The 123777-nt window shown below is 43.8% G+C and overlaps 1 protein-coding gene across 1 annotated transcript; it reads right to left on the bottom strand.

The window, feature by feature from the left end:
• Window positions 1-29010: 29010 nt before the first annotated feature.
• Window positions 29011-122498, bottom strand: LOC141140830 (calpain-8-like). The gene is made up of 20 exons (XM_073628337.1): window positions 122129-122498; window positions 101428-101497; window positions 86333-86451; window positions 80507-80640; window positions 78139-78307; window positions 66673-66756; window positions 64266-64351; window positions 60085-60159; window positions 58279-58439; window positions 56405-56595; window positions 49709-49920; window positions 47468-47504; window positions 44969-45034; window positions 42913-42970; window positions 40018-40082; window positions 37868-37936; window positions 37666-37744; window positions 35719-35835; window positions 31852-31910; window positions 29011-29337 (listed from the first exon to the last, which is right to left on the bottom strand). Exons 1-20 carry the CDS (start codon window positions 122363-122365, stop codon window positions 29314-29316), a joined length of 2112 nt encoding a protein of 703 aa, XP_073484438.1. The 5' UTR covers window positions 122366-122498; the 3' UTR covers window positions 29011-29313.
• Window positions 122499-123777: the final 1279 nt, after the last annotated feature.

Here is a 123777-nt window from a genome sequence, read left to right as displayed (position 1 = left end):
TCCCTCCGGTCCCACGGACACACGACGTACTATCTTTCCCTGGGTCGAGGCATATATTAAAGTCTCCTGCAATGATGGTCCTCCCCCTTTTAAAACTTTCCAGCTTTGAAAGGATGCCCAATAGGTACCCCCCAGGGTTGGTGTTTGGGCAGTAGATGTTTGCCAGTGTGCATTCCACCCCATTAAGCTTACCCCTGAGGAATAGAAACCGTCCCTCCGGGTCAATCATTCTTTCATCTAGACCAAACCTAATATTTTTGGCAAAGCCTATCGCTATACCTTTTGAGCTCTTGACTGGGGTATCCCCGTATTCCCAGTTTGGGAAGTCCCTCGAGCGTATTTTTTGATTCCTGCCCACGAGAAAGTGCGTCTCCTGCAGGAAGGCTACCTCAGCCTTAAGGAGCCTCAACTCCCCCATTATATTTGCGCACTTCATGGGAGAGTTGATACCCCTCACATTGTATGAGATTAGGTTTATCCCAGCCATCCTATTGACACACCCCCTCTTCGGCCGAGTCCTTCTTTCGGATCTGGAGAGCGGGGAGCAGTGTCCCGCCAACCGGTCTTATCCTCACCTCCCTCCCCCTCCCACCCCCGTCCCTCCCTCATCCCCCCCCATCGTCCCCCCCTCCCAACCCCTGCCCCTCCCTTATCCCCCCTATCCTCCCCCCCTTCCCCCCTCCCTTTCTCCCCCTTTGGGGGTAACGGGCCCTCTCATTGCCCCTTCAACCGTGGCCCTACTAACTCCTCCCGGCCCCTCGGTTCTCCCCCTCGAGGTTGAGCTCGGGGGTGCCTTCCTTGGATCCACCCGCTTCCCCCTGAGTGCCCGGCTCCCTCCCTCCTCCTCACCCCCCCCCCCACCCCCGCCCCGGGCCCCCCGCCCCCAAACCTTCACCGCTTTTTCTCTATTTAATACACACATATACATACATGCACATACACATATACATATATACCTACACATACATATTTTTTTTTTTCCTTTTCCCTCTTTTCCTTTTACCCCTTCGTTTACCCCTCTCTTACTCTCCCTTCTCCCTTCCTTCTTCCTCCCTATTACTAATTAGTCCAGAAATTATCTTCCTATAATTATGATACAGTCTTATATCTCTTGTTTATGGTCGCATCATTTTGGTGACTGGTTTCCATGTAGGGGTCCCTTCCCTGCTATCTTGAGGTTCAGATTTTTCCCACCATCCCGGAATTTCCACCAGTGGCACCTCCAAGCGTTGGCAAAATGTTTGTGTCTCTTCGGGGAACCTGAGTGTCGCAGAGCGACCTTCCTTGTGTCCAGTCAGGCAAGCCGGGAAACCCCACGTGTATTTGACCTCGTTTGCTCTAAGTTGGGCGAGGAGTGGCTTGAGGATTCTTCTCCTGGCCAGGGTCTCTGCAGATAGATCTGGAAAGATCTGTAGGTTTGCTTCGCCATATTTCACTTGTTGGTTTGTTCTTATACTTGATCTGATCCTTTCTTTATCTTGAAAATTGTGGAACCTGACAATTACATCGCGTGGGGCATCCCCCCTGATCTCCACTGGTTTCCTTATCCTGTGGGCCCGCTCCAGCTTGATTTTTGGTCTGTTGTCAGTTGAGTCTAACCGCTCTCCAAAAATTTGATCAATTATTTCCGGTAGGTTCTCTTTCCCCCCTTCCATCTCGGGCAGTCCTCTTATCCGCAGGTTCTTCCTCCTATTCCGGTTCTCCTGGTCTTCCATTTTGTACTGTAGGTTTCTTTGTTCTTTCTGGATTTCTTCCATCTGCTGTTTTAGGATTTTTATCTCCATTCCCTGTGTGTCCATTGTTGTTTCCAACTCTTCCACTCTTTTTAGTGTATGGCCCAAATCTTGTCGAATTGATCCAATCTCTCTCTTAATTAGTGTTTCTAATCTTGCGAACATCTCTGCCATTTCGCTTTTTGTTGCTAGTTGTTTGTCCTCCTGGGGGGCCCTTAGGGCCTCTTCCGTTCTCTCCGTGCCCCCGGTATGGGTATCCATCTCAGCTAGTTGTCTTCGTGTGCTTATTTTGGGTAGGGGTTCAGGTGTTTTACATTTAGACCCCCCTGCCTTTCCTGGGCTCCCTTTATTTCCATCTTGGACCATGTATTTCCTTATAGCGCCCGGGCTTACGCTTGTTCTATTGCTACTGGCCGTACTGGCTGTGGCAGCCTTCCCTCCCCTCCCCTTCATTACAGGTTTGCGCTAGTGATCTGGTGGGCCAGGTGAGGGTATCCTGCCGGTATAGCTCGTAATATACTATAGTGTGTATGATCAACCCTCTCGGTTACTCTGTATAGTCAGCCGGGGGATTACTTTCCACTGGGATCCCGGCCTCTTTGGGTCGGGTGTTTCCAGGAACCCTCTGGCTTCCTATACACCTACACCCTATATCCACACTTGTTCAGTTGCTATGATTTTAAATTCTCCAGTGGAAGGGAGAATACAGCCCACAATAAAAGAGAGAAAGGGGAAAGGCAAGAGAGAGCGAGTATGAACAGAGGGGGTAACCATCCAGATTTGATACCCCTCTGGGAGGGGGCTTTTTCCGCTGAAATCAGTCCTGCTTCTGTTAACTGCTATCAGCTACTGTTTTGGTGTAAGTCCCAGTCCCAGTTATCTTCAAACATATGTCTTGTACATGAACAGATAATACTAAGATAGGACATGCAGACTAAACTCCACAAGTTTTACCTGATGTTCTTAGTCCATATAAAAGATGGGAGATCTTGTATGTTATATTCAAAGTAAGACACTTACCCCCTCAGCCGTTTGTACACGATCTTACCCAGCTTGATTTTTTATTATTTTTTTTATTTTTTCCCTGCGGCATGGATTTTCCTTTCACGAGGTTCCCTGTGCTTGCTAGCCGCTTGTCAGTGCATGTCAGCCGCTCTCCGTTCAGTGCTGCAGCCCTTCAGCGTGACACATCATCTCCTAGCAACCGTCTTCCTCCTTCACTCCCATTCGTATCAGAGCCCACTCGAGGTGCCTCACCGTTGCTGCGGAGGTCCGGCTCGCGACGGCTGCGGGGGGTTGCGGTACAGTGCGGTGTGGAGCGTCAGGTTCCCAGGCGGGGGGCGGGCAGGTTACAGGGGGGACGAGGCTGCTCTCAGCCGTACGCCGGAGCTAGAGGGAGAGACGTCCGGCATCCCAGGGATCAGCTGCTGCCCCAATTAGCCACCCTCATCCGGCTCCTCCCTCAATCTCTGATGACTTATCTATGATAATTGACACTGCAGCTACCGCCCGTACACAGGACGGTGAACCTCTGGACACTGGATCTAATGCTGCTGAAAAGTAAGCGATTGGTCTTTGTTTTACATGTGCCTGTGTCAGAACACCTGTGGCGTGTCCAGTGATCTCAGCAATGTACAGATTAAATATCTTAGTATAATCTAAAGTGATAAACGACTCATAAGCTATTTCTGTAAGCATATACGGTACAATTTTCAAACAATCGTATAATGGCTGCATCAAAGCGCTAGCATGTGGTATCCATTGTCTACAATATGACACAATACCTAAAAACATACGCAATTGTTTGAAATTCCGTGGGGGTAACATTCCTTTTATCACTTGAACCCTCTCCTCAGTGGGATGTCTTGTACCTTGTGATATACAATGTCCCAAAAAGATAACCTTTTCCTGACACACTTGCAACTTTTTCTTATTAACCTTGCAACCTTTTTCTGCCAAAAATCGCAACAAATTAAGGGTGGTGTGCAAGCTTTCAGTCTTTCACTTATCTGTGGAATTAATCCTTCCATAAACTGTCTATTGAAGGCTCGGATCGTGACTGGCAGGGCCAAGTCCAATCCCTCATCTGCCATCATACTTTCCATAGACAAGTAAAATTCTGATACAGTCTGTCCTGGCATTTGTTTCATGGGTGATATTGACCCCCCCTCTTGTTGTTTTGCCTGACAGAAAGCTTCTAATCTAGCAATAAAAGGAGCCCTTGAGTCTATGTGTCTGTCTGTCTCCAGTATTGCCATCCCCCTCAGCTCGGTCTGCAGGTCAGTCATAAACTGGTTAAACAGGGTCAGAGTCATTTTATGTCTGCATAGATCCTCCCCATCCTGCCAGGTTGCTTCATGTGTATTCATTAACTGTGTCACAAATCTACAGAAAACAGCTGGCTTTACTATAATGCATGTATCAGTGCGTACGGGAGCTACAGTTTCTGAATGAAATTCTTATACTCCACAAACCTGAAAAAAAAAAAAAAAAAAAAAAACATTCTCTACCCTTAAGTACAGGATATATCTTGTGTGGTTTACGTTCTATGTCAGTATATGGGGGTGGGATGGTTGAACTAAGATTATTTAAGCTTTCAACATTTTTTGTTCTTCTATCTTTCATGTCCCAACCATTACAATCTGGATTATATTTCCACCCCTCTTCTTTCGCTCTATTTGAAACCTTAATTAAGCATTGAACCTGACTCATCCATTGCTTCTCTAACACCTCTCCTTGTCTGTCCCTTTTTATTTCACTTCATACATCCGGGTCTAAACCCGCTGCTCCTTTCACCTTAAATTTACGAAGGACATCCTTTAAGTCCTGTGCTTCGGTTTTCCCATAAATATTTTTAATTATCTGTGGCACCGTGTAATGTGCTACAATTCCCTGACGGGGTTTTGTGTTCCTCTGGCCCATTCTGACAGTCCAGCCTAGGTGGCGTGTGGGACACTTAGTGTACAATATAAAACACTTAACCAAGTTACACTAGTTCCTCGTTGCCTTTTCCTCCTAGGATGCCAGAATACTAAAAACCTCTCCTAAATGAGATTCTTGAAACCGAATTACTTTATATGCTAGTCAACTGACAAAATATTGTGATCAGACTGACGACTACAACATATACAAGCATTCCTTGAAGTGACCAGGTATCCGACTAGATCTCCGGGCTTTTGGAGATCTTATTCCCTCCCCGTATCTGGGAATCCCTCTCATACACTCTTATCCCTGCTTTATGGAGCAGACAGGGCTTATACTCTCAACCCGTCTATGGTTTATGAGTTAGATGTGAGGTTAAGCATAAGCGTCAGACCCCCAAGCTCACAAGCCCTCAGGTTCCCAATCGTGTGAGGTAAGGCACATTCCGTTGCTTAGTTCGGCAATCCCCTTCTAACTCATACCATCCTTGACAAGGCTCATTCACTTTCTCAACAAGACAGACAAGACAAACACAGATAACAAAAACAAACAAATAATTCCAGCAATATAAACTAAAATATGCAGTAATTCTAGACTCACCACTACAGAGGCTGGTGTTTTAAAACCAGGAGAACCGTAACTGACAGAACGGATAGGCACAAATCAGGGGAGCACAGAATATAAGAAAAATAAAGCTTTTTCTTACCTGGGCAGGTTTTGATCTGTGGTTCCCAGAACGCCTATTCCTTTTTGTTCCGTCAGCCGCGTTCGTCCACCTCTTGTAGTATCATCGGTGAGTCCCTGTTCAAGCGCCAAAATGTTAGGGGCAACTTTTAAATAAGTTGCTTTAAGTTTATATTGCTTTGTCTAATTATTGCTTCATATAAGAAAGATGACACGGAGTCAGGTATGTCTGTATCACAGTTCTCAGCATAAAGGACTGCTGCTCTTTACTTCTTTCAAAAAAAGCCTTTTTATAGGCAATTATACAAACAATAGCATCAGCACAGCCCCCCCACACAGGGCAAGGGTAAACAACAACAGGAGTCACCTGGGTTACGAACACAAGCTTCAACACCATGGCAATATAGTTACAAGAAAACAAAAGCAGCTTCAATTGAGTTCAACAGCCAAAAAGTTAAAAACAGATTTACATGTAGGCATCATATTAAGTGAGAACTCTAAATTAAATCCCTGACCTTATCACCGCGTACACACGACCGGACTTTACGGCATACTTGGTCCGGCGAACCTGAGTCAGTCGGACAATTCGATCGTGTGTGGGCTCCAGCTGACTTTTTTTCTCAAAAGTTTGACGGACCTAGAATTTAAACATGTTTCAAATCTGTCCGACGGACTCGAGTCCGGTCGAAAAGTCCGCTCGTCTGTATGCTAGTCCGACGGACAAAAACCGACGCTAGGGCAGCTATTGGCTACTGGCTATGAACTTCCTTGTTTTAGTCCGGTCGTACGTCATCACGTACAAATCCGTTGGACTTTGGTTGATTGTGTGTAGGCAAGTCCGTTAATTCGGAAAGTCCGTCGAAAAGTCCGCAGGACAAAGTCTGCCGTAAAGTCCGCTCGTGTGTACACGGCATTAGACGGTGAGGCAAGGTGACAAACAACATAGCGCTGCACTATTGATTTGATGTCAGCTGACAAACATATCAAAAAATACATTTTGGGTTTACATACACTTTAAGCTGGCCACACACATGGCAATAGAGCAATCAAAATTTCAATGAATTTTCTTTGATGATGCACAAGAACGCCCGCAAACAGTTTGCTGAAGACAAGCAGACTAAGGACATGGATTACTGGAACCATGTCCTGTGGTCTGATTAGACCAAGATAAACTTATTTTGTTCAGATGGTGTCAAGCGTGTGTGACGGCAACCAGGTGAGGAGTACAAAGACAAGTGTGTCTTACCTACAGTCAAGCATAGTGGTGGGAGTGTCATGGTCTGGGGCTGCATGAGTGCTGCCAGCATTGGGGAGCTACAGTTCATTGAGGGAACCATGAATGCCGACATGTACTGTGACATCCTGAAGCAGAGCATGATCCCCTCCCTTCAGAGACTGGGCCACGGGGCAGTATTCCAACATGATAACAACCCCAAACACACCTCCAAGACGACTACTGCCTTGCTAAAGAAGATGAGGTTAAAGGTGATGGACTGGCCAAGCATGTCTCCAGACCTAAACCCTATTGAGCATCTGTGGGGCATTCTCAAACAGAAGGTGGAGGAGCTCAAGGTCTCTAACATCCACCAGCTCCGTGATGTCATCATGGAGAAGTGGAAAAGGACTCCAGTGGCAACTGTGAAGCTCTGGTGAACTCCATGCCCAAGAGGGTTAACCCTCTTTTACACTGTATATAGCTGGTTGCTAAGGAGGGGGCTGGGAAGCTTCCCCGCTGAATGTAAAAAAAAAAAGAATAAAAGGCTAAAAGTATTGATTAGGAGGGGACCCCCCCCCCTCACGCCAGAATAAAAAAAAATGGTGTGGGGGTCCCCCCCCAAAATCCATACCAAACCCTTATGCGAGCATACCGCCCAGCAAGCCAGGAAAGGGAGGGGATGAGCGAGCACCCCTCCTCCTGAACAATACTAGGCCGCATACCAACATGGGGGGATGGGTGCTTTGGGGCGGGGGGGTTCTGCGTCCCCCACTGCGGACGGGGGGCCTATCAGGCTTATCTGAGCATGCAGTCTGGCAGGGCTCCCCCTCCGAACAATACCAGGCAGCATACCCTCAACATGGGGGAATGGGTGCTTTGGGGCAGGGGGGTTCTGCATCCCCCACCCCAATGCACCTTGCCCCCCTGTTGATGGGGACAAGGGCCTCTTCTCGACAACCCTTTCCCGGTGATTGTCGGTGTCTGCGGGCGGGGGGCTTATCGGAATCTGGAAGCCCCCTTTAACAAGGGGGCCCCCAGATCCCATCCTCCCCCCTATGTGAATGAGTATTGGGTACATTGTACCCCTACCCATTCACCAAAAAAAAAGTAGTGTAGTGTTAAAAAATACAGTAGACAGTTTTTGACAAGTCCTTTATTAAATAGATAACGATGGGGGCTTGGCCATTGGATTACGTCATCCGGAGGCCCCACACCCTTGTAACGTCACTCCCCGGGGCATGATGGGTCCGTGACGTCACAAGGAGGTGGGGCCTCCAGATGACGTAATCAAATAGCCACGCCCCATCATTATCTAAGAAATGCTTGACATCGGCGCGGACAGATCAGCGGGACGCAGCATCGGAGGAGGGTGGTCAGCGGGAGCGGCGGCAGAGGAAGAAGAACACCGGACTAAGAAGACAGAAGAAAGAAGAAGAGCAGAAGAAGAAGCAGCAGCGGGAGACGTAGAAGACCGGAAGAGGAAGATGCAGGAGAAGATGGAGAAAGATCGGAGAAAGAAGCGGGGAAGAAGATTTTTTTAATAAAAGGACTTGTCAAAAACTGTCTACTGTATTTTTTAACACTACACTACTTTTTTTTGGTGAATGGGTAGGGGTAAAATGTATCCCATACTTCTTCACATAAAGGGGGCTTCCAGATTCCGATAAGCCCCCCGCCCCCCGCCCGCAGACCCCGACAACCACGCAAGGTTTGTCGGGAAGAGGCCCTTGTCCCCATCAACAGGGGGGCAAGGTGCTTTGGGGTGGGGGACACAGAACCCCCCTGCCCCAAAGCACCCATCACCTATGTTGAGGATATGCGGCCTGGTATGGTTCAGAGGGGGAGCCCTGCCAGACTGCATGCTCGGATAAGGGTCTGGTATTGATTTTGGGGGGACCCCACGCTATTTTTTGGCGTGGGGGGTCCTCTCCAAATCCATACTAGACCCAAGGGCCTGGTATGGACCTGGGGGGACCGCACGCTATTTTTTTTCACAATTTTTTTTTTTTTTTAACCGGCAATTTTTTTACATTCAGTGGGGAAGCCCGCTGACAGCTAATGACTCATTGGTTGTTAAGGACGCGGCTGCCGACTTCCCGCCCCCCTCCTTAGCAACCAGCTATATACAGTGTAAAAAAAAACGCAAATCGTGACAAAATCGCAGTAAAATTGTGGTAAAAACGCGTGTCCAAAAACGTGGCAAGCACTGCAAAAAACACTAAAGAAACACTCAAAAGCAACATGCGTAGATGTGAATCGAGTCTTAGTGTATGGTCAGTTTTCGTTTCTGGTGATTAGTTGTGATACGTGGTGGCTTGGAAATGGTTGAAATCGACTGAAAATTGTTAATTGTACACCACACCTGGTCCTTTCAAAGCAGGGACAATCTTCTTGGGTCAAAGTGCACCACACAAAGTCTGGGATCAAATGTATCAGAAAACTATAAGGGCCAGTTCACACCAGATGCAGTTCCGAGCGCTTTTTTCTGCACTAAAAATGCATGCACAGTGTTTTCCATGTATTCCAATGGCTCTAGTTCACACCAGTGCAGTCAGTTCCAGTCAGTTTCTGCACCGGTAACTGACTGGGACTGACTGCACTGGTGTGAACTAGAGCCATTGGAATACATGGAAAACACTGTGCATGCATTTTTAGGGCCAGTTCACGCCACAAAAATGCACTCCGGATATGTTCCGGATCCGTTCTTGCTTACAGATCACACCACACGCAGTTCCAGTGCGTTTTTGATGCAATTTGCTAGGTTCCAGTACAGTTCTGTGCAGAAAAAATGCAGCACGCTCTACTTTTTTTTTTTTGCACTGGAATTGACTGCCTTGGTGTGAACTAGAGCCATTGGATTACATGGAAAACACTGCATGCATTTTTAGTGCAGAACTGAACTGCATCTGGTGTGAACTAGCACTGAATCTTTTTCTTGTTTGTAGATTAATCAAACATAGAATAAACCTGATCCCTCTTTTCACACCTCAATCAAAAGGGGACCTCAAGTCCGCAGTTCAGAATAGGGTCAGGTATAACGCTAAGCAGCTATCGCTGATTTCAGGCCCTGCTCTGATTTTGCAGAGAAACATCTGACCATATGACATTCTCCCAATCCTCTTCTGGATCATCCAAATGCTCTCTAGCAAACCTCAGACGGGCCTGGACATGTACTGGCTTAAGCAGGGGGACACGTCTGGCACTGCAGGATCTGAGTCCCTGGCGGCTTAGTGTGTTACTGATGGTAGCCTTTGTACGTTGGTCCCAGCTCTCTGCAGGTCATTCACAAGCCCCCCCCTGGGTGGTTCTGGGATTTTTGCTCACCGTTCTTGTGATCATTTTGACCCCACGGGGTGAGATCTTGCATGGAGCCCCAGATCGAGGGAGATTATCAGTGGTCTTGTATGTATTCCATTTTCTAATTATTGCTCCCACAGTTGATTTCTTCACACCAAGCTGCTTGCCTATTGCAGATTCAGTCTTCCCAGCCTGGTGCAGGTCTACAATTTTGTTTCTGGTGTCCTTTGACAGCTCTTTGGTCTTCACCATAGTGGAGTTTGGTTTGTGACTGTTTGAGGTTGTGGACAGGTGTCTTTTATACTGATAACAAGTTCAAACAGGTGCCATTAATACAGGTAATGAGTGGAGGACAGAGGAGCCTCTTAAAGAAGAAGATACAGGTCTGTGAGAGCCAGAAATCTTGCTTGTTTGTAGGTGACCAAATACTTATTTTCCACCATAATTTGCAAATAAAATCGTTGACATGGATAGGGGTTGGAGGAGAACACGGAGGGCAGAGAAGGACACGGAGGGGCCGGGGGGAGGAGCACACAGTAAACAGCTGCGAATGATCGGTGCAGCGGGAGGGACAGCTGTGAACACCGATCACCCTGTATAGCTTTTTAGCCGTCAGCCGTGGGAGGGAGAGAAGGAGAAGCGTCTGTCAGCTAAAAAATCTATACAAAGGAGATCGGTGATCACAGCTGATCCCCGCCGATCCGATCACCTTCCGGGAGACTTGAGATATCTGAGAAGTCATTCACTGAAAATAACAACTTCAGAGAGAGAGTCCATGCATAAAATAGATTGTCAATGGTATTGACTCGGTCTCATCTTGACTGGGTCAGTACATTGACACTTTTCTCCAACCCATGGTGATTAACACTGAGGCATTCTTAAACGATACAAAACATATCATTCAGATTCTAGAGAACCTTAAAGCCTCCCCGGCAAGTTTCCTAATCACAGCGGATGCGAGTTCACTGTATACTATTATTAGTCATGAAGACGCTTTATCTTCGATCAGATGGGCTTTTTTGTCATCTGACCTCTCGAGGAAACATCAGAAATTTATTTTGAGTTGTCTGAGCTTTTGTCTGTCGAGAAATTACTTTTGGTACAATAGACAGTTCTTCCTACAGACTAGGGGAGTTGCGTTGGGGGCTCGGCTTGCTCCCAGTGTGGCCAATTTATTTATGGCCCACTGGGAGGAAGAATGTGTGTTCAAAAACTGACCCCCTGAGCTAATATATTACCATAGGTATATTGAGGATTTAATTATGATTTGGAAGGGTGAAAGATCTGGTTTAGAGGTCTTTATGAATAAATTAAATGGCAACAATAAAAATATTATCTCATCTTGGAATATTAGTACTGAGCGGACAGTCTTTCTTGATCTAGAAATTTTTAAAGAAAATGGTATCTGTAGCCTCCCTGGCGGTATTCCCGAGTGTGGCTCGGGGTTAAAATTCAGTACCATTAGCGGTAACCCCGAGCCACACTCGGGATCGCATTGCAGGATGCTGGGGCGGCTTTACTTACCTTGTCCCCGGGATCCTGCGATGTCCCCCGCAGTGTCCGAGGGCTAGTGTCCTCCTCCGAAGCCTCTCCGTGCCAGGCTCCGTTCCCTGCGAGCGGCGCGACACACGGGGGCGGAGCCTGGCGGCAAATTCAAAAAAATGTAAAAAGCATAACACATACAGTACTGTAATCTTACAGATCACAGTACTGTATGACATCATTTCACATCCCATTTGTCCCCAGTGCTCTGGCCCATGCCCTGCATGCAGTTTTATATTGCATATACTGTTCTTTCTGCCTGGAAACTGGAGATTGTCCATAGCAACCAAAAAGTGTCCCTTTACTTCAAAAATGGCTTTAGACCAGCTAGAAAACAGCGATAGTAAATTAGAACACTTGCAGAATTGAGCGATAGTGAATCGTGTGGAAATTTATTTTATTACTATTTATTTTTATTTTTTTTAATTATTATTTTTTTTTTAATTATATTATAATTTATGTTTTTGTGTTTCAAACTTTATCATACCCGGGATATCTACTAGACTCTTGTTTGGACAGATTTAAGTGTGTTATTGTTAAGAATTACAGGCCTACAATATAAAACGCCAAATTTCCATGCAAAATAATTGTACGGCTTTCAGCACCTAAAATCAGAAATAATCATACCGCCAGGGAGGTTAAGATAGTCAATCATTTTAAGCTGATGGAGCGGAATTCCGGAGCTCTATAACAAACACACTGCAATAGCAATATTACTGGTGATTGATTCTCAACTCCATGTGGCTTGAGTGATCAAGAGAGGTAATTAGCTTTACGACCCTAGCCTGTGTCTGTAGCTGGTCTGGCCCTGGCCATCAGGTGTCTCACATCAGACCCAATAATGACCAACTGAGAAATGCATCCCAGCTTAGTCTCTCTATAAATTTATGGCAGCTTATGGGGTGGCGCAGACAGGGGCAAGGCGCAGACATCATGGCTCTTTCCTGAGTGGCTCTGTCACGAGTGATGCGCAGTTTCACCGACGCAGTTTAACGAAAGCAGGATAACTAAAGCTGCATGAACAACAGGAACTCTGCTCCACTCTGCAAGACGACAAGCAAACCACCTTTGAAATTTATTTTATATTAGGTTAGTTTCCCACTCTCTATCCACTAACATGCTCCTTATTCTCTTCCTTCTCACATTGGTGTCTTCTATCCTCAAATTATCTTTACTCTACCCCTCCTCTCTTCCCTGCAGCATGCACATATCACCCTCACTCCTACCCTCTCCCTACTATGGCACCCATCATCTCCTGCAGTTGCTGCACCCACATGCTGACATAAACACCAGGGCCACTAGACACGTGCGCTCATGCACATCCCACTCCCACCTTGCCTTCCTCACCCTCCTCCTAGTCTCAGGTGACATTTCTCCTAATCCTGGTCCGCCATTTTCCAAATGCAAGCCACATATCCAATACCCCTCCCCCTCTGGCAACCACCGCAATCCACTCAGTTTAATTTCTATCCCCCTGCTTCCTCAAAGCAGCCCACCAATCTCATGTGCCCTTTGGAACGCCCGTTCCATCTGTGACAAGCTAACATCTGTACATGACCTCTTCATCTCTCATGGCTTGAACATACTCGCCATAACAGAAACCTGGCTTCAAAATTTTGACTCTCCTGCTGCCCTCTCCCATGGTGGTCTCCATTGGACTCACTCCTCCAGACCCAACAGACAGAAAGGAGGTGGAGTTGGCTTCCTTCTGTCCCCACAAAGCACCTTCCAAGTCCTTCCTGTCCCTCCCTCTCTATCCCTCTCTTCTTTCGAGATGCACTGTATTCGTCTGTTTTCTCCCATTTCTCTGAGGATTGCAGCAATTTATAGGCCTCCAGGACCGGTATCGTGCTTTCTTGATGACTTTGCTGCCTGGCTACCCTACTTTCTCTCCTCTTAAATACCCACCATTATTCTTGGTGACTTTAACATTCCTGTCAATGTTAACAGCCCAACTACAGCTAAACTTCTCAACTTAACCTCATCTTTTGACCTAACCCAATGGACACATACTTCCACTCACTCCAATGGTAATACCCTTGACCTTGTATTCTTCCATCTCTGCAACCCTGGCAACCTCACCAACACCCCCTTTCCTCTATCTGATCACAACCTCATTACTTTCACTGTATCCTTGCCTCCAACCACCCATCCCTCCAAGCAGCAAACAATTACTTGTAGAAACCTTCGCCACTTTAACCCTTCTCTTCTCTATTCTGCTACTGACCACCTATATGACATAATCTCTCCCCTGTCCTGTCCTGACCTGGCCACTTCTGTCTACAACAGTTCACTCTCATCATCACTAGATGCACTTGCTCCTCTAACCACACGCAGAATTAGGCCCCGACCGTTACAACCCTGGCAAACTGACAACACTAGAGATCTCAAGAGACATTGCCGTGCTCTTGAACGACTGTGGAGTAAAACCAAATGCCTGCAAGACTTCACCCTATATAAATCTGCCCTTCTAAAATACAATTCATGCCTCCATGCTGCCAAACAAGCCTACTTTGTCTCTCTTATTAATTCCTTGTCATCCAGTCCCCGTCGGCTCTTCTCAACCTTTAACTCTCTGCTTCGTCCACCACCCCCTCTACCCACTAACTCACTCACTGCCCAAGAGATTGCCAATCACTTCAAAGACAAGATCGATGCAATTCGTGAGGACATCTCCACTGTGCGTACGTCTTCCCCACCCATCATACCTTGCCCAGCAGCACATTCAACACTCTCCTCTTTTGAATTGGCTACTACGGAAGAGGTTACAAAAATTTTCTCGGATGCCCACCTAACCAATTGTCCCTTGGATCCTGTTCCCTCACAACTACTACGGTCACCCTCTTCTTCTATCCTATGCTCCCTCACCCACATCTTCAATCTCTCCCTTTTATATTGTAAAGCGCTGCGTAAACTGTTGGCCCTATATAAATCCTGAATAATAATAATAATAATAATTCTTTCATTCCATTAAGGACTTGTCATCATACCAAATGGCTGTGTAACATACCCAGAGGGCAGTTTATTCGTTTGTGACGGAACTGCACCTCAGAGGAAGATTTTATTGCCCGGTCTCAGGTTCTGTCAACTCGATTTCAGGAGAAAGGGTATGATAGATTAGACCTTGAGAAGGAGGTGAAAATGGTAAGAAAAATGGATAGAAAGATTTTGGTTTCCAACATATCACGTAAGTATGCAAATACTTCTACTAATATGAAGATGGTTTTGGACGACAACATCCAATATACAAAGTTTGAAAAAATCATCCAGAGGCATTAGCCTATATTAGTGGTTGTATAAACAAAATATGAACTTTTACCTACAGGTAAGCCTATAATAAGGCTTACCTGTAGGTAAAATGAATATCTCCTAAACCTGTACGGTTTAGGAGATATTCACTTTGCATGCAGCCGCTGACGTCAGCGGCACATGCGCTGTGGATGCCCGGTTGAAGATCCGGCAGACGCTGCCAGACCTTGCCGGGAAGAAAACTCCAGAGCGCACGTGTCATCACGGCTCCGGCCACTCAGAGCCGGAACTGTGAACCCGGAAGACACCGACGAGGGCAAAATGTCAGCTCCCTCAGCGTGGACCGGGTGAGATACCGACGCCTCATTCTAAGGTATTTCATAATGTCAGAAACCATGACAGTACAGTAAAATCACACTTGTTTATTAAAAAAATTAAAAAGGTAAATAGAGTAAGCGTAGTCAAAGCATAGCCAGAGTCCAGTAACCAGATCGGGTAATCAGCCAAGCCAGAGTTCAGTAACCAGATCGGGTAATCAGCCAGGCCAGAAGTCAGGGATCCAAGTAGAGGAACAGCAAGCAGGATAAGGAGCCAGAAGGGATGTCAGCAAAGCCAGTCTTTAAACAGGAACGCAGGAGATGGTTTCTTGTGATGTGACCAGGGTGAAGGCAGGAATGAAGTGAGCTGGAGATCTTTAAGTAGGCAGGACCGACGAGCAGATCCAGAACAGCTGGTTAACTGTGGAGAGAGATGAGAGCTGGCAATTAGCCGACAGCTGAGAGGCCAGCTCAGAGAAGGAAGGGCTGAGTCAGCCCTGACAGTACCCCCCTCCTCAACGACCCCTCCCCCTTGGAGGACCACTAGGCTTGAGGAGAAAACGTCTATGGAAATCACGGAGGAGGGCAGGAGCATGTACGTCCAAGGATGATACCCAGGAGCCTTGCTCCGGATTGTACACCTTCCAATGAACCAGGTACTGTATGCATCCACGGAACCTATGGGAGTCAACAATGGATTGTACCTCATACTCCTCATGGTTCTCAACCTGTATAGGGTGAGGACATAGCACCGAGGTGGTAAAGCACTTGCAGACCAAAGGTTTCAATAAGGAGACATGAAACACATTTGAGATGCGCATACTAGGAGGAAGGTCCAACACGTAAGCCACTGGGTTAATCCTGCGAAGGATACGGAAAGGCCCAATAAACCGAGGTGCGAACTTCAGTGAGGGAACACGAAGTCGGAGGTTGCGAGATGACAGCCAGACCCTGTCCCCAACCTAGTAGGAAGGTGCAGGCAGGCGTCTGCGGTCAGCATGGAGTCTGTACCTATCATTAGCATGACACAAAGCCTCCTGGACTTGTGCCCAAGTGCAACGAAGACCACGGACATGCTCCTCTAGCGCAGGAATACTCTACGGAACAAATGAGTCAGGCAACATGGAAGGTTGGAAACCATAATTCGCCATAAACTGAGACAATCGGGAAGCAGAATTCAAGGCACTGTTGTGAGCAAACTCTGCCCATGGTAATAGGTCAGACCAGTTGTTGTGATGGTCAGAAATATAGCAACGTAGGAATTGCTCCAAGGACTGATTGGCTCGTTCTGCGGCCCCATTAGACTGCGGGTAATATGCAGAGGAGAAAGCAACCTGAATTCTCAGCTGTGCACAAAAGGCTCGCCAGAACCGGGACACAAACTGACTACCCCTGTCCGAGACAATCACCTTGGGTAGCCCATGTAAGCGAAAGATCTCCCGAGCAAAAATGGAAGCCAGTTCCTTAGAAGTGGGCAACTTCTTAAGTGGAATACAATGACATATCTTTGAGAACTGGTCAACCACCATAAGGATAACTGTGTTGCCTTGGGAGTTGGGCAACTCCACAATGAAATCCATAGACAGGTGGGTCCAGGGCCTCTCTCCATTGGGTATGGGTTGTAGGAGGCCCACTGGAAGGTGTCGTGGAGTCTTACTCTGAGCACACACGGAACAGGCAGCTGCGAAGGCATTTACATCAGCACGTAGACTAGGCCACCAGAATTGTTGGGAAATGGCCCAAACGAGTTGATTCTTACCAGGGTGGCCAGCTGCCTTGGGAGAATGGTAAGTCTGGAGCACAGCAGTACGGAGACACTCTGGGACAAAACAGTGGTCACAAGGTTTCTCAGGAGGAACATCGACCTGAGCAGCAAGAATTTTGTCACAGCAAGCAGGATAAGGAGCCAGAAGGGATGTCAGCAAAGCCAGTCTTTAAACAGGAACGCAGGAGATGGTTTCTTGTGATGTGACCAGGGTGAAGGCAAGAATGAAGTGAGCTGGAGATCTTTAAGTAGGCGGGACTGACGAGCAGATCCACAACAGCTGGTTAACTGTGGAGAGAGATGAGAGCTGGCAATTAGCCGACAGCTGAGCGGCCAGCTCAGAGAAGGAAGGGCTGAGACAGCCCTAACACATAATGAGCTAGTATGCGCCGCAAGAAGAAGACCGGAAAAAGAACCGGGAGAAGAAGAAGATCGGAGCAAGAAGCGGGAGAAGCCCGGAGGAGGAAGAATCGGGGAAGAAGACATTTTTAATAAAGGACTTGTCAAAAATTGTCTAATGTCTTTTGTCACACTACACTACTTTTTTTGGTGAAAGGGTAAGGGTACAATGTACCCGATACCCATTCACATAGGGGGGGGGTGGGCAGGGTCTGGGGGCCCCCATGTTAAAGGGGGCTTCCAGATTCCGATAAGCTCCCCGCCCGCAGACCCCGACAACCCCTGCCCCAAAGCACCCACCCCCCCATGTTGAGGGCATGCGGTCTGGCTCACTCTTGCCCCCCCTTTCCTGACCTGCCGGGCTACATGCTCGGTCGGATAAGGGTCTGGTATGGATTTTGGGGGGGCCCCACACCATTTTTTTTTTTTTGGCTTGGGGGGTCCCCTCCGAATCCATACTAGACCCAAGGGCCTGGTATGAACCTGGGGGGGACCCCACGCTTTTTTTTTGTTTTTCACAATTTTTTTTATAGCCGGCAATTTTTTTTTTACATTCAGCTGTCAGCGGGGAAGCCCGCTAGCAGCTGATGACTCATCGGTTGTTAAGGACACCGTGGCCGGCTTCCTGGCCCCCTCCTTAGCAACTACTATATACAGTGTAAAAAAATAGCGGTACTTACGTTTTGGATGCGGGTCCATTGAAATCTATTACATGCAAAACACTGCATTTTGCAGGAAAAAAGTCCCCGACATTTTCCAAAAACGCAGAGGCACAAAAATGCATTGATATGAACATGTTCCATAGAAACCCATGTTAAAAAATTTCCCTGCATTTCTGCAAAATACAAAATGCATCGAAAAACGCATTAGTGTGAATGGAGCCTAAGTATCTATACTAACCTCCAGTGGCGGCTGCCGGCTGGTGTGTTTTTTTTGGTGGGGGGGACAAACAAGCACTCCTTCCCCCGGGCGGCCGTCCGGCGGCACCTTCTACCCGCCTGCCCCCTGTCTGCCAGTCGATCTGGCACTTACCCTATCTAGGTGGTGGGCGGCAGGCATCGGGCAGCTGGCAGCGGCTGCTGCGTCCTCTTCTCAATCACGGCGGCTTCCGCCGTGCGTCCCTTCCTCTGTGTCCAATAGGATCACCTGTCCTTTCAGCCAATTGGGTGATGGGCTCCAAGACCCACTTCCTGATTGGCCAGGAGGAAGTTCAGTGTTACAAATAGCAAATATTCATTCGCTATTGTAACGCACCTGGGTGGGCTCGGTTTGCTTTCTCTGCGCCCCGAGCCCACCCTATTTTGAAGCCTATTAGAAACGGCGAGGTAACATTTCAGCCCCCTCAGCGCTGACCGGGTCAGGCTGTGGGAGCTTAGTTCTAAGGTAAGTATTTCATAATGTGCTAGTATGCGATGCATACCAACACATTATGCCATTGTCTTGCATGTTTTTTTTTTTTTTCTTCAGCGATTCACTACCGCTTTAAAGAACTCAGAAAATTCTTGTGATATACTATTGAGTGTCTGAACAAAATTCATATTGTTATTTGCCATAATCGGCTGGAGGCACTGTCTATCAACTCTATTTATAATTCAGGCACCGCCCTTTTATTAATAATTTATAATTCTGTAAGCCCCTCCTTTTTATTTAATGACATATCCCCCATATGTATCATAATTCGATTTTATACCACACAATAACGACACAACAGGCGTATTAGGTGCACTAGCAGATTTAGATACACTAACAAACCGAAACCAAACTCCAGTTCACACTGTAGTTACACAAGCAGTTACTGCAACAGTTTTTACCTTTTGGGACAAAGGTTTTACATGACTAAATAAAAGCTGATCATTGTAAGCAACCCTTTCGGTGCTAAATGGTTTGTCTGAACACTCTAAATGATACATTTGTAGCAGAGCTTGCTCTTTTGAAAAATGGCTTCAGTTGTTGATCTACTGATTCACTTCTGTACAACCAGCCTGTTGGAAAACTTCCACCCAATCAGTGCTACTAGCTATAGCCAATCAGTGTATTCTGATGGTGAGGGAAGTCTCCCCGCTGTCAGAATACTTAGGCCCCTTTCACACTGAGGCGGTGGGGGCGTCGGCGGTACAACAGCGCTATTTTTAGCGCTGCTGTACCGTCGTTCTTGTAGCGGTATTCGGCCGCTAGCGGTTCGGTTTTAACCCCCACTGGCGGCCGAAAAAGGGTTAAATCCGCTCGTACAGCGCGGCTATAGTCGCGGTATTACTGCGGTATAGCCGCGCTGTCCCATTGATTTCAATGGGCAGGAGCGGTTTAGGAGCGGTGAATACACCGCTCCTTCCCCGCTCCAAAGAAGCAGCTCGCAGGACTTTTTTTACCGTCCTGCGAGCGCACCGCTTCAGTGTGAAAGCCCTAGGCTTTCACACTGAACAAACAGCGGAGGCTGTTTAGGGGCGGTTTTCAGGCGGTATTTTTAGCGCAATACCGCCTGAAAACCGCTCCAGTGTGAAAGGGGCCTAAGGCTCAGTGGGGAGGGTTCCCCCATCCGTATTGAATGGTTGAACAAAAAAATAAAAAAGAATCATCTATGGGCTGCCATTGGCTGGGCATAGGCAAGTCAATTACGATTCCCCCATCCACTCACTAGAGACTGACCACACATTATGTGTAAGGAAATAGCTCTTGGGAGATGCAGGTCAATAGTAACTGTCCTCCCAGCTGCCCATGAAATAATTTTACAAGCCAGGTGACTAACTAAAGCTCTTTCTTACTACAGGAACAGTGTTGAAAAAAAAATGCTAGAACATATTCTAGAGTGGAAGAGATTGGTTCCATTGTGTTATCTTTCATGCTCCTCACTAGCACATCTCAGTTGTGTACTACCCACTCCTAGCCACTTCGGATCCGGAAGGTTTACCCCCCCTTCATGACCAGGCCTTTTTTTGCAATACGGCACTGCAGTACTTTAACCACTTCAGCCCCGGAAGGATTTACCCCCTTTCTGACCAGAGCACTTTTTACAATTTGGCACTGCGTCGCTTTAACTGACAATTGCGCGGTCATGCAATGCTGTACCCAAATGAAATTTGCATCCTTTTGTTCCCACAAATAGAGCTTTCTTTTGATGATATTTGATCACCTCTGCCGTTTTTATTTTTTGCGCTATAAATGGAAAAAGGCCGAAAATTTTGAAAAAAAAAACGATATTTTCTACTTTTTGTTATAAAAAAAATCCAATAAACTCAATTTTAGTCATACATTTAGTCCAAAATGTATTCAGCCACATGTCTTTGGTAAAAAAAGTCAATAAGCGTATATTTATTGGTTTGCGCAAAAGTTATAGCCTCTACAAACTAGGGTACATTTTCTGGAATTTACACAGCTTTTAGTTTATGACTTTCTTGAGGTGCTAAACTGGCAGGGCAGTACAAAACCCCCCCAAATGACCCCATTTTGGAAATTGCTGAGAGGCATGTTGAGCCCATTGAATATTAATTTTTTTTTGTCCCAAGTGATTGAATAATGACAAAAAAAAAATTTACAAAAAGTTGTCACTAAATGATATATTGCTCACACAGACCATGGGCATATGTGGAATTACACCCCAAAATACATTTAGCTGCTTCTCCTGAGTATGGGGATACCACATGTGTGGGACTTTTTGGGAGCCTAGCCGCGTACGGGGCCCCGAAAACCAAGCACTGCCTTCAGGATTTCTAAAGGCTGTAAATTTTTGATTTCACTCCTCACTACCTATCACAGTTTTGAAGGCCATAAAATGCCAGGACAGTTCAAACCCCCTCCAAATTACCCCATTTTGGAAAGTAGACACCCCAAGCTATTTGCTGAGAGGCATGTTGAGTCCATGGAATATTTTATATTTTGCCACAAGTTGCGGGAAAATGACAAACTTTTTCTTTTTTTTGCACAAAGTTGTCACTAAATGATATATTGCTCAAACATGCCATGGGCATAAGTGGAATTACACCCCAAAATACATTCTGCTGCTTCTCCTGAGTATGGGAATACCACATGTGTGGGACTTTTTGGGAGCTTAGCTGCGTACGGGACCCCGAAAACCAAGCACCGCCTTCAGGTTTTTTAAGGGCGTAAATTTTTGATTTCACTCTTCACTACCTATCACAGTTTCCAAGGCCATAGAATGCCAAGATGGCACAAAACCCCCCCAAATGACCCCATTTTGGAAAGTAGACACCCCAAGCTATTTGCTGAGAGGCATGGTGAGTATTTTGCAGCTCTCATTTGTTTTTGAAAATGAAGAAAGAAAAGAAAAATGTATTTTTTTTTCTTTTTTCAATTTTCAAAATTTTGTGACAAAAAGCAAGGTCTGCAAAATACTCACCATACCTCTCAGCAAATAGGTTGGGGTGTCTACTTTACAAAATGGAGTCATTTGGGGGGGGGGGGGGTTGTGCCATCTGGGCATTCCATGGCCTCCGAAACTGTGATAGGCAGTGAGGAGTGAAATCACAAATTTACACCCTTAGAAACCCTCAAGGCGGTGCTTGGTTTGGGGTCCCATATGCGGCTAGGCTCCCAAAAAGTCTCACACATGTGGTATCCCCGTACTCAGGAGAAGCAACAGAATGTATTTTAGGGTGTAATTTCACATATTCCCATGGCATGTTTGAGCAATATATCATTTAGTGACAACTTTGTGCAAAAAAAAAAAAAAAAAGTGTCTTTTTCCCGCAACTTGTGTCACAATATAAAATATTCCATGGACTCGACATGCCTCTCAGCAAATAGCTTGGGGTGTCTACTTTCCAAAATGGGGTCATTTGGGGGATTTTGAACTGTCCTGGCATTTTATGCACAACATTTAGAAGCTTATGTCACACATCACCCACTCTTCTAACCACTTGAAGACAAAGCCCTTTCTGACACTATTTGTTTACATGAAAAAATAATTTTTTTTTGCAAGAAAATTACTTTGAACCCCCAAACATTATATATTTTTTTAAAGCAAATGCCCTATAGATTAAAATGGTGGGTGTCATTTTTTTTTTCACACAGTATTTGCGCAGCAATTTTTCAAACGCATTTTTTTAAGAAAAAAACACACTTTTTTAAATTTTATTGCACTAAAACACACCATATTGCCCAAATGTTTGAAATAAAAAAGATGATCTTAGGCCGAGTACATGGATACCAAACATGACATACTTTAAAATTACAACTAACTACATACATTTTTAAAAACCTTTAAAAGGCTTTACAGGTTACCACTTTAGATTTACAGAGGAGGTCTACTGCTAAAATTACTGCCCTCGATCTGACCTTTGCGGTGATACCTCACATGCATGGTGCAATTGCTGTTTACATTTGACGCCAGACCATTGCCTTTGCGCGAGAGCAGGGGGGGCAGGGGCGCTTTTTTTTTTTTCTGCTTTTTTATCTTATTTTTAAACTGTTTCTTTTTTTTTTTTTTTTTTAATCATTTTTATTGCTATGTCAGAGAATGTAAATATCCCCTATGATAGCAATAGGTAGTGACAGGTACTCTTTTTTTTGAAAAAATTGGGGTCTATTAGACCCTAGATCTCTCCTCTGCCCTCAAAGCATCTGACCACACCAAGATCGGTGTGATAAAATGCTTTCCCAATTTCCCAATGGCGCTGTTTACATCCGGCGAAATCTAAGTCATGAAATTGCTCGTAGCTTCTGGTTTCTTAGGCCATAGAGATGATTGGAGCCATTCTGGTCTCTGATCAGCTCTATGGGCAGCTGGCGGAATCACCAGCTGCATTCTCAGGTTCCAGGTTGGGACAGGAGAGCTAGAGAAAAACATGGAAGATGGTGGGACGGGGGAACATTCCCTCCCACTGCTTGTAAAAGCAGTCTAGAGGCTAATTAGCCACTAGGATTGCTTTTACATGAAAGCCGACCGCTGACTGAAAAGAATGATACCAAGATGATACCTAAACCTGCAGGCATCATTCTGGTATAACCACTCAAAGTCCAGCAACATACTAGTACTTTGCTGGTCCTTGTTGGGCATATATTGTAATCTTTATTTTTCATGCAGTCTGTGGGCTGAACGAAAAAAAAGAGATTGATTAGTGGGTATGCCCACCATTAGAATACCTCCCTTCATCCACCCACTTCTAATGATGGGCATACATGCACCATTTATATATGCCGAAGCGTGGGGGCATCCTCCCACAAAAGGTAGGAGAAAATCGCTCCTCCGCCCCTGCTGCCCCCATGCTTCGGCATATATCACCTCCGCTGGAGTCACAGCTTTATATATCGTGGGAGCAAACGCTGTTGCTGCCAAGATAAATAAATCCGCTCTGCAGCTGAATGGTGTACCTGAAAACAAAAAATGGTTAACAATAAAACACAATAAACAATAAAGTATAAAAAATTGCATACCTGAAAAGCAAACATGATAAAACATAATAACAATAAAACATTGCAGAATAGAATACAGTAAAAAAGAGCAGAACAATAGAGAGAGAATAGAGAGAGAGAAAAATAAAGCTATTTTTGTTTTTTTTTATTTTATATATTTTTTTTGTGTTTTTTTTTTTTTTACACTTTTTTTTGTAACTGTAACTTTTATAACTGTAACCGGTTCCGGGTTCGGGTCTCTCAAAATGCGATGGCATCTTGGGAGACCCTGTGAAAGTGTGCCTAGTCTGTGCAATGCTGTACCCTACGCTAATACTCAACTAGTGTATGGTAGCGTTCAAAACATTCACCAATGCAAAGACCAGGATTGTCAGGACAGGAGGGACAATAATAGCGGGTGTCACACCTATATCCGCGCTTGCTGCAGACACAACATCTTTTTTGGGGTGTTCGTTGGGTAGGGGTACTCGGGAGGACATAAAGAAAATGCCTCTCATGCAGCTGACTGCATTTGGTTGGGGATGTGAATGGGGGAAGTATGGGTGCTGCAGAAGTGGTGGGTTACCAATTAGGATTGGCGAATGCAGCAGGAAGGGCATTATGGGCACGACGGGCCTGTGTTTGTCTTCTTCTTGGTGGCAGCGGGACACTACTTGTGCTTGCCAGCTCACCAGCTTGTACTGCACTTATGGGACTCGCCACGTCACCAAGTGTTACTGCAGTGCTGGTTTGACTACGACCGGGGTGTACTAGGCCACTGGTGCTTGCCAGTTCACCAAAACGCTACCAAAAAAACTGTTAGCGATCGCAGGGATCAGGCCTGACTCTGCAAATGCTGCAGTTATGCGTTTAGTGTTTTGTAAGTGACAGTGATCGATCGATACTGCACTTGGGTGGGCTGGGCTGGGCCGGGTGGAGGGGCAAAACGCAGGTGCTAGCAGGTATCTGGGCTGATCCCGCTAACACTGCATTTTTGGGAACCCTAAACTGCTGGGGACGCTAGTATAGATCTGATCGGATCAGATATTGATCTGTTCAGATACTATACCACTAAAGGAGGTGTATGGTGCGTGCGTGGGTGTTAGCACTACTGGTGCTAACCTGACGCTGCCTGGCGCGACGCAGACCCTATCTGACCCTAAAACCTAAGTTATATCATCGCCGGGCGATCAGGGGGCTAAACCTTTATTCGGTAATAAACGGTATAGTGCCCTGACACTATAAAAAATAAACTAACTAACCAGCGTCACCCGTAACGTTTATACGGTGATCAGTGGTGAAAGGGTTAACTAGGGGGCAATCAAGGGGTTAATACCTTTATTAGGTAGTATATGGGGGTCCCTGACACTATGAAAAGCTGACAGCGAACCTATATATTTATCTCCCTATTTACCTCCCTAACTAGCGTCACCTGTGACACTAATACAGCGATCAGAAAAACGATCGCTTAGTGACACTGGCGACGGGGGGGTGATCACGGGTTAAAACTTTATTAGGGGGGGTTAGGGGGGTACCCTAGACCTAAAGGGGGCTACCACTAACTGCCCTACCACTTCTAACGGTCACAAACTGACACCAATGCAGTAATCAGAAAAAAAAAACTGCTTGGTGTCACTGTGACTGGTGATTAGAGGGTTATCGGGGGGTGTAAAGTATGCCTGATGTGTTTTACTGTGATGTGTAGTGTTGTGCACTTACTCGGATGTCTTCTCTCCTCGGCGCCGGAACAGAAAATACCGAGCCAAGGAGCGATGACATCACTTCCTCTGCTGCTGTTTACTATACAGCAGCAGAGGAAGAATCTCTTTCATTGGGAGCGATCGCGAGGGGGTGGCCACGAATGAGTGGTCTCCCCCTCAGCCTGGATCGCTCCCCTAACGAAGCCAACCGCCTCGGGCACGGGGGGGGCGCGATGCGCCCGCGGGAGGCAGATCACGTACCAGGTACGTGATTTTGCCTGCCCGTGCCATTCTGACGCAGTATATCTGCGTTAGGCAGTCGGCAAGTGGTTAACTGACAATTGCGAGGTTGTGCGGCGCTGTACCCAAAGAAAATGTGTGCTCTTTTTTCCCCACAAGTAGAGCTTTCTTTTGGTGGTATTTGTTTACCACCGTTCTGCTTCTCTCAGGAACGATCAGCGGACCCGCGCGTGCCCCGGACCCAGAAGTTTTAGATCATGTACTAAGAACACGATCTGGCACAGAGCTCTAAAAAAAAAAAGCTGCCTATGCAGATAAGGGGTTTCTGTATATAAAAATACAAACTGTGTAGCTTTGACCAAAGTGAAATAATGCCCTTGCTATAGGTGTAGTCCATTGACTGTACATACCTGTGATGGTGGGGGAAGGCAGTAACGGCTGGGAATGTCTTAGCAACATCCTAGCAACAAGGCAGGACAGGATGATACCATCTCTGAGGGTTTTTCCACCACACTTCGGGATTTACGTAATAGCCCTACACCTATAGCAAGGGTATTATCCGACTTAGAGCTGCACAGTTTGTTTTTACCTGCAGAGGCACTTTTTTGCTAAAGGTGAACTAAACCCTTTAAAGACAAAAAATTAAGACATATTTTATAAGAGCATTTACACATTTCTTTTAATTGTAATTTATTGCAATATTTAGCACATTCATCAAACGCATAATTTAAACATACATAAATGCACAATTCACATCCAAAACAGTTTCTATACCTAGAAATCAATAGATTTATACCCTGAGATAAAACGGCTTCAATTGCTCTTTACTTCATAGTTGTGAAGCCCACAAACTATCCCACAGTGTAGATACAAATTATTAATAAAATTGATAAACTCTCAATAAAGTGAAAAAAGTATTCGCTATCATGGCTTTAAGGCGTTATAGATTGTAAGCTGTCAGGACCGAGGCCCTCCCAACTCTCTGTGTTGAGTTGTACTGTAACAGTCCCTCTTTATTTTGTAAAGCATTGTGTAAAATGTTGGCACTATATAATTCCTGTATAAAAACAATAATAAGAATTGTGTCTTTTTTGATAGATGCCTGGACACATGTGAAGCAGTAACAGTTAGGACCCATTCACATAATTATTTTAAATAGCGCCCTAATGCATTAGGAAAAGGCACCTGGCTGCAGTGCATGGCAATGCATGGTAACACTCCGCCTTGTACTGTGGTGGGCTGCAATACAAAAAAATGTCAGCAGGTACAATTTTAGTTTAGTTGTGTTGTATTAGGCAGCCCATTTAAATGAATTGGCCTCCTTAATGCAACGCACATTAGCATTAGTGGTGCACCGTAATGAAAATTCCAGAGCTAAAACCGGAAATTCAGGATACACTTGGCCGAAAACCGAAATGGACAGTTTTTTAAAATGCCTTTTTTTAAATTTAATTAATGTGGCTGGAGTATTTGCATTGAAGTCAATGGGACATGATTTTGCATTGAAGTCAATGGGACGTGATTTTTGAATTCCAGTAAATAGGGGGTGTTTTTGCATTTAAGTCATTGGGACGCGTTTTCGCACTGCAGGCAATAGGGGATGTTTTTTGCATTGAAGTCAATGGGATGTGAGTTTGCATTGAAGTCAATGGGACGCGATTTTGGATTGCAGTCAATAGGGGGCAATTTTGCATTGAAGTCAATAGGACATGATTTTGCATTGAAGTCAATAGGATGCGATTTTGCATTGCAGTCCATAGGGGGCGTTTTTGCATTGTAGTCAATTGGATGCGATTTTGGACTGAAGTCAATGGGATGCAATTTTGCATTGAAGTCAATGGGATGCAATTTTGCATTGCAGTACATAGGGATGTTTTTGCATTGAAGTCAATGGGACACAATCTTGCATTGATGTCAATAGGACATGATTTTGGATTGAAGTCAATGGGACAAGATTTTGCATTGATGTCAATGGGACGTGATTTTTGAATTCCAGTAAATAGGGGGTGTTTTTGCATTGAAGTCATTGGGACACGTTTTCGCACTGCAGGCAATAGGGGATGTTTTTTGCATTGAAGTTAATGGGATGTGAGTTTGTATTGAAGTCAATGGGACGCGATTTTGGATTGCAGTCAATAGGGGCCAATTTTGCATTGAAGTCATAAGGACATGATTTTGCATTGAAGTCAATAGGATGCGATTTTGCATTGCAGTCCATAGGGGGCGTTTTTGCATTGTAATCAAATGGATGCGATTTTGCACTGAAGTCAATGGGATGCAATTTTGCATTGAAGTCAATGGGATGCAATTTTGCATTGAAGTTAATGGGGTGCGATTTTGCATTGCAGTACATAGGGATGTTTTTGCATTGAAGTCAATGGGACACAATCTTGCATTGATGTCAATAGGACATAATTTTGGATTGAAGTCAATGGGACACGATTTTGCATTGATACAGATGCCTACACCATGTCAGAAAGTGGTAATCAGTTGCCACATCCCTAACACACAGCGAATTTATTGTGAGCATACAAATTGTATGTTTTCCTTTCTTTCTTCATTAGACAAATAGTTGATTATACATTCTCCTATCCAATACCCCTGACGAAGGGCTTGAACCAGAAATGCGTTGGGTACCGAAGAGTTTTTTTCAGAATTTGGAGATTTACAATAATACAATTTGTATGCTCGCAACAAATTCACTATGTGTTTTTCTTGTCCATTGTTTTGTCTTGGTTTTAACTGATCATCACATGTGTGATTGATCTAATTTTATATATATATATATATATATATATATATATATATATATATATATATATATATATATATCTCAATAAATGCTTTTTTACCATATTATAGTGGTGTTGTTGCCGTTAAAATCCCACACAGGGGGGGATTCCTTTTTTCTGATTTTGCATTGAAGTCAATGGGAGGCGATTTTGCACTGAAGTCAATGGGATGCAGTTTTGCATTGAAGTCAATAGGATGCTATTTTGCATCGCACTAAATAGGAGGCGTTTTTGCATTGAAGTCAATAGGATGCGATTTTGCATTGAAGTCAATAGGATGCGATTTTGCATTGAAGTCAATGGAATGTGCTTTTGCATTGAAGTCAATGGGATGCAATTTTGCATTGAAGTCACGCTGCATGCCATTATCAGCACCTTTTTTTTCTATTGGCAAAACCCTATTTTCGGCCGAAAATTTTTGGCGGCCGGTATATCGCCACATCTCTATTTAGCACGTTTTCTTTAAATGCAACAGACATGTCCAGTGTGAATGAGCCCCAAGGGGCAGCAAGGGAAACAGAAAATTAACAACTAAGCACTGTTTTGCAGCATTCCTTTGTCAAGTGATTACTGTCCAATAGCAGTGATCAACAGCTGGGAAATGAGTGTCCACCTACAAAGCAATGCATTGTGACTATGGCTGTTAATGATGTGGTCTCAGAAGGTGAATGCATGCACATCATGTGAGTACACAGTCCACGGCATAAGCCCTCCTAGGGGCAGACACAGATCTGTGCTTGCAGAAGTATAAAAGAATTCAAAATGGATTTGTTGCCAACGTTATTGATATTAAAAAAAGAGACGTAGGACAGGGCCCATGACAGGTTTATTAGCATTTCTTCATCATACAAGTACTGGCATAAACTCACACCAAGCCAAGTGGTCATCAAAGGACAGCATATTGCAATCATACAAGCTATCTCAACCTCTGTTACAGTAAATAATTTTTAGTTGAACCAACAGGCAGAAATGTAAACTTCTAGTTTAGGGTGGAACTCTGACAGCTTTGATCATTTACACAAATGGCATGTCTTTTGACATATGATCATTAAAAAAGTTGCAAAGATATTTAAATCATCAAAAAGGCACATCTGTTCCGTCCACGATGTCTTCTAAACCACGGTAGAACAGATCCACTGTAGAAATAAGAGAAGTCACAATTAGCAAAATTAGGGTCAGAAGTGTGACATAGAGACTGTCACCTTTTCAGTTCTTATTCTCTTCCAATAATATGCTGCAAAAGATGTAGTGTATTCTGGAAGGATGTAAAAGCGGGACTTCACTCTCTTATTAACATTGACTATTTTTAATCCTTGTGCTGCTACCATTAGTAAATAGACAGGAAGGTATCTTATATTTACTTGCTTTCAACTATTTTTTTTTTTTTTTACAATTTGTAACGAAATGTCCCACACTCCGATTGAGTGCTTTCGTCATATACCGCTTCCTCCCAGTCTGAATATAGATATCAGATATTCCAACCGCTGCTAACAACAAACAAGGCAATACTCGTTTGGTTGCTGAACATGAACTGTTTATTAGAACAAGAATACAGTCTTATATACAGTTGAAGAGGAGGTTCCCCCCTCCTGCTCATATTTCTCTAACAATGCATCTGTAACCAGAAACATAAATTAACATGAGCTAATTATCTAATCATTTACCCAGACTTGGCCCTTTCAGGGTAGACTTGCCGTCTCCTCACTCACAACTTACAATACACATAAGTATAAACACATCCCCCAATAGTTTGTTAGGAGACAAATGCGTGTTAATGAGCACAAGCTATTACTATCACTATTGGGTGAAAGACCCGGGATTTCCAGATCTCATTAATTAGCATTCCTTTCACATACATCTGTTCACTGAGTCCCAAGCCGCAGAGACCATCATGGCCTCCTTAATAATGCCCTTTTGCATTACATAACAGAATATCTTCCTAAATGCTTGTAGCTCCCTCAAATGCCAGGGCCCATAATTAGTAGGCAAGAGGATAGCATTCAGTCCCCTCCAAAAGCCTCTGTCCCGAGTGAGTCTGTCACACAATTCTTCAGTTATTTCCTGCTTTCCAGGTCTAGGCAAATTAAGTCATACATCCCAGAAACTAAACTAAGCGCAGACAGATTCCTGGCTATATTTTTCGTGTACAGTAAAAGAACAAAAGTGTAATATACTGTTTTGCAGCTTACAAGTCCTTAGATGTGGCGACTGAATCCGTTTTTTTTTTCAGTCTTTTTTCTCTTTGTGTTCTGGTGATCCTGCCAGTAATACACTTCCTGTCCTAAGGCAACAAAGCTTATTAACTGTACTGTAATTCTAGAGGAGCATAGTTAGTTGCCAACAATTTTTTCGGGACATTTCCGGTATTTAGACCCTTGTCCGGATCGTACCGTGTCTTGAGAAATTTTACAAGAGGCGGAGCCCTGGTGGCTGCTCCATTTCTATTGGCAACCACTTTCATTGCCACTCAGGCTCTGCCTCTTTTTTCTAGGTCTTCTGTAAATGGCGTGGAGACCAAATCACTGATACAGAGCAGCATGGACTAGCTGTATCTGTGGTGACAAAAGTGCGCTGTATCTTGGTGACAAGCTGTATCTGTGGTGAGAAGCGCGCTGCATCTGCGGTGACAAGCTACATCTGTGGTGACAAGCTGCATCTGTGGTGACAAGCTGCATCTGTGGTGACGAATGCTCTGTATCTATGGTGACAAGTGACATGCTGTATCTGTGGTGACAAGTGAGCCAAGCTGCATCTGGTGGCAGGCGACGTGGCAAGGGGCACACTCAGGGCTCAAACTGATTCTGCATTATGGTGAGTTGAACTATTTAGTTTTATATTACAATGTATTAATAGAAATAATGAGCTTCAGTCATCCTGACACCATACCAACCATGGTGTCGTGGTGATTGAATCGCCAACATCAGGTGTTTGGAGTATCTTTATCTGCTTTATCTACCTTCTTTCTTCCCTTCCTTCTCTCTTCTTCTTCCCTCCCTAGCTCTTTCTCTCTTTCTTTCTCCCTCCATCCCTCTCTTCCTTCTCCCCCTCAGCCCTCTTTCATCTCAGACTCTAACCACACACCCTTTAAGCCACGGCCAATATTCAGTTTAGACCACGCCCATTTTTTGCCACAGGGTGCTGCGCGCGCCGTATTTTTCCACCCCCCCCCGCTACACCATGCCTAATAAGACTCCGCCTACAGACAAAAAAGTGTCCCTATACATTTTTGGAGAATGTTGGCCACTATGGAGCAGCATCCTTGTCACCTTAGACTGTTCACTCCTGATTTGGAGTACAGAACAGTTCCCTGTTTCCTCATCTCCAGATTACATAGGGGGAAATGTTCTTTAGTCGAGAAGGAGTGATAACACTGTTTGAGATTTCAATGCAGCAAAAGGTACAATTGTCAGCTCGCTACAGGAAGTTAGGAGCTCACTGGATTTTTAGCAGATTAACAGGTATTTTGTGTACCTGTGTATTTTTTTGAGGAAATGTGCATGTGCTAGAGAGATGTACTTAATTTATATATTAATTTATTAATATTTTTTTTTTATTTTGCCCACACATCCAGATAGATGCCTACTAGACCCGTAACCAGTTTATGAAGAAAACAGAAAAAAATAGTATGCTTTCAATAAGATTTATCATACCTCAGGTAAGGTCAGATCAATGGTTCCGCTTTTATTCGTGTCCAAAAGATTAAACATTTCTGGAAGAGAACAAATAAATGCATTTTATTTAGTATAAGATCATTGCATAGAGCCACTGGCCTTTGATGTGTGCTGTCAGTGTCCTGGATCACATTAAATTGGTTGTAAACCCTCGTGTTTTTTCACCTTAATGCATCCTATGCATTAAGGTGAAAAAACACCTGGCAGTCACACCCGGTCACACCTGGCCCCCCAACCCCCCCCCTGTTTTACTTACCTGAGCCCCTTCATCTCTTCGGCGGGGACGTGCTGTCCCTCTCACCACGGGGTCCCGACTCTTGATTGGATAGATTGATAGCAGCGCAGCCATTGGCTCCCGCTGCTGTCAATCTAATCCAATGACGCGGGCGCCTGGGCCGAGTCCGGCATTCATGTCCGTGGACGCAAATGCTAGACTCTGGAGCGCGCCTGGTCCACAAGGTAACCCCCTTGGGAGAGCACTTCTCCTAGGGGGTTATCTGATGCGGGGAGGAGCCGCGAGAGCCGCTGGGGGGCCCCAGAAGAGGATGTTGGGGGCCACTCTGTGCAAAACGAGCTGCACAGTGGAGGTAAGTATGATATGTTTGTTATTTAAAAAAAACAAAAAAACGATCCTTTACAATCACGTTGAAGTAGACCCTGAAGCCTAGTACACATGGGCCAAATGTCGGACGACATCGGCCGGTTCAATAAAAACCAGCCAACATACGGCCCCGTGTGTATGACAGCCAGTCCGATCAATAAAAACGGTTCAATAAAAAAAGCCGTTCAATAAAAACCAGCCAACATACGGCCCCGTGTGTATGGCAGCTGGTCCGATCTATAAAAACGGTTCAATAAAAACCAGCCAACATACGGCCTCGTGTGTATGGCAGCTGGTCCGATCTATAAAAACGGTTCAATAAAAAAAGACGTTCAATAAAAACCAGCCAACATATGGCTCGTGTGTATGGCAGCTTCTATTGTTCGAGTATGCTGGAAAATCAGCAGCTGACCGGCTCCAGATCAGCGCTGACCATAGTGTTCTGGGGGGGGGGTTCCTCTGTCAGAAAGCAATAACACAGCAGGGGAGATCCCTGTACCAACATCGGATTGTTATTACAGCGGCTCTGACCAGAGCTGTCAGGTTTTTTTTCGTTCAACTTACTGGGTTGAACAAATAAAAATTAGTAGTGTGTATTAGGCTTGAGACTCAGATTCATCAACCAGTTCTGTAAGTGCTGATAACCTCTTTTAAACCACCAACACCCCTCTATTCCTAGAACGGTCTTACTGCAAATCAAATCAATCTCCGGACACATTGTACAAGCATCACTATTATCAGCAGATAGCTCCCTAGAATGGGGATCAGCTGTGCAAGCATGGTCAGAGGAAAGAATATTTGGGAAGATTGTAGTAGGCCGTGTTCATAAGAGCAAGGTAAGTAACTTTTGTTCAGGGTGCTGTACAGGCACGATAAACACCTGACAGGTGTTCTAATCATCTCCACTCTGTCCAAAACAAAAGTTTTGCCTTTACTTATACTTTAAGCTGGCCATAGATGGATTCAAATTTTGCAGGTTTTGGAGGTACTGGACGAATTTGGTTCCCTGTAGTTGTTCCCGCTCAACGGATGTCAATCTAACAACGTTTGTCGAATAGGAATGTTGGAAATTGTTTGTTGATCAGCAGCTGCAGTCAATCACCTGCAGCCGCTGATCAATATAATCTTACAGCAGAGGAGTCCCGCTATCAGAATACAGTGGCACAGTAGGGAGGATTCCTCCAACCACCTTGCTTATGTGGATGGGGGAATCAGTTTTTTTTTTTTCGATCAGCCCTCTGGCTAATCAAAAAAAATAACAAATCACCTATGTGCAGCCTAACCTGCAGTATTAAACCTAAAATCAAACATTTATTATATTGCAGCTTACCAATTGTTGGATGTGATGGCGGCATTAGTTTTCTTTTTTTAGGCTTTGTTTCTTTTATTTTCACCTGGTAAGTCTGTTGTTTTTCAACAGAACAAGCTGTTGTGCAGATGTAGCAGTTAGGGGGTTGAAACAAAACATCTACCACTGAGAGGGGTGCTTACAATGATCAGCTTATTTATGTAAAAACCTTATCCCAAAAGGAGCAAAACAGTTTGCTGTAACTACTTAAAAAGTTTTATTTGGAGTTTGGCTTCAATTTGTTAGTGCATCTAAATCTGCTAGTGCATCTAACATTTCCCTCCCCCAGATTGAGAATGATGTGTCCAAGGGTGTCTATTTTGTTCCTTCATCCAGAGTGGGGGCACTCTTATACAGCAGGTGTGTTAATGGCCAGATCAAAATAAAAAAGGGGAAAAGCCATAAAAAAAGAAAACCAATGCAACCACCACATCCAAGCATTGGTAAACTGCTATATATTATTTTTTTGGTTTGGGGTTTATTACGGCTTTAACCCCCTAACCTTTGACCCCACATTAACAATATCCTAAGCGCATCTGCTGCCTAAAGCCTTAGTCCTGCTCCAAAATGTAAAAGTCCTTAGGCTGCTTTCATACTGAAAGCGCCGGCCATTAGCGGTAGAGCGCCGTTTGTTTTAGCGCGTGAAAGGAGTCTCAAAGCGATTGTAAAGAATTGTTTTTTTTCCTATAAAAATAGTACCGTATATACTCGAGTATAAGCAGAGTTTTTCAGCACATTTTTTTGTGCTGAAAATGCCCCCCTCAGCTTATACTCGAGTCAAGTACTTTTCTGCAGCAGAGAATGACATTTTCGGTACCGACTTTGGGGCCCCGTATCTCGAGTAACGGGGCCCCAAAGTCGGTTCGGAAAATGTCATTCTCTGCTGCAGAAAAGTGCTTGACCTTTTCTGAATCGACTTTGGGGCCCCGTATCTCTGGGCCACTTGGTGCTAGGAACCCTAGCTTTGGATATGTTGTAGTGCTCGTTCCACTTGGTTTGCACACCAAATTTGGGGTTCCTAGCACCAAGTGGCCCCGAAATACGGGACCCCAAAGTTGGTCAACTGTGTCTATCTGCAGCAATGTCATTTTGGGACCCTTTGGGTCCAGAGACCCCAAATTTTGGCTGCAGCTAGGGGGCATCTAGGAAGCCTTAACTACCGAGTTTGAAGTTCGGGGGACCTATGGCTGCAAATGGGCACAGTGAGGCTGCAGATGGGCATTGTTGACCGTCTTTTTCCACTTACAGTTGCTGCACATTTCTCACCCTAGGCTTATACTCGAGTCAATAAGTTTTCCCAGTTTTTTGTGGTAAAATTAGGTGCCTCGGCTTTTATTTGGGTCGGCTTATACTCGGGTATATACGGTAAACATGTTATACTTACCTGCTCTGTTGCAGTGGATTTGCACAGAGCAGCCAGGATCCTCTTCTTTTTGGGTGCCTCTTCTGTGATCCTGGCCTCTCCCTTCTGTTCAGTGCCCCCACAGCAAGCAGGTTGCTGTGGGGGCACCCAAGCCAGGTCACAGCTCCCTGTGTCCATTCAGACACAAAGCCCTGACCCAGCTCCAACCCCTCTCTTCCCTGATTGGCTAGCCGACTTTGATTGACAGCAATGGGAGCCAATGACACTGCTGCTGTGTCTCAGCCAATCAGGAAGGTGAATCTCGAACGGCTGAGACACTTGTGGACATCGTTGGACAGAGATGGGGCTCAGGTAAGTATTGGGAGGCTGCTGCACACAGAAGGCTTTTTATCTTCATGCATAGAATACATTAAGTTGAAAAACCTTCTGCCTTTACAACCCCTTTAAATATCAGCACTATAAAATGAGTGCGCTGTGTAATGTGTAATGTCTGCGGGTTCATCAGAGTTTTTGGTTTGCTGATCGCTCACTTACTGAACAAAGTCTCCAGACGTATCATGCAGGCAACAAATGCATCAAAGTGTACAGTCAGGTCGTTGGAAGCGTAGCGCTGAGCGATGCTTTGCTGGATCTGGTTGTTAAGATTAAACCCTGGAAGAAAACAATGTCAATGATTATTTTTAGCCATCATTGCTGTATCTTCTGTTATTGAGATAATATAAAGTGGACTTAGTGTGCATGCTAATGAGTCTTTTAGGTATTTATGGGCTCTCATAGAGATCCAGAGAGAATAGACATCCAGAGTCCCTATTTGCTTCCTGGGCTAAGATACCAGCTCAGAGATGGCACAACCATGTGAATCCTGGTGCATGTCCAACTCTTGGCTGACAAATTTCTGACACAGATCAGCCCCTGCTGCACCCTCTGACCTTGGGACTTGCTGTCAAGTTATAATGTTGCAGTCTGATCACTGTGGAAGAAAAAACATGCACAAATGGACAGAGCACTAGACCAAAAGATAAGAGAGACCAAATTAATTTATCAGTTTGCACTAAAAAAAACCATCTAATGCATTGCAGGGGTCAACCCCCCCCCCCTTCATCAGGGCTTGAGGCCTGGTTCACACCTATGCGTTTTTTAGTGCTTTTTGCAGAAACGCACTACAATTCATTTAACATGGGTTCCTATGGGATACGTTCACATCCATGCTTTTTTCAGCCGCTGCATTTTTGGAAAGGGCCAGGGACTTTTTTAAATGCAAAACGGTGCATTTTTGGTTCAATAGACTTTAATGGAGAAGCTGCGGAAAAGCATGTCATGGATTTTGCCACAATTTGCATTTTTTAATCTGTCCAACAACTAATTGGCCAAAAAAAACCCCAAAAGCATAAAAAATGCAAAAGTAAAAACACGTCAAAAATGTGTGTGCAGAAACGCAAAGCGCACCGCATAAAGGATTGCAGACAGCATAGGTGTGAACTAGGCCTTAGTTAAAATAAGAACCTTGAATGGACTGAAAATAGAGCTTTTTTCCTGTGTGAATCTGTGCAGGGAAGCTAAGTGCTAGATCTTTTGGTCTGGCGCGCCTTCCATTTGTACATGTTTCTGGTAACCTGCTGGTGTACCCACTGGAGGGTAGCCTTGTCTGTTGTGAGCATCCTAACCTGAGCCAGTGAGCTCTTCAAATATTACGCCCTCCCGCTACTTTGTATAAACTCACATCTCCTGAGGTAGTTACCTTGCGGGCGCGCTCCCGAGTCCAGAATTTGTGACCATAGACACGAATGCCAGACTCGGTCCCGCCCCCCAGCGCCCGCATCATTGGATATGATTGACAGCAGTGGGAGCCAATGGCTGCGCTGCTATCAATCTATCTAATCAAGAGCTGGGACCCCGTGGAGAGCGGGACAGCGCATCCCCGCCGAGGAGATGAAGGGGCTCAGGTAAGTAAAATGGGGAGCTGGGGGGCCGGTGACTGCCAGGTGTTTTTTCACCTTAATGGATCGGATCCATTAAGGTGAAAAAAGAGGAGGGTTTACAACCCCTTTAATCCTGCCTGTCTGCAGCAGACGGATGACATTATCTTAGTCTAGGCAAAGTCACTGGAGTGTATCTCAAGGTCAGAATTTCAATCATAAAAGGTAGAGCTTTTCTGAATAATTATAAAGGTTCTCTTTAGTGATTCATTTTGCCATCTAGTATCTTTTCACCAGGAGCTTTCGACTTCATATACCACATCACACCTCTCTAAGACCCTTCAGACCGCATGGTATTAATCCTCTTCTTCACAAAAGATGGTTCTCTTGCTTTTTAGCTTTTGACTATATTCTTGCAGGAACAGACACCCTTATATCTGATTGGAACAAAAACAACATACAAATAGGGCAAATGATCTCTTTCACCATGCTTAAGAGGGAGAAGAAAGGCCCAACTTTGTAAGGACCTCTTACATCAATTATCAATAAAACAGATATAAGTTACCTGCATTGTGTAATGCCATCCTCATTTCATGGGCATCCATGGTGCCTGATCTGTCACTGTCTGCTTTAATAAAGATATCCTGTATGCAGATTACATTTAAAGGGAATGTATAAGTGTTTTTGCATATGTTTACTTTGTTATGTCCAAGACTAAAATCACAGCAATATTATATATTAAATGTATAGCAGGAACAGTAAGTTACCACATATTTCTGTATCTTCATCCAGAGGGTTCTAAATTCTACCAGACTCAGCGTTCCAGTGCCATCCATCTTAACAGATTTAAGTCAAGGAATTGTTTTATTAATCATGTTTCATAATAGAACTTCCTGAACTGATTATTTCCCAAGAAAACCACCTGAACTGGAATTTGCACCAAAACCAGCTGATCGTCAGAAAGTAGATGTTCGGTGTGGAAAGCCAATCCACCCAGGAAAACCAAAGTACTCCTCTGGGTACAGATGAAGGGGCGTTCCGAGACCCTTTACTAGTTTACTTCCTGTCTATCATTTATAGGTGTTGAGGGTAGACTTTAGGGTAGTTTTTTTTTTTAAAGGGCAGCTTAGGGTAGTTAATTTTAATGTTCTCAGTGTTTGATTTTTTCCCATTTTGTGTGTGTTTTAATTGCCATTTGTAGAGTGTCACTTTGCATTTTTTATTTTAGGCTTTGTGTTTTTTCCTTTCTACAAAAAAAGTTAAATAGGAAGGTTAATGAGAGACCATTTTGACTTCAATGCATTTCACCAAAATGTGAAATTTTGCCAAAATCTCCTACTTTTCAGTGAATATTTGGGAAATGAAAACTCCTGAATTGACTTATCCTTACAGACCAGATTTTAACAAGTGAGTATGACCCAGGGAATATCCTCCTTTTACTGATTGACAAGGGACACAAGGAAAACAGGGTTAGATTCCCCACCCCTGATGATGTACAGTGACCGGTTCTGTTGAAAGAAACCCCCCATCTTTTGGTCATCATCTTCACCATGTTACTTTGTTGCTTTATCAGATCCTTCAGGAAACACCCAATACTTCCAGGAACGAGGAAGCATATCTCCTTCTCTGTGGTAGCAGTACTCAGGCCTGAGTGGCCAATCACCAGGCCCAAACACTGTCACATGAGGGATGATCTCTGTTTAAGCTTCAATACCATCCAGCATTGAGCTTATACATGGTATGGACTTCTAGCTGAAATGAAGAACAGAGTGGCAGGGGAGCAAAGGTGAGTATTACTGGGGGTGCTCTTTCATGAGAACCTTCAACTTTGCCGTCCCCGCAACCGTCCCCGCTGGGAGAAGACAGTGATAACTGCAAAAGAATCTGGCAGGATGGTTGTACCCAAGTTAATTGATCAACTTGGTACATTCAGCCTGCCCATTAGCAGGTCGAATCTAGGCCGGTTCCTGCTGAACTGGACGAGAGTCAAACGGTGTATGGTCAGCCTTATTAAATCAGACCCTGAGGGTATGTGTAATATGGAATGCTGCTCTGTGCAACTGAACTGCAGTGTGACCACGATTATTTTTTAACACAATAATGAAAACCTCTCTGTCAACAAAGGGTTCCAAAAATTGTTATCAGTTTAAGAATTGTTTCCTGGTTTTGGTCAATCGAATGCCCACGGCCACTGTACATGCACAAAATACATAACTAAAGTTGGCCATAGATGGATAGAATTTCAAACAAACATTGTTAAGAAAAGTCTTAGGAAAATTCTTACAAATATTATCAAAGCATTCATTTCTAAAGATATTGTTTGCTTTTAACAATTGATTTTACATAAGAGCAAAAAAACATTCAAATAGCTGCACTCCAAAAATAGTCATTTCCTTTACTGAAGTTACAGTCCGTACAAAAACAGATTAATTTTGCAAACTGCTAACATGTTTCACACCACTCTTACTGGTGCTTAATCATAGCCTAATTGATTTTAGAATGAATGGACTTTACCAAACAAAAAAAACACAAGTAATGTTAGATATTTGTTCTTTCTACAGAAATTTTCCCTCCTGCGCCTTCCAATTTTCTTGTATTGTGGTAAAAAAAAATGAACGTTGATTTGACCCAAAAATTATTAGAAAAATTAACAAGCTTTCTTAGAACCTTCTTCTCCTAAGATTTTGCACTCAAACTTCTACCCATCTATGGCCAGCTTTTTGGTCAAAGGCAACTAAAGAGTTTTTCGGAGATCATAGAGAATTGCAACAACATTGGAGTTACAGATCAATTGATTGTTGCCATTTTGACATTTTAAAGAATTGAAATTTGGCCAAGCTTGTGAGCCTACTGCAGCTTTTCCAAAATGACAGCCTTTGTCTGACATATCTGCAACATACGGTCACAGAAAAGATACATCCATGAGGGAGATCATCTCTCTGCACGTTGCCATTGTAAATCCACTGGACTTTAAATCTGTTCCTAAAAAGAGAAGAAAAAAAAATCACACATTGCCATCTGGCTTTTGAAAGTGCTGTAACAAGGGCTAATGCCGCGTACACACGAGCGGACTTTACGGCAGACTTTGCCCGGTGGACGGGATTTCGTCGGACAATTCGATCGTGTGTGGGCTCCAGCGGACTTTGTTTTCTCAAAAGTTGGACGGACTTAGATTTGAAACATGTTTTAAATCTATCCGTTGAACTCGAGTCCGGTCGAAAAGTCCGCTCATCTGTATGCTAGTTCGACGGACAAAAAGCCACGCTAGGGCAGCTATTGGCTACTGGCTATGAACTTCCTTGTTTTAGTCCGGTCGTACATCATCACGTATGAATTCAACGGACTTTGGTGGATTGTGTGTAGGCAAGTCCGTTCATTCGGAAAGTCCGTCATAAAGTCCATCGAAAAGTCCGCCGTAAAGTCCGCTCGTGTGTATGCGGCATAAGGTGTATCTAAACCCAATAACTAAATTGTAATATACTTCAGCTTATAAGTCCTTAGATGTTGTGGCTGCGTTCATTTTCGTTTTTCAGGCTACTAAGAACATTTTCAGCAGGCAAAAAATAAAGACAAAAAAACTAACCTAGCCACCATACCTTAGGACTGGTAAGCTGCAATATATTATTTTTTGAGTTTAGATACACTTTAAAAGTGAGCACTGTAGCATACTGGATATAAAAAAAAAACCCTACGGAGTTCAGATCTGTGTGTAAAGGTCATTAAAACTTCTCTTGGGGATGCAAAATATCAAAAATGCAGCTCTAGCTGCAATATTTACTTCCTCTCTCATGCTGTCCCCCACAGTAATTCCTTTCTGCCATTAGATGCCCTCAGTCTGGCCATCAGCAAAGTGTAACATTTTGCAAAGGAGGAATTTATGACTCAGGCTGTAACCTTGTAATAAATCTATTGCACAGTCTCACTGCTCTTGTTTTGTAGGGGTGAGCTCTAGTTTTGTTCTAAACACAATTCCAGGTTTTTTGCTTGTTTAACAGGAACATAATCTCATATATAGTAGCAGTAATGCTACAGCTTTCTTTCTGTCAATGGTTGTTGTGGAAGCTCCCGGCACTTGTTGCGTCCTTAGCAACCAGTGACATCATCCAGCCCCATTAATTTACTGGCCAGAATTTTAAAAATATACATTTCTTTGCTTTGGTACATGTTACCCAGGCCAGTGCCCAGCCCTTTCATGCCATGTGTTTGACAATCCCCTGCATATTGGCCTAGATATGGTCAGTTATGGTTTTTAACATTTGGCTTCAATGAGGTTTGCATTCGGCACCTGCACTTCAGTAAATCTTACTGAACCTGCACTATACCAAACCCAGGTACATCAGGTTCATCCCTACTGTTTAGCTTTGCTTTGCCCTGCAAACAGGAATGATACATTCTACCTAGATTGTCTTTATGTAGAGCAACAATTCTTTTTTTCAGATCCCCAGAGAGTTCTTTGCCATGAGGTGAGATGTTGAACTTCCAGTAACCAGTATGAGAGGGTGAGAGCGATAACACCAAATTTAACACACCTGCTCCCCATTCACACCTGAGACCTTATAACACTAATGAGTCACATGAAACCGGGGAGGGAAAATGGCTAATTGAGCCAATTTTGGACAGTTTCACTTAGAGGTGTACTCACTTTTGTTGCCAGCGGTATAGACATTAATGGCTGTATGTTGATTTATTTTGAGGGGACAGCAAATTTACACTGTTATACAAGCTGTACACTCACTACTTTACATTGTGAGGGGTGTATTAACTTTTGTGAGATATTATGAAAGCTATTTAAGTGATATCTAATATCAACAATTGTTAAAGTGGTTGTAAACGCTGTTACTCCACTTGTACCTACAGGTAAGCCTATAATAAGGCTTACCTGTAGGTACTGTAAATATCTCCTAAACTTGCACCATTTAGGAGATATTCACTATATACGCTGTTGCCGACGTCATATGCGCATGCGCACCAAAGAAACGGGTCGCTGCCATTTTTTCAGGGCCCGTGCCGTGACCAGTGGCTCCCACACACATGTGTGAGAATGACGTTACCGCTCCGGCCAATTGTGGCGCCAGAGCCCGCGAATCCGGAGGTAACTCCGGTGAAAGTTGTCATCCATGGAAGCGGAGTGCGGGCGGCACTGCAGGGAATCGTTCTAAGGTAAGTATTTCATAATGAGCTAGTATGAGATGCATACTAGCTCATAATGCTTTTTGTCTTGCAAGTTTATTTTTTCTGTTTTTTTTTTTCGGAGGTTTACAACCTCTTAAGGCAGATTGATTGAAAAAAACTTTGCTCCCCCTAGTGGCTAATCTACAAATCTCTATATTCAATAGAATAAAATATGATAAAATGGAATAAGGAAAAAAATATGAAAGAGCAAGTACGGAAACATATGAAGGTCATACAAAAAATGCTGTACTCTTTCGATCAAGTTTTTATTACTGACTTTGACCTCAAGACAAGAAATGAGAGGTGGGGGAGGTGGGTGGTGTCACATGGACAGGAAGACACAGGCAGCAATAAAAAAAAAAAAATGTAAGAATGTCCAACCCTTTCTCACTATAATAAAATGTGTTTCTGCCTCTTTCCCCATTGGAGAAAGTGAATTCATGTAATTGAAATCTCTCCAATGGAACACAGATGGCAATAAAAACCTGACAGATGCTCTAATCTTTCCCTACTTCACTGAAATCAAAAGAATGGACCTTTAAAAGTAGAAACCGCAGTAATAACTTGAAATAACAAGCTCACTAAAACTCTCTGTATTTTCCCTTTAAAATCATTCATTTGGTACAAAAGATAAACTTACTTCTGGCCAGAAGTTTGTTGAGAATTGCCTGAATATCCTTGGCATTGATTTCTCCTTTCTACAAAATAGATAAGAACCAGTAAGCAATGATATAAAAGACATCAACAGGCAATGTAAAGAATGAAGTACAAAAACCTAAATGTAATAGCAACATACTGTATAATCTTTTCTTCTGGACAGTACAGTAAGATCCTTGATTGGATATTATAGGTTATTACCCTCTCTAGCCAGGCAAACTGTGATAAGCAAAGTGCCAAAACCAGCAAATTATAATATGTGCATTGCTAATATAAAGCGGAACTCTGGGTATAAATAAAATATCAAAAGTTAGTTCTCTATCCCCCCAGCTGGTGCAGAATATAATGCTCCTTTTACTAGGGGTTGATGTGATACAGATGAATACTTGCCTTTCTCCGTGCCCCTGTCATTCTCCCAATTCCAAAATGTTGGCGAGCACGCCCAAAACATCCTATGCAATCTAGGACACATGGGGGGAGATTTGATGGAGAGTGCAAAATATGTTGCAGCTGTGCATAGAAACCAATCAGCTTCCAGGTTTTATTGTCAAAACTTAATTGAACAAGCTGAAGTTAGAAGCTGATTGGCTACCATGCACAGTTTTCTGAGTGCACCAGTTTTAGTAAATCTGCCCCCTGATGACTGCTGGTCCTACATTGCTGATGTCGGCAAGAGGGGCAGCGACAAGACCAACAATATGACAGGCTTCATGGGGACTGGTCGTCACAACTAGAACCAGTGGGAAGACTACAGGACCATGGATAAAGATAAGTTTTCTTCTGTGTTAGATTATCCCCTGAGTAAAACAAGCATTCTTGCGGAAACATGAAAAATACAGTGTTAATATGACCTGTAGTCTTGGAGCCATACCTAGCTTTACTTTTCAGGTCTATCCCAAATCACCTCTTTATTAAATCTACATGAAATATTTTAACATCTCTGGTCTGTGAGAGTTCACAGACCTACAACTACAAGATCCATGTATTTCTCCATAGATGCTGTACTTCTTCTTTGGAAGCAGATTTCTTGGTATACATAATATATACTTATGATAGACTGAAGCTTCCCACACAGGGGCTCAGTTGATGTAAAGCAAAATCAAATTCTTCTGCAAATCTTTAAACAAATCTTTGAAATGGACATGGGCCTATGCTCAAAGTTTGGGTCCACTTTAAACAATCAGGGAGGCATTAGGGACATTTGTTAGGGGTATAGGAGTCAATATAAACATATCTGACTGTTTTCTTCCATTCCAGATCATGTATTCTAAACTAGGCAATTGCTTTTGTGGCTTCCAGCAGTACTGCACCGGAGGATCTTTATTGACTTCAACTGTGAACCTACAGCATGTCACAGACATAACGCAGAACTGTATTACAAAATCTCTCTGTTACCATGAACAGCTGAGTTAAATCTGGTTCTAATATAGGGTTGACTCCTGTCCAGAATTCAACTGGACAGTCCAAGTTTTGAATCATGTGTCCGGGTTTCCGCCCGCCTGAAACCCGGACACATAATTCAGACAGGGCTGTGGTTCCCCAAGTAACCGAGATTGTCACACACAAATCTGTTTCCGTCCAGGAGATGTGGGCAGCTGTCTGGGGCTAGGTTGGGCATCACTGAAGGGTGGGGCAATGATGTCAGCAAGAACAATTTGGCCACACCCACTGTTCGCTGCAGCGTGGTCTGCGTGTCACTTTAGTGCTCTCCTTGTGGCACCCAAATGTTTCCCAGGTCCTATAGTGTTTACTGCAAAAAAAAGAAAAAAAAATTGCCCTGTGCTGCAAATATGTTAAGGTTTGGCTTGAACAAAAGGTGGCAACCTTATTCTAATACCAAGGCCTACCCTTCCTAATTCCTCCTTAATTTCTTAAAGTGGACCTAGTGTTTGATTTTGGTTCCAATTTAAGTAAGGCAACATATTTATATATGAATGAGTGAGGTTCTTGGTTCTGTAGCACTAGCCTCACCTACAAAACACTACATTTCCTTTACTGTCTCTCACTCTATTCTATTAAAAGTACTGAAATTCGCTTACACCCCCTGCCAGTTTGTCGAAAATATTCTTGAAGTCGGCAGGCACATCTTTGTCGGATACTTGAGGCTGAGGGGAAAGAAGAAATGGTTATTCCATGATGTTGCTTGCATTTTGGGGTGGGGGAGCAAATTTAGCTCTTAACAATAAATTTTCTTTTATTTTGTACAGACATTACCATGTAATTACCATTTTTTAATGTCTCAGTTGTCTTCTCTTTTACCCTTTTATACATTTATGTAATGCAATTTTATTTGTCTCTAATCATTTTTATGAGGTATTATTCCTTAAAATATAAAAACAAAAATAATTTTGCACTGGGGAAGATTTTAACACATAAAAGCAGACTACACCAAAATCTGTGATACCAAATTAGTACATAAATAAATAGTGTGGTGGTGTTTAATACAATGTGATAAAAAATATACCGTACTTAATGTGCCTAAAACGCTAAAATAAATGAATGATCAAAATCTCAACTCCTAAAGTGCAAAAATATGAAATAAATGCACATTTACATTTCATAAAAAATACACCAACATAATAAAATTAGTGTGTTAAAAAAAACAATATTCAAATCCTATAAACAAATAATAAGGGGACGAGGAGTGACAGGAAGACATCCTGGTTATTTCAAACCTGCTGTTGACCATTTAATACGGTCCACACTATCTGGTAAGGATCCAACCTTATCCTTTATCACGGATGATATCACTGTGGTGATTAGCATTGGATGTAACAACTATCTATTTCTTGGATCGCTTCTATTTATTGGATGAAAGCAGTATTCACTTGCACTTGGATATGGGACTATACACCTTATATTTTTTTTGAATGTTGCACATTAATTACCAATTTGTAAATTCATGAATTGGGACTTATTATTTGTTTAAAGCATTTGAATATTGTTTTTTCAACACTAATTTATTTAATTGTGCCTTTATTTATTATGAAATGTAAATTGGCTTTTAGTTCACATTTTGCACTTTATGAATTGAGATTGTTATCATTCATTTATATTAGCGTTTTATGCATGGTATATTTTCTATACGCGCCACACTATTTAATTTATTCCTTAAAATATTTCTGAACCATTATATAATGGTTCCAGGCTTCCAATTTGTCATAAAAATATTATAAAATTCAGCCATCTGGACTTCTTTTGTCTTTGTGGCTTCCTTTGTAAGGCCTCATGCACACTGTATATGCTATTGATGCTTCATTCCCCTACAGGAGTTTATCAGCAGCAAACACACAGTAAAAAGCCACATTATGCATGCGTGTTAACGCACGTTCCTGCATCTGATGTTACTACATTCTGTTGGACAGAATTCTGGCCATTAGAATGCATTAATGCAAGAACGTGCCTAGCATTAACACGTGTTAGTGCTCGGTAATTAGCATTAATTCACGTGAAGGAGCTTTTGAGTGTTTTTTATGGTTAAAAGCTCCTCTCGTCTCCAGATGGGTTTTTTTCTGCCACTTAACTCCCGGGTTTAATAACACCTAAAAACGCCTATAGCCTGCATTGACACAGGGAGGTTGATTTACTAAAGGCAAATCCACTGTGCAAGTGCACTTGGAAGTGCAGGGGAAGATGAGGGGAAGATCTGAAATAAGGGGAAGCTCTGCTGATTTTTAACATCCAATCATGTACAAGCAAAAATGCTGTTTTTTTATTTTCCTTGCATGTCCCACTCAGATCTACAGCGACTGCACTTCCAAGTGCACTTGTAGTGCAAAGTGGATTTACCTTTAGTAAATAAACCACAGTCTAACATGGAGGGGTGAAAAACAAAAAGCTCAGAGGCCTATAGAAGAAGCTTTTTTGAGCTGCAGTGTGCATGTGGCCTTAGGGCTATAATGAACAGGCAATGTTCTGTTGTTATAAACACCAACCCGTCTAGCACCTCAAACATCTCACTGCAAACCACCCTCCATGGCCACAAGCTTCTGTGAAAAACAAGGCAGCTCATGATCCTCTCCCCAGGATCAGCTGCTAATCAGAACCGTTGTGTCTATTCCTTGGGGATAGTGGTGGAGAGAGAGTAAATCAGCATGTGGAACCAGTAAGAACTGCAGCGGACCCAGGAGATCGACACTTCCAGAAGTGTCAGTTTTCCAGCTAACTTAGAATGTCTCAGAATCCAAGCGGTGTTTGGTGGCTTGGGAGGGGGGGGGGGGGGTAAGTATTTAAACTCTTCTTTTACATGGATAGATTGCCTAGGTAACTTATGTATAGCAACACACTTAACTTTTACTGTAAATGGGGTTTCAACTTTAGACTGGAAGAAGACCTCTGTATGGAACCACAAGAAAGCCGGGGTCCCCCCCACCCCCATTTAGTACTAATGCATTCCTTTAGCTAGAATGTTTTAGGCAGATGCGAATTTCTACTGCTGCAAAACCAAAGCTGAAATTCAAAATCACAGCTCAGAAAGCTATAGAATAATGACACTGTATCATTTAACAAAATATATTCTGGGCTAAATATGCCCTTACCTCATAAGGATTTCCTTTTGCCACATCTCCAACTTCCCTGGGAGGAAGAAAACACAAACAAAAAAAAAATTAACATTAAAGTGATACTAAAGTCTTGTTTTTCATTTGTTTAAAAATAACAAGCATTTTATACTTACCTGCTTTGTGAAATGGTTTTGCACAGAGCAGCATAGATCCTCTTCTTCTCGGGTCCCTCGCTTGAGTGCCCCCACAGCAAGCAGCTTAATATGGGGGGCACCTGAGCAGAGCTGCTGATGTGTGTGTCCATTCAGACACTGAGCCATGGCTCGGCTCCACCACCTCTGTCTCCTCACTGACTTTGATTGATAGCAGTGAGAGCTAATGGCGCCGGCTGTGTGTCTCAGCCATACAGGAAGGAGAGTCCCGGACAGCCGAGTCTCTTGTGCAACATCACCAAATGGAGATGGGCCCAGGTAAGTTTTAGAGGAGCTGAGGGGGGCTGCTGCACACAGAACCTTTTGCCTTAAAAAACACTTTAAAAGGCAAACTATTATGGTTTTGGGTCAAGTTTATTTGATTTTTAAGCCCATATTTTTAATGCCAAGCTTTTACAGCAGGAATGCAGGAGAATGCTATTTCGGCACCTCCAGCACTGAATGTATGTAATGGCAAGAGTTGCCAGGGTGTGCTGGAGGGTCTTATTGAAGCTGGCTGCTGGGGGATCTATTGTCACTGGGGGAATCTATTTTTGCAGTTGGGAGGGGGGGGGGTGTTATGTTGCTGGGGGGTCAATTGTGGTTGGGAGGGATCTACTGTTTAGATATTGTATTTTTTTAAATCTATAACTAGGATATATTGTAGATTTTTTTTATTCTTCAACTAGGATATATTGTTGTTTTTTATTATTAGGATATAGTGTTGTTATTTTATTATTATTTAACTAGGATATATTGTATTAAAAAAAAAAAAATCTTTATTTAAAAAATGACATGAGCAATACAATTCATAATCAAATCAATGGTGGCAACATCCCAGAAGCAGCTGAGAAAGAAGAAAGAGGCTAGTAATTACAACAAAGCCATATGTTCAGAAAAACAGAGAGCTGTGATAAAAGAACAACCAGACAGGGTTTACTGCCGCTTTAAAATGTTTGTTACCCTAAAAAAAAAAATAAATAAATAATACGGATCCTGTCCCTTTAAAGCTTAAATAACAGCACAGTACTTGTGCTGTATAATTTGGCCCTCTGTAACACCTGAAATACCTGGCTGATCCTAGTTCTGCCCTCCCCCCTGTAAACTGACCACGGTTTATCATGGCAGTTGAGCCTTGACACCGTGGTCAGTTTACGTGCCTCTGTCATCTGCAGCTCTCTGTCCTCTACCCCATCCTCTGCCCTCTCCCTGCTTGTCAGCTAGTGAGTGTCCACCCCTCCACTCCTGCTGAAATAACTTTTACTTTTTGTACAATCCTCTCTGTTTTCTAATGCTAGGTGCCCCTGTGTACATGCTTTATAGAAAAATGCAGTCTATACCTGATTTCAGAGTGCCGCTTGGTGCTCACGTGACCAGCTGCTTCTCTCCTCCTCCCCTCCCGTCTGATGTTAGTGGGGGGTTCTCAGCCCCTCCCTCTGCAGCTGTCAGATCGAGAGAGGGGAGAAGCAGCCGGTCACGTGAGTGCTGAGCGGCACTCGTAAATAAGGTATAGAAGGCATTTTTTTTTTTTATAAAGCATGTACACAGGGGTACATAGCATTAGAAAACAGAGAGGATTATATAAAGTGAGCAGAGTGGTGTAACAACCACTTTAAGGCTCCGTTCACACATAGGTGTTTTGAAATCGCGGTTCTGACCGCGATTCAAACCGCCTATGTGTGAACAGAGCCTAATAGAACACCAGCCCAAAAAAGTGCTTTCAATGCTGTATGTTTCCCCATTAAAGAGATCTTATACGCTTGACCACTATCACAGGGACTAGAAGTAGGGTGATATCTCCCTGTGATGACAAACAAAGCTATAAAAAGCCAACAGATACTCTCTTTTTCAAAAATTAAAACGTTTTGACAGGAGTCTTTGAAAGACAAATCACAATTTAGAAAACACTACTCTGCCATGTGACCACTGGCACTGATCCCTGGCTAGAAATGTTCTGTGGCCCTTACTGCCTGTACCGGCCTAATCAGATCATGTACAATCATTTATTTTATTTTAGTAATGTTGGTGGAATGAAGGGTAAGAACTCCTGCCATGGTAAGTCGTATGACCTGTCACTTATACTTACAAGGATTTGGCAGCTTTTTCAGAGAAGACACGCAGGCAGAAGTCTCCAGTTTTAAAAGGTTCAAAAGTGGAGGGTACAATGAGATAATCCCCCACGGGTAACTTCAAGCGCTTAGAGACTTCCCGCATGTTGATGTAGGTGTCAGATCGAGCAGCGGAGGGATTCCTCTGGAAAAAATCCTTGCCAAAGTGGACATCTGTTTGGTCCTGAGACTAAGAAAGACAAAACAAGATTTTAAAGTGTATCTGAAACCAAAAACCTACATTTTGGATAGGGGAACAAATCCCTGTCACTTTTTTTTCTGTGTCTCTTTGGGCAGATTTTCTTTTTCTTTCTGCCCTGGAGACACAAAAGGTATAGAAAGGAAACTTCTCAATAGTGAGGGAAATCCTCACTTAGACAGCTGTCACAGGAACAGTTGCTCTCATTGAAAATTTCCACTTTTACTCCTATCCTGTGCCAACTGTACAATTTTAGATTTGTATAACTCTTTGTACTGATGACAGTGGTCACCAGGACAAATAGAATAGCTGAATCAACCCAGCAGAGACAAAGACAGCAATAAAAAGAAGTAGTCTGCTGTAGACATGTGCACTGGCATAAAATATGTTCGTTTTCATTCCATTCGTTTTTTTGGGGGTTTTTTTCGTTTTTGGGTCATTCATTATGATCGCAATTTGTAAATTCGAAAATCTGAAAAAAGAAAGAAAATGCGAAAGAATAACTAACTAATAATAACTTACTATTAAATTATAGGTATTGGAGTTTTAAAATTTGGCTGTTAGTAAACGTAACGAAAACGAATTTATCTGAAGTAACGAATTATCCAAAATAATGAATACTGCATCTAAACGAATAGAATGTAACAAATTAATAATAATAATTAACAATAATAATAATAATAAAAACTTGTTATTATTATTATTGTTTTTATTAATTCGTTCTGTTCCATTTGTTTAGATACGGCATTCGTTATTTCGGATAATTCGTAAATTCGGATAAATTCTTATTCGTTATGTTCACTAACAGCCAAATTTGAAAGGAAATTCCAATACCTATAATTTAATAGTTAGTTATTAGTTCGAAAATTTGAAAGAATAACTAACTAATAATAACTAACTATTAAATTATAGGTATTGGAATTTTCTTTAAAATTTGGCTGTTAGTGATCGTAACGAATACGAATTTATCCGAAGTTACGAATTACCCGAAAAAACGAATGCCGCATCTAAACAAATGGAACGGAACAAATTATTAAATAATAATAATAAAACGTTTTTATTATTATTATTGTTATTTATTATTATTATTAATTTGTTATGTTCCATTCATTTAGATACGGCATTCGTTATTTTGGATAATTCGTAAATTCGGATAAATTCGTATTCGTTACGTTCACTAACAGCCAAATTTGAAAGGAAATTCCAATACCTAGAATTTAATAGTTAGTTATTATTAGTTAGTTATTCTTTCGAATTTTCTAACTAACTAATAATAACTAACTATTAAATTATAGGTATTGGAATTTCCTTTCAAATTTGGCTGTTAGTGAACGTAACGAATACGAATTTATCCGAATTTACGAATTATCCAAAATAACGAATGCCGTATCTAAATGAATGGAACATAACAAATTAATAATAATAATAAATAACAATAATAATAATAATAATAATAAAAACGTTTTATTATTATTATTATTATTTAATAATTTGTTCCGTTCCATTTGTTTAGATGCGGCATTCGTTATTTCGGGTAATTCGTAACTTTGGATAAATTCGTATTCGTTACGTTCACTAACAGCCAAATTTTAAAGGATATTCCAATACCTATAATTTAATAGTTAGTTATTATTAGTTAGTTATTCTTTCAAATTTTCTAACTAACTAATTATTAAATTATAGGTATTTAATAATAATAATAGCTACTTATTATTCCAGGTTTTTGAATTTCCGAATATTCAGGAAAAATTTGTTAAACTGGTTTTCGTTAATTTGGATATTTTCCAATTAACGAATTGGATGAAATTCGTTAAAGAAACAAATTTGGAACAAAACGAATTACACATGTCTATTCTGCTGTTCCCAAGCCCTGTAAGCTGGGTCACCTCTTTGGCTATCGTGTGCCGAAACCAGGGCAGGGGCTCGTCTTTGTTCCTAAACTATCCATGGATCCAAGGAAGTAACCAGCAGCACAATGTGGAATCCTTGTAAGTAAAACTTTATTGTTCTCAAAAAGCAACATAAATGCCCTGATGCTGAAACTCAAAATGGAACGCATTATGCGCACGTATATGTTTTCTAATTCAATGGTGTAACCGGGGGCCTAAAAATGTTATTTTTGTTTCTAACAAGTTCCCTGTCATAGGCGTGCACAGGGGGTGTGCCAGGTGTGCCTAGGCTCACCCTAACCACTATGTGCATTGTCAATTCCACCTACTTATCAGGCTTCCCTCCCCCTTGTCGCCCTGCAGTGCTGCTGGCTTCCGTCCTCTCCTCTCCCCTCGGCTGCTGCGGGGGATGTTTCAAATTAGAGAGCAGAGGAAGGGGCTATTAAATTGTTCCTTTTCTAAATGAACACAGTGAACACACTCACTCACTGTGTTCATTCATGACTGAAGCATAGTAAACTGTTTACTATGCTTCAGTTTGTGAATGAACATGAAGTCGCTCAGCACAGAGCACTCCCCCGTGTAGCTGGGGCTGCAGAGAAAGACATGTGTGTTTGAACTTTGGGGTGTACACCCTAATGCAATGGACTTCGCACACCTATGGTCCCTGAAGTCATGATGACATTGCTGATATTACCTTCTATTATACTGACATCCACTAAACATAACAATTCAACAAAAAATGTGAACTGTAATTTCAGCTTCACATGGTACAGATTTCAAAATAATGAAACAACTTATTCTGATGAGAACTGGAAGAATTCCATCATAAGCACCAGCAACACACATTTCTCCCATTGTTATTTAAATGCAAAGTGTGGGGTGGTAGTTGGAATGGCATCAAAGTCAATGTACCTCTTTTGGAACCTGCAAGAAAAAGTGTGATATCAATCAGTAATGGATAATGTTACTATAGACAACAGTCAACTTTCCAAGGTTCAATACAATTTTAAAGGAGGGATGGACACCCCCCCCCCCCCCAATTCTACAAAATTATACAATTTCCTTAACCAGCATTCCTTTTTGCTAAACTAGCAGCTGAACTTCAGACAAAACAGCTTCTATTGAAATATATTCTATATATTTTCTAAAGCCGCGTACACATGGGTGGACTTTTCGACCGGACTGGTCCGACGGACTTTTGACGGACTTCCGACTGACTTTTTAACAAACGGACTTGCCTACACACGATCACACCAAAGTCCAACGGATTCGTACGTGATGACGTACACCGGACTAAAATAAGGAAGTTGATAGCCCGTAGCCAATAGCTGCCCTAGCGTCGGTTTTTGTCCGTCGGACTAGCATACAGACGAGCGGATTTCTGGGTCCGGCGGAGTTACGACGTAAAGATTTGAAGCATGTTACAAATCTAAAGTCTGTCAGGCTTTCGACAGAAAAAGTCAGCTAAAGGTCCAATGAAGCCCACACACACGATCGGATTGTCCGCCGGACTCGGTCCGTCGGACCAGTCCGATAGAAAAGTCCGCTCGTGTGTACGCTGCATAAGGCTCCATGCACACTGGAGCTCATAAACAGCCGTTTTTGGGAGTTTGGGCGTTTTTTTTTTAACAGCCCATAAACTCCCCTCTATGTTATCCTATGTGTCCATGCACACAATGATGTTTTTGGATTCTTATCAGCAGTGGAGTTTATGGGCTGTTTTCTGAACGCCATAAAATCGTGTTCAGGAGTCATTTTTCTGACCACAAAAAAAACATCAAACGCGCTGATAAACGCAGATAAACGCTCAAAAACGTGGCTCACCAGCATTTAACGTTTTTGATCCATTAAAAAAAAAAAAATTATTAAAAAAAAACGCTAATGTGGAAAAAATCTAATAAACGATATTGCAAAAATGTTAAAAAAAACTCACTGCAAAGCTACTGGCATTTTTATAACGTTATTTTAACGTCCAGTGTGCATGGAGCCTAATAGTCACAAAGCATATAAATAAACTTTGTGTGTACCAAATGCTTTTCCAAACCTAGATACCGCATTTGCGGTGAGGCTTTTAAAACTCAAAACCTAAAATGCATCATCGGCGCGTTTTTGCCATATTTTCCATTGGTTAGAATGGGAAGGTGCATTTTTTGGTGGAGTTTTTTTTTAACTCCCTAAACATGCTCCAAAAATGCTGTAAGCAGGATTTTTTTCACCGCAATGGAAGCAAACCGCCCCAGCGTGAACACATTCAATGATTATAAAGGGAGGCATTTTTACCAGAGCTTTTCAGGCACTTTTTTTTACCGCAAAAGTGCTTGAAAAACTCCTCAGTGTGAAAGTAGCTTTACTTTGTATTAAATAAGTTTAGCAGTGACAACACCACTGTTCTGTACCTATTCAGAGAGCAGGAATGTGGGAGGAACCCTATAGCTCCTCCCAATACAGGTTGCCTGCTGAGAACTACAGGAGGAGGCGGAGACAAGACCAGTCACCCTGCACAAGGAGAGAGAGCAGCAGAGACTAGGTTTATGTCCAGGAGATTCCTGCACAGAGGTAACATGTGAAAAATACAGAAAGCACACAAAGATTTATTTAAAGCGGAGTTCCACCCATTTTTGAGAGGTGGTCTTAAACGAAAGATCACCTCTCCACCCCTCCTTTTTGGATATTAAAATGTTTTTCTTTTTTTTTCCTTCCTACCTTTTTATGAAGTACATAGTGTACTTCTGATCCACCTGGGCCGCGGCGCAGGACGTCATATCCTTTTGTGTGGCGAGCCCCCCCGCTGTCTTCTGGGACCTGTGTGTGTCCCAAAAGACAAGCTGGCCATTCACAAAACGTTGCGCGACTCGCGCATGCGCAGTAGGAAACAGGCAGTGAAGCCGCGAGGCTCCACTGCCGGTTTCCCTTAGAATGGCGGCGCCTGCACCGGAGCGACATCGCGGGCTCCCTGGACAGGTAAGTGTCCTTATTAAAAGTCAGCAGCTACAGTGTTTGTAGCTGCTGACTTTTCAAAAAAAAAAATTTTGCAGCTGAAACACCGCTTTAACTACTTCAATACCGGGCACTTTCACCCTGTTCAGCTTTCAGCGATGTTGCACTTCGAATGACAATTGCCCAGTCATGAAACACTGTACCCAAATTCATTTTTTATTATTTTCTTCACACAAATAGTGATTTGTTTTGGTGGTATTTAATCATTGCTGGGTTTTTTATTTTGTGCTAAAGGAAAAAAAAAAAAAAATACCAAAAATTTGGAAAAACAAAAGGTTTCTTAATTTCTGTCAGAAAATTTTGTAAATAAGTAATTTTTCTCCTTCTCTGATGTGCGATAAGGCAGCACTGAAGGGCACTAACGAGGTGGCACTGATAAGGAGGCACTAATATGCAGCACTGATAGGCAGCATTGATAGGTGGCACTGATGGGAACTGATGGGCGGCACTGAAGAGCACTGATGAGGTGGCACTGATAAGGAGGCACCAATATGTAGCACTGATCAGCACAGATAGGCAGCATTGATAGGTGGCACTGATGGGCACTGATAGTCGGCACTGATGGGCACTGAAAGGCAGCACTGACTGGCATAACTGATGGGCAGATTTGCCTCACTAATGGGCACAGACTGGTGTCACTGATGGGCACAGTCTGATATCCCTGACGGGCACAGTCTGCTGTCACTGATGGGCCCAGTCTGCTGTCACTGATGGGCACAGTCTGATGTCACTGATGGGCACAGAGTAACATCACTAATGGGCACTGCTGGGGCTCCAAATAAATCTTTAGATACAGTGGGGAAGAGTATTTCTGTGGGATATTATTTCCGTCAGTGAACTGATTTCTATTTCCTGTGCTTGTGAGACCTGTATGGGAAACGGGGCTGTGGGTTATGCCAGGGCAGCAAGGCAAAGACAGAAATAAAACATTGTCAGAAGTTCTAACCCTTCCTTGCTCTACTATAAATGTGTTTTTCATTTGTGTCCCCATACAGCAAGTGTTGGCTTATGTGGTACTGTATTTCTTTGCACACAAAAAGTCCCTGTCTCCCCACTGCCACAGGTTTGGTGACAGACAGAATGGATCTCCTTTGCGCTGCAGCTGTGCGTGGCAGGCTGTAGCTCAGTCTGGAGTCAGTGATGATTTTTTATATAATCCTCATCATGGACACTTGCCAAATAAGTGATGCCCTTCATTTCTGGGACACAGCTCAGGATGCAGACAGCTCGGGCAAATAGGTATAAAGCACCCCTGTCCTGGCAAATCTGGGACAGGTGGCAACTATGTTATAACAATGACTTATCTTTTATCAGATGGCTCAGTAGGAAATGTAATTCTGTCACTGGAAGATGCAAAGCAATTATTGTCTGCTGTGCTGTCTTTTTGGCTAAACCATAGTGCTTTGGGGATACTTTGTCATGCATTTAATGTTTATTTCTAAAACAAAAGATTACATATACTGATGTTATAATATAACAATAAAGCAGAGGCACAAACCATGACCTCTCCTCCATCGATATAAAAAAAAGCAACAGCATTCCCAATTGCATAGCGTGTTAGAGGAGAGGCCACCTTCCCAGAGAACAAAGTAGTCACTAACCTTGTACAACGCAAAGCCGATACTCAACAAATCCTCGCCCATTTTTCTCTGTCGCCTTCTGTTCTTCTGCATGAGGCCCACAATAAAGGTACAGCAAGGTTCTTTGGAGGATCCATCATGATCATGATCTGGCTCTTCCAGTTTTATCCGAAACTGGGGGTTCGTCCAGAATGTTGCTGTTTACAATAGAAATGGCATATATAGGTAGAAATTATTCACTGCACATTTTCAAGATTTCCCAATAGCCCTTTAAAATCAGGACAGCCTTAAAGCGGAGTTCCAGCCTGGGTGAAAAAAAAATTAAAAGACAGCCGCTACAAATACAATAAGGACACTTACCTGTTCAGGGAGCTTGCGATGTTGGCACCCGAAGCCGAGCCGTTCATCGGCTCCAGGTGGAGGTGCCGGCATCCTTACTAAGGGAAACAGGAAGTGAAGCCTTGTGGCTTCACAGCCAGTTTCCTACTGCACATGCCCGCATTGCGCAGCACATTCTGAATGGTCCAGTTGTCTTCTGGAACACACACAGGTCTCAGAAGGCAACGGGGGGAAGAAGGAGGGCACGAAAAAAAACACAAAAATGGTGTACCTTGCCGCGGTGACATGGGACGGAAGTCCCGAAGAAAAAATAAAGGTATGAAAAAGGAAAATAAAAAAATATCCAAAAACGAGGGGGGGGGGGGATGTTGTGTTCTTTTGTTGAAACCTGAGTTCTATTTTTGCCTGGAACTCCACTTTAAAGTATGACAAAACTTTTTTCCCCTCAAGATTCGTATAGATTTGGGGTTAGAAACCATAAAGTCCCGTACAGCCTACCCGAAAATATAAAAACAATATTTTTGCTGAAAATACACTACAATCATTATTATTGGACACAAACACAACATAGCTTAAAAAAAATTCCTGCTAGATCTATAAGATAAAACTGTATTGAGTTAATAAATAAAGCTCAGTGTGTGAATTAGGTTTTGGGGCTATTCACATGGGAGTTGTGGCCTGTACGGTGTGAATCAATTTTTTAGAGTAATAGACGGCTCCAGCCACACAAACAAACCATTAATTTACACTGTATGGACCAGATTACCCATGTTAATGAACCCTGATTTTTTTCCACAACCCTGTGGGGGTAAGGACTTTGGTAAACCATCAGGGGTCTAAACATATCCCTGATGTCTCACTTTTGAAACTGAGAAAATAATTGAGGTCATAGATCCCCAATCCTTTCTTTGCAACCTCAGCTGCATTGCAGATAAATGAACAGGGGGTGCTCTGCACAGAGACTTCTTGTTCATTCACAAACTGAAGCATAGGAAACACAGGTTACATTGCTTCAAGTATGAATGGACACATGGAGTCATCAGTACCATCACTCACTGTGCTCATTCAGAAAAGGAATATGATACTATGACGATCCCCATACATTTACTTCCTTAAATTCTGTGACAAATCTTCACTATGTCCTGTGAGTAGGCACTGCTGTGTCACACATTTCACAAAGCCTTCCTTCTGAACTACAAAGGTACTGAAAGGAGGAGTTTTAGGAGGTGGAGTCAGTACAGGAATCACCATTTGCTGGCAGCAAAGTACCATGGGATATGTAATCCTTAGAATTTGAACGTAAACAGCAGAGGAGAAGGTGCAAAGTATGAAGGGAGTCCAGGAAGTTGCAGAAAGAGAAGTAAGCTTATACTGGATTGTCAAAAATAAATATTGTTTGCATTACTATTACAATGCTGATGTTATAAAAAATTAAGTGTATGCTGTGACCATAGATCTCCTTTACCAAGCATGGAAATGTTGCCTCACCCATGAAGAGCCTATGGCTCCAGTGTCCCAAGTAATCCAAGTTGGTCTCTTACCTGGGTAATTCTGGCACCCTCCTGCTGTTGACCCTCGAGCCCAGGTCCCATTAAACAGAGTGGTATTCCACTTGTGCTGCTCTTTACTGGTCAGAGTGTCAGGACTCAGGTTACAGATCTCCAGACGAGAATATTCTCTGATAAAATCGGAAAATGCCATCCTGTACAGATACCAAAATATAACTATGTGGTAGGTCCAAAAAATGAAAAAAACATTTATTTTCCTTCCTGCCTTGTGATTCTCTTTACAGTTTTTGTGGGCCCTCTATTGTGATGCCTTAAGAACAATCAACATGTTAAAAAAAAAAAAAAAAATCAGATTCTCTCAGACATTTTACTTGTTCGCTCTCCCACACTTTCATTGCTTTTTTATGAGCAGATCTGTTAAAGCATATCTAAAATCAGCATTAAAAAAAAAAAAAAAAAAAAAAATATATATATATATATATATATATATATATATATATATATATATATATATATATATATACAGGCATACCCCACTTTTAAGTACACAATGGGGTTTATTTACTAAAGCTGGAAAGTGCAAAATCAGGCTCACTTCTGCATAGAAATCAATGAGCTTCTAACCCCATCTTGTTCAATTAAGCTTTGGTAATAAAACCCGGAAACTCATTGGTTTCTCTGCAGAAGTGAGCCTGATTTTGCACTTTCCAGCTTTAGTAAATAAACCCCATTGTGTACTTAAAAGTGGGGTATGCCTGTATATATATTACAGATGATCAGTCCTTAAATGCGTTAGCTGCATTCGTTTTAATTTTCATCGGACATCTGATGGATTACAATGTGGCTACACGCACTCTACTGTATTTATGGAAGCAGCCATGGTTGTCACCCAGGCTGGACTTAAAAATTGTCTGTCTTTGTTCATCTCCATTACATGGGAGTTGTTGGGAGTAGTAGTTAACACAAGAAGGATAACAACATTATTTTTGGCTTCCACGTCATCTCAAAGGAAGTGACAAGGACACTGTATTTGTGGCAAAATGAACAGGTATTTTCTGCACTTGCTAAAAATATTTTTAACCCGAAAAAAGGAAAACTAACGCAGCCACAAAATCTAAACACAGGTAAGTTGTAAATTTTTTTTCTTGTTTAGGGCAAATTCACGTTTGCACTGCTTGAAATGCAGAGCAGCCGGAGCAATTCGGCGCTCCAGCCCCTCTGTTTTACCAGTTTCTAGGAGGTCATGTGATGCACGATTCAGCAAATCACACTGCTCCTTTTTTTGAACAAGCTCTATTTGAAGTGTACAAAACATACATTTCATTCACCCCAATGTCAGGTAGCGCACTGCGCTGCCTGTCGCGTCCTGCAATTCAGTCTTTTGCACTGCGATAAAACACAGCATTTCTGAATTTTATTGCAGCATGCTGCAGCATAGAAATGGGCTGTATTGTAGTGCGATTAGGACACATGGGAAACAGTTGTTTTCTTTTGTGTCCCTGCCGGGAAAGATGTTTTATCATGCGGTACAACGCACATAGTGTGAATTGGCCCTATAAAGTGACTCCAAATTATATCTTTATTCTTGAAAAATAATCCACACACTTTCACTACTTAATGGCCCTGTAGTTTATTTTTCATGAAATTATTTATTATTGTATTTTTCTGCCTCCTTGTAATGTTCTCCACGAACTCCTGATTCGCTGTGTGAATGTAGCAATATACAGCGGATTCTTCTGAATAGCTTTATCTTTTCATTGGCCAGAAATTCAACAGACAATAAGAAAAATCTACAAATAGCACTTATGAAATTTGTTTTATTTCAATCAGTGTACTCACCAAAATTCCCCATCATCTGACTGCTTGTCCAGAGCTGCCTTCACTTTGGGATCAATAGAATTCCATTCTGGGGCTCTATAATTACAGAGATACAAAAACAGAAAACCCGAATACAATATATAATTAGATACTGTGTTGTACTGGGCCTGCAGGACTGGATTTCAATAACATCCCCCCTTCCCTGATGCCTACTGGTCTATTCTGGTTCCCTATGCTTGTTAGCGGTAATGTGATCTGAGCTGTGTATGCGCAGCTCGGACAATGATTTCTGGCACCTGATCTGTGCTGTGGTGATGTGACTTCTGAGTGCATACAAAGGAGTGATGTCATTGCGGCCTGGCCATTCAAGAAGCAGAACCCGGAAGGAAGCCCAAGTGAGAGTACAAGTACGTGGGATCTGCAAGATCGGTGACAGCGCAGCGCTGGGTGGCATATTAAAACAGGTAAGTCTGCCATAATGTGCTAGTATTCCATGCACCCTAGTACAATATGGCAGACCCCACCTGGGGGCCCATTTTTAACAAAAAAGGTGAGACTTGCATGGCCAGCATACTCACCGGACATTGAGCATGTTTGGGGTGCTCTGGATCGGCGTATACAACAGGGAGTTTTAGTTCCTGCCAATATCCAGCAACTTCGCACAGCTATTGAAGAGAAATGGACCAACATTCCACAGGCCACAATCAATGACCCGATCAACTCTATGCGAAGGAGATGTGCTGCGCTGCGTGAGGCAAATGGTGGTCACACCAGATACTGACTGGTTTTCGGACCCCCTCAATACAGTAAAACTGCACATTTTAGAGTGGCCTTTTATTGTGGCCAGCCTAAGGCACACCTGTGCAATAATCATACTGTCTAATCAGCATCTTGATATGCCACACCTGGGAGGTGGATGGATTATCTCAGCAAAGAGAAGTGCTCACTAACACAGATTTAGGATGGCCATACAGGATCGCATTTCGAAATAATTTTCTTTGAAAAATCAGAAAATGTGTGAGTTTTGTGATCCGATGATGCCACCATTGATTTTGAAATTCGACCAACCAAGCCTTCAATATCACCTCATGTTGCTACAGAAAAGAATTTTCATGGCTGGGAATCGCATTTTCTTTATGGGAATCTTCTTTTCTTTCCAGTAATTTTCTTTTCTTGCACATGCGCATTTCTTTTTCGATTACATTTCTCGCACAATTCGCCCATCATTGATTAGAAAATCATTAGTTTTTAAAACATGTCCGATTACTCAAATTCGATGGCCGCGTGAAAATCGGCTGTTGCTGCAGCCCACTAATGGTGCGAAATACGAACAAAAATTCTAATGCCCCGGAAATTCGGCCAGCAAAAGCCTGATGAGAGCTTTTGGTCGGAAAATGCGACCGTGTGTATGCTCCATTGGACTTTTGCTGGCGGAATTCCCGCCAGCAAAAGATTGAGAGCATGTTCTCAATTTTTCGGTCGGAAAAAGTTCCTATCCGAAAATGCGATCGTCTGTATAAATTCCGACGCGCAAAATTCCTACGCATGCTCGGAAACAATTGAACAAAAAAAAAGAGCACCAACGGCAGTTAAATGAGATAGAATATTCCATGGATGCCAGACCATAATGATAGAAGAGTTGTAAGTGTACTATATTTCCAGCATCTATGTCCAGCATCTTTTTCCTTCTTGGCCAGTTTTCTGGTGTAGCTCTACTACCATTTAGCATTTCTTCTGTCACATAGATGCTGGAAGTATAGTAAATGTAGTCTCATTTAACTGCCGTTGGTGCTCTTTGAACACAGAATCATTCCTCTGGGTATGTGTTGTCCAGGGGCGGATCCGGGGGGACAGGTGGGTGAGAGAGCAGACCGGCCGGGCAGCGAGGTTTGCGGGCGGTCAGCGCAGTTTGTGGGTGGGCGGGCCGATTTGCCGGGTGGCTCAGTGTGTGTGTGGGCGGGTGAGAGTGAGAAAACAGGCTCTGTGTGAGCCCGCAGCTGGCCAATCAGCTAGCCGGGGGGCAGAGGAGCAGAAAGATGAGATCATCTCTCACCGCCCCGCGCCTGCCATGCATCCCTGCAGTAACTTCCGCCCTCACTGTGCAGGCAGCATGGGCAGCAGAGAGATTACATTATCTCTCTGCTGCCTGACTCTGGGACAGCAAGAGACAAGCAAAACATCACCTTAGCAGGCAAGTGACAATCTGCAAGGTGTGGCAGGTGACGTGGCAAAGTGACAATCCGCAACGTGTAGCAAGTGACAATCTGCATCTGGTGGCAGGCAAGTGACAATCCTCAACGTGTAGCAGGTGACGTGGCAAAGTGACAATCCACAACATGTGGCAGGTGACAATCCACAACGTGTGGCAGGTGACGTGGCAAAGTGACAATCCGCAAGGTGTGGCAGGTGACAATCCACAACGTGTGGCAGGTGATGTGGCAAGTGACAATTTGCAATGTGTGGCAAGTGACACATCTCTCTCTGCTGCCTGACTCTGGGACAGCAAGAGACAAGCAAAACATCACCTTAGCAGGCAAGTGACAATCCGCAACGTGTGGCAAGTGACAATCTGCATCTGGTGGCAGGCAAGTAAAAATCCGCAACGTGTGGCAGGTGACATGGCAAAGTGACAATCCGTAAAGTGTGGCAGGTGACAATCCACAATGTGTGGCAGGTGACAATCTACAACGTGTGGCAGCTGATGTGGCAAGTGACAATTTACAATGTGTGGCGAGTGACAATCTGCAACACATGGCAGGTGATGTTGCAAGTGACAATCTGCATCTGATGGCAGGCAAGTGACAATTCACAACGTGTGGCAGGTGACGGTGGCACACTCAGGGCTCCCATTGATTCTGCATTATGGTGAGTTGAACCATTTAATTTTATACTACAATGTAATAATAGAAATAACGCGCTTCAATCATCCTGACACCATAACAACCATGGTGCCAGGGTGATTGAAGCGCTGACACCAGCCATTTCCCTGATAAATTGAACACAAAAAAACATATTTTCTGGCAGTGCCCCTCCCGAGACAAGACTCTGGATCCGCCCCTGGTGTTGTCATGAATATCTATTTATCAATCCCTAAACCAGTATTTTTTCTGTTTTTCACCCATCTATTTATTTATTTTCTTCACATTTTTATTTGTGATTTTTATCTTCTTTGCAGCTTTTATAGCTGTCACATATATTTCCTCTGCTGTTTGGGTCTGAGCATTTTCACACTATTCACGTTCCAAATGTGATGTTTTGTTCTCTGATATGTCTCTTTGTATATTTTTAGAATCTATACATATATAAATATACTCAACTCTCAACCCCTGATGAAGGTATCAGAATACTGGAAACGCGTCAGCTATCAGGGTACACCACCCCTTGGAGAGAACATATGATATGATGATCTGTACTTGTGCATTTTTTTGTTCTGTTTTTCATGTAATGTATCTATGTAGTGTGTAGACGCCTCAACATCTTTTTATTCTATATTATTAAAGATATTTTTTAATCACAGAGTTGTTGGTCTGTCAAGGTCCCATTTAGGGGGTATTTTTTCTTGTTCTATTATATCAGGGATGGGACCACCATACTCTACATTTGATATGGTGGAGGTCTCTCTTTTTTCCGCTCGGAAACAATTCGACGCATGCTCGGAAGCATTGAACTTAATTTTCTCGGCTCGTCGTAGTGTTGTACGTCACCGCGTTCTTGACAGACGAAAGTTCAGAGAACTTTTGTGTGACTGTGTGTATGCAAGGCAAGCTTGAGCGGAATTCCGTCAGAAAATCCAAGTTTTTTCTGACGGAAAATCCGCTCGTGTGTACGGGGCATTAGATAAGATTTTCGAAAGAAAATTCTTTTGAAATTTGACCAATGTATGGCCTGCCTTAGACAGATTTGTGAACAATATTTGAGAGAAATAGGCCTTTTGTGTACATAGAAAAAGTCGTAGAGCTTTGAGTTCAGCTCATGATAAATAGGGGCAAATACAAAAGTGTTGCGTTTATAATTTTGCTCAGTGTATACAGTATATAAATTTTAAAAACTTGTCAGTTTCAGTTTTGGCGAAGTGCATTCTGAATTTTTGGTTTCGGCACCAAAATTTCCATTCGGTGCACCTCTAGTTTTAACCATTCCACATTCTATAAAACAATAAAAGAGCAAAACGAAATGTGTATAATAGGAAATTCAATGCTCACTCGTCACTCCAGGGGCCGTTCCATTCCACCTCTCCCCAGGGATTCCTCACTCGAACCAGCTGGACATTCTGACCCTTGTAGACAACCTGAAAACCAAACAAGACTGTACAGTAATACTGCTCACTGATTGGTTGCTAGAGGTTACTGCACATCATCTGCTCACTGCAGGGGGGCATGATATACATATGAATGCCACCTTTATTTACATATCAATGCTGCCGGCCGCAGCTATTTACTATATGAATGCTGCCGCTATTTACATATGAATGCCGGTTATTTACATGTAAACAGAGTCTGCAGGTGAGTCATCTGTACACAACAATAGGGCAGAGCTGGGCAGCATTAGTACCAGCACTTCACACTGAGATATCGGGACACAGCACAGGACTAAAACTTCAAGGGACAAGGGAATTTAAACTGGGATAGTTGGCAAGTATGAGGCAGCTACTTTGGGCCCCACAACAATGACAGGGCCCAGAGCAGCTGCCCATTTGTCCCTGCCTTAAAGACGGCCCTGATTGAGATGCCAATTACAAGCTAGGTCTTCTCATCCAACATCACTACCTGACCTTACAGATACTCTTTTGGCTGAATAGGCAGAGATTCCCAAAGATACAATCCAAATCCTGGTGGAAAGCTGTCATAGCTACAAAGGTGGGGGGGACTTTATGTTAAAGAGGAACTGCAGTCTCCTCACATAATTTGTAATAAAAACATCTTTGCCTTTCTGAAGCTTCCCTCCAACCACTTTTGCATATGTTATATATACTATGATTCTGTACTTGCCAAATATGCTGCAGAAATCTACCTCCACTAAGTCTGGCTACATCCATTTTAACTGTGGGCAGCTGAAGCTGCTGCCTGTTCACTTCCTGGATTTACACAGAGGCACACCTCCAGCTCTCATTGGCCCTCTTATGACTCATCCCCCTCCCTTCCTGGCAAACTCTCACAAGAGTGAGAGAGAGAGCTGTGCATGATGTCATAAGCCTAGGTGTTTTACCAGACAAGAAACAGGAAGTGGGCTGTATAAGGTATTTACTGGCAGAAAAAAATGTTTTACTATCCAAAGTTAAAAACAACAAGGACAGAAGATTATTATTATTATTCACAATTTATATAGTGCCAGCAGTTTACACAGCGCTTTACAATGTAGAGGGGGGACAGCACAATTACAGTACAGTTCAATACAGAAGGGACAGGAGGGCCCTGCTTGTAGAGCTTACATTCTAAAGGGAGGGGGTGGTGGTACAAAAGGTAATAGATGTAGGGAATGATTTGATGTGGGGATTCAACAGATGGAAAGATGAAAAAATGACTGAAGTTCCACTGGTTTTGGAATGTGATGCCCAACCAGGTCATATACTGTAGGCCAAGGACATGCAATTAGCGGACCTCCAGCTGTTGCAAAACTACAAGTCCCATCATGCCTCTGCCTCTGGGTGTCATGCTTGTGGCTGTCAGATTATTGCTATGCCTCATGGGAGTTGTAGTTCTGCAACAGCTGGAGGTCCGCTGATTGTATATCCCTGCTGTAGGCACTGTCGGCCGCTCCATTAGGGGCGCTGACGTCCTAATCCATGCGCATGGCCCCGAATCTACATGCAGGTTGCCGGACGCATGGATTTCAATGGGGTTGGTTTTTTTTTTTTGAAGAACTTGATTAGAGCCTGATTATTTGCTAATGACTTCCTGCTTCTCCTCCTGGCCAAACAGGAAGTGGGTTATTGGCCTAAGGTAAGGTCACTGATCGCTGCTTCCCGTTCCTCTCCAGCGGGGGGTAGGTGGTGGCAGTGTGAGTAAGGGGGCCAGGTTTGTTTGCTGCCCCCCCCCCCAAAATATTGTGCACCAATATTGACTGTAGGTGTGATGATCAGATATACACAAACCATATAGTGTAGCTTAGGGTGGAAATATTCTTCAATCTATATAGCTTAAAGTAAATCTGCTACTTTGGCCTATCAGGACAAATGAACAGCTGGCGTTCATGCACTCCCCCACCTCCCCTTTGGCCAGTCACAGCTTTTTGAAATACCCAATACTTCTGGGTATGGGGGACCTCTTCCCGTTCTTTCCATGATACAGCATTGGATGCCTGAACGGTCAATCACCAGGTATGAACAATGTCACTTGGAGGTGGGGGAAAGTCTTTAACCCTTTGTAAGCTCCATACAGACCAATACTGAGCTTATATAGGGTTTTGCCAGGCAAGCGGGAAGGTTGAGGGTGTGCAGGGAAGGTATCAATGAACGGGCAGTTTAAGCTATCAAAATACCTGGTTAGTTCACCTTGAATTGGCAAAACAACAGGCTCACTTTACAGAAAACACACGAACGTCTACCTATACTGTTTTTTCCAAAGCTAACTACATACTATAGAATATATGTTAGCTGTGACTCTTCCATACCTCTTCTGCTCCGGTCACAGAATATGCGTGTCCCTTCACCAGCTTCCGGCTTGTGATGGCTTCTGTATCATAAGCATTTGTAATCTGGGTTGGACAAAGAAACAAAAAAAGAAAAAAAAAAAAAAGAAAAAAGTTTAACCACTTAAGGACCGAGCCTCTTTCTGAGATTTGTTGTTTACAAGTTAAAAACATTTTTTTTGCTAGAAAATTACTTGGAACCCCCAAACATTATACATTTTTTTTCTAACACCCTAGAGAATAAAATGGAGGTCTTTTCTGTCACATCGTATTTACGCAGCGGTCTTACAAGCACACTTTTTTGGAAAAAATTTACTTTTTTAAAATAAAAAATAAAACAACAGTAAAGTTAGCCCAATTTTTTTTTTTATATTGTGAAAGATAATGTTATGCAGAGTAAATTGATACCTAACATGTCACGCTTCAAAATTGCGCCCGCTCGTGGAATGGCGACAAACTTTTACCCTTAAAAATCTCCATAGGCGATGTTTAAAAAATTCTACAGGTTGCATGTTTTGAGTTACAGAGGAGGTTTAGAGCTAGAATTATTGCTCTCGCTCTACCGATCGCGGCGATACCTCACATGTGTGGTTTGAACACTGTTTTCATATGCCGGCGCTACTCATGTATGCGTTCGCTTCTGCACGTGAGCTTGTCGGGACGGGGCGCGTTAAAATTTTTAAATTTTTTTTTCTTATTTATTTTTCCTTTTTTTAAAAATTTTTACACTGTTTTTTTTTTTTTTTTTTTTTTTAAATGTCACTTTTATTCCTATTACAAGGAATGTAAACATCCCTTGTAATAGAAAAAAGCATGACAGAACCTCTTAAATATGAAATCAGGGGTCAAAAAGGCCTCAGATCTCATATTTACACTAAAACGCAATAGGAAAAAAAAAATTTTGTCATTTAAAAAAAAATGTAAAAAAAAATGACCCTTTAAGAGCTATGGGCGGAAGTGACGTTTTGACGTCGCTTCCACCCAGCAATTGTAATAAGAGGTGTGGGGGCCATCTTCCCCTCACTTGTCTCCATACTGAGCCAGCAAGAGGACGCAATCGCCTCCGCCACTGCCGACAACTCCGGTAAGCTGTGCAGGGCACCGGATCGCGGCGGGAGGGGGGGGCCCTCTTCCGCCACCGATAAAAGTGATCTCTCAGTGAATCCTCCGCAGAGACCACTTTTATCTTGTAGCGCACCGCCCGCTGAAAAGGAGGATACTGGGGTTATGGCAGTTAGCTGCTTCCATAATAACGATACCCTCCTTCAAACAGCCGACGTAAAACTGCGGCGGGCGGTCCATAAGTGGTTAAAGAGACCATGCCACCAACAAATTGTAGGTAAAACAACTGAAAAATACAGTAATTTTCATTAGTTACGTGCAGTGTTCTCCTGTCCAGAAACAACTTTCTATACATTTACAATGTGCCTTTAACCATGCGTACATCCAGCACAGTCCCCTTCCTCCTTCCACACCATAGACTGCAGACATGCAACAAGAGATGGTCAGTAGACATGTGAAATTTGTTTAGTTTTGATTCGTTTTTTTGTCAAAATTTGACAAAATAGTTAATGCGGAAATGTACGAATTAATGAAAACTCGTTTAACAAATTTCCGAAAATCGAAAATTCGGAAATGCGAAAATCCGGAAATAAGAACAAAAATCCAAAAATTAGAAAACACGAAAATTAATTAAAATATTACTAACTATTAAATTATAGGTATTGGAATTTCCTTTCAAATCTGGCTGTTAGTGAACGTAATGAATATGAATGTATGCGAAGTTACGAATTATCCAAAATAACGAAAAGCTGCATCTAAATGAAATGGAACGTAACGAATAAATAATAATACAAATGTTTCATTATTATTATTATTTCATTACGTTACATTTGTTTAGATGCGGCATACATGATTCGTAACTTTGGATGAATTCGTATTACTTACGTTCACTAACAGCCAAATTCGAAAGGAAATTCCAATACCTATAATTTAATAGTTAGTTATTACTAGTTAGTTATTATTTCGGATTTTCAAATTTTTGGATTTTTGTTCTTTCGAATTTAAAGCGGAGTTCCACCCAAATTTTGAACAATATCTGTATGTATTCTCTTCCTTGCCTAGATGCTGACATGCCGTTTAAAAAAATTTAAATCGCCGTAATTACCTTTTATTTTTCTATTCTTCTTTGCACTTCCTGGTTCTCCTCCCGTGGGAGTAGGCGTGTTTCTAGCCTCTCCCAGACTCCTGGGAGCTAGTCTCAGGCTTCCCGGGATGCCACTGAGCATGTGCGGGAACGAGCGGTGAATGCTGGGAGCACAGCATTCACCACATCCAGGAAATAAATGCTTGTGGGCTTCAAATGCCCACAATGAAGATGGAAACCGCCTGCAGTGAATAATATAAGTTATTCTTTCCAACGAAATCTGACACAGGCGGACATATTACACACAATATGTGAGTATGTAATGCTGAGAAGAAAAGTTTGTGAATGAACTCAAAAAAAAAAAAACGATAGATAGGTGGACCCCCGATTTAAGGTTTTTTTTTCGTATTTTCGTATTTTTGAGTTTATTAGAAATAACTAATTTTGATCACAACGAATGACCCGAAACACTAAAAAAAAAAAAACATGAATAAAACGAAAACTAACACATGGTATTGCACATGTCTAATGGTCAGATACTACAGACATGCAACAAGAGATGGTCAGATACTACAGACATGCAACAAGAGATGGTCAGATACTACAGACATGCAACAAGAGGTGGTCAGATACTACAGACATGCAACAAAAGATGGTCAGATACTACAAACGTGCAACAAGCGATGGTCAGATACTACAGAAGTGCAACAAGAGATGGTCCGATACTACAGACATGCAACAAGAGATGGTCAGATACTACAGACATGCAACAAGAGGTGCCGAAAAAACAAAAGAATTGTGATGAAGGATCACCCTAATGGAAGGACTTGAGCAAGGAAGAATAAGTAGTTAATAAAAATATACAAATAATTCTTCAACCGCCCAAATATAAATCATTCACCTAATTGTATATAAATGAACTAAAGTTAGGTGTGCAACAAGAGGTGGTCAGCTACTACAAACATGCAACTAGAGAAGGCCAGACACTGCAGACATGCAAAAAGAGTGGGTCAGATACTGCAGACATTTGGTAGGAATTGGGCAGATACTGCAGACCTGCAAAGTTCAACTAGAAACAAAAAGTACTGCTTCCACCTCCCCAATTAATCATTCACAGCTGATTGGCCAATGCTCAGGCAAGGATTGCGGTCCGCTGAAGAACTGAAGAAAAGAAGATCCCTGGCATCACGGTCTAGTGCAGCATGACATCAGTTTTATTAAGACATCAGTGTATACAGCACAAATAGTAAACGTGTTTCTGCCATAATGGCCTTACTCATGTTTATGAGAAAAGGCTGCTAAAAGTTTAGTTAAACCCCCAAGAGCTTTTTTTTCTTTTACCACTACTATTTTTTCTTGGCTTTTGAAATTTACAAATGCAGCAATTTAGAAATTACGTGAAAGGTTTAGCACTGGGAAACACTTTTTGAAAGACAGAAATGTGCATTTTATATACAACTATATAGATCAGACCAAAATGAGGGACAAATGAGGAGGAATGAGGGACAGAGGGACTTTGTTCCAAATCAGTGACAGTCCCTCGAAATCAGGGACAGTTGGGAGCTATGCCTCCCGCAGACATGCAACAGGATATAGGCAGAGACATGCTATAGGAGCTGATGAAACTGGGGACAATTCCATTTTTTGCTTACTAATGCCTGGCCCACTCTCTCCATGTTGATGCTGCCAGATGGTCAGTCTAAGCTACCTTTCTGGCAAGCGCTTGAGCTTCATCATTTCTTCCGTACCCTGGGTCCCCTGACTCAATTCCGCAACCAGAGGACTCTATTCGAATCATACTGTGAAGACAAGGACCCCCCCACACCCTATCAAAGATGTATGCTCTGCTCATTTCCCCCCTGGATGATTTTATCCTGCCGAGCCTTACCAAATGGGAAAGGGACCTTGATAGGACTTTCACAGCTACACAATGCCAAAACATCATCCACCTTTCCCTGGAGTCATCTATCTGCACACACACACAGGAATCCAACTATAAAATACTGACGTGCTGGTACCTTACCCTGTCGACTTTGAGTAAGTGCTTTCCAGGAGCTTTGGAGCATTGCTGGAGATGTGGGGAAGAGAGGGGAACCCTCCTTCATATTTTCTGGTTCTGTTCGAGGCTCCAACAATATTGGTCAGAGGTACAGAGGATTTCACAGCAATTTACAGACTTCCCCATTCCAAGAGATCCTGCCTTCTTCCTGCTCCATTTCTCAAAAATGCCAATTCAGACATACAAAACATCAATCCTCCGACACTTGACTAACGCCGCCAAAGCCTGTGTCACTTTGTGTTGGAAAGACCCCAACCCTCCTTCCATTGCCATGTGGCTTAATAGGGTTAGGAGTGTCATTACCCTGGAAGATCTGGTACTTACTGCCCAAAATAAAAGGGAACGATATTCGAAGACGTGGACACACTGGAACATGTTCGTACAAAGGGAAGTCCCTCCTGGAGAATTGCTCTGAGGATTAAAGTCCTCCCTTCATTTGCACTGCTGCAACTGTGCGTTCCATCACCCTGGCACTCCTACCCCCCACCCCTTTTTTTTCTTCCCCCCTTTCTCTCCTCTTCCCCCCTGTTCCACTATTACCCACATTGACACCCTTATGGGTGACTCTACGTCTTTACAATATAGCTCTCTCCTACACAGAACTGAAACGTCCACTCGCATAATGCAAACGAAATTTATATGATTACCACCTCATCTGTTGAAGGGAGAAACCTACCTGACTGCTAGGACTGTCACACTAATCTACTATCAAGCTACTCAACCTCAGACGATGTTATGATAGCTTATACCTATGTCATGTTTTGAAATGGCACCCTTTGTGATTTTGGCTGCTATGTGTTGTGATGACTATATTTTACTTCTATAAAAAACGAGAATTTGAAAAAAAAGAAACTGGGGACAAGCTTTAGGAGACAGTCATAGACTGGAGACATATTATGAGACTGCTAGAGATTATTGCTAATGCAGTCCCTTTACATATCCATGCTTCCATATTTGTGCTCCCTACACAGCCCACTTAAAAATGACTTGAGCTACAGCAAGATCCGTTATAAAAGATCAGATAAAAAAAAAACATAAAAAGAGAAGGGTTAGACAATACTTAAAAAGTAAGGGCCCTGAGTAAGTACCTAGATAAAGTAAACACAAACTACTATCTGCATGGACTCTGAGGGCCACACAATAAGTGCCACAGGGCCATATGCAGCCCCAGATCGCATGTTGGGCACCAGGGTTATACACTATAAGTTAGAAGGCTGGCCATTGGCTAGCCTGTATTTGTAGGAGGAATCGGGGGCCTTATAATCCCCCCTCTTCCCCTACGTACTCATCAGCTAGCATTTCCGGGTTCGGGAGAGCCGTCAACACGTAATTTCCTGTTCCGAGTAACGGCGTCTCTGGCTGATCAGCGTGGACGAGCTGCTCCGACGTGTCTGGGGGTTTGATTGTGTTTCCTGGCGGCCGGGTCAGCGTGCATAGCTCCAGTCTCACTCTCGGCTTTATTTTTAGGATCACAGGTGATGGCTTTCCTGTGTACCGGCCAGCGGGCTTTACTTCAGGGAGGACGCTCCTCTCGTCTCCTGCTCTCTTTTCAGCGGTACGGTGATCAAGTGTCATTACATGGGTGTGTAAAATTGCAGCGGTCTGGTTAAAGGTAGGTTCGGGGCCGGGTGTCAGGAGGAGGGGGAGGAGGCGTGCAGAGGATCACCGGCTCTGTGTCATGGGGACTGTTATTTTGTTCTGTCAGGGTGAGGTTTCGATTTTAACGATTGTAACATTTGCAACCTTCTCGCCTGTACATCACACGTCATACGTTGCACATCACATACATTCCTATTCCTGCATACCACAGTCTGTAGCTACCAAGCCCTGAGTGTTCGTTTTTAATTGCCTATCTCTGCGCAACCGGTTACTCAGGCCCGTGCCACACTCTTGTAGGGGGTCATGGTCATTAGTGTCACTCACGCACTGTTTTTATTTTCTTTCAGTTTCACTCACCATTTTAGTTTAGTTGAGGCTTACGGCATGGTTGGTGGTTGGGCTCACTATATCCAGTTGGTTTTTTCCACAGCTTGGAACACGTGTCGGAAAGTGACCAATTTGCCTTCATCCCTCCTACTCCAGCCAGGGGCTCAGAGCACGGAAGCACTCCATCCCTGAGGAATTGGACTATTCCTAAACTTATTACTGAGCTCCATTGCAGGGGCATTCCGTTCCCGGCCATGGCCAGGAAAGCAGAGTTGTTCAGACTTCTCTTTTCCAACCCATCTCAGCCACAGCCATCTACCAGTGCGGAGCATGTGTCTTTAATTATTTCATTAACACAGATCCATGCAGTGTTAAACACACTCTCCACTTCTGTCCAGCAGTTACAGGATGGATGTGATGGAGGCCCGTCCAGCCAGCATAGTAGTTGCAGCGGCTTTCGCAGATCTTGGGCCATCCGGATCCCCCGTAGGTAACACCAGTGTGCCGCTACCTCTGGCTGTTCCTTCTCCATTAACTGTATTACCATCTGTTTCTCCTGCCCATTTTATTCCTGCTAATCTAAAAAAGGACATTTTGCAGGGGAAAGATGTCAATCTGGCATCCCTACTCATAGCGTCACAGGACGCCGTGGAGAACAAGGCTTATGCTTGCGGGGAAGTCTCGTGGTCCTCAAAACCCATGATCCAAAGCTTAACCGCAAGCTGAGCATTGCCGAATTTGTCCTTTCTTTCGGTATCTATAGGGATGTTGTTTGTGCAGTCAGTCCCGGTAGAAGAGAGGAGCTGGACCTATTTTTCCACAAGGTGGTAGATCTGGCCCACAAATATGGTGGTTCCACCTTCTACGATTATCACTGATCTTTTTCAGCTAAAGTCGCTGCCACTTGGGCACAGTTTCAGTTGGTCACATGTTGGAGCAACATTAATACCGAGCTGTTTTGTAGGCATTTTGCTAGTCAAAAGTCTCCAATGTGTGCCAACTGTCAGTCATCTGCCCACACCGCCAACTGGTGTTCTAGCCTGGATCATCTGGTTGCTTCGGGATCCAATAGGCCAGGGTCCAGTGGTTCTTCCACAGGGCCTTCTGGGCAGTTTGATAAGCTGGGAAGACCCATTCATTTGTTAGGCAAGGCTCAGCTGTGTAACAATTTTAACTACAGGGTCTGCAATTACAACCAGTGCAGACTCCTCCATATTTGTGCTAATTGTTTCAGGGGACACCCCAAATCCACCTGTACCATCAAGGTGTCCAGTTCTTCATGATTGAGCCCAGTTAATATCCCCAGGTTAGATTTCTGGTTGATTCACCACCCATCCCCGGCTCTTAGGCAGTTTCTGGTTGAAGGCTTTTCTGAGGAATTTCATACAGGCCTTATCACCCTACCTTTGCAGTCGGTTGAATGTGCCAATTTGTTATCTGCTGCCACCAACGCCCAGTTAGTAGATGATTTATTGCAGGATAAGTTAGCCAAGGGGTTCGTCATTGGGCCTTTTGTATCTTCACCATTTAGCATGTGGAGGGTTAGCCCCATTGGTGTGGTAAGAGGTAAATTTCCTAATAAATTTTGTTTAATCTATGAACTGTCGGCTCCTCATTCATCACCCAAACCTAGTTTCAATTCCCTCATTCTTTCAGAGGAATTTTCATTGCAATATTCATCTGTAGACTTAGCCATCCAGCATATTTTACAGACGGGTAAGGTCACATGGTTGTCTAAAGCTGACATTTTGGATGCCTTCAAACTGCTCCCCATCAAACCGTCTCTCTGGCAATGGCATGGGTTAAAATGGCGGGAGCGTTATTACTTTGCTACCAAGTTAACTTTTGGCTTCAAGAGCAGTCCTTGGCTCTTCAATATGTTTGCCTCAGCTCTCAATTGGGTTTTGTCTTCTCAGATGGAGTGTGGCAAGGTCATTCATTACTTGGATGACTTCATGGACCTGAATGTCCCCTTAGCTGCCCATAAGATTGATGGGCCTTCCACTGCGATTACCTTTTTAGGTATCACCTTAGATACTGTCCGCATGAACGGCAGTCTGCCTCAGGACAAGCTGGATCCGGGGTATGATACACAGTTTGGTCAGGTCCCGGTGCTCTAAGAAAGACTTGCAGGCTCTATTAAGCATGCTCAACTTTGCTATGAGGATTATTCCTCAGGACAGGTCTTTTGGCTCTCCTTCCTCTCTACCAAGACGACGATTCGGCAGTGCAGCAAGCCAGGGATGACACGCTTGCCTATCTCCAGTCAGATGTTCTGTGAACTAGCAGATTTGTTGTCCCTTTCACCCTTTGGGTTGGGTCCCAGCTTGGTCCTCAAGGCAGCGGCATTCCTTAGTTACTTTGGTTTCCTCAGACCTGGGGAGGTATCCCGAGCTGGACTTAACGCACCAGTACTCCTCAAGGGTAGCCTTACCAGGTTTCCGGATCATTATGCACTTCAACTCCCCAACAACAAGAACCGTCAGACAGGTCAGGGTTTAGTGATCAATTATTACAGAACCAACGCTGTCTGGTGTCCAGTGGAGGTATTGGATCAGCTCACCTTCATGTTTTCAGCAGCCCCTCTCGACAGCCCATTGCTTCCCTTCCCTACACAGGCTCTTACTTCCAGTCAGTTCATCTCACATGTTAGGATTCTTATTGCGAACTTGGGGTTGAACCCGAAACAGTTCACGGGCCATTCTTTCAGGATTGGGGCAGCATCCACGGCATCCAAGCAGGGGGTCCCATCCCATGTCATCAAATACATGGGACGCTGGCAATCATCTTGCTACAGTCTGTATATTCCTGATCCCCATGTGGAGGTCAAACATACTTTTGTTACTTTGTTGGATTAAGTCTTTGTCGTGTTTTTAATTAAAGTTCACTTATTGTACCTAGTTGGTGTCTCTTTTGTCCTCTTTGAACCTTACACCTCAGGTCGCCAGAGTTGGGGTTACGTCTCCTCCAGTATCCTAAATCTGACTACAAGTTAGAAGGCTGGCCATTTTACTAGCCTGTATTTGTAGGAGGATTCGGGGCCTTATAATCCTCCCTCCTCCCCTACGTACTCATTGGCTAGCATTTCTGGGTTCCCTCCCACCCATTCCCCATTTTTTCCATATTTTATACTCAGGGTATGCCCTCTTTTAAGCTTACTCTCACGGGCGACCATGGCAAACCTCAGGTCGCCTTAGTTGGGGGTACATCTCCTCCAGTATCCTGACTGGCTACAAATGGAAAATAAGCTCCTTTTTTATTGTTTACTATTTGCTGCTAAAAGTTTTTTTAATTTTTTGAATTTGATGTTATTTTAATGAGAAAAACAGACAACCCTGAAAAGTCAGACCACTGAAAAATGTATATTTTTGTTACAGATGACCCATGGTTTTCTTAGTCAGATCCTCGCATACTATATTCCAGCAGGAAGATCTCCCTGCCATAATTACTGGCTGTATTCCTGTCAATATGGGAATTTTGGGTGTTCCCGCCCACCTGTGTATGTTCCGGCTCCTCTTGTTTCATTCTCCATATAAAATTAGGAAATCCCGCAGGGATGCTGTGAGCCCCAGGTGCACAGACTAAGTAGCTCAACACAGAGATCTCACTAATAGAGACCTTGAGAGACTGGAGGAACTTCCAGGTGATTTATAGTGATTGTAAAGGTTTGATTTTTTTTTTTTAAATAACAAACATGTTATATTTACCTGCTCTGTGCAAGGGTTTTGCACAGAGCAGCCCAATCCTCCTCATCTGGGGTGTCCCGTCGGCGCTTCTCCTCTACATTGGGTGCCCTCGCGGAGACCCACGTTCCATGGGGGCCCCTGTGCAGGCACACTCACGAGTCCTGCTGCTGTGTCCATTGACACAAACAGCAGGACTTGGCCCCGCCCCCTAGCTCCCGTGTCACTGGATTTGATTGACAACAGCAGGAGCCAATGGCTCCTGCTGCTACCAATCTACCCAATGAGGACGGAGACAGCGGCTGGAGCCCCTGGGCTTGTGCTCGGCGCTGGATCGATCGGGGTCAGGTAAGAAAAAGGGGGGCTCTGGGGGTCAGCTGCAGCACAGAAGGTTTTTCACCTTAATGCATAGAATGCATTAAGGTGAAAAACCTTGAGACTTTACAACTCCTTTAACTTTCCAGCATCTTCTAAAAACTGGTGTGTTGGGCCTGGTTCACACTGGTGCAACATGTGCTCTGACTTTGAGAGCACATGTCGCATCTCAAATCGCACCCCATTAAGTACAATGGAACCGTTCTAATAGGAACAACCTGAGTCGCTCGGACTTAGGAAAAGGCTACTGCACTACTTTTGGTCCAACTTCAGCACAACTTGCATTGACTTCTGTTAAAGAAGTCATATGCAAGTTGGGCCGAAGTCGCGCTGGGATGTCCGTGTGAAATTTGTGCGACCTTGAAGTCGCAGCAGTGTGAACTGGGCCTTAATGTGTTAACGTCTAAACACCAGGCATGGGGAAGCATCTGAACTGAAATTGTAAATAGGATTTAGCTGCACTTCATAATTTCAGCCATTTGAGGGAGCCAAAGAACAATGCGTCCCGCGTATATCAATATTTTAGTTAAAGGCCAAGTTCAACTTTTGCATAAATGGCTCTTCCGGACATGGGGCCCCAGTAAGTTTACAATGCACTGTGCCATTTTTCAAATTGTTTAATGTAATTGCCATACCTGTAGGATTGTTCTGGCCACCCTTTAAGTGTGTTCGAAATACTCCCATTCTGTTTTTATTCCCTTGTCCTGGCTAGTTTTCCTGGACATGACAGACATTGGGTGTTCACCCCCCACCTTACAGAAGTAAGCACCCCTCTTTGTTGAAAATCCCACCCACTGAGCTCAGATATGGCAATTACATTACATTACTTGTCTACTGTGGGAGTTTTAGAAAAGAATTTGCACAGCATTTTTTGCTAGAAATGAATGTATTTCCCCAAAATATATGTTTCTAAAAGTAGAGACCCCAGAATAAAATTGTCTCATATTTTCAGGAAAAAATACACTAAAATGAACTTTAGTGGAAAACAAACACATTTTTTTTTACAGTGCATGGGGGGGGGGGGGGCACACTGCAAGGGTATTTTTTTTTTTTGCTGAGTCCAGAGCTGGACAATTTTTGTTATTCATAGCAACCAATCATAATCACACTTTCATTCTCCAAGCAAAACAACCTCATTAAGGAGGGACTCTGATTGGTAGTAGTAACCCAAGTATATTTTTTTCCTTATACACTTTGACACAGAAACTCATTTTAATACATTTATGATAGCAAATGAACTCTTCCAATTCAGAACTCACATCGATAGAGCACCCGAGCAGTGACTCCGCTTTTAGAGCCTTCTGGATAATTTCATAGAGATCAGCCGGCGCTTTCTTCAGATCATACACTTCCGATATCCCCCCTGTGAAATCCTCAAAGCCTTCAATGGTGCTCCCACCTGTCAGCGCCTCATATGATCCATTCAGCCTGTCAGTAAAAAAGAATTGGCATTTAATTATCGAAACACAGAAGCTTCTATGGTTTGGATGCCCAAGGGCCTCACATTGCTCGCTGGTACTTGTTATGAGGCCCTTGAACTCCAGTAGTCAGAAAAGGGAGTCATTTGAAAAGGTAAATGGCAGTGATTTCTAGCAGTCTCTTGTAACATGTTCTCACGCTCTGTCCTGCACCATATATTTAAACACATGCTGCATGTCTACAGCCTCTGACAATCTCCTGCGAATGTCCACGACCAGTCTTCTGTAGTCTTACATATACTGAACTTTATGTATTACCCTTTGGTGATGACAGGAGCCACCGGTGAACCCCCCTGTACTTTGTTGACCACCACTGCTCTAAGGCAAACACTGACACCTACAGGCCACCAAATATAACTGAAAAATACATTAACCAGTTCCCATCTGTGCTTTAGCCGAATGATGGCTACATCGCGGACCTACTTTGCCGGGAGGCCATCAATAGACGTCCTCCCCTTTGCACGGTCCCCGCGCGCCCCCTGTAGGACGTGCACGGCACTCACTGTGATCACCGAGTCAATGAGACTCGGGTGATCACAGATCTGGAGTAAGGGGCCGAACCCGGCCCCTTACCACATGATCAGCTGTCAGCCAATGACAGCTGATCACGTGATGTAAACAGAAGATCGGCAATCATTTTTTTTTTTTCTCACACTGACAGCGTGAGCAGAAAAAAAAGCCGATCACTAGCTTCTGTGTAACGAACATCGGTCCTGAAGAGGAAGAGGCACAGCCGCCTCATCTGTGCCAACCAGTACCGCATGCCAGTGCCACCTGCCAGTGCCCACACAGTGCATATCAGTGCCCACTATTGTAAATCAGAGCCACCAATCAGTGCCAACTATCAATGCCTAGGAGTGTCACCTAGTGTGCCAATCAATGCCTCATCAGTGCCACCTAGCAGTGTCACCTACCAGTACCCATCACTGCCACCCATCAGTGCCCATCACTGCCACCTATCAGTGCCCTTCAGTGCCACCCCTCAGTGGCACCCCTCAGTGCCACCCACCAGTACCACCTTTTAGTGCCCACCAGTGCCACCTCTCTTTGCCCACCAGTGCCACCTATCAGTGCCCACCAGTGCCGCCTTATAAGTGCCTATCAATGCAGCCTATCGATGCCCATCAGTACAGCCTATCAGTGCCCATCAGTGCAGCCTCATCAGCGTACATCAATGAAGGAGAAAAATTACCTGTTTGCAAAATGTTAAAACGGAGTTCCACACAAAAATGGAACTTCCGCTTTTCGGAACCCTCCCCCCCTCCGGTGTCACATTTGGCACCTTTCAGGGGGGAGGGGGGTGCAGATACCTGTCAAAGACAGGTATTTGCACCCACTTCCGGCATAGACTCCCATGGGAGTCTATGCTTCTTCCTGTCCCAACCGCGCTGTCTGCTGGGAACACACAGCTCCCAGCAGAGAGCGGGGACCACTAGGGACGCGCAGCGCGACTCGCGCATGCGCAGTAGGAAACCGGGAAGTGAAGCCGCAACACTTCACTTCCTGATTCCCTCACCTAGGATGGCGGCGGCAGCTGCCGAGAACCGAGCGGGTTCTCGGCGTCCCCTGCCGACATCGCTGGACCCAGGGACAGGTAAGTGGCAATGTATTAAAAGTCAGCAGCTGCAGTATTTGTAGCTGCTGGCTTTTAATATTTTTTTTTTTTGGCGGTGTGGGTGAACCCCCGCTTTAAAACAAAATATAAAACGGTTTTGTATTTTTTTTCAAAATTTTCAGTCTTTTTTCATTTTTTTAACAAAAAAGGTGATCAAATACCACCAAAAGAAAGCTCTATTTGTGGGAAAAAATAATAAAAATGTCATTTAGGTACAGTGTAGCATGACTGCGCAATTGTCATTCAAAGTGTGACAGTGCTGACAATTGGTCTGGGCCCAGTAAGCAAGTGGTTAATAATAAAATAAGGGAACCTCTCATAGGAAACAAACACTACCATCTGAAAATGCTAGCTGCCTGGCCATCATATGACTCTTCCAATCTGCATACTTGTTCCAGGTAACATAGAAGAATTGAAGCCAGTAGACAGCCGGTCAGCTTGCATTTTCAGATGGCGGTCAGCAATGGTACATTGACTTTAAGGAGAGAAAGTATAACTTTCTACATAAGGCATGTGTTGACTGACGGGACTTACTTGGCGTAGGCCTTTTCCAGCAGTGATCCCCAGAATTCATTCCCCTCTGCTGAGTGTACAAATACCAAGTGTCCATCCTTTGTCGGGAGGCGATCATCCACCACCACTTCTACCCACTCACCGTATTGCCAGAACTGAAAAAAAATGGGAAAGATATTAGACTTGGGGTTGATTTTCTAAAAAAAGTGGAAAAAGAGCAGGGGTTCATTCCTATGGTATGCTACAAGGCACTACTGAAAAAAGGGTCAGGTGCGGTTTCCGATGTACTGAGGTGTGTTGACAACCTATTCAATATGAATGAGGTGCACGGTCCTATGCCCAGACTATGAACAAAAAATTTTGACACTGACTCTTCATTAGTTGAAGAGCCACTACTGTCCTCTGTAGATGCTTGTATTGTGAAGCAATTCATCCTCAAAGATCACAGCAAAAACAATTAAACTGGCTTTCAGTTCGCTTTTAGTGGCTTAAAAATACCTGCTGTGTGTTTATATTAGATGGCTGCCAAGATCTGCTCTCATAAAAATAGCTGTGATTTCAGTGCCTCTGTTATAAATTTTGAAGATTTCCTTACAATACCTATAGCTACAAAGGAAGATAAGGGCTTGCACTTATGCCCAATCGAACCCTCAGTTAAAGGATCACTAAAGATTTATTTATTTTTTTTAAAATAACAAACATGTTATACTTACCTCCACTGTGCAGCTTGTTTACACAGAGTGGCCCCAAACCTGTTCTCCTGGGGTCCCTCGGCGGCTGTCTCGGCTCCCCCCCCCCCGCAAGGACTCAACACCTTCATGCGAGCTCTCCCGCATGGTGTTGAGTGCTTGCGGGCGCGCTCCAGTGATACAGCCAGTGGCCATAGCCACTCACTGTATCACTCGGCCCCTCCCCCCGGCACGCCGCATCATTGGATGTGATTGACAGCAGCGCGAGCCAATGGCTGCGCTGCTTTCAATCCATCCACTGTAACCAATCAACGGCCAGGCTGAGCAGCGAAGAGGATATCGGGGGCGAGCGCGGGACTTTCGAGGGGTCAGGTAAGTAAAACAGGGGGGCTGGGGGGGCCGGTATTGTTGGATGTTTTTTCACCTTAATGCATAGAATACATTAAGGTGAAAAAACTTTTGCCTTTACAACCCCTTTAAAATCAACTAAATACATTCCAGGTACATCAAAACAAAAGTTGTTTGATCTCCTACAGTTTGTTTTGCTTTTAAAGCAGCCACAGCCTAGCCTGAGTAGAAAAGCGTGTCTCCTACTCACATGTTGCAGAGGAGGACCCTCACTCTCTGTGTGGAAGTACTGGTCTTATTGCAGACATCTGACATGCCCCCTGCTGGGTTGGAGCCATTAGTTCATACTCCCTGCTGATTAGAGAGCTCTAGCTCTGACTAAAAGGGTCATATCAGACCTTTGCAGAGAGACGACTGCTTCCACACACAGAGCAAGGGTCTTTGTCTGCAGCATACTTTCAGGGGACAGGCTTTTCTACTCAGGCTCATTAAAAAAAAAATAAAGCAAGCTGTAAGGCTCTATTCACACTAACGCGTTTTTTGATGCATTTTGCAGAAATGCAGGGAAATTTTTTTAACATGGATTCCTATGGAACATATTCACATCAATGCATTTTTGTACCTCTGTGTTTTTGGAAAGGGTCAGGGACTTTTTTCAAGCAAAATGCAGTGTTTTGCATATAATAGGCTTCAATGGACCCGCATCCAAAACGCAAGTACCACGGTTTTACCGCGATTTTGCCGTGATTTGCGTTTTGCGTTTTTTTTTTTACTCAAGGGTTGTCGGGAAGAGGCCCTTGTCCCCATCAACATGGGGGCAAGGTGCTTTGGGGTGGGAGTGGTGGGCGCAGAGCCCCCCCTGCCCCAAAGCACCCATCCCCCCATGTTGAGGGCATGAGGCCGTTATGGTTCAGGGGGGGGCGCTCACTCGTTACCTCCCTTTCCTGACCTGCCAGGCTGCATGCTCGGATAAGTGTCTGGCATGGATTTTGGGGGGACCCCACGCCATTTTTTGAAAATTTTATGGACCTGGGGGGGGGGACCCCACGCTGGTATGGACCTGGGGGGGACCCTATGCTGTTTTTTTTCATGATTTTTTTTACATTCAGTGGCAAAGCACGCTGACAGCTGATGACTCATCGGTTGTTAAGGATGCGGCAGCTGGCTTCCCGGCCCCCTCCTTAGCAACCAGCTATATAAAGTGTAAAAAAAAAGAAAAAAAAAAACGCAAATCGTGGCAAAATCGCAGTAAAAATGCATGTCCAAAAACGCGGCAAGCACTGCAAAATGCATGGCAGAAACACTCGAAAGCAACAAGCATAGATGTGAATCGAGCCTAAGGCCCCTTTCACACTTGTACAACTTGTCACACAATTTGGGACTGCAAAGTAGCATGACAAGTTGTTCTCCATGATTTCCAAAGACAACCATTCATATTAGTACAACTTCAAGTCATTCCAACTTCAAAGTAGTCCCTGCACTACTTTGGTCCGACTTTGATGGCATTCCCTGAAATCGTGACAAAATTGTGGGCTCGAATAGCGTCAAAATCACTGTAAAATCACGCGACTTTGAAGTTGCAGTATTGTGAAAGGGGCGTTAGGCCGGGTTCACATTGGTATGACACGACAGTCATACTACTTTGGATCCGACTTTGCCCTGCGACTTGAAGTCCGACATGCGTCCGACTTCAATGAACAGGGATCCGAATTTGATCCCCGACAATACCAGGCACTGTGTCTGGTATGAATATTTAGGGGGAACTCCACACAAAATGTTAAAAAAAACGGCATGGGTTCCCCCTCCAAGAGCATACCAGGCCCTTCGGTCTGGTATGGATTTTAAGGGGAACCCCCATGCCAAAAAAAAGGCGTGGGGGTCCCCCCTAATCCATACCAGACCCTTATCCGAGCATGCAGCCTGGCAGGTCAAGAAAGGGGGTGGGGACAAGCGAGCGCCCCCCCCCTCCTGAACCATACCAGGCCACATTCCCTCAACATGGGGGGGTGGGTGCTTTGGGGCAGGGGGGCCCTGAGCCTTGAGTCAACATCGGAAGAAGAACAGAGGGAGAAGACAGCAGAGAAGACCGGGCAAAAGAGCTAGTACAAGAGTGAGAAGATAGCGGAGGAGACCCGGCAGAAGACAGCGGACAGAGGGAGAAGAACCAGAGAGAGCACGGAGAAGAACCGGAGAGGCAGAAGACATCAGCGGAGGACACAGAAGAGCTGGAGATGGTAGAAGAGATCGGAAGAGACCCCGGAGCAGCCTTAATAAATTACTTTATTTTTTACACTTTTTTTTTAGGTGAATGGGTTAGGGGTACAATGTACCCCATACTCATTCACATAGGGTGGGGGGCCGGGATCTTGGGGACCTCTTGCTAAAGGGGGCTTCCAGATTCCGATAAGCCCCCTCGCCCACAGACCCTGACAACCAACGGCCAGGGTTGTCGGGAAGAGGCCCTTGTCCTCATCAACATGGGGACAAGATGCTTTGGGGTGGCCTGTGGCCCCCCTGCCCCAAAGTACCCACCCCCCCATGCTGAGGGCATGCGGCCTGGTGCAGTTCAGAAGGGGGGGGCTCGCTTGTCCCCACCCCCTTTTCTGACCTGCCAGGCTGTGTGTTCAGTTAAGGTTCTGGTATGGATTTTGGGGGGACGCCCGCACCGTTTTTTTCGGCATGGGGGTTCCCCTTAAAATCCATACCAGACCGAAGGGCCTGGAATGCTCTTGGAGGGGGAACCCATGCCGTTTTTTTTTTAAACTTTGGCGTGGAGTTCCCCTTTAAGATCCTCAGAGCACAAGTCGCATGCCAAAGTCAGATCAGTCAAGATGGCAACCCGACTTTAATCCGACTTCAATGATATTCAATGGGCTGAAGTAGGATCAAAATTGGACCAAAGTAGTGCAGGGAGCATTTTCAAAGTCGGACCAGTTAAGACGGCTCCAATAGGGAAACATTGATTTTCACACGTCATGCGACATGAGCTCCCAATGTCTGAGCGTTTGTCGTACCAGTGTGAACCCGGCCTGAGACTTTGCTTACCATAATTTTGATGCACCTGGAATGTCTTTAGCCGATTCAAACTGAAAGTTCAGTTGGGTTTTAACCCCTTCCCGCCCAGCCTATTGCAATATGACAGCCAAGCGGGAGCCCTCCGGCTGTGCTCCGATGCAATCTGTCGCCCACCATGTCCACTGGACGATGACAGATCACTGTACCAGCCTGCTGTGGCCAATCACAGCAGATCACGCAGCTGTACACAATGAAAGGCTTTGCTTTATGCCTTTCATTGTATACTGTTGTGATGAGCTCTGTGATTGATCACAGTGATCACATGGTACAGACAGGGCCATTCATAGCCCATCTGTACCATTTGATTCTTTGTGGCCAATAACAGCTAATCATAATAGTAAACACTGAATGAATATTTTTCATTCAGAAAAAAATGGTTTCTTATAACTGTAAATTTCACTGTTATACTTTTTCAAGGCAATGTATCCTGAGAGTCTGCAGGAGCAGGACATTGCACCAGTGATACAATGCTCTGCAGGCTCCTTAGAAAAAATAATACATGCACATTTTTTTTTTCTATCTACAAAAAAATGTGCATTTTTTTTTAAAGGTGAACTTATCCTTTAAAGGGGTTGTAAACCCCTGTGTTTTTTTACCTCAATGCATTCTATGTAGTAGTAGTGCACCAACCCCCCAAAGCCCCCCTTTTACTTACCTGAGCCCGATCGCTCCTACGAAGCACACCCACTCCAGCCGGTGTCTCGCATCCTGATTGGATAGATTGATAGCAGCGCATTCATTGGCTTCCGCTGCTGTCAATCAAATCCAATGATGCGGGTGCCAGGGGGCGGAGCCAATTCCAGCTGTCTGTGTCAATGGACGCAGCAGCAGGACACGGGAGTGCGCCCGCACAGGTACCCCAAGGGAGAGCGCTTCTCTGACGGGGCACTCGAGAAGAGGAGGAGCCAGAAGTGCCGCTGAGGGACCCCAGAAGAGGAGGATGGGGGCCACTCTGTGCAAAACCAACTGCACAGAGGAGGTAAGTATGACATGTTTGTTTAAAACAAAATTAAAAAATATAAAAAAAAGAACGTTTACATATCCTTTAAGTAATTTTATTTCCAAAAATAAAGATTTTTACATGTGCGCAAATATGAAACAATTTCCTCTAGAGCCAAACTGGTTAAACTGAAATATAGGCAAGGATTAAGAGATAAAGAAGCTGCATTCTCAAGAAGCGATTAAATCAGTTGGTGAAAGTGTTTAGAAAAACTGGAGTTTAATATCAAGTCAGAGTTCATAATTTGCATACTTAGGTCCATGACTCAGAAATCATTGAAGTCAGAAAGTCATCATGACAACAACTAAGGAGTTGCCATTATCAGAAAGACATCAAGCAACTGCAGCTTGTATATATATCTTTTATGGCTGGCTTCCTTAGCTTTGGAATTTGTATAATGTTACTAGTGAAGCAGTTGTACCATACCCGGAGTATGAGGCTGGGTTCACATATGAGAACGCAATGGCTCACAGCAGGAGTCCGATGCGTCCTCGTTCACCTTTTCAGATCCGATTTCAGCTTGAATTTTTGGGCTGAATTCAGACCTGAAATGGACAAAAAGACGCACAGGGTTCCTGTGCAAATCACACCGGAGCCTCTGCGGAGATAAGTGAACCGGCTCCATAGAGAGGTGGTCACAATGTCCTGCTGTGCAAATTGGATGCGGAAAAAACCTCATCCAATTTGCAGTAGTGTGAACCCAGTGTGTTTAGTGTTTCAATATTATTGGCTCACCTGGTAGCGGAAGATTCCAGCATAGTTCTTCTGAAAGCTCTGATTCTCTGGAACAACTCGAGCTAAAATGTCCTGATCCAAGGTGAGGGAGGCGATGGCAGCCAGGAGCCAGCAGTCACCTATGTCGGGGAATGTAGTTTTCAATTATGTGGACTGAGATTTTAAATGACAGCAATTTTAGTACACTTCTAAGTATTGTGATTTTTTTTTTAAAATAGATCATTATAGTCCCACAATGCCATATGCTTTTTTGTTCTCCAGAAGGACAGCACCGTATTTGTTCAGGCATCATCCAGGGTCACCATCTACTTCCCCGGACGGAGATACTAGTGCAGAGATGACACACTCATGTAATTCCTGTTGCCTAGGTAGGTCTTGGCTGCGTTGGCTATTGTCTAACACAGATCAGCCCCTGAATAGGCAGTTCACTTTTATCATTCAGCCACAAAACAGATTCTTCTATCTATACAAATGTTCTGACAGTGGGACCTGTTGCTGTCAGAATACACCGATCAAAATCTGCAGCCACTGACTGACAAAAGTTTTCGGGCCAGTTCACACCACATGCGGTTCAGTGCGTTTTATTTTTCTGCATCAAAGATGCATGGAAAGTAGGTTATTGTTTCCAATGGCATAGTTCACACCAGTGCGGTCAGTTCCAGTGTGTTCCAGTTCCAGAAAAAGAAAGTAGAACATGCTGCATTTTTTCTGCACTGAACTTACTGGAACATGGTAAAATGCATCAAAAATGCACTGGAACATAACTAAATGCACCAAAAATGTACTCAAACACACATATCCTTTTTTAAGGTGAGGAAAAAAAAAAGGGAGGGAAACATGGACCGGAATGCATCAACGTGCATTGCTTTCGCTTTCGGACTGCGTTTCTATGGTGTGAACTGGCGTGTCCCTTCAGCAGGGAGGTCCATGTGCTGATCAATATGCAGCCAGTCCCTGTCCCAGTTGAACCAGTCAAATTAAAGTGTTACTAAACCCATAACAGTAAAAGCAGTCTGTATATGCAGTAAAGCATGCTAGTTATACTCACTGTGGAACCAGAGGGGTTAATCCTCTGCATTGTGTAAAAAGGCTGCTTGATCCTGTATGCACAGATCCCCCCTCCCTTCAGTGTCCCCCTGGACAAGTCCGGATAAGACTGAGCCTTTGGAGTCAAGCTGCACATGCTCAGTTTTGTGTATATTGCTGGAGTGTTTTTCTTTTCTTTCTTGGGAGGGTGAATGTGATCAGCACAGGGCCAATCAGCACTGTCCAGACAGAGAATCAGGAGCCCTGCAGCCTCATAGGACAGCTCAGTGCAGTATGAAAACTCCTCCTACAAGCTTCACCAGACACTGACAGAAGTCACAGGACTGCTATATACTGCTGGTGAGAAAAGGTATTTAGCAGTTTATATTTACTAAAATAATTGCATTAAGATCAGTGTAATGCCTACTTAAAGTGACTGTAAGGCTTCATATTTTTTTTTATTTTTTTAAATAACAAACATGTTATATTTACCTCTTCTGTGGGGGATTTTACTGCAGGTAAGCCTTATTATAGGCTATAGACCTGTAGTAAAAAGTGGTCTGTAAGGTTTTACAGCCACTTTAAAATGACCATATCCATGAAAAAAAAAAAAGAGTCCCTACCTTTAGTACTACTTTAATATAAAAGATTTATATCTCCCTTCCCCCCTTCGTATAGCTTCATACCTGACTCCTAGTTAAATGCCCATATATCCTACTTCTGGGTGTAGTAATTATAATAAAAAGTAAACTGCATAGGTGTGAACCGAGCCTTATGCTGACCATACACGTATCAATTTTCGGACGAGTATATTCATACGAAAAATCTTTGTACATTCGCTGAATGAAAGAATGTTGTTTGAAAATTTCACTTGCTTTTAACATCCCATTTTAAAATGAATGTAATTTCTGAACAAAAACCACATACACTGTCTGAAAATTCCTTTGACCAAGAAGTTTTCTATTCTGCCCCTTCGAATTTTCCCATCGCTGTGGTCGAAGACGAATGTCGATTTGACCCCACGAATGATTAGAAAATCGTTAAATCGTAAAATTACATTTTTCTTTTAAGGAAGACATTGTTTTTGTATGGCCAGTATATAATATATTAAAGTTCTGTCTGAAAATCTGCAAAACAGTTTTTTTTTTTAAATAAAAATTTGATCTGAGTCTGATGATATTTACCAGATTCAACCTCTAATAGTATATACAGTATGTTAGAGATTAGAGATTCTGCTTCTAACCATATAGTTGGTTGTTTATATTTACCACTACATAGAGATATTTAAGAATAAATTGCCTTTTTTTTTTTTTAAATTTTCATATTTACTAAATTATACACCACATTTTTTAAGGTTATTATCTGATTAATAATCTGCCTACTAATCGATTATGAAAATAATCGTTAGTTGCAGCCCTAATACATTCTTTCTAAAATAAACTATTGTAAACATGTTAAAATGCTTAAAGTGGTTGTAAACCTCAGACATGAAATATGAACAAAGCATATCCCTATAGTGTGTACTTGTCTCAATTAAGAGCACTAAGGGGGAGATTTACTAAAACTGTTGCACACAGAATCTGGTGCAGTTGCACATAGTATCCAATCAGCTTCTAGGTTTTATTGCCAAAGTTTAACCTCTTCAGATCTGCGCTATTGCCAAATGACGGCAACAGTGCGGATCTACATTGCCGGGACGACGTCTATTGACGTCGTCCCGTGCACGAGCGGCCTGCGCGCCCCCTGCAGGGCGCACGTGGCGCGCTCGGTGATCAGCGAGTCTATGACACTCGCCTGATCACAGATCAGAGTAAGGGGTCGGTTCTGACCCCTTACCACATGATCAGCTGTCAGCCAATGACAGCTGATCATGTGATGTAAACAGAGCCGGTAAATGGCTATTTTTCCTCCTCACGCTGACAGCGTGAGGAGGAAAAAAAAACTCAATCACCGGCGGCCGTGAGAGGGACATCAGTCCCGATCACGGCGATCATCTGTGCCCCCACAGCAATATGCAGCAGTGCCGCCTACCAGTGCCCACCAGCATCACCCATCAGTGCCCATAGTGCCATCCATCAGTGCCACCCATCAGTGCCCACAGTGCCACCCATCAGCGCCCACAGTGCCACCCATCAGCGCCCACAGTGCCACCTATCAGCGCCCACATCAGTGCAACAACAGCGCTGCACATCAGTGCCACCTATCAGTGCCCATCAGTGTCACCTACCAGTGCCCATAAGTGCCCATCAGTATCGCCCATCACTGCTCATCAGTACCACCCATCAGTGCCGCCCATCAGTGCCCCTCATCAGTGGTACCTATCAGTGCCCATCAGTGCCACCTATCCGTGCCACCCATCCCACCCATCAGCGCCCATCAGTGGCCATCAGTGCTGCTTATCTGTGCCCATCAGTACCGCCTTATCTGTCCCCATCAGTGCTGCCTTAACTGTGCTTATCAGTGCCGCCTTAACTGTGCCTATCAGTGCCGCCTTAACTGTGCCTATCTGTGCCCATCAGTGCCGCCTCATCAGCGCATATCAATGAAGGAGAAAAATGACCTGTTTGCAAAATTTTATAACAAACTATGAAACATGATTTTTTTTTCAAAATTTTCCATCTTTTTTTGTTTGTTTAGCAAAAAATAAAAATCCCAGCTGCTATTAAATACCACCAAAAGAAAGCTCTATTTGTGGGGAAAAAATGATAAAAATTTCATTTGGGTACAGTGTTGTATGACCGCGCAATTGTCATTCAAATACGACAGCGCTGAAAGCTTAAAATTGGTCTGGGCAGGAGGGGGGTTTAAGTGCCCAGTAAGCAAGTGGTTAATTGAACATGCTGAAGTTATAAGCTGATTGGTTACAATGCACAGCTGCACCAGATTCTATGTGCTCCAGTTTTAGTAAATCCCCCCCCCCCCCCCCCCCCAGTATGTCCTGTGCATAAAATCCTATCTGTTTGCAATATTTCAACTTTCCTCAACTAAATAGGCAAAGTGATAATTTCTCTTTAAAGCCAATTCCTGGAACTTATAGAGTGTCAACTCGATGTAAATAATTTTGAACATAAACAAAGCATCTGAGCACCTAAACACCCAACTCCAAACAAAACCATGTTATTTTAATGCAGAATTTGCTTAGCATGCAAACTCCCAACTTTAGAACTTGAGAGAGAGGGACACCTTAGGGAGGGCAAAACAATATGCTTGTTTTTATTGAACCCCTCTCTCCAGCACTGCAGCACAAACACACCTTCCCTTCACTCCCCCACCATTCCCTCCAGGACTGGGGCTGAGGAAAATACTGAATACTTCCTGTGATGGAGGAACATGTGACTCATGTAACAGCTCTGGGCCAATCAGACGGAGAGTCCATGGCCTTGTGTAAGCTTCAACTCCAACAACTTGTAACTCATACAGAGCTTTGCTTTTTGCTTATGGTGGATGGGCAAAGCAGAAGCAGAATGAAGGTAAGTACTGTATGTATATGTAGGAAGGGGGTCACTTCCCCTTACTATACAATCCAGCCTGTAGGTAGAGAGAGATGTTACCCCTAGTATTACGGGCATGGAAGGCACTTATATATGGGTTGTTGTGGCAGGATAACACTTAAACTAGGGTGACCAGATGTCCCCGGACTAAGTCTGTTTTTGTGCCAGGATTCAGGGGCCACGCCCATACCTCCCAACAGTCCCTGATTGGGCGGGACTTTCCTGCATTTCAAGCTTTGTCCCGTGGTCCCGGTGTACAGGGCTTTTATCCTGCATTACTCCATTGCTGACAGGCTAGCAAAACATGCAACATCCATCCAGCACAGCTAGGGATTTGTGGGCAAGCAGGCGGGCGTACTGCCGCAGTGAGAGTGAGTGTAGCTGTTAAGTCCAACTTCTGAAGTTGGGGATGGGTGGGGCTAATATACGTAGCTCTGCCCCCTTTATCAGACAACCCGTGCATAGACTAACAGCCGGTGTTCTGACATATAGTGACCTCCTATCAGATAGTGTCCGCCCCGTACTGCGCAGGCGCAACGCCTGCGCAGTACGGAGCAGCAGGAGATGCCGAAAATGTCCGAAGTTGATCAGCTGACCATCAGCTGTACACGGCGCTCGGGCACCTGTTAGCGATGGCTGTGTAAGAGGGCCCCTCGCGGGCTCGCTTCGCTCGCCACGCTTCGGGCACGGCCTCGCTGCGCTCGGCAACTATTTATTCTAACTCTATGTCCACTTGGATAGTAGGGAATGATCCTGGACATAGGGTAAGAATAAATGCGCAGGCGCCGTGTACAGCTGACGATCAGCTGTTGAACTTCGGAGACTTTCGTCGTCTCGTTTGTCCTCCGTACTGCGCCTGCGCAGTACAGGGCGGACACTTCTGGATAGGGGACTGTATTCGACAAGACACCGGCATTTATACATTGCTGGCCAGGGAAGAAGTTGGCAGGGAGCAGGACCAATTGTAACTACTGCATGTGCACCCACAGCGGTGTATAATTCAGGTTTATTATAATTCAGGATTATTATACACCACTGTGGGTGCACATACAGTAGTTACAATTGGTCCTGCCCTCTGCCACCCTCTTCCCCAGCCAGCAATATCCTGCTAGGCTGCACTCATTTGTTATCCATCTGATTCCGCCATTCTTGCCTCCGCTCCTGTAATCTGGTAATGAAGATTTTAGAAGATAAGTGTGCCATGTTTAATTGATTGGCGTCTTTGTAGTTTAACTAATTCCTGAGCCTGAACTTATAATAAATGGTGGGGTGAACACCTTGGGCTGGGAAACAGGCAGATTCCATCGTCGGCTGGCTGTGTCAGTTTCATTCCAGGACACTGTATTGTCTCGGAATGAAGGTCCCTGGCACCCACGACAGCCCTGGAAAATGAAAGACTGGCCTGGGCAATCCGGGACACATGGTCCCCCTACCTAGCTCCTGTTACTGCTCCAGAGTAGTCTCCGGCTCCAGCACTGCTTCCCTCACTTCTGGCTTTCACAGGAGAAACTTAGGACAGCAGAGCCATAGGCTTCTGCTGCTAGAAAAAAAAAGTGCACAAATGGAAGGAGAGCCAGACTAATGGGTAAACATATCCAAATTAATTTATTAGTTTGTACTAAAAAAAACAGCCAGCATGCTTTGGGGGTCAAAGAGAATCCCCCTTCATCAGGGCTTTAGTTAAAAAAGGATCCTTGAATGGATTTAAAATAGTCACTTCCAGAACCAAGTGGAGCGCATTCCGGCTCCATAGAAAGTAGTTGAAGCGGCGACGCTCCCCCTAGAGGTTAGGCGCAGTTTAATTCAGTGTTGAGTGATAGGCACAAATGTGTGAGTGCATTTTTTTTTGTTGATTTTATCTTGATCTTTAAAATAAATGGTTTGAGATAATGAAAGTCCCCTGTTGGTCTATATTTGTTTATGTACTGAGGTGACGGAGGGGAGTGTGAGGCAATTTCAAACAGAGAGGTGTGCAGAGGATCGGATTAACCTGAGGAGAAGTGAGGGGGTCCCAATAAAACATTTTTGGTGGGAAAGGAAGAGCTACAACTACTCCACAGAAAAGTGGCATATTTTATAATGCGCTCATTAACCTTCTTAAATTTAAGAGGTCATACATCTTCTGGTGAGAGTTTACCTGAGCGGGGTGATGGACACCTGAGGGGTGATGAACACCTGAGCGGGGTGATGGACACCCGAGAGGGGTGATGAACACCTAAGCGGGGTGATGGACACCTGAGAGGGGTGATGAACACCTAAGCGGGGTGATGGACACCTGAGAGGGGTGATGAACACCTAAGCGGGGTGATGGACACCTGAGCAATGTGATGGACACCTGAGGGGTGATAAATACCCGAACAGGGTGATGGACACCTAAGTGGGGTGATGGACACCTGAGCGAGCTGATGGACACCTGAGGGGTGATGAACACCTGAGGGGTGATGAACACCTGAGCGGAGTGATGGACACCTGAGAGGGGTGATGAACACCTAAGCGGGGTGATGGACACCTGAGCGAGGTGATGGACACCTAAGCGAGGTGATGGACACCTGAGCGAGGTGATGGACACCTGAGCGGGGTGATGGACACCTGAGCGGGGTGATGGACACCTGAGCGGGTGATGGACACCTGAGCGGGGTGATGGACACCTGAGCGGGGTGATGGACACCTGACCGGGGTGATGGACACCTGAGAGGGGTGATGGACACCTGAGAGGGTGATGGACACCTGAGTGGGGTAATGGAGACCTGAGCACGTATTTTTTTTTTTACTGATGGCCCTCTAATTGTTTATTAATCACTGGGAGTTTTATTGACTATTCTCTAGAGACTGATGAATTTATAAGCCTAACTGATATGATAAGGTTTTTTGGTATGATTTACATAGTGATCAGATGGTGATTAAGACCAGGTTTTTAATGATTTATTTGTCCATTTACACTGGTGTTGGTTTACATAGCTTTTACTTTTCTCTAAGGGAATTTTGTACATTCATGAAATTGTGAAATAATGGTTTTACATTATTTGTAAGTTACATCACTCAGCCATATGAAATTGTAGTTAAAACACATGACACGGGCTGGATTTTATATTTTTTTATTTACGATTTTATATTTGCACATTTGAGGAGTATACAGTTTAAAGTCAATCATATGCATTGATTTTTCACCGTATTTATTTAGGTTTTGCACTTAGGAGCGCTGTTGCTAAATTTGAATATATTTTGACAGCACCACTAGGGGCACAATTGGAACAGCACCTTGTACAAATATACACATTGGTCCAATTCCCTCTCTCCTGGTGCAGATGAATATTCTATATATTTTAAGTCCAACTATGTCATGGGCCTCAGGTGTTCAACTGGACCTATGGGGTCCTAACTTGAACGATGAAAAGAATTCAGGGCCCTGCATGAGAGGTGCTTCAGGCATAAAGGAGGTTTCTATATCTATGGATCAGGGGGTGGAGAGAGAGGGCTCTCTACAAACATGGAGGTAAACAGTGTATAGACTGTGGCCTCTGGATAGCCCTGTCTACACACAGGTCAAAACTACTCCCCCCAACCCTCATCTCCATAACAGAGAGGTGTGTGGTTCTGCAGTCCACAGAGATAGCTGGAAAAAAAAAGTAATGGATAACAGAGCACAGGAAGTTTTCAGCTTGTGTAACATTTTAAAATGGAAGTAAAGGTATTCATACTCACCTGTCCAATGGTCCCTCACCAGCATCTTCTGAGTGTTGGTCTTCAGGTCTCTTCATTGGCCTGCGCAGGATAATGTTACACCTGTGCATGCGCAGGAGTCAGTCGTCCTGGCACCAAGAGATTGGCATGGCGCTGTAAGCTGAGCTGTGTGTGGGCAGCTCGCTTTACAGTACCAGAGAAGACAGCAAGCAGGCAGGTGGGGGGCATTTTTTTGTAGAAGAAACATTGCATGTCTCTTCTGCAATAAAAGCCCGTCTGCTCACTGTTTCCTACAGCAGAACTTTAAATGTTTAAAGTAGTTTATTTTGAAAAGATAATACACAGGGTCTATAATTTTTTCAGTTAAGGGGTAAATTCTCTTTTCACAGAGCCATTTGGATGAATATTTCCCATGTAAAGGTGCCCATTGTTTTGTCTTTGAGAAAATTGAACCGATATTTTGCAAGGAAAATCTCCGTCACCTGTCAGCTCCTGTTTGCTTTGTGCTGGGTTGTTGGTTCTACAGACATTATGTGTACAGTATATCTGCTGACTCATTTGCCTAATTCTGACATGTGTTTCCTAGTTATTGACACAGTTACCTCTATGTGGCTGCACTCAAGATGAATGCACTGACAATTCAAATCTACTGTACATGGTATTGGTGAAGACTGTCAGGCTGCATTTGGTGGATCCTTGTTTTCACTTAACAATCAATTAACCACATTTAAAGTGGCTGTAAACCCTTACATATACCCAGTAAAGTGACTGGCCTCAAGTGATACACAGAGATGAACACAAATCCTCCTTTATAAGTTGTACCTGTCTATCTGCAGTCTTATCTTCTCTACACCTGTTCAAATTCCAGAATTTATAAAGCTTGTCTGTGCTGTCAGAAACATAGGGAGCTGATAACTGAAATTACACTCTGCAGAGCTCAGTGAGTGTCAGGAAAACTTGTCAGAAGTGATTCATGCTGATAGCAGAAGAATGAAGCAGCAGCCCAAAATGACACTTAGGGGGTTATTTACCAAAGTCTAATCCAGTTTGTATACAAGTGCACTGAAAGTGCACTTGGAAGTGCAGTCACTATAGAACAGAGGGAAAGATCTGAAATGAGGGGAAGCTCTGCTGATTTTATCATCCAATCATGTGCAAGCTAAAATTATGTTTTTTTTTTTTGCCTTGCATGTCCCCCTCAGATCTACAGCGACTGCACTTCTAAGTGCACTTTCAGTGCACTTGTAGTGCAAAGTGGATTTCCCTTTAGTAACTAACCCCAGTGTGTCTGTAAAAGACATAATAGAGCTTTGTACCATTTATGCCTTTCTGCTGCCAAAAAAAATCACCAGTGCAGCTGATGTTTGACTATTTCTCACATATACAGCAAGTGAATTTTAGGGGATGCTCTGTAGTTGAAATGGTTGTCATGGGAAAGTCTAGTGTGTTTATAGCTCAAATTTGTATTTATTATTGCAATAGGTCTTAAAGCAAACCTAAAACCCTCCTATCCTTTACAGCCGAGGTCGGCAACCTGTCGATCGCGGGCTAGCTTTCGACTGCGGGTAGGCGACAGGTAGACCGGGAACAGGTCTGCGCCACTACTGCTAGTGCCAGTTCTTTTCTTTCCGCCCCGAGCCTCCTCTGCCGCGCTTTCTGTTCTTCTCTCTCTCCCTCCCCTCCAGCCTCCTCCAGTGCTGTGAACAGCGGAGAGCGAGAGGCAGCACAGATCAGGATGAAGAGCGGGGGAGGAGCTACCCAAGTTAACTTTTCAGGTTAACCCGCAGGTGATTAGTTGCTAGGTCCTAAGCAACCAATTACCAGCTTGTTAATATTAAAAGTCACTCTACCAGCTCCTGCTCTGCCCCTTGTACAGAACTCTGCTGCTTCTCGGTCTCCTGTGTGCACAGGTAGTTGCTATGGGAGAGAAAGAGGACACTACTGTGTGTGTGAAGGGGGCAGTGGACACCCCCATAGCAGTGTCCTCTACCATTGTTCATATCACCCCCCCTTCCCCCAATCCCTGTACTCTGAGCATAACTCACTGCTAAACCCTGCATTCTGAGCATAATGCACTCCTGATTCCTGCATTCTGAGCGTAACGCACTCCTGATCCCTGTATTCTGAGCGTAACACTCCTGATCCTTGTATTCTGAGCATAACGCCCTCCTGATCACTGCATTCTGAGCATAACGCACTCCTGATCCCTGTATTCTGAGCATAACGCACTCCTGATCACTGCATTCTGAGCATAACGCACTTCTGATCCCTGTATTCTGAGCGTAACGCACTCCTGATCCCTGCATTCTGAGCATATAGCACTCCTGATCCCTGTATTCTGAGCGTAACGCACTCCTGATCCCTGTATTCTGAGCATAACGCACTCCTGATCCCTGTATTCTGAGCGTAACGCACTCCTGATCCCTGTATTCTGAGCGTAACGCACTCCTGATCCCTGTATTCTGAGCATATAGCACTCCTGATCCCTGTATTCTGAGCGTAACGCATGCCTGATTCCTGCATTCGTAGCGTAACGCACTCCTGATCCCTGCATTCGTAGCATAACGCACTCCTGATCCCTGCATTCGTAGCATAACGCACTCCTGATCCCTGCATTCTGGGAGTAACACACTCCTGATCATTGCATTTTCAGCATAACCCACTCCTGATCCCTGTATTCTGAGCATAACGCACTCCTGATCATTGCATTTTGAGCATAACACACTCCTGATCCCTGCATTCTGAGCGTAATGTAATCCTGATACCTGCATTCTGAGCGTAACACACTTCCTAAACACTGCACTCTCTTTTAATACTTTTTTTTTGTGTCTACTGCGTTTGGGCTCTAGTTTGGGGGTTTATAAAGAATAAAATTCTGCGCTCCATTGATTAAATGAATATAAATAAATGGCCCAACAGCTGCACTCATATGTATGTACACACCATAAAACAGATAAAATAAGCAAAATGTTGCGCTGTCATTATTGTGATAATAAAATCAATATGCAAAAAAATTAATATTTATAAACAATGAAAGTCCATTTATGTGATCCACAAAACTTTGTAATAATTGAAGTGAAAAAGAAGATCCAAAAGAAGATCCAAAACACCAAAAAGTCCTGGTTGTGAAAGAAAAATAGTAATATCCTTACAAATCAACTGCAGGATATCTTAATTATCTCCAGGAGGTAATTAAGATATCCTCTTAGAGCTCTTTCTCACGGGGCGGATCAGTGATGATCCGCCCCGTGAATATCCACTTGCTCAGCGGGGATCACTCCGCCAATCCCCGCTGAGCAGGAAGATGACAGGTGCATCGCTGCACACTGTGCAGCGACGGACCTGTCAGAGCGCCGCTCTCCCCTATGGGGGGATCGGATGATGACGGACCGTAGTGTCCGTCGTCACCCGATCCGAAAACGGATGGAAAAGTAGGTTTTTCCTCCGTTACACTTTTCGGATCGGAGCGGGTCGGATGTCAGCGGACATGTCACCGCTGACATCCGACGCTCCATAGAGATTCATGTATGTCCGTTTTTCATCCGAAAACGGAAGGATGAAAAATGGACATACGGATCGTTAGTGTGAAAGAGGCCTTAGGCTCGATTCACATCTAAGCATGTTGCTTTTGAGTGTTTCTGCAGTGCTTTTTGCGGTGCTTGCCGCATTTTTGGACCTCTTCCCGACAACCCTTGCCTGGTGGTTGTCGGGGTCTCTGGGCGGTGTTCTTATTGGAATCTGAAAGCCTCCTTTAACAAGTGGGCCCCCAGATCCCGGCCCCCCCATGTGAATGAGTATGGGGTACAATGTACCCCTACCCATTCACTAAAAAAAAAGTAGTGTAGTGTTAACAAATACAGTTTTTGACAAGTCTTTTATTAAAAATCTTCTTCTTTCTCCGGTCAGCCCCCCCCTCCCTCCAAAAATTAAAAGTCAGCAGCTACAAATACTGTAGCTGCTGACTTTTAATATTGGGAGACTTACCTGTAAAGGGATCCAACGATGTTGGCACCCCGGCTGATTTTCTGATTGGCTCTCGGTGCTGCTGCCTCTGCGCTCTCTAACTGGCCCAGCAGCGGAGGAAGGAGGAGGGGAGCTCAACCAGGGAACCTCGTTGCAATTCGCCACAGCCAGGTCTCCTGGAAGTGGGGACAAGTACCTGTCAAAAACAGGTCCCCCCCCTCCCCAAAAGGTGCCAAATGCACAGGAGGGGGGAGGAAGCAAACAAGCAGGGCTTCCACTTATGAGTGGAACTACGCTTTAAATTGATGGGTCTAGTCCTATTTTCAGCCTAAAGCAGAACTAAAGCAAAACAAACATTTTCTAGGAGATGGGGCTTTACATACTGTATCTCTTCTAGCAAACAATTCTCCTACTTTCTCCAAGCAATGATGAGGCATTTATAACTCCCAATGACAACAATGACGGGGCAATAGTTACTCCCACTGACACCAACAATGGGGCATTTATTAATACCACTGACACCAATAATCACCAAAGATGAGGCAATAATTACTCCCACATTACAGCATTTATTAATTTCACTGACACCAATGATGGGGCAATAGTTACTCCCTCTGACACCAACAATGGGGCATTTATTAATCCCACTGACACCAATGATGGGGAAATAATTACTCCCATTTATGCTGTGTACACACGACTGGACTTTCGACGGACTGAATCACGTCGGACTTTTCGACGGACTTCCGTCGAATCGGACTTGGCTACACACAATCACACCAAAGTGCGACGGATTCATACGTGATGACGTCCGACCGGACTAGAATAAGGAAGCTCATAGCCAGTAGCCAATAGCTGCCCTAGCGTCTGTTTTCGTCCGTCAGACTAGCATACAGACAAACGGATTTTTCGACCGGACTCGAGTCCGTCGGAAAGATTTGAAACATGTTCTAAATCTAAAGTCGGTCACATTTTTGACAGAAAAGGTCCGCTGCAGGTCCGATGAAGCCCACACACGGTCGAATTGACCAACGGATTTGTTCCGTCGGACAAGTTTGGTCGAAAAGTCAGGCCGTGTGTACAAGGCATAACACTAATGGGGGGCATTTATTACCCCAACTGTCACCAATAATGGGGCAATAGTTATTCCCCTGTTCTAGCCGATAGCAGCTACAAACATTTGTAAAAATTTGAATGCCTCCTAACCAGTGGTGCCCTGTACAGCGGCTAGTTGGGTGGTTTGTCATACACAGCTACTGTGTGTGTGTCCACTCTAGATGTGCTGACTGTATCGCCAATCTGCAGGAATGCTGATAATCTGAACTACATTCTAATTCTAATATACACCTTTATTAAACAAGAGGAGAATCTCCACCTCACTCTGCATTGTTTGGTTTGTGAGTAACCTGGATGATGTGTTCCTGAACGTTCCACTTCACTGCATCAAGTCTCAGACAGCAAAGTATGTGCTCTGATTTTTATTATTATTATTATTACTGTATAATATGAACCTATGCTTTGCCTATGCTAGGAAATTTATTTAGAAATTGTTACATGAATATAAAACAATGTATATATGGATCTTTTACTATCTGATTGTAAACTATTGGTAATGTGGGGTTCTACCTAAATAATCCTTTTCAATTATACCTAATTGGTTAGAACCTTAACCACTTCAGCTCAGGAAGGTTCACCCACCTTCTGACTAGGCCATTTTTTGTGATACGGCACTGCGTTGCTTTAACTGACAATTGCGTGGTTGTGCGATGCTGTACGCAAACAAAATCAATGTCCTTTTCTCCCACAATAGAGCCTTCTTTTGGTGGTATTTGATCACCTATGCGGGTTTTTATTTTTTGGTAAAAAATCCCAATAATCGTACATTGATTCGTTTCCGCAAAAGTTATAGCGTCTACAAACTATGGGATAGATTTATGGACTTTTACATTTTTTATTCTTTTTTACTAGCAATGGTGGTGATCCACGATTTTTAGTGGGACTGCGACATTGCGGCAGACAAATCAGACACCTAACTGACACTTTTGACACTTTTTTTTAGTGATCAGTGCTAAAAAAATGCACTGTCACTGTACTAATGACACTGGCAAGGAAGGGGTTAAAATCAGGGGCAATCAGAGGGTTAAATGTGTTCCCTAGGAGTGCTTTCTTACTTTGTGGGGGATGGTTTAACTGCCGGAAGACAGAGATACACGTTCCTGTTTAGCAGAAACACAAGATCCCTGTCTTCCTTACTAGCAGAATGGCAATCTGCCTTGTTTACATCCCGCTGATTGGCTCCTGCTTTGTGTAACCACAGTCAGAGCGGGGCTGGTTCAGTACACTCCGCTCTGCACCGTGTGTGTCAAAGGCACCTAGGGAGAGATGCCGGCTACTATGCAGAGTTGTAGCTCGCGGCTTGCAGGGGAACCAAGACACCCCGCACACTCAGCGGCCCGTGGACGTCCCAGGACTCAGACCTGAGTCCCCGGGACACAGATCAAATTCCGGGACTGTCCCAGGCAATCGGGGATGATTGGGAGGTATGTTGTAGCGTGCATAGAGCATTGCACATGTCCATGCACATTCCAAACAAACAGAAGTGAGATGGAAAAGGAGAGGTTTGAGAGGATATTACAAGGAAGCAAAAAAAACAGGAAACTGTTTCATGAAAAATAAATTACAGGGCCATTATGTAGTGGATGTCTATGGATTATTTTTGGGGAAAAAAGGATATTGTTTAGTTTCACTTTAAGCTGCCATTACAGGTTCAATACACTTTCCCTCTCACCATAGATCTTTACCCTACCTTGTTAAATACACCTATTGAAATTGTAGTAATTTATCCTTTCTGGATCAATTAGTAATAATTATATTATTGCCTCTTGATTGGCTGCTATTTCCAAATGTTACATGAGGTTTTACTGTGGTACTTACCTAGGGCACCTTGACAGATGTCCCCCCGGGTGGCTCCATCCACAATGAATTGAGGGTTGTCACAAATCTCCTGTTAATGTTAATGCAAAAAAAACACCATCAATGTACAGCATGACATAGAGCAAACCTTGTAAAGGTAAACTGGGTCAGTTAACTGATGACGGGTGGTTTTTACCATCTTTGTTATTTTGTCCAACAATACTTTTCTCATCATGATATCCAGTTCACATGCATAAAAAGCCCCATAAGTATGTCATTTTTTTTCATGGAATATATTTAAGCTGACCACACATCCCTCAGTTAGGTAACAAACAGATTCCACTAGTCACACAACTGAGGTGAATGAAGGAATCCCTCTGTCGGGACATTATATTCTGACAGTGAGACTTTCAGCTGTCAGAATACATTGATTGGCTGCAACTGCTGATCAATACATTTTTCCAAAAATTCCATTTCCACTTCTGTTGAGCGGGGACTACCATGAATTGTTATCTCCCAGGAGCAACTCCACTTTCTGCTCCTCTCAGGCAATTCACGGGACTTATTTTTCCTCCTGTGGGAAGTCTCGTATTCTCCAGGGAGTGGTGCTGACAGTGCAGCTCTCTGCGGTATTATACTGTGATGTGCCCCTGGGGCGTGTGTCCATGACAGCCTGGGATTACAGGAAATAGTTTTAATGATGCTGGCTGTCATTTATCTATAAGGAGGCCTGGTGGTGGTCAGCGGTGGAGCAGAGTTTCTGCAAGGGAAATGGTGCAGCTGTGCATAATAACCAATCAGCTTCCAGGTTTTAGCCCCGTTCACATCGGCGCTATTTGACATGCGAATTGACATGTCAAATTGCAGCCTTTTGCCAGCAATGGCACTGTCCCAATCGGTGCAATGCCGACTTTGCGGCACCGCAACGATTTCCAAAACTAGTTCCTGCACTACTTTTGGTGACAAGTGTATTGAGCAATATAAAAAACATATGCAGTACATCTCTGCAATACATGCACATGTCCACATGTTTTGTCTATTTTAAACATGTACAAGTACAGGAAAATATTATATCTGTTCATCTACCAGATTTTCTGTAATGAGCTGACAACACTGTCTCTGCTGCATAGAATTCCAAAGCAGTGTTGTCAGCCCTGCCCAGTTCTCATCTGGTATGACTGAATATATATAAAACTTCCAGCAAACTGCACTTGTTAGTGAAACAGAAAACTTTTTGAATGCAGTAGATTAAGTCAATGCAATTATAAACCAGGATCTTGAGGATTCAAACGTATTATTCAACACAAATTAGTTAATTATAGTATATAATTACCAGATTTACATAATAAGGTAAAGGTCTTTGTGCAAAAGAAGCAATTTTAGGATCAAAGACATTTTGGATTTGTAGTAATATCTCATGTCCTGTAGTCTGAAAACTCATTTTACATGAAGGATGGGGGGAGCAAAGAAGACACTTAACAATATATTAATTAATATTATTGGTTGGGCCACCACTTTGAAGCTCATAATGCAATGGTGTACTTACTGTAAGCTCCAGGGAGTGCCATCTGCAAATGTCATGGTAGAGCAGGCAGGCAGATTGATATCATGGTCCCATTTGCTAGCATCTTGTATGGCCTAACGCAGCATACATGTCAGGGTTTTTCACTGTAATTCTATGCATTACGGTGAAAAATCTTCTGTGCTGCAGCTGTCCCCCAGACCCCTCTTTTTTCTTACCTGAACCTGTTCATTCCAGCGACGAGCATGAGCCCAGCGGCTGCAGCCGCTGTCTCTGTCCTCATTGAATAGATTTATAGCGGCAGGAGCCATTGGCTCCTGCTGCTGTCCATCAAATCCAGTAAAACAAAAGTGGGGGGATGGGGCCGAGTCCTGCTGTCTGTGTCAATAGACGCAGCAGCGGGACTCCTGAGCGCGCCCACACGGGTGCCCCATGGAAAGCAGCTCTGATGAAAAGGAGGGGCCAGGAGCGCTGCCGGGGGACCCCAGAAGAAGTGGATTGGGGCTGCTCTGTACAAAACCTTTGCACAGAGCAGGTAAGTATAACATGTTTGTTATTGAAAAAAAAAAAAAAATCACTTTAAAAAGGTATCTTCAGTTCACCCCCCAAAAAATTAAAGTCAGCAGCTACAAATACTGTAGCTGCTGACTTTTAATAAAAGGACACATACCTGTCCGGGAATCCAGTGTTTCAGGTTCCAGGGACTGGCATGTTTACTTTGGGTATAACTTAACCAACAAGCCTGTTCAACAGAATTGAATCATTAGATTGACATCTGTTGAACAGGAGCAGCCACACATGGATTGAAATGTGGTTGGTCTCTGCTGAACTGGCCGAATTCTGTTCCATAAGTAGACGCTTCTGTACCACTGAGGTAGATCTAACGATCGACTTCTGTCAAATGAGCTTGTTGGAATTTTTTTCTTGATCAGTGTCTATAGCTGCCAATCAGTTTATTCAAACAGTGGTGAGTCCCAGCTGTCAAGATACAATGCCTCAGCAGGAAGGACTCCTCCATCCACCTCAATTGTGTGGATGGAGGAATCTGTTGTTTTTTTTTGGTCCAGCCCCTACAGTTGGCATTCAAATTAAGACCTCTTTAACTTGAATACCAACTGTTGGAACACTAGCTCCAGGTATATTAATAGATTGAAAACAAAACTGGCGCCAGTATACTTCATGACTCTCCTGCTAAGTTCCTCAGGGTGTGGAACCCATGGTGGTCTTAAGCTCCCCCCAATCTGCCCCCAGCCAGCTTGGGTATTCCAGACCATCCTGGAACACCATCTAAACTGCAGGTTCTGTCCTCTCTTCCTGCTTAGGTCTACACCTTTTTCCTTCTTTTCTTCCTTCTTGTCTTGACTGTTTCCCGCCTTCTCCCCTTTCTTCGTTCTGCACTTCTCTTCTTCCTTCCTCATTCTGACTGTCTTTTTTCTTCCCACTTTTTTTTTCTTTTATCTTTCTTCTCTTTACCTTCCTCTCCTTTATGGGATGACGATACCACTCCCTTTGCCTCGCTATGTTCTTGGCCTCTTTGCCCAGTTTCTCATGGTCATTTCCGACACTAGATGTCGGATGCTTCTACGTTTTCGCATTGAAACCTTCAAAAATGTGTTTCTTTTGTATCTACATGTGCTTTACTGTGTTGCTCCCCTGCTTGGGACGCTTTTTTTTTTTTTTTGCATAAGTCTTTATCTTGATATTCATTGTTTTACTCAATAAAAACTATTATACCAGAAAACAAAACTGGCCAAGATGGCTTTCAAAATATAAGCAGATCATGCTCAGAGGCAAAATTTCACACTGGATTACTAGACAGATCTGGAAAATATACATAAAGCACACCAAGGTTCAATGAAGAATACATATGGCTTTTGTATTTGGACAATATTTGCTTATCTTGCAAATCAGCTTTAAAAGTAAAACAATGTGTGTTATTTTATGTCTTTTTGAATAAAGAAAAATATTTTGAACAAAAGAAGCACCTGCACCTTTTCATAATTGCACTGCGCCACACTGCATTAATGTAAATGGGCACCGTAGAGGACAATGTGATTTTCATTGTTGTGCATGCCAGTGCAACAAAATGCTCCAGTGTGAACGGGGGCTAAAAATTACGTTGTTTTGATTTGTAAGCCAGGCTTGGAGTCAGTATTTCGTTTCTTTAAGCCTAGGTTCACATTGATGCGATTTGGCATGTCAAATCTCATGCCAAATCAGCAGCAATTGCCAGCACTGTAGTTTCTGTACTACTTTTGCCAGCTTCAGGGTGCGATTTGTATAGACATCTGTGCAGGAACCAGCACAGATGTCTCTGAAATTGCCCCTGAAGTCGGACTGACATGCGGTAATAAAACTGTGCGAGCTCAGCTGAACTTGTGCGATTTCAATCCCGCTGTCAGTGTGAACCTGGGCTAAAAGGGATAATAACAGATGATTTTGAGTTTGACATGCTGTACTTCCCTCATTGTCATTGAGACACAGGAACTGAGATGAAATCTCTCCAAAGTGAGGGGAAATCCTCTAAGCTTTGACCAGAGCAAGTGTCCCCATTCTAATGTTCCCCTTGCCTCCTGTTCTGGTGACATCTGTAAAATTTTGGAATGCATGACTGTGTAACTTCCTTTCTGCTTCCTTCACACCATTCAGAATTCCAAGGCGGTTTTGAATCTGATTGTTGGCTCTAAGTAAGGCCTCTTGCACACGAGTGAAAAAAATGCTGCGTTTGTAGCCGTGTAGCAATTTTTTTTTTTAAATGAATCTGAACATAAGTGCATTGTTGTCTACGGGACAATAAACACAGCTGCATGTAATCAGAGATCAGTAATGCAGTGATGCGTTCATAAAAATAATATTTTATGTTTGAGTGTGGTAATTTAGGTGAAAATGCATGTATTTTGCATGGTCATAAGGTCACATTCAACAGCTGTAGCACCCTCTAGGTAGGTAGGTGCTAGAGATAGGATTTTTGTAGGATAGGCAAATTTAGGCAGGCCTGGCTGACATTCAGGCCTGTTTGTTTTCATTCTGGGCTGGGAGTAGCTCAGGGTAGCAGCTGGTGACTCACAGGCAGCGTCACCGAGACCTCCCTCTTCTTTCTAGAAGATTCTAGAAAGAGAGAAGGAGAGAGGTGGTGGAGCTGCCTGGGGTATTCTGAGGAGCCTTGACCAATCTCCGAACTAGATTGGCAGGGGGCAGGCCTCCTTAAATACCCAGGTTCAGCCCAGCTGAGGAGTTGGAGTTGTTCAGAGCTTGGAGATGCTGGGGGGGTGACCTTGGGCCTGGGCTCGTGGGGGGGGGGAGCCCTTCAAGAAATCATGAAGGTGTTCTGGACAGGAGGCACAAGAGGAGCGAGGGAAGACAGCAGGAGAGAGCATTGCTGGGCAAGCCTCTAGGGAGAGGAACAACTGGTCACAGCCAGGAGGGCTGGTGAGTGACATGCACATTCAGGAGAACTGGGGAGGCATGCCAGAGAGGACTGGGAGCATGCAGTCTGGAATGGGTGCAGAGCCAGTGGAGTGAACTGTGGTGTCATGGGCAGTGGAGAAGGGCAGCTGCAGCCAGGAGGGCCGTCAGTGCCTGAAGATGGGTTACTGGGCTCAGTAGCCGAAGTTAGGACAGCTAGCACCAGGAACTTTCTATTGCTACACTATAGGGGCCCGCAGTCCCTGCCTGCAAAAGGCAGTTGCTAGGCCTAACCCTGCGGTGCTAGCTAGGCCTGGAAGCTCAAGGAAGTAGTGTGCTGGAAGAGCTGAGGAGTAATAGTCTGCAGCAAGAGTTGTGCTGGAGGAAGAGAGGCGTGTATATACCAGAGTGTATATAAGTTGTCCCAAGCATTTATTCTAATTCCACTGGGCATCCCATACTTCCTATACCCCATCCAAGTTCAATTCCCCCAATAAAAATACACAAAGCACATGGACTGTTCATTGTCTAATGCCACATACACACGATCAGAAATTCTGCCAGCAAAAGTCAGATGTGAGCTTTTGGTCAGAAATTCTGACCGTGTGTATGCTCCATTGGCAGGGGCGGCACCAGGTGGGTGCTTGGGTGTGCTGAAGCCCCCCCAAAAATTTTTCAAGCACCCTCATAGCACCCTCAAAAAATCCACTGAGGTATTGGCATAAAATTCACACTATTTTTTTAAAATAATATTGTACCTGCTGTGAATCTTGTCTGCTACTTGGCTGGGGACTCTTTTTGAAGAGGAGGGATACAGCCGCATAAGCCGCTGATGTTTAGTTAGTCCCGGCTGAGAGGGGGGCGGATTGATTCAGAATGCTGTGCAGAGGTGCTACCTTTTAAAAGCCTCTGTGTCACATGGTGCCTCTGCATCTGGCGCGAGAAAGATGAAAGAAGAGGGGTGGAGCAGAGAGAGAGCCCAGAAGCAATGAAGGTATGATGACTGCTGAGCTGCTGGCTGTTTTCTAGATAGACCGCTGGGGAGGGAGCAGAGCTGCTGTAGGCAGAAAGCTGAGTGAGTCTGCAGTGCTCGTCATCTGACAGGAGAAGGGGGAAGAAGGGGGGTTTCCTATTATGCAGGCAGGCTGTGGTCCGAGGAGGAATTAGGATGGTTGATGGCTGTTCTTTTTATAAGGGAGCTGCTGCTGATTGCTGAGCCTGGGGAGGGGGAGGGAGTCTCCACTCTGTAGTCCTGTTATTTGATTTATGTCAGCAGCAGGCAGTCTGATCTGCTGCAAGAGGAATCCTGTCCTGTGATCTTGGCACTCTGATTTGCCTTGGGCACTGGCACTGCAATCATTAGACTACCCCTCCCCCAGATCAGGAGTGCCCGATTTACAATACCCAAACAGAGCCAGTGCTCCATCCCACGGTCCCCCTGTCCATCCCTCTGTCCCCATGTCCATCCCTCTGTCCCCATGTCCATCCCTCTGTCCCCATATCCATCCCTCTGTCCCCCTTGTCCATCCCACTGTCCCCCTGTCTATCCCTCTGTCCCCCTGTCCATCCCTCTGTCCCCATGTCCATCCCTCTGTCCCATTGTCCATCCCACTGTCCCCCTGTCCATCCCACAGTCCCACTGTCCCCTTGTCCATCCCACTGTCCCCCTGTCCATCCCACTGCCCCCCTGTCCATCCCACTGTCCCCCTGTCCATCCGTCCATCCCACTGTCCCCCTGTCCATCCCTCTGTCCCCCTGTCCATCCCACTGTCCCCCTGTCCATCCCACGGTCCCTCTGTCCCCATGTCCATCCCTCTGTCCCCTTGTCCATCCCACTGTCCCCCTGTCCATCCCACGGTCCCTCTGTCCCCTTGTCCATCCCACAGTCCCCCTGTCCATCCCACAGTCCCCCTGTCCATCCCACAGTCCCCCTGTCCATCCCACTGTCCCCCTGTCCATCCCACTGTCCCCCTGTCCATCCCACTGTCCCTCTCCCTGTCCATCCCACTGTCCATCCCACTGTCCCCCTGTCCATCCCCCTGTCCATCCCTCTGTCCGTCCCACGGTCCCCCTGTCCGTCCCACGGTCCCCCTGTCCGTCCCACGATCCCCCTGTCCGTCCCACTGTCCCCCTGTCCATCCCACTGTCCCCCTGTCCATCCCTCTGTCCCCCCCACGGTCCCCCTGTCCGTCCCACGGTCCCCCTGTCCATCCCACTGTCCCCCTGTTACACTCACAGCACACTACTGAATAGGAGGTGGCTACAGCGGCCATGGATAGATTCATGCAATGCATGAATCTATCCATAGTACACAGGGGGGGGGGGGGGCGTCGCCCGAGCGCCCCTAATGGACGCACTGCCACTGGAGCCCAGGTTGGCAACCCGTGGACCACGATCTACCAGTCGATCGCATCCAGGTGACTGGTAGGTCCTGGGCTTGACGACTTTCTGTCACTGATTGTGGATAAAGGCTGCAGCCGGCCACAGAACAAGAGAAGCAGGGCTGGAGGTTGCAGATGGCCGTGGGGACATCAAGCCTGCCTCATGAGCCAATTCCTTGTCCATAGTTCAGGTGGAGTGATACAAATAGCACTCCGCCTCTCATTCTTGGTAGCGGAATCCACAACAGCTGGAAGTGCTGCAAGAAGTTAAGGTCAGTGGGCATAATAGGGCACAGTAAAAGCTATGTGGGCACAATAGCAGGTATATACTGTAGGCACAATAGCATAAAGATGCTATTGAGCCCATATAGATGCACAATACCAGCTATATGGGCACAACATGGCATGTGTACACCTTTGGCTGCTGCCTCTAGAGCTAAAGGCGGTAGGGATTGGGGAAGGTAAAAGTGTGACTCGACCACTGGGTTTTACCAACCCCAATCTCATGTATAAAGAAGCCCTAAGGGTACCACAGCCAAATGCAGCTAAGGGCTGTTTTACAAGTGGAACAGGCACCACTGTTCCTCTAAAAAGTGATCTAAGATTGTTTGACAGGTTGTGAAAAGGCAGATTTAAAGCTCTAACTGCTATGCATGCAATTGCAGTTTGAAAGTACAACCATTGTAGGTGTAAACCAGGCGGTAAAGAAGTAATATATCGCCTCCTCACCACCTGCCAAACACCTCTGAAAAGCAAAATGCACGTGAATCGGTTTTCAAAGGAGCTTGCTCCAAGTTTCTGTGCAATTCAGTGTGGTGCGATTTTGCAGCCTATTATTTGAATTGCTGCAAATCGCACCAGACTGCACAAAAAAATAGTGCATGCACTACTTTTCAAAAATGCACTGTGCCAAATAACATGATGCTACACTACCCTACCTTAACCTCTGGTAAGTTTTCACCCAGTGGGTGATGGTGCACGGAAGTAGCTGCTAATAGCTTGCAGAGGATTCAATATGTTTGTAGACAATTCTAATGAACTTTGTTGATGTGAAATTCTAATAGGGGTCACTTGTGTTGCACATTGCACTTTATATGCATGCACAGATTACACTTTTATTGTTTTTAGCACATATTTAATGTATATATTTATTGATACTTTTAATGCTTTTACTACTTTCTTTGAATTATTGTGGCGTATATTGAGGTGATTACCTTTAGGACATTTTGTCGTTTTTTTTTGGGTATGGGACAATGTGCCCGACTGCATGGCCTGTTATCAATGTGTAACTGAGTTTTTAGATGGTTCTCTGGCTTCTTTGTGGCTGTTGAATTTTAATACCCAACTACTACCCACTGACTTGAGGTTATTGCTGGCCCTGACATATGCTGGGGGGTATAATTGTCGGCCTCAAATGAGCTTATTTTACTTCACAATCTCTTGAGTGTACCTCCAGGCTCTTTTTAGCCTATACAAAGAGGGAAAGATTGCACACTACAAGCTATAGATTGGGAAGAATCACTGACATTTTGGCCACACTCAATTTAGCCACACCCACACACACATTTTGCAGCTCGCTTCGCGCGCCAGGTCAGCACCCTCTATTTTTGTTACAGCACCTGCACAGCACCCCCAAAAATTTTGGCCTGGAGCCACCCCTGTCCATTGGACTTTTGCTGGCAGAATTCCAGCCAGCAAAAGATTGAGAGCAGGTTCTCTATTTTTCGGTCGGAAAAAGTTCCTATCCGAAAATGTGTTTGTCTGTATGCAATTCGGACGCGCAAAAATTCAGGCATGCTCGGAAACAATTTGACGCATGCTCGGAAGCATTGAACTTCATTTTCTCAGCTCATCGTAGTGTTGTACGTCACTGTGTTCTTGACGGTCGAAAAGTTCAGAGAACTTTTGTGTGACCGTGTGTATGCAAGGCAAGCTTGAGCGGAATTCCATTAGAAAAACCATCCAAGATTTTTCTGACGGAAATTCTGCTCGTGTGTACGGGGCATTAGAGTGACTGAGGATTGAATGTCGGGCTGGGCAGGGTAACAGGTGGGCCACATCACTTAGCAGCCCCTACCGGGGGTACCACTACACACCCGTAAACATTTTTCTGATCAATATGGGCAAGGTTTGTTTGGTACAAAATGTATGCGTAAATGACCAGTAATATACTTGCTTTTACATCCACAAGTGCGTAAAATTATCCATCCTGGTTTTTCTTTTAATACCAGAACGCATTCTTTGCATCCGGTGTATGTGCACTGCATGCACGCACATACATCCCTAAACACATAAAATGCATGTCATCAAACACAATTTTTTTTTATTTTTGTCTTTGGATCTGAATGTAGCACATGTTTACAAACCTGTTTGAATGTCCCTATTGAAAGCAATGCACCTGCATTTGGGAGCGGAAACAAAAAACACTTTTTAATTATAATTTTTTTAAGTTTGCATGAATGTAGCCTAAATTGCAACACTGGCAGCTAGAAAGGGATGAAGAATGTATGTATATGCATACGCAAATGTATGCAACTGTATTTGGGAGATCTTTTTGGAACTAAACTGTTTTTTATTTAAGATCTTTCTGCCAGCAACACCCTGCTTAAAACCATCAGTAAATTTGTATGCCTTTGTGCAAGAAGTTTGATGGTTTTTAGCGCTGATTACATATATATATATATATATATATATATATATATATATATATATATATATATATATATATATATATATATATATTATTTTTATGTATCCAGCTTTTTGTGACATACACCAAGAAGCCTACAGTGGGTGTGCCTGGGAATGTCTCTCCTGCGTTACAACCTGGAGTTCCCAGATTACCAACAGAAGGGGAAAAATGTGGATTGGACTGGTGGACAACAGCAACACGTGAATGAAAAACTGAAGCCCTGAGAGGGTAGGCTACCTACCTCAATTATCAGTTTTGACTGGAGTGTACCTTTAAGGGCATTTTAAACATGGATGTGTTGTCATCCCTGTACTGGATCTATTTATACAAAGTGTAACACGCTTCGTCTAAAATGGGCATCCACTGTATAGCCATTTCTATGTATAGTTGTTTTATGACCGTGATTTACATCCTGTTGAATTTTATTGGTATGGTATGGAAAAGAGAGAGACACCTGTGCTCCCTTCCCCCTTTCACAATGCTAGACTGTACACAATAATACCAGACCACAAGATCAAACAAATTTCAGACCGGGCAATAAACACAAAATGTACTGGTGACATCCTCTGTAAAACTCGATATCAGCCAGCGCTGACAGCTCGGTGCTATCACTATCTGCTGTCTGCCCTTTTGTCTATTATCTGTCAAATTAATTTAATTTCGAGTTAATGCCAAAGAGCCTAATTTTGGTCTCACAGCACAATCCTTCTCTGAATCATTTAGATGTTCATTGGCATGACTGTACATGTGCCTTCTTGAGGAGGGGGATTTGCCGTATTCGGAGGAAGAAAAATGCTGACCCTAAGAACACTATCTCTAGCATTGAGGATAGGTCTTAGCGCCCATGTGAATGAGTCTCAAGGAAGGAACTATAGTGATTGGCTATAAAATCCACCCCGGGCAATGTGTTCTTCCCTCAAGCAGGCTCGGTCAGGATACGTCAGAGAAGTATTATGTATCCACTTGCTTACTGGGCACTTAAACCAGCTGTCAGCCAATGACAGCTGATCATGTGATGTAAACAGAGCCGGTAATCGGCTATTTTTCCTCCTCGCGCTGACAGCGTGAGGAGGAAAAAAAAACCCGATCACCGGCGGCCGTGATCGCGACATCAGTCCCGATCATGGCGATCCTCTGTCACAAAGCAATAGGCAGCAGTGCCGCCTACCAGTGCCCGCCAGCGTCACCCATCAGTGCCCACAGTGCCATCCATCAGTGCCCACAGTGCCATCCATCAGTGCCCACAGTGCCACCCATCAGTGCCCACAGTGCCACCCATCAGCGCCCACATCAGTGCAACAGTGCTGCACATCAGTGCCACCTATCAGTGCCCATCAGTGTCACCTACCAGTTCCCATTAGTGCCCCCCATTAGTGCCCCCCATCAGTGCCCCCCATCAGTGCCGCCCATCAGTGGTACCTAACAGTGCCCATCAGTCCCACCTATCCGTGCCACCTATCCGTGCCACCCATCCGTGTCACCCATCAGTGCCACCCATCAGCGCCCATCAGTGGCCATCAGTGCCGTCTTATCTGTGCCCATCAGTACTGCCTTATCTGTCCCCATCAGTGCTGCATTAACTGTGCCTATCAGTGCTGCCTTAACTGTGCCTATCAGTGCCGCCTTAACTGTGCCTATTAGTGCCGCCTTATCTGTGCTTATCTGTGCCCATCAGTGCAGCCTCATCAGCGCATATCAATGAAGGAGAAAAATTACCTGTTTGCAAAATTTTATAACAAACTATTAAACATGATTTTTTTTTTTTCAAAAATTTCCATCTTTTTTTGTTTGTTTAGCAAAAAATAAAAACCCCAGCTGTGATTAAATAGCACCAAAAGAAAGCTCTATTTGTGGGAAAAAAATGATAAAAATTTCATTTGGGTACAGTGTTGTATGACCGCGCAATTGTCATTCAAAGTGCGTCAGCGCTGAAAGCTGAAAATTGGTCTGGGCAGGAGGGGGGTTTAAGTGCCCTGTAAGCAAGTGGATATATAATACTTCTCTTACATATCCTGACCAAGCCTGCTTGAGGGAAGAACACATTGTCCGGGGTGGATTTTATAGCCAATCACTATAGTTCCTTCCTTGAGACTCATTCAGATGGGCGCTAAGACCTATCCTCAATGCTGAGTCGCTCATGGATGCAGATGCAGTGGCTGCATGGACACAGTCGCGTTTAAAGTCAAAACTTTACATGTGGGCGGAGAAGCAGGTACATGAATTTGAACGCACAGTGCCTGCATTTGAATCCATGCACCAGCTCCTACTTGCATGTCAAAGTTTGACATGTGACCTTGTCCATGCAGCTGCTGCATTTGTATCTACCTCTATGGGCTGTCTGCACACAGTTCCGAGGTGGATGCACACAAAGAAAAAAGCAGCTTAGCACGGAGGATTAAATTATGCTTCACCATTACTCTGATCTTCTCTGCTTACATTTTATAATAAAGTGCTGTATGAATATTTTTTAAAAGTTTATTTTTTTTTAAGCAGTTACAAAGCTCTGGTGCTCCAGTTAATCCCCACCCCCTTCTCTGCAGTGGGTGTGCAGAAATCTTTTCCCAACCAACAACGCCTTAACAATACAGTGAGCTCTGGACATTGGTGGGATGATGTCACCACTATGGGTAATTCAGCACCGTTGTTGGGCTTTCACAGTGCACAGCTCATCCAGACCTTGGTGGTCACTTTTTCTCTGAAAAACTAAAAAAACAAGCGTTCAGAAAGTGATTTGTTGAAGAATGTAAGCAGAGAAGACCAAAGGAAAGAAGCATCATTTAAAGCGGAGTTCCGCCTGAAAAAAAAAAAAAGAAAAGTCAGCAGCTACAAAAACTGTAGCTGCTGACTTTTAAAATAAGGACACTTACCTGTCCAGGGAGCCCGCGATGTCCTCACCCGAAGCTGACCCATGCTTCAGCTCCGGGTGGAGGCGCAAGCATCTTAAGTAAGGGAATCAGGAAGTGAAGCCTTGTGGCTTCACAGCCTGTAGAAAAAGGAAAAAGATTTCCAAGGAATTCTTCCACGAGAAACAACCGGTATTAATCAAAATTGGTTAAATATTTATTAGGCAATTCCACATAGACACTAGAAACAATAAAAGTTATATCTAAATAACCTCCACCACATTCAGTGTAAAATTTGACAAAGTTGTCAGAGGACACCGGTAGCCACCACAAACACTCATATCACACATATATTATGGGCCACTAATTCCACATGGTTAAGAGCTAAATCTGTGGCTAAATGGATCATAGAGCTAGAAAAACCAGCACCTAGAGTTCCTTATGATACTCCACACGGGAGAATAATAACTTCACAGGTAGCTTCATTGAAGAACTAGATAGCGGTCCATATGAGACATATTACCCGGAAATGGAAGGAAGAAGCCCAGATGATTCCAGAATATGAACAAGGAAAAGGGGAAGGGGAAGGGGGATGAACAGGGCAAATCTGGAGATGGTACAAAACAGTTGGGGAGCAGGTAGAGCAGCCGATTATTAGCAAAGGACAACACTCAGCCCACGTTGGATATCCCACTGGGGCTGAGAGAACGATTACCAGGTGCATATAGAGGATGTGAGTGTATGTGAATTTATAAAGTTCAATACCCAGGCCAGTGTATAAATATTGATACAGCCTGGTTCCCTACTGCACATGCACGAGACGCGCTGTGCGTTCTGAGTGGTCCCTGCTGTCTTCTGGGACCTGTGTGTCTGTGAGGGACCAGACATGGCAGATACTGCGGCAATCTGGATTAGACAGGTATCTGCTCCCCCCTCCCAAATGTCAAATGTGAAACCGTAGGGGGGAGGAATCCGGACAGCGGAAGTTCCATTCCTGGGTGAAACTCAGCTTTAACAGTTATTGTTATGTCTTTCCTTCTACTTTAAGCAGTTGTGGATTGATCTCCAACCTGATGGTTCCTACATAGTTCTGGGGCCAATGATACTTAGCAGAGTCAGTAAGGTGGGACCAGTGGAACCTCTCCTCTTGTCATAAGTAACTTCTGACACCAATGATCTTGTTAACTGTCTGTTAGGTGGCATCTTCTTACTGACCACCAATGTAAGAAGCATTCTTCACACCTACCACCAATGTCTCAACTGACCAGAAATATAAAGGGGCATTCTTTCAATTGACCATCAATATAAAGGGGCACTTCTCCAATGACCACCAAAGTAAAAGGACATTTCTTTAATGACCACCAATGTAAGATGACACTTCTAAACTGACAAACAATGTAAGGGGACATTTCTCCACTGACAACCAATGTAAGAGGGACATTCATCCCATTGGCCATCAATGTAAAGAGGCACTTCCCCACCATTAATAGTGGTCACTTCTTCATTGACCACCAGTGTAATGTTCATTTATCCCACTGACAAATACTGCAAGGGAGTTTTCTTATCACAGACCACTAATGTAGGGTGGCCCTTATCTCACCGACCACAAATGTAAGAGGGGAATCCTTCCCACTGACCACACATTTAAGAGGGACATTCTTCTCACTGGCCACCAATGTAAGGGAGCCTTTCTCCACTAACAATCAATGTAAGAGGGCATTCTTTCCATTGACCACCAATGAAAGGACCCTTTACCACTGACCACCAATGGGTCATCTACAAATTTCCAGATTATCATATTGGTTTCATGCAGAAAATAATTTTGTCCTATCCAGCAGAGTGGTGTTAAAACATGATACATTAGATGTGCGACATTCTTACTCTTTTATTTATCGTTTAATATGATTGTTAAGATGTAGATAATATATATGTAAATGTACATTGTACATATACCAATTTTATTAGGGGTTCCCTGAAATCTGGAAATCTGGAGATTATTTCAAGGGTTACTTCAAAGTAAAAATTCTCAAAAATACTGTGGTAATGTCTGAGGCCTCAGAGTCAGATGTGTATTCCTTATCGAATCCTTGTCAGTAAAAAGGTGCACTGCTAACCACACCTTCTATACACTTAGCAGGCAACCAGTCAGATTAGTTTCCCACTCACTGACTCTCAGTGACAAGTAATAAGTTTTGTTGGTTCGATTTTTCTTAAATGAGGATTAATATTTGTTTTTGACATTAAATTGGTTGTAAACCCTTTACAACCACTTTTTGCTACAGGTATGCCTATAATAAGGCTTATCTGTAGCTACCCTGGATATCTCCTAAACCTGCATGGTTTAGGAGATATCCCCTGTATCTGCATGTGCCGCCGTGAGTGTGCTGTTACCGGCGGGAGTGATGTCATCGCGGCTCTGGCCAATCACAGCACCCGCGATACCAATCACAGCGTCTGCAAGCAGGGTACGAGGATTGCTGCGGGGGCTTCGATCTAAGGTAAGTAATTCCTAATGAGCTAGTATGCTAATGCATACTAGCTCATTATGCCTTTGTCTTGCAGGTTTTTGTTTTTTGTTTTGTTTGCGGGTTTACAACCACTTTAATGTGTATGTAAACCTTAACAAAGAACTTCTCTTATTTATTGCCTTTTAATTCTGTTAAAGAGGAACTGAACTGTGGAAGCTGTGTCCAAAAACAGGCAGGTAAAGGACTAGACATTAAAGAGGAGCTCCAGTCTTCCTCCAAAAAAATTAAAAGTCAGCAGCTACAAATACTGTAGCTGCTGACTTTTAATATGACACTTACCTGTCCAGTGGTCCAGCACTGTTCTCACCCGAGCCGGTTCTTTACAGTGCTGGCATCTTAACTAAGGGAAACAGGCTATGAAGCCTTGCAGCTTCACAGCCAGCTTCCCACTGCGCAAGTGTAACCTGCGCTGTGCTTTATGAATGGTCCTGCAGTTATCTGGGTCCTGTAATGTCTCCCAGAAGGCTGTGGGTGATGGGGATGAACTTCCTTTCAGATCCCCTAGATGATTCCGGCAGATGTGGGAATGGGTACCTGTCAAAGACTACCCGTCCCTCCCCCAAAAAACTAAGGAGGAGGGGATAGGAGGCAAACAAGTAAAACCTCCCCTTTTGGGTGAAGTTCCACGTTAATAATGCCTGTATTACCTCTGCAGCTGATCTTTTCGCCATTACTGACATACAGTGTCTTATTCTGCACTGTCTCTGTAAGGAGGCAGCCATCTTGGTAGAGGCAGTGCTTTGCTTCCTCATGTCAAAGCCTCCAGCAAGGAGAACAGTGAGCAGCACAGCAGTGACATGACTGAATCTCACTTCGGATGTTCCAAAAATATCTGTCAGATGCAGCAGTGCCTTGGATTTCACACTGTGGATATATAGCTATGAGGCTGTAGGTACATGAGTGCCTAGGCACCCTCACATACCAGGAAGTACACTGCTGTTTTTCAGCAATAGGTAGATTCTTAGGCATTATTTACATCACAGACCCAGAAGACCGCAGGACTGAGTATTGCAGCTCTTCACAGCTGGTTTCCCTTAGTTAAATTATAACTAAAGGCAAAACTTTTTTTTTTTAGTTTTGGATAGGGTGGAGATGGATTAGAACTCCTGTCAGTTTGTATTGCTGTCTGTGTCTCCATTAGGGATATTCACCCTCTCTATTTGTCTTGTTTACCATTATCATTGAAAGTGAAAGCAAAAGAAAATCTCAAATCTTGGGTTGTCCCCAGAAAAGTAATAGAGGGGAAATTCTCCAATGGGGACACTAGTTCTGGTAGCCTGGGGGTCCCCAAGAGATTCCTTTAATTTGCAGGGATTTCCTCTCACTTCCTTTTTTGTCAATTGCACAGGAAGTGAAGGAAAATCTCCGCAATGGGACACAGATGGTGAAAAAAAAATCTGACAAGGGGTTATAACCCTCGCTTACTCCAAAATGCAAAAAAGTTTTGCCTATAGTTCTACTTTAAGATGCCAGCACTAGGGACCAGAGGCCCTCCTTCTCTTGACTAAAGCTAGCTTTGATGTTTTGTACGTTTGGAGTTTTGCTCACAGTAACTTTGCATTCTGAGAGAAATATGTGAGTAACGAGTTTAGATATACAACACATTGAGACAGGACTTAAGTGTTGTTTGAAGGAGCAAGGGGAAGGTAAAAATACAGTTGAGATTGACCGATTACTTAGGGTCCCTGGGTGTCATCACGTCTACTTTAGGGCTATAGATCCTCCATTGGTTTTAATGACAGCAGGACTTTATACTACTGGAGTATGAGGGGCGGGGGGGGGAGATACTGGAGTATGAAGGACGGGGGGATGACTGTCCCTGGGTGTCACCACATCTGCTGTAGGGCTATAGATCCTCCATTGGTTTTGATGACAGCCGGACTTTATACTACTGGAGTATGAGGGCGGGGGGGAGATGCTGAAAGGACCAGTCTAGCAGTGCAGGAGAGCATAGGATTGGATTGGTACATATTATATTCCATGTCCTCTGGTCCTAAAGGAGTAATTAACCTTTACATTGCAGGCGCAGTCCCACTGCAAGGGATAGTGTTTGCGTTTCTTGGGGTTGGGCTTTAAGAGAAATGGAAGATTTATGTCTTTACTCAAATCCATATAGCTCACATCTCATGTGTTATATACAGTATCTCACAAAAGTGAGTATACCCCTCACATTTTGTAAATATATTATTATATCTTTTCAAGGGACAACAGTGAATAAAAGACACTTTGCTACAATGTAAAGTAGTAAGTGTATAGCTAGCTTGACCCTCAAAATAACTCAACAAACAGCCATTAATGTTTAAACCGCTGGCAACAAAAGTGAGTACACCCCTAAGTGAAAATGCCCAAATTGGACCCAATTAGCCGTTTTCCCTCCCCGGTGTCATTTGACTCATTAGTGTTATAAGGTCTCAGGTGTGAATGGGGAGCAGGTGTAATAAATTTGGTGTTATCGCTCTCACTCTCTCAAACTGGTCACTGGAAGTTCAACATGGCACCTCATGGCAAAGAACTCTCTGAGGATCTGAGAAAAAGAATTGTTTCTCTACATAAAGATGGCCTAGGCTATAAGAAGATTTCCAAGACCCTGAAACTGAGCTGCAGCATGGTGGCCAAGACCATACAGCGGTTTAACAGGACAGGTTCCACCCAGAACAGGCCTCGCCATGGTTGACCAAAGAAGTTGAGTCCATGTGCTCAGCGTCATATGCAGAGGTTGTTTTTGGGAAATAGACGTATGAGTGCTGCCAGCATTGCTGCAGAGGTTGAAGGGGTGGGGGGTCAGCCTGTCAGTGCTCAGACCATACGCCGCACACTGCATCAAATTAGTCTGCATGGCTGTCGTCCCAGAAGGAAGCCTCTTCTAAAGATGATGCACAAGAAAGCCTGCAAACAGTTTTCTGAAGACAAGCAGACTGAGGACATGGATTACTGAAACCATGTCCTGTGGTCTAATAAGGTAAACGTATTTGGTTCAGATGGTGTCAAGTGTGTGTGGCGGCAACCAGGTGAGGAGTACAAAGACAAGTGTGTCTTGCCTTTGCCTACAGTCAAGCATGGTGGTGGGAGTGTCATGGTCTGGGGCTGCATGAGTGCTGGGGAGCTACAGTTCATTGAGGGAACCACGAATGCCAACATGTACTGTGACATACTGAAGTGAGCATGGTCCCCTCCCTTCGGAGACTGGGATGACAGCCATGCAGACCAACTTGATGCAGTGTGCGGTGTACGGTCTGAGCACTGACAGGCTGACCCCCACCCCTTTAACCTCTGCAGCAATGCTGGCAGCACTCATACATCTATTTCCCAAAGACAACTTCTGGATATGATGCTGAGCAGGTGCACTCAACTTCTTTGGTTGACCATGGCGAGGCCTGTTCTGAGTGGAACCTGTCCTGTGAAACCGCTGTATGGTCTTGGCCACTGTGCTGCAGCTCAGTTTCAGGGTCTTGGCAATCTTCTCATAGCCTAGGCTATCTTTATATAGAGCAATGTTTTTTTCTTTCAGAGTTCTTTGCCATGAGGTGCCATGTTGAACTTCCAGTGACCAGTATGAGAGCGTGAAAGCGATAACACCAAATTTAACACACCTACTCCCCATTCACACATGAGACCTTGTAACACTAATGAGTCACATGACATTGGGGAGGGAAAATGGCTAATTGGGCTCAATTTAGACATTTTCACTTAGGGGTGTACTCACTTTTGTTGCCAGTGGTTTAGACATTAATGGCTGTATGTTGAGTTATTTCGAGGGGACAGTAAATTTACACTGTTATACAAGCTGTACACTCACTACTTTACATTGTAGCAAAGTGTCATTTCTTCAGTGTTGTCACATGAAAACATATAATATAATATTTACAAAAATGTGACGGGTGTACTCACTTTTGTGAGATACTGTAGATACCTTTTATATCTGTTTTTAAAACATTTTTTCAATAAATATATGCTTTTTAAAGAAATATATACACACAGTGTGGTGCCAATAAAGTCCAAATTTATTTTTTTCTATTTCTAAACACATATGAAAATTACCATACATAAGCAGTCAGAGAAAGGGACAGTCCTTAATGTATATGTACACACAACAACAAACATGTAATATGTTGCATCTCACCGGTCCTTAGATATGGTGGCTGCATTCATTTAGCTTGTTTAGGCTTTTTCCCCTTTATTTTTACCTGGTGATCCTGCAATAATGCAATTCCTGTCCTAGGGTAACCACACTCTCTAGCTGTACTACATCTATGGAGAAGCAGTGGTGTCACCCTAGAAAAGGACTACAGAACTCCTCAACTCCTTATCACCTCCACCTTTTTTCTTGATCAGCCCTGAGGGCTGAACACAAGAAATCAATAGTTTCCTGTATCCAGCTAAACAGGCTTGATGGAGGAACCTACATTGAATCCAGCACCTGCAGCTGTCTGAGTTCCTGAACAGTGGCTGCATCTGATAGGATGCAGTCACTGCTTGACCGACAATTTGTTACCCCGCTCAGTCGACAGGGCCACCCATGACTTGAATGTTGGCAGATTTTGGCTAGCTTTACAAATTTCCTGATAGCATTCTTCAATATAACAAATGCAAAGAGCTGAGGACAGCACTGGATTTCTGGCAGGGCCAACAGGCCAAAGTGGAGCAAATAAGAAAAGTTTCCTGGTAGGATTTACATACATTTATATATGATTAATTCATTTACAGTTACTTAACATTACATATAATGGATCTCTTGATCCTTACACTGTATGTAACAGACCCCAAAATTTGGTATTGTGTCACACTTGGATTTACAGTCTCAACTTAAAGAAGAACTATGATTATATATTTTTTTACTGTTCTATCCCTTATGAAGGAAATATATGTAGCACCTTCCTTCACACAGAGGGATGGGGGACGTGTCAGCCTCTGCATTCCTCTTGTCACTTTTTTAAGAAAATGCTTAGAGCCGAGACAACCTACTGCAGCAGTCACCTTCCGAGCTACTGTTGGATCAGCAACATCCGGAAGGAGGGGGTTCAGGTTGGACCTCATAATTAAGAATGATCTAGTAACATGGGACAAATTACTACAGGCTCGTCCCATAGGGGTTAGAACAGTGAAAAAATATGTATATACTGTATAATAATAGTTCTTCTTTAGGGTGATTGTAATGTTTTAGGACACTTGCAACAAAACTAACTGTACTGTTACTGTACTGAGTCTGTCCATGATGCTTTTATATTTGCACTAACAATTCCATTTTCAAGATAAGTTTTTAGGGGAATATTCTAAAAGCCAGCCTCCACTTAAGAAATGTGTAAGTGACAACTATGGTAAAATCAAATCAATTGACACAAAACTCGTCTTACCGTTGGCCTTTTCCACACGATTCCTTGTGTTTTTGCAGAGAATGGTCCTAGCTCTTTATACCCCAAGGCAGAGGGGCATGCAGGAAACTGATCATCTTTGAAAAGAGTGTTGGATGCCAGGCACTGCGCTTGTAGCTGCTCAAAGTCCTGGTTTAGGTATTTCACCGGGTTGTTGGGTGTACCGATTCCATCAGCTGTAGCCCTGCCTTTGGCTAGTTTGGCTGCAACTCCTGACATGATACCTGCTCTGAGTGTGACAGTGCGGGGACGGTGGCTGTCCTCAGGCACTGAGAGGTAAATATATATATATATATAAAGGGACGTCAAAGTACTGCTGGTGCTGTGCTGGGCGGGGACACAATCTGGGAGCTAATCTCACTCGTGTAAATATGTGCACAAGCAAACTGGGCTGGGAAAGGAAAGACACCTATGTGTGAATGACTTCGTAGTGACGGATGGGAGCCGCACAAAGACTGGATTTTCAGGAAATCCATTTATCTTGTTCCTTTTTGGTTTTTTAAAGGGCTACAAAGTCATACAAAGTACTGTGTGTTTAAAAAGGCTTTAAAGTGTATGTCAGGCACAATAAAAAAAAAAAAATTAGGTACGCTCTGTAAATGAAAAATAAACCTGAAAACATTGGTTTAAACAGATTCAAAAGAACCATGGTAAAGAAAAAAAAAATCAAATATTGCGTTTTCTATACTTTCTCATTTATTATGTGGTTACCCTACAAAGATAGCACACTTAAACGCCATGGTCATTAATCCCATAAAAGGCAGCAATCACCCTAGGACAGGACTACAGAACTCTGACCCCTCTACTTACCTCCATAATATAGTGGGGAGATGTTCACAAATCCTAAGGCTGGCCATACAAACATCGCTAGCTTTTACATTATTTGTAAACTGAACCAAGTATAGCACCTTTTCTCAGATAGGGTTCCTCTTGAGGTTACTAGGGGTTCCTTGAGCAATGAGCAATGTCTATCACTTACATAAGTAACAATGAACAACAATGTTTTTTTAAGCTCTCTGTAAAGGTGGGAATTCTTCCCACTGAGCACTAATGTAAGGAGCATTCTTCCCATTGAGCTTCTCACTGACCACCAGGGATGAGCCGAACACCCCCCGGTTCGGTCCGGTTCGGTTCGCACCAGAACATGCGAACAGGCAAAAAATTTGTTCGAACACCGTTAAAGTCTATGGGACTCGAACATGAATAATCAAAAGTGCTCATTTTAAAGGCTTATATGCAAGTTATTGTCATAAAAAGTGTTTGGGGACCTGGGTCCTGCCCCATGGATCAATGCAAAAAAAGTTTTCAAAACGGCCGTTTTTTCGGGAGCAGTGATTTTAGTAATGCTTAAAGTGAAACAATAAAAGTGTAATATTCCTTTAAATTTTGTACCTGGGGGGGTGTTTATAGTATGCCTGTAAAGGGGCACATGTTTCCCGTGTTTAGAACAGTCCGAGAGCAAAATGACATTTCAAAGGAAAAAAAGTCATTTAAAAGTACTTGCGGCTACATGAATTGCCAGTCCGACAATACACATAAAAGTTCATTGATAAAAACGGCATGGGATTTCCCCACAGGGGAACCCTGAACCAAAATTTTTAAAAAAATGGCGTGGGGGGGTCCCCCTAAAT

Source organism: Aquarana catesbeiana, linkage group LG04 (assembly GCF_042186555.1).
Source record: "Aquarana catesbeiana isolate 2022-GZ linkage group LG04, ASM4218655v1, whole genome shotgun sequence".
In the NCBI taxonomy this organism is placed as follows: Eukaryota; Metazoa; Chordata; class Amphibia; order Anura; family Ranidae; genus Aquarana; species Aquarana catesbeiana.
Note: the sequence above shows the minus strand (reverse complement) of the source record. Positions and strands in the feature narration are given on the sequence as shown.

Bases quoted from the DNA above. Each gene is read 5' to 3' on its own strand.
- LOC141140830 (XM_073628337.1), bottom strand. From the start codon at position 122,365: ATGTCAGGAGTTGCAGCCAAACTAGCCAAAGGCAGGGCTACAGCTGAT. The intron at 47,505-49,708 runs GTAAGTATAAGT...TCTTCCTCCCAG, and splicing joins GAAAAAGCTGCCAAATCCTT to GGAAGTTGGAGATGTGGCAA. The intron at 42,971-44,968 runs GTAAGCGAATTT...TCTATTTTGTAG, and splicing joins TCGACAAACTGGCAGGGGGT to AAAGGAGAAATCAATGCCAA.